This window comes from Elephas maximus, chromosome 10, assembly GCF_024166365.1.
Source record: "Elephas maximus indicus isolate mEleMax1 chromosome 10, mEleMax1 primary haplotype, whole genome shotgun sequence".
Classification (NCBI taxonomy): Eukaryota; Metazoa; Chordata; class Mammalia; order Proboscidea; family Elephantidae; genus Elephas; species Elephas maximus.
The window spans coordinates 15,741,105-15,882,045 of NC_064828.1; the positions used below are offsets into that span (position 1 = coordinate 15,741,105).

Sequence of the window (140,941 nt, forward strand, 5' to 3'; positions counted from 1 at the left end):
AGCAGAAAGGGACAGGAAAGCTGATAATGGGGAACCCAAGGTCAAGACTGTTGACTGTTGACATGTGGTAGGGTTGGCAACCAATGTTTCAAAACAATAAACCAAAAACTGAAACCAACCCCTTTGCTGTCAAGTTGTCATAGCAACTCTGTAGTGATGAGTAGAACTGCCCCATAAGGTTTCCAAGGAGTGGCTGGTGAATTTGAACTCCCCACCTTTTGGTTAGCAGCCATAGCTCTTAACCACCAGGGCTCTGATGTCACAAAACAACATGTGTATTATTTAATGAGAAACTAATTTGTTCTGTAAACCTTCATCTAAAGCACAGTAAAAGAAAATTTTTGGTGAACTGGAACAGAAAAAATTACATTTTGAAGCCCTGATTCCATGATAATGTTCACAAAAGAAAGTCCACCATGGAGGAGGAACTAGATGACTGGGTAGATAGAATGACTTGGATAGTGGATGTTACCCAGTTCCTGTCTACCACCCCAGTGCTGGCACAATGGGCACATGGTGCCAGAGGTGGGACCAACAGAGCGGGCTCCCATTCACCAAAGCTGATTCAGCTATTTTTGCTGCTAAATGTCCATCCTGTCCACAGCAGAGAATGATGCTGCGCCCCTGACATGGCCCCATCCCCCTAGAAGACCAACAAGCTACTTGGTAACAAGTTGACCGCATTGGACTTGTTCTACTCTGGAAGGGGCAGTGATTCTTCTTGACTTGAATCTGCATTTATTCTGAATATGGGTTTGTCTTTCCTACTCAAAGGCCTCAACTAGCACTACTCCCTGAGGGCTTAAAGAGTGTTTCATTCACTGACATGGGATCTTGCATAATATTACATAAGACCAGGAGTCCCATTTTATAGCAAATGAGTGGACGCATGATCCTGGGACCTACCGGTCCTATCACATGCTTCACCACCCAGAAGGTGATGGCTGAACAGAGCTGACACAATGACAGAACTCTCTTTCAAAGGGAGCACCATCTTAGAGATGATGCGCCATCATGGTCCAGGGTGATGTAGGTACTTAATAATCTCAAAACTATGCTGTGCTCTAACAGGCAGAATCCATAGGTCTAGGAACCAAGGAATGGAAATAGGAGCAGCTTCACTTATCAGCACCCTCAGTGTCCCACTTAGGACAGTGTGTGCTTCCTCTGTCCACAATTCTAGGCTGTCTGGGTTTGGAGGACCTGGTTCTCAGAAAAGAAACACTTCTACCAGAGAAAACAAGAATTAAACTTTAAGGTATGGCTGTCTTCTGTCCTTCAAATACCTTGGGCCAAGAGATCAGTAGATAAGAAAAGTGGCCCCCATCCTGGCAGAGGGAATTGAGCCTGATCCTTTGGAAGAGATAGGACTGCTGTTACACAATGGGGTTGGGAAAGAATGTGTTTGGCACGCAGGTAATTCCCTGGTGTGTCTCTTGGTACTCCCTTGCCCAATTTTGATAGTAAATGGACAAATTCAGCAGCACAGCCTGATAAGGGCATAGTGACTAACGACTTAGAAACCTTGGTGATGAGGATCCGAGTCACCCCACCACATAAGCCATCTAGACCAGTAGAAGCACGAGCTGAAGGTAAAGGGAATCTAGAATGGGTAGGCGAGAAGGATGATGAATATCAGTTGTGACACGAAGACCAGCTGCAGCAGTGGGTGCTGTAGTTCATCCCACTTATCTTTTTGTAAGTTTCCCAGAGAAAGAGATCCCCACAATCCTGAAGGAGCTATTCCCATGTAGAGGAACTTACTATATGAAGCAAGTAGATCCGAGCGGCACAAGGGGCAGACTGTTGTGTTTGCTATGGTGCATTAACCAGGTCCTGCCATAGGACCAAGGACCAACTTATCCTTCAAGTTACCAGGATGTTGGCTGCTGATAGCTCACAGTCACAGTCTCTCCCTGGGCATTTCTTTCAGTCACCAAAGGAAGCTGCCTCTTCCAGCTTCACAGCTTCCTGGTCAATGTGGAAGATTAAAGGCCCAGTTCCCTTGTCTCAGTTGGGGCCTACTGTGAAGGGTCATCCCAAACTCAGAACTCCCTGCAGAGGAGGATTTTGCTGTGACTGTATCGCTGATCAATTTCTTTCTTTGCTCAATCCTGATTCCTTCATTCTCTCAGAGGTGTTATTTCTGAGAGCACCCCAAAAACTTCCTGCATGCAAGCTTCTATCTCAGGATGTTTCTTGAGGAACCTGACTTAAGACAGTCATCCTAGGAACAGGCCCAGATTCTAACCTTTGGGACCCCAGAGAAGAAGTCTCACCCATCTGAAGGCAGATCCCCTGGACACCTGTGTCTCTATGCTGTGATTCCCTCCACTGGCCCTCACAGGGTGTTGCATGCATCCAAAACAAAAACAAACAAACCACTAAACCACTTGTTGTTGATTCCAACTTATGGCCACCCCGTGTGTTAGAGAGTAGAACTATGCTTCTTAGGGTTTTCATGGCAGTGACCTTTCAGAAGCAGATTGCCAGGTTTTCGTTCAAGATGCCTCTGGGTGGGTTCGAATCAGCAACCTTTTGATTAACAGCTGAGTGCTTAACCTTTTGCATCCTGGCCGCTCTCCACCAAATGACCTCCAGCTTGTGCATTTCCTTGTGAGTACTCCCTGAGTACCTCAGGTGCTGAGAACGGCTCTGGAGCCCTGCCTACACAACAGAACCATGGATGGAGTTCTTTAGAAATCCCAACTTCTCACCTTCCTTCCTCCTGCCCCATCCACCCAGCCCAGACCCTGTTGTTTCTGAGGGCTTGAGTGCAGCAGGCAATACGCAGCATTGCCAGAGTTTCCCCGGCCAATTTCGATGTGATGCCAAGATGGAGAATCACTGGGCTCGGTACTGACTTCAATTCGGCAGCCTGAGAGCCTGTCCACTTTTTTGGCAGCCTTGTCCTTTTGACTCATATGGAGCTGGCTGTCAGTGAAAACCCTCAGTTTTATTCACACATGCTTTTGCTAAGCCGCCACTTCCTCGCTCTGTCCTTGAACAGTTGGTGCTTTGGAGTCAAGCCCAGATCTCTCAGCGAAGCCCTGCTCATTTACCTTCTGAGGCTCAGGCCTTGCTCCAGCAGGTCAGGATGTTTTGGGATGCTCAGCCTGTTTCCCAGCATGTTTCCTGTCCTCACTGACTAGTCTTGCTATTCACAAAGTTGAAGGCCTTTGGCCAGGTCCTGATAAAAAGGTGGACCAGGGTGGGGGTAAGAACAGAAACAATCAATCAAGATGGAAGGCATTCCCTATGTGCAATGCACCATGGTCATCACACTTATGAAAACTGGTCTATTTCACAGATGGATAGAGTGGGACAGAGAAGATGAGCAATGTGCCCAGAAGCACCCTGCTGGGGTAGAAGCCACGCCTTTCTCACCATCTATAGCTCTCATCTCTACATTTGCAATCTCTCAGAGGATAACTGGAAGATTAAGGTGACAAGACTGGCCTTTTTGATTAGAAAGAGAGATTTTTAGCATAGGAAGGAATCAAAAGTGATCAAATGCTTAATAGATCAGAGCACTCAGGTAGCGTGCTGAGATAACATAGCAAACTTGAGCTCTGGTTGGGACTAAAATCTCAACTACACCTCCAGGTAAGTTTGATCCAAAATGGCAATTCAAAGGGAAACTTGCACGGGGCTGAGTTTTTTCCACTTCTAAGTCCCAGGTGGTTCCTTTTATAGCTCTAGAAGGGCTTGGGAAGGAAAGATAAGCACGGTCTTTCTCCTAGGCTTCTACAAGGAACACTTTATTGCTCCTCTCTCCTACCCAAGGGACTCAAATCTCAGCACCTGCTACCTGCTACCCGATCTTGTTTTTGCCTCTACTTATGCTCAGTCTCCAGTGTGCAGAGTGTGGTTGAATCTGGAGCCACAGCTGTATGTACGAATGGACAGAGCGGCAGCTCCTGGTCCTCCCTCTCAGACCTGCCTTATCAGACATGGGAGCTGAGGTGGTCGAGCCAAGGTGGTGGGAGTCTGACGCTTGTCAATGGTTTCAGCCCCTAAACGCATAAGCTCAGGCAACTTGGGTGACAGCCTGCTTCAAGTCCACAGCCAGGAGCACCCCGAATTCAGCCTGCCCTGGGAAGGTGGGTGCAGCCCCTGATCCACACAAACTGCTGTAGAAAAAAAGCCAAGGAAACAATCCTAAGAGCATTTCAGTACAAGACCCTCGCTGTGAAAAGAACAGCATGTATACTAAGGAGAAAGCAGTAGGCAACACTCCATTTCTCCTGCCACTGTCTCATAATCAAAATTATCACTATTTGGTAGTAATAATTGGTATTGGCCATTTTGAATCAGACAATCTTACGGTCTACTATGCCAGGAATGACAACTTGAAGAGGGATGGCGTTGCATTCATCACCAAAAAGAACATTTCAAGATGTACCCTGAAGTACAACGCTGTCAGTGATAGGATAATATCCACATGCCTACAAGGAAGACCAGTTAATATGACTATTATTCAAATTTACGCACCAACCACTAAGGCCAAAGATGAAGAAACTGAAGATTCTTACCAGTCTGAAATTGATCAAACACGCAATCAGGATGCATTGATAATTACTGGTGATTGGAATGGGAAAGTTGGAAACAAAGAAGGGTCAGTAATTGGAAAACATGCCCTTGGTGATAGAAACCATGCCGGAGATCACATGATAGAATTTTGCAAGACCAACAACTTCTTCATTGCAAATACCTTTTTTTTACCAACATAAACAGCAACTATACACATGGACCTCACCAGATGGAATACACAGGAACCAAATTAACTACATCTGTGGAAAGAGACAATGGAAAAGCTCAATATCATCACTCAGAGCAAGGCTAGGGGCCAACTGTGGTAGAGGCCATCAGTTGCTCCTATGCAACTTCAAGTTGAAACAGAAGAAAATCAGAACAAGTCAAAGAGAGCCAAAGTGTGACCTTGAGTATACCCAACCGGAATTTAGAGACCATCTCAAGAACAGATTTGTTGCATTGAACAGTAATGACTGAAGACCAGACGAGTTGTGGAATGACATCAAGAACATCATAAATGAAGAAAGCAAGAGGTCATTAAAAAGACAAGAAAGAAAAGATCAAAACGGATGTTAGAAGAGACTCGAAACTTGCTCTTGAAGGTCGAGCAGCTAAAGCAAAAGGAAGAAATGATGAAGTAAAAGCACTGAACAAAAGATTTCAAAGGGCTTCTTGAGAAGACAAAGTATTATAATGACATGTGCAAAGAGCTGGAGATAGAAAACCAAAAGGGAAGAACATGCTCGGCGTTCCTCAAGCTGAAAGAACTGAAGAAAAATTCAAGCCTTGAGTTGCAATAGTGAAGGATTCTGTGGGGAAATTTTAAATGACGCAGGAAGCATCAAAAGAAGATGGAAGGAACACACATAGTCACTATATCAAAAAGAACTGGTCGACATTTAACCATTTCAAGAGGTAGCATATGATCAGGAACCGATGGTACCGAATGAAGAAATCCAAGCTGCACTGAAGGCATTGGCGAAAAACAAGGCTCCTGGACTTGACAGAATACCAAATGAGATGTATCAACAAACGGATGCAGCGCTGGAAGTACTCACTTGTCTATGCCAAAAAATTTGGAAGACGGCTACCTGGCCAACTGACTGGAAGAGATCCATATTTATGCCTATTCCCAAGAAAGATGATCCAACCGAATGAGGAAATTATCAAACAATATTATTAATATCACACGCAAGCAAAATTTTGCTGAAGATCATTCAAAAGCGGCTGCAGCAGTATATCAACGCGGAACTGCCAGAAATTCAGGCTGGATTCAGAAGAGGATGTGGAACCAGGGATATCATTGTTAACGTCAGATGGATCCTGGCTGAAAGCAGATAATACCAGAAGTGTGTTTACGTGTGTTTTATTGACTATGCAAAGGCATTCGACTGTGTGGGTCATAACAAATTATGGACAACATTGTGAAGAACGGAAATTCTAGAACACTTAATTGTGCTCCTGAGGAACCTGTACATAGATCAAGAGGCATTTGTTTGGGCAGAACAACAGGATACTGCGTGGTTTAAAGTCAGGAAAGGTGTGCGTCAGGGTTGCATTCTTTCACCATACCTATTCAATCTGTATGCTGAGAAAATAATTTGAAAAGCTGGACTATATGAAGAACAGGGCACCAGGATTGAGGGAAGACTCATTAACAACCTATATTATGCACATGACACAACCTTGCTTGCTGAAAGTGAAGAGGGCTTGAAGCACTTACTGATGAAGATCAAGGACCACAGCCATCAGTATGGATTACACCTCAACATAAAGAAAACAAAAATCCTTACAACTGGACCAATGAGCAACATCATGGTAAACGGAGAAATGCTGAAGTTGTGAAGGATTTCATTTTACCTGGATTCACAATCAACATCCATGGAAGCAGCAGTCAAGAAATGAAAAGACGTATTTATTGCATTGGGCAAATTTGCTTCAAAAGGAAAGCCTCTTCAAAGTGTTGAAAAGCAAAGATGTCACCTTGAAGACTAAGGTGTGCCTGACCCAAGCCATGGTATTTCCAGTCACACCATATGCATGTGAAAGCTGGACAATGAATAAGGAAGACTGAAGGAGAATTGATGCCATTGAATTGTGTTGACAAAGGATACTGAATACACCATGACTGCCAAAAGAACAAACAAATCTGTCTCGGAAGAAGTGCAACCAGAGTGCTCCTTAGAGACAAGGATGGCGAGACTACATCTTACATACTTTGGATATGTTGTCAGGAGGGATCAGTCCCTGGAGAAGGACATCATGCTTGGCAGAGTACAGGGTCAGCAGAAAAGAGGAAGACCCTCGACGAGATGGACCAATGCAGTGGTTTCAACAATGGGCTCAAGCGTAACAGCAATTGTGAACCTGGTGCGGGAACGGGCAGTATTTCGTTCTGTGGCACGTAGGGTTGCTATGAGTTGGAACCAACTGAATGGCACCTAACAACAACGACAATTTTTATATATTATAATATTATTATAAATGTAATAATTAGTAGTAATGATTGTTATTAATATAACGATTATCATACGGCTGCTATTGAGCTCATGCACAGGCATTGTATTATGTACTTTACACATCCATTATATTACTTAATCCTTACAACATTCTCGTGAGGCATTATTATCCCCATTTTACAGGTGAGAAAGTTGAGGCACAGGTTAAATATCAGAAGGTAAACCACCTAGTGAGTGGCTGGGTTCATAGAGTAGAGCGTGGCTCACTATGCCAGACTGAGATGTAGAGCCCGAAGGATGCAACGACTGAGCCATCTTCACTCCAAATTTAGCTAGTCATTGGCCGAAGACACACACCAGGCTTTCGGGCTCCTGAACCGTGCTGCTCTACCAAGTGAGTCGTGGCATCAGGTAAGAAACCTACCTAACCTGACTCATTTGTGTGGCTGGTAACTGCATCATTTGAAGATCTGAGCTCAGCTTCCACTACTAATTTCTCCAATGAATGGGTTGGGAAACCAAAGCACGATGTTTGTTCCCCACACAAAACTGCCAATGAGCAAGTGGACTTGGGAACAGCCTTCTGGGCCCCAGGCCGCAAGCATCTCCCTGGAAGGCAGCACTGGGTGGAATATGATTTCTTAGTACCCTCTATGACCCAGAGGTCACACATGCCAAACTCTCCAGCACCCCTGTCTCCACGGATCACAAATGATATAGCCCCACCTGAAACTTCCCTTGGAGTTGGCTTTCTCTGGGTCCCCCAGCCTTTCCCCAGGAGGCGTATGCTCTTTAGCGTGCCAGCAGGGGGCATCCTCACCCTTCCACTGCGTGCCATGAGGGGTGATTGGCAGGCAGCCTGGGGTGCCCTCTACACAGCTCAGCCCAGGAGCCCAAGCGGGGTATTCACGGGACCTCCGTGCTTTTCTTCATTCTACTACTATTTAGATAATATTTTTCTTTGTCAACTCACATTTTTAAAAATGTATTTTTAAAAGAAAACAAAAACCCTCTTGATGAACCTGCTCTTCAGCTCTCCATGCTGCCTGGAGTTCTTGCATTCTTGGGGCTGGCCTTGCAGGATGTGGGCAGGAGCACGCAGGCCCCCTTCGAAGCTGCAGTGAGACCTCAAGACCCTGGTCTAGGCTGTGCCATCACTGCGTAAAAATGGGCAAGGCTTTATTCTCTGAGATTCAGAGCTGCAGCCTTCCTGGACAGCCACTTATTGAAAGGACCAGAGTGTGGAATCTTGCAAGCCCACCTTCCCTGTGGCACCCTGAACCCCTGAAAAGAGGAGAGAGCATGTCCCTTCCCCCTCCCCAGGCTGAGGAAGGGGGAGGGACCTACCTTTCCAGATCCCAAGTGGAGAGGGACCTATGGCTTCAGGGCAGGCTAGAGGGAGGGATTTGGGTGCAGGCAGCAAGGGCAGGTGACAGGTGTGGGGATTTGGGAAGGGGCAGGGATTTCCCTTGCAAAATCCATTTAAACAGACAGAGGGAACATGATCTCTGGAGGAGCCTGAACTACAGGGGCTACCAAGGCTGGAGGAAGGCAAAGAATAGAGATGGGGAGGGGCCAAGGGGAGGGAAGGGGTTGAGTCCTGAGGGCAGGGGTTCTAGGCACCTGGGGGAGTTCCTGAGTGGGGTCCCTGAAGTTCAGGCCTTGCTGTAGGTTCTACCCTCCTTGTCTTGGGTTGCTTCCTTGGGTTAGTTTTGTGCTAGAAGTCCCCTTAGCTGCAGCACCACTGGCTGGTTTACTGAGTGTGATCCTCTCCGCCCCCATTCTCCTCCCCTGGCCCAGACTGACCAGCAGAGGCAGTTCTAGGCCCTGGGTGATGCTCACACAGCAAGGGGTGGGAAAGAGGCCCAAGGTGGGACATGGGGCAGAAAGCCAGGCCCTGAGAGGGGAAGGAAGTCCTGCCTCCCCAGCTGGGTTAAGAAGTGTGATAAGAGGAGCAGGTTAGGCAAGCGGAAGTGGGCTGGGACTGAGCAGGGCTGGGACCAGGGCAGTGTTAGGGCCATCTACCCTAAGCAGAGGCCTCTCTGGAGCAGCCATCCTGCCCCAAGTGTTCTCACCCCAGACCCCTTGGTACAGAGCAGAGGGAGCGGGCCTGGGAAGAGAGCCCAGTGGGGCTGGGTGGCAAGGGGTTGCTCCCAGTAGTGCTGTGCCTGGAATGGTGGCTGGTCAGTGGAGGTCCCAGGCCTAGACCAGGCCCAGAGGGCCAAGAGGAGGGAGTCACATGTGGCAGGTGAGGAGCGAGGGTGATTGCTTCACTTGCACCTCATTTTCATGTGGAGGAAGCATTGAGAAAGAGGAGCTGGGTGTCCAGCAAGCTTTGCTTATTCAAAACACTCAGCCCCAGCTGGGCCCTGTCCCTACCCTCAACTCCTACCTCCAGGGTGGTCCTAGTCCCTCATACCCTCTAGACAGACCCGCCTCTTAGCCTGGTGGGCTCCTTGCACCCTTCCCTCAGCCCAGGCCTGGGCAGCAGTCTTCCTGGTTGGTTCCCATATTGTTCCTTCTCCACTGCCCCCTCCCCCTGCATCCAACAGGGCCTATCCCTGGAACTGAGAAGCCCAGGTCTGAGACGACCAGGCCTCAAGACCTGTGTCTCCGCTCTGTGCAGCACAGAGAAGGAAGCCCTGAGCAGGAAGTACAGAAGCAGGGGGTGAGGGCGGGGGCTTCCAGGAGGGAAGCCAGGCCTCCCTGGGCAGGAGCAGCGACCACAGCCCCCACTGTAGCCAGGGCGGGAGGAGGCAAATTTACAAGGCAGATGGGCTCTTGGCTGAAGACCTCAGCCCTGCAACCAGCCACGCCACCCTGCAGACTATAAGAGCACCCAGACTTCCGGACCAGCTCCAGTCCGCACTCCTTCCTTCCCTCCTCCTAGCCTCCTGTGCCTGTCTAGCCTCTCCAAAGAGGGACACTTGGCGCTATGTCTCTGCTCAACCCTGTCCTGCTGTCCCCCGAGGTGAAGACCTATCTGAGCCAAGGCGAGCGCTTCATCAAATGGGATGATGTGAGTGGGGCAGGGCCCTCGGGCTGCAGGGGCACCGGGGTGGCGGGGACTGGGCTGCAGTGGGGGCTTTACTAGGGCGGGGGGGATTGGTTTATGTCTGCCAGGATGCTGGCGCCTGTGTGGGTTGGCCAGGCACTCACACGGCTGACTGGATAAACAAGCTTGGGGGTGAGGGCTTGTGCCTGAGTGCCCAGCCCTGAGCTGCGGGGCTGTGGCTCTGGGACTTCGCGGCTATGGCTCTCCGTCTGGGTCTGAGAAGGAGGTGGGCCACCCAGGTGGTTCATGGGAGGTAGTTTCTTTGGGTCTGGGTCTGTCTCCCTCCAAAGCCCCCAAGAAGAGCAGGGGTTATTGCTCTGGATCTCAGCATCAGTGGGAGGAAAGCGTGTCTCAGAGCTGAGGCAGGGCCAGAGGCAGAGGGGAGCCCAGCCCCCACTGCCAGCACAGACACCCCGCTGTTACCGTGGCAGAGAAGGGTCCCAGACTAGAGTCTTTCCCTTCCCCACTCGCACTGGCCCTGCTCCAGGGAGGTCACACTCTGCCCTGAGCTGCTGTGGAGGCAGCAACAAAAGGTCCCCTGGGCCACAAGTGAAAACTGGAGGCCTCTGCTCCCTGGCCAGGCAAGGAGCAGATGGACTTCTGCTTCCCCTTGCTGGGTTCAGCCTGGCGCTGGCCGCTTGCCTGCAGGAACAGAGGGAAGGCATTGTTTGGTCCTGCTCTCTCTCTCCACCATGTCCACTCCTTGGCAAGGTGGGGCTTTTTCTCAGCCACTCGTCCTTTGGGACCTTGAAAATACTGCTGTGGGTTGGGGGTTCTCTTGGGTGAGCAAGGAGAACAATATGGGGACTTTCCTATGGGGATGGGGCAACTGCTGGGCTGGCTGTATTTGGGGTCCAGAGCACTGGGCTGGTCCCAGGAAGAGAAAATGAAATCTCCATGGGGGAGGGCAAAGGGGCCCTTAGGGCTGGCTTCTCCATCTTGTAGGATGGGATAAGGGGACTCTGGGTCGGTGAGTTAAGGAAGGCTGGCGCTCCAGGCCTTTCAAGACTGGGCTAGGCTAGGAATCTGGTTGCCATGACTATGGGGAAGGACCCTGTGGTGGGACGCTTCCTGTGTCCCTGGGAGTGGTGCGGTTGAGTTGGCGTGGTGGGAGCATGGCGACGGCCTGTCCCAGGAACGGGTAGAGGGAAGGAAGTGGCTCAGAATGAAAAGTGAAGTAGTCCCTCTCAGTTCCTCTGGGCGGTGTGTGTAGCTCAACTGGGCAGAGTGTTGTTGGAGGTGGGACCAGCTACGTGGACTTTTCCCTAAGCCAGCAGCACCTGTGTACCTGCGTGTATCCTGGCCTCCCCAAGGCAGGGCACTACACATCCCCTAGATCCTGACATCCATAAGCAGCATCTCCCACACCTAGTTACTGGGGACATGCACCTGTGAGAAAGGGTTCAGCTTGTGTCTTCAGCCCAGTTAGCATTAGCAGATGACATGGTATGTAGCGCCATGTCGAATAAGCGCAATGCACAGGATGTAATCAAGCCCCAGGTTTATCTTGTTTTCCACTGCCCCTTTAAAATGTATTTGGTAGGAGAAGCTGTCCTCCTGCCCCTGGAAGAAAACTCAACAAGCTACAAGTTGTTCCATTTACTCTTGGATAATTGACAGTTGGGTTGGGTATGGTCACTTTTTGTCACGAAACCCAGTCTTATTTCAGAGACTAGTTATAATGAAAACTCCAACTTTAGTTTAGAATAACATCCTCTAGGAACGGTTTCAGATGGGCTTTTGACCTTTTAGAAGGGATCTGTAACTGGCTCATGTTCTCTGAGCCTGGTAGAGGTTATAGCTTGTTTTTAATCTGGTGGATGTTTTTGAAGACCCTCCCCCTGCTGAGCTAGGAATAACTTACCTGAGGTCTTGACAAGTTATCTAAAGTGATCACTTGCAACTACTTCTTTAGCTTCCTGTGGCTTTGAACCCTTTCCCCTCTAGGAGCCCAAACCAGCTCTCTCTCCCTTGGGCCCACTCTGGTCCCCAGCAAATATTCATGCATCTGTTGCCCCAACACATTGTGAGCTGCAAGCTCATGTGACACGCTAGTTCCTCTCTGGCTCCGCCTCAAACAGAGTTAGCCTGTTGGCCACCCACTCTGTTTCGTGGGCAGGAGTCAAACTCCAGCCTGCTTCACCCTACAACTGCAGAGGTCACACAAGCTCTCTAAGTACAGTTGAAACCTCTTACTAGGCTCGAGGTGAGACGTCAGGGACTCTAACCCTCCCTTGGAAAGGCAGGGGTTGGAGCTCACAACACAGCTTTTTCCAAAATTAGGCTCCTCCTCCTAGAATGTTCTCTTCCCTCCATACTCTCATTGAGGACCTGTTTCTGGCCATGTCCTACGTCACTTCTGCATTTGGTCTGGTTTGCTGTGCACCTATGATTATACCTTGTTGCCTTGGAGGAAAATTCAATTTTAATATCTTGATATTGGTACCTACAAGACCATTAAAATAAAAGGCAGCATATGTGCTTCGTGAGTGGTACAGGAATGTAGGAGAGTTCATTCATTTATTCATTATCTCATCCAGCAGACATGGAGCACCAAACTCACGGTCCAGCACAGACTTGTTACTCTGGAGTCCATGGGCCCCTGGGGAGTTCTCAGATGGGCTTCTAGGGTCTGTGAGTCAGGCCCCACCCTGATTGTTACAGCACATTGCAGGGAAGGTTTTTCAGATGAGGCGAGGCTTGGATTGGTCTTTGAAGGGTGTTTCAGGCAAGGGAGGGTTGGGCACTTAGGCTTGGGGTGAGAATGCACCTGGGATCTGTAGGACACCCAAAGGGCGTGTGCATGAATGAGGTGAGGGGAATTCACAGAGGAGAGGATGGGCACCCAGGAAGTTAGGTTGCGGCTGGATGGTGCTGGGCCTTGGATGCAGGTGCAGAAGTCTGGGATCCTGGCTCTCTTGTGTTGAGCTTTCCTGGGTGGTAGCAGGGGGTCTTAGAGAGAGACATTCTACTCCTTTGGCCAAGCAGTGGCCCTTGAAAACAGGCTGAGGTGGGGGCCAAGATGCTATTTGGGGCCTAGAGGGAAATCTTTATTTGAGTTTGGAGGGGAAACCTCTTCTCTTCCAGAAATGCTGTCTCGAATCCTCTACCCCTGCCCACTTCTGGTTCGGAACTTTCGAAGCCTCATGCCCAGCCCTTAGCTCTGGAGGACAATGTGAAATACCTTCAGATTCCAGAACGGGCACCTCCTAGTGGGATGGTGAGCCCTGAAAATACTGCCTGACTCAGCCTGGTCCAGGAAAACTTGGCCTGAGGTCTCAGAGCAGAGAGCTGACTCCTTCTTTCTGCAGGAAACTACAATAGCCTCCCCGGTTATCCTCCGAGTGGATCCCAAGGGTTATTACTTATACTGGACATATCAGAGTAAGGTGAGGCAGCCCTACCTACCAGGACCTGGTCTCTGGACACTCTTTATCCACTGAGTCAAGGCAGCATCTAGACTGTGTGGGGTGGAAATGTGGATGGTGGGGAGTATAGAATGACCTAGAAGGGTGGCTCTGGGGCTCTCCTATGGGCAGGGGCTGTTTGCTCCAACTTTAGGCCCCATGGCTGGGAGGGAGACCGCAGTCACTCCAACCCATGGCTGCCTGGGGCCCAGATGCTCCGGTCTCAGCATCACCTGGAGAGAGAGAGAGGGTTGCTGCCGAAGGCTGATTCTCTGCTATTGTTTTGGGTAAACCTGAGGGCGCTGAGAGATCAGAGAAAGGCCTCCGCAGCCAGGCAGAAGGAAAGGAAGGCAAGCCTGGGGAGAGTCCAGGATGGTAGAGGAGACACTGCAGGTCATGGCCCCAGTAACTCCAGTGGCCAGGGAAGGAATGGAGAGAGAGGAGGGGAAGAGGGTTGCCATGAGTAGGGAGAACCTGATTGGTGGGGAGGAAGGGTTGGGGTCTTGGAAGCCCTGTTCTGTCTTGACATCCGGACAGGGCAGTTTTGAGGGTGCATGAAAGCCCTTCCTGCTGTTCTTCTCTCTTGACCCGGCCTTTCTGCTCCACACCCCTTCTTTGCTCCACTGGGGACGCTGTCCAGGAAATGGAGTTTCTGGATATCACCAGCATCCGGGATACCCGCTTTGGGAAGTTTGCCAAGATACCCAAGGTAGGTAGGCCCAGTAGCAGCCAAGACTCAGGGTGGCTCCACACCCCTTTACCAGCATCATGGGGCAAGGGCAGGAGTCCCTGCAGAGGGGGGAACACCTGATCTCTGGAGCAGCTGGAAGGGCTCTTGGGCTGGGGAGCAAGGACCCAGGCCTGAGCCAAGGAAGGGGTGTGGCCACTCCTGGGCTTGCCTGGTGAGCTCTGAGCTTCAGAACTAGGGCCTGGTGAGCTGAGATGTTGAGACTCTAGGAGAAGGGCCCAGGCCCTTCCCTTAGAGCACTGCAGAGTGTGACTGGTCCTGCTCACATCCCCCACTCCTGACTGGTTTGCCTATATTTGCCTGATGTTGGTAGGAAAATTGGAGGAAGAGATTGGTGTGAAGCAGGGTTCCCTGAGACTGGGAGCTGAGTCCACCTTCAAACAAAAACTGGCAGACAACATATGCAGGACTCCCAGTCCCCACTGCCTTGGTTAATCTCTTCTGTGGGCCTCTCCCTTCTTAGCCCAGCCCTGGAATCAGGGATAGGAAGATGCTGAGGCCTGTGGGTCCCAAGCTAGGGATGGGCTTCTGCCCTTGTGGGACATAGCTAAGGTGCTGGAGTGGAAGGAAAGGGGAAGCTAAGTTGGGACAGGAGGGCAGAGCACCCCCATCCTAACTGTGTTGGCCACTTTCTGCAGAGCCAGAAGCTCCGGGATGTCTTCAACATGGACTTTCCTGACAACAGCTTCCTGCTGAAGACACTCACTGTGGTGTCTGGCCCTGACATGGTGGACCTCACCTTCCACAACTTCGTCTCCTACAAGGAGAATGTGGGCAAGGTACCTGGGAGCACGTGGCCTAGGCCTTGACACCTGGGATATAGGCCTGGGCTGCAGGGGGTGGAGGGGGCACCTGTGTGGTCAGGGGCCTGACCACTGTGCTCTGTGGCCCCTCAGGACTGGGCTGAGGATGTCCTGGCCCTGGTCAAGCACCCGCTGACGACCAACGCGCCCCGCAGCGCCTTCCTGGACAAGATGTAAGTGCCTGCCTGCCTGGCCTCTCCCCTCGGGGCTAAGCATGCCAGTCCCAGGGCCTTGACAGGCTGCTTTCTGCCCTACCAGCCTGGTGAAGCTCCAGATGCAGCTCAACTCTGAAGGGAAGATTCCTGTGAAGAAGTGAGCCTTCCAACTCCCCCCCACACCTCCACCCAGTTCCCCAAACCTGTCTTTCTCCAGGCCTGACCCCTGTCTCTGTCTGGTGCCTTTCTCTGCTTCTTCAGTTTTTTCCAGCTGTTTCCTGCTGATCGGAAGCGGGTGGAAGCGGCCCTCAGTGCCTGCCATCTCGCCAAAGGCAAGGTGAGAAGTTCATTCCCTCCTGAGCTGGCTCTGGAGAGAGAGCGACTTGTGGACGGCAAAAATGACACCACAGTCCTAGTCAACAGCCCCAAAAGTCAATTAGCGCTAAAGTCGCTGGTTACTGACACTAGGCACAGAGCTGGAGCCAGAGCAAGGGAGGGAGGTGAGATGCCAGGTTCAGAGCAGGTTGGTCTGCACCACTCCCTGCTGGGCGGCAGAGGCTGGGGTTGGTGGAATGTGATCAGGGCAAGCAGTAGCTTCAGGAATGGAGAGTGTATGTTTTTTGCCGGGAGGAGTGAGATAAGGCTCTGAAGGGACAGGTGGCAGTCTGCAGGGATCTGAAAAATGCTGTAAGAAGGGACTGGGTCTACAGGGTCCAAGAGGGGAGGATGTCCCTGAGTGGTGCAAACGGCTTATGCTCAGGACTGTGTTGGCAGTTCTAATCCAGTTGTACCCACCATGAAAGAAAGGCCTGGTGACCTGCTTCTCTTTAAAGATTGTTGTTGCGGGATGCGGTGGAGTGGTTCTAATCCAGTGGTACCACGAAAGAAAGGCCTGGAGACGTGCTTCTGTTAAGACTGTTGTTGTTGGGTGCTGTGGAGTTCATTCCAACACATAGTGTCCCCATGTAACAGAGTGGAACTGCCCCACAGAGTTTTCTAGGCTGTAGTCTTTACGGAAGCAGGTCATCAGGTCTTTCTCCCACGGAGCTGCTGGGTGGGTTCAAACTGAGGACCTTTCAGTTAGCAGCTAAGTGCTTAACTGTTCTGCCACCAGGGCTCCTTTCCATTAAGATTATAGCCAAGAAAACTCTATAGAGCAGTTCTACTCTGTAACACATGGGGTTGCAATGAGTCAGAATTGACTGTACAGCAACGAGTAAGGGAAAAGGAGTAGAACCTAGGGTGGAAGCTGCCAGCTTAGCAAGTGAAAACAGTTTTTCCTTTCTTTTTAATTAAGTAGTTAATTTTTAACTACTTGTTAACAAGTTGTGCGCAGGGTTACCCCAAAAGGTGCCTCTGGGCAAATGTGGCCTTGAGCCAGGGTCCAGGCTTGCCTGGTAGAGTGGGTCTCAGGCCCATCTCCCCGCTTGGCCAGCGGCTTGTGTAGGCACAACCTGCTCCCCACGAAATATTTTCTCTGGGTAAGAATTTGGAAGATGATAAATAAAACTAAGACCCCACTGATTGCCAGTTCACACGGGTCCCAGAAGGAAGTCTTCCCCCACAGTCACAGCTCTGTGGAGCTGATGACACTTTGGTGTGGAGTCAGTTGTTGGAGATCTAAGAATGGAGGGAGGGAGAGGGTGGGAATGGAGGCCCCTACAGCTGGCACTGCCAGTACACACTCGCCCTCCTCTTCTCCTGCCCCCTGGGCTCCCAGCTTGGCTAAGGTTTACCAGCTCTCCCTGAGTCCCAGTTGAGGTCACCGGCCCATCTTTGCTTGGAGCTGTAGCTCCAGAGGAAGGGAGAGGTTTAGGGAAACGCACTCAGGCTCTCTTGCTTAGAGCCAAGTTTTTCTGGCACAATATCCCCGAATGCTACTAATCTATTTTGTTTGTATTTCTATAGACTTATCTATTCTGGACATTTCTTGTACATAGAATCATACATATATGGTCTTTTGTGTCTGACTTCTTTCACTTAGCATAATGTTTTCAAGGTTCATTTATGTTGTAGCATCTACCAGTACTTCATTCCTTTGTATTGCCAAATAATACTCCTTTGTATGGATATACCACATTTTATTTATTCATCAGTTGATGGACTTTCGTGTTGTCTCCACTTTTTGGCTTTTATAAATAATGATCTTATATATATTCGTGTAGACATGTTTTCATTTCTCTTGGGTTTATACCTAGGGATGGAATTGTTGGGTCTTATTTCTGCTATGAGTCAGAATCAACTCAACGGCACTGGGATGAGATGGGAATAGACTTCTGCTCTAGTCTTTATTATTTTTTTCCTTCTGCTTGCTTTGGGTTTAGTTTGCTATTCTTTTTTTAGTTTCTTAAGGTAGAAGATTAGGTTATCGGTTCAAGATCTTCTTTTTTAATATAGGCATTCACAGCTATAAATTTCCCTCTAAGTACTGCTTTAGCTGCATTCCATAAGTTTTGGCATGCTGTGCTTGTCATTCATTTCAATAAAATGAATTGCCATTCATTTCAAAATATTTTCTAATTTCCCTTGTGATTTCTTCTTTGACCTATTATTTAATTTCCACATAATCATGAATTTCTCAAATTTCCTTCTAGTATTGATTTCTAATTTCATTCCATCATGGACAGAGAACATATTTTGTATTATTTCAGTCATTTAAATTTATTGAGATTTGTTTTGTGGCCTCACATATGGTCTATCTTGGAGAATGTTCCATGAGCCCTTGAGAAGAACGTGTATTCTGCTGTCGTTACATGGGGTGTTCCATGGATGTCTGTTAGGTCTAGTTAGTTTATAGTGTTGTTCAAGTCCTCTGCTTCCTTGTTATTTTCTGCCAAGTTGGTCTATCCATTACTGAAAGTGGGGTATTGAAGTCTTCAACTATTATTGTCAAATTGTCTATCTCTCCCTTCAATTCTGTAAGTTTTTGCTTCATGTATTTTGGGGCTCTGTTGTGAGGTGTGTAAATGCTTACATTCAAATAGCTTCTTTCTGATAATTTGTTCACCACTTAAAAAAAAAAAAAAGCCACCACCCTGGCAAGCAGCACCTCTTAATTTCGACAACCCTGTCTCCTTGTTCTGGTCATTCTTAGTTTCATTCCTGCCCCCAGCCAAAGATTAGCTATTGTCCAAATTCAGAGGCAAAACAAACCAGCCAAGCACGCTCTTTGCTCAGCAATCAGTGCTTTCAAAAGTGGGTACTCATGGGTGTCCTTGATGTTCCTCTGTCTGCCCTGAGCCCTCCCTCTAACCAGGCCCCCTCACCTAGGGCTCAGCCTAGTTTGTGGTTTTTAGCTCAGAAGAGACAAAGGCAAGGATCATAACTTTTTGTTCCCCAGAATGACGCCATTAATCCTGAAGACTTCCCAGAATCTGTCTATAAGAGTTTCCTCATGAGCCTCTGCCCTCGGCCAGAAATAGATGAGATCTTCACTTCCTAGTGAGCTTCTTGGGCTGGGATTGGCATGGGGAAGGGGTGGTGGCTAGCAATCTTTTCCTCCCATCTGCTGTGCTGGGAACCAGGAAGCTGCACTGGGGAAGGGCATTGAGCCCCTAGGCCCAGTGAACACAGACCTGTGCTCTTCCCTCTGGTCTGTAGCCATGCCAAGGCCAAACCGTACATGACCAAGGAACACCTGACCAAATTCATCAACCAGAAACAGCGGGACCCACGGCTCAACTCCCTGCTGTTCCCACCAGCACAGCCTCACCAGGTGCAGGGCCTCATTGACAAGTATGAGCCCAGTGGCATCAATGTGCAGAGGGGTAAGGACTAAGGGAGCACCTCACCCACCACAGTCCTGCCCTGCCCCGACAGCAGGGCCACAGCCTGACATATACCCCGTTTTCCAGGTCAGCTGTCACCTGAGGGCATGGTCTGGTTTCTCTCTGGGCCAGAGAACAGCGTGCTGGCCCAGGACAAGCTGCTGCTTTACCAAGACATGACACAGCCACTCAATCATTACTTCATCAACTCCTCACACAACACATACCTGACAGGTAGGCCCTGGCAACCTCATTGCTGATCTCTCCTTTTGTGGGGGCTGCTCCTATTTCCTGAATCCTCAGCAGGGGTTGCCTACATGCTGCTGACCCTGCTAACAGGATAGACTGGGATGGAGTTGGGTAGGGGAAATTGGGTCTGCCCTTGAGTGATGCCACTGCTCCTTCCCCTGGCTCAGGCAGCCAGTTCTCAGGCCTTTCCTCGGCTGAGATGTACCGCCAGGTGCTGCTGTCTGGCTGCCGCTGTGTGGAGCTAGACTGCTGGAAGGGGAAGCCCCCAGATGAGGAACCCATTATCACCCATGGCTTCACCATGACCACAGACATATTCTTCAAGGTGAGACTTGGGGTGTAGAAGGGGCTGGTGGGGATGGTACTGGGAAGGGCCCTGGGCCAGAAGTTTTTTGGGGTAGCAGAGAGCGGGTAGAGGAGAGGAATGACTGGAAGGTTTTGAACTAGTCTGGGGACTAGAGAGGGACCAGAGGGGTTGCGGGCCAACAGTGGCCATGCAGTCACATGTGTGTGTTAAGGCTGAGGAGTAGAGGAAGGTATCATGGGGAAGGGAAGCCAGGAGCACTGACCTCATCTCCATGGAGTCACCTTCTCCTCCAGGAAGCTATTGAAGCTATTGCAGAAAGTGCCTTTAAGACCTCCCCTTATCCTGTCATCCTGTCATTTGAAAACCATGTGGACTCGTATGTATTCAGACCCATTCAGCCTTGTTCTCCACTCTGTCCCCAGCCTCCTGTCTGTATCTGTCCTCTCCCCAACTGTTCCCACCCTTTGGTCATCCCTTCCAGCTCTCTCCCAGGTCTCAACATAATCTCCTTGGAACCCCTTGGGACCTCTGGCCTGTGTCCCTGCCTCGATGTCCTCCTGATCCAGGTCATTGAGGGCACAAAGAATGGACAAGTGTTGGGGCTGAGCTGCTGAACCCCACCCCCTACTCTCTGCAGACCCCGCCAGCAGGCTAAGATGGCTGAGTACTGCCGGACGATGTTTGGGGACATGCTGCTCACCGAGCCCCTGGAAAAGTTCCCGGTGAGTGAAGAGGACTTCTTTGTGGGGCATCTGGGCCTGAGAACCTGGGGCAGTGTGGGTACCAGGTTATAGAGGAGGATGTGCCCCGAGCATGCTGGGCTTCCTTTGGGAGGGTGGAGGGCTGTGATCCTGTCATCTGCCATGTATCAGGTACTGTGCTGGGCTTTGGAGGCACATTAGTGACACAGTCCCTACCCTCAGGTTGCTTGCCCTCTAGTGGGAAGACAGACAAGAAACCAAGCCGTTACAGCATAGTGATTGCTATGGGAGCACTTGGGAAGTCCTAACCTGGTTTTAGGGGCTCAGGGAAGGCTTTCTGGAGGAAGCGGTGGCCAAACTGAAACCTGAAGGGTACATTGAATTCATTTAGGTGAGCGTGGGGAAAGGTATTCTGGACAGATGGAAAAGTGTCTGTAGGTGAGAGAGAACATCCGTTTCTTGAGACACTGGGTTAAGTTCAGTTAGGCAGGAGCTTAACATACGAGGGGGGAGTGATGAGTGACGAGGGTAGACAAGTAGACTGTGGCCAGTGGAGCACAGCTTAACATGGAGGAGTTCAGGCTACACCTTGGAGGTGAGGGGATGGTGCTGACCTTCTCTCCCCCCCGACCCACAGCTAAAACCAGGTACCCCCCTGCCCAGCCCCGAGGACCTCCGGGGCAAAATCCTCATCAAGAACAAGAAGAACCAGTTTTCTGGCCCAATATCCCTCAGCAAGGAGCCTGGGGAGGCTGAGGGCAGCTGCCCACCCAAAGTCCTGGTGGGTGAGGCCACAGGTGAGTCAGCCTGAAAGGAAGGCAAGTGGGGGTCTGGAATAAGAGGAGGGCTGAGCCTGGAGGGGACATGCCAGGGAGCTAACTTGATGTGGGAGTCCCACCCTGCTCCAAAAGCTGACCGAGCGGTGTGTGTGGCAGTGTGGACTGGTGAGGAAGGGGCTGAGCTGGAAGAGGAAGAGGTGGGAGAGGAAGAGGAGGAGGAGTCCGGAAGCCTGGATGAAGAAGAGATAAAGAAGATGCAGTCGGATGAGGTGTGTGGGGATAGTTCTGAGGCCCTTCCACGTCCTCTAATACAGAGCCCTCTGGGGTAGAGGGTGGGGAGGTAGGGGTGTGCGGCTGGGCTCCTGGGCTCTGCACTGTTCTCTTCCTACCCTCCTCCCCAGGGCACAGCAGGCCTGGAGGTGACAGCTTACGAGGAGATGTCCAGCCTCGTCAATTACATCCAGCCCACCAAGTTCATCTCCTTTGAGTTCTCTTCCCGTAAGTTAGCACGGTGTGGTGTTCATGGCGGTCGTGGTGGTGCTGGGGAGCTGGAGATTAGGTAGACTCAGAAGGTTGACAAGTGTGTCCTGAGACCAGGAGCAGCCTGGCCAGCAGGGATAAGGGGAAGGAGGGCTCTCCCCCTTCCTTGGACCCAGGGTCCTGTCTATAAATACCCAGCAGAGGAGTCAGGCAAAGGGCTTGTTTAAGTGGCAGTGGCTCCCAGTTTCCCAGCACCGTGCTGAGGAACTTGGCACCAAAAAGAATGCTCTGGATTGTGTCGGTGACAGGCAGGCCCTTCATGATAGGCCACCTTAGCCAGGCTAGCCTGGGACTCCTGCAGCCTCCTGCAGGTTCTGTGGCTGCCCTCTAATCTCTGCAACCTCAGCCTGTGTACCTCCATCTGCCCACACCTGTGGAGTATACTACTACACTTGGTGTATACCCCTCACTCACCCCAGGGTTCAGCCATGGCTTGCATGCTTCACTCCTTGTGCACATCACAGCACGTGTTCACACCGTTCATGTCCACAGCATGTGCCTGACCTCCGGGCGCATCTTGACCCCCAGGCATATCCTGACCTCAGGGTACATCCTGACCCCCGGGCACATCCTCAGCACATTTTCCACACCTCTCATTCTCTAGGACTGTGTGCACGCACCCCTCCTTCTCTAGGACCATGGCACGCACCCCTCATTCTCTAGGACAGTGACACGTGCCCGTCATTCTCTAGGACCGTGGCACGCACCCCTCATTCTCTGGGACTGTGGCATGCACCCCTCATTTTCTAGGACTGTGGCACACACCCTTCATTCTCTAGGACCATGGCATGCACCCCTCATTCTCTGGGACTGTGGCACATACCCTTCATTCTCTGGGACCACAGCATGCACCCCTCATTCTCTGGGACTGTGGCATGCACCCCCCCCCATTCTCCAGGACCATAGCACGCACCCCTCATTCTCTAGGACCATGGCACAGACCCCACCCCTGTACATATCCACTGCGAATGCTCTTCACCCAGGTCACACACTGTTACTCACACAGTTTTCATACATTTCCCCTAGGGGTCAGGCTCCCTAAACCCTCAAGCCTTGGTGGGAATGTTGGGTGGAAGGCATCCCTAGGCTGGAGGGAGCTGCCCCAAAGCGCAGAGCAGGGCTGAGGGAGGGGAGGGCCTGGGTGGACGCCCCGCTATCCTCCCCTACGCAGAGAAGAACCGCAGTTATGTCATCTCCTCCTTCACCGAGCTCAAGGCGTATGACCTGCTCTCCAAGGCCTCAGTGCAGTTTGTGGAGTATCCTTTTGGCTTCCATAGCCAGGGTTCCTGGTTAGGGTGGGGAGCTGGGGAAGGCTGGGGACAGGGCTCCCAGGACGGCCTGAGGCCAGGCTCCTAAACTCAGAGGCAGCTACAACAAGCGCCAGATGAGCCGAATTTACCCCAAGGGCACCCGCGTGGACTCCTCCAACTACATGCCCCAGATGTTCTGGAATTCCGGTTGCCAGATGGTCGCCCTCAACTTCCAGACGATGGGTGAGGGCACTGTAGGCCCCTGAGAGCCCTTCCCTGGCCCCTTCCCTCCTCCCACCTTCGCCCCAGCCCTGGGGAGGTCTTTAAGACAAACTGGGGTGTCCTGATGTTTAAGGCTCTGGGAGCACACTCAGGTGTGAGTGTTTTGGGGTATAAATGCATCAGCTCATGCCTATGGGACTGTACATAGGTGAGTATGTATGCAAAGACATCAAGGTGCTGGCATGGGTCTGCGATACCTGCCTCAGCTCCCATTGCGAGCTTGCAGTCTGGTCGTGGCGTTGCTCTTGGCTGACTCCAGGTTGTGGGCCCACCAGGCTGGGACATGGGAAACCTTCGCTCTCACTGTTTACCCAACCTCCCCGTTCATAAGACAGGGAAGCCTGGGAAATATCGGGAGTAGAGGCTGACTGCAGACCCCAGGCCGGGGTCTCCTCACATTGTGCCCTTGGCCCCCCAGACCTGCCCATGCAGCAGAATATGGCCTTGTTTGAGTTCAACGGGCAGAGCGGCTACCTCCTCAAACATGAGTTCATGCGCCGGCCGGACAAGCAGTTCAACCCCTTCTCGGTGGACCGCATCGACGTGGTGGTCGCCACCACCCTGTCGATTACGGCAAGACCCAGGGGCTGAACAGTGGCTGGGAGGGCTGGGGTCTTGCGGAGAAGAATGCGGGAGCCTCACTCCTCCACTCCCAGCCCCCTCCCCTGATATTCCGCAAACTTCAGCCCCAGCCAGATCGTGCAGTAGCAGGTTGCCTTGGAAACTGCCTCCTCCTCAGCACTGGAGGCTGCCTTTTTGTCCCCATGGAAACCAAGGGGAAGGGCTGATGCTGGGGTGGGGGAAGGGAGGAGGAGTAGGCAGAGTGGGGCGGCAGAGCCCCAGGCCCTGGGGGAGGGTGTTGTCCCTTTCTTGCCTGAGGGGGGAAGCAGAAAGGCTGCAGCTCTGCCCTCAGTGCTGGAAGCACCCTGGATGCCAGCGCTTAGCTGTAACCCCTGAGCCACACCGCCTCTGGGACTCCTCACAGTACCCAAGTGTGGATGCTTCAGCTATAGGAGGCCAGAGACCCTGAGCCTGGGGAAGAGCCTGGGTTGGGGAGCTGACTGCCATAGGTTCCACCCCCAGGTGATCTCTGGGCAGTTCCTGTCTGAACGCAGTGTGCGCACCTATGTGGAAGTGGAGCTGTTCGGCCTTCCTGGGGATCCCAAGAGGCGCTATCGTACCAAGCTGTCACCCAGTCCTAACTCCATCAATCCTGTCTGGAAAGAGGAGCCTTTTGTCTTTGAAAAGGTGGGGGGCCAGGGCAGGGCAGGGGCAGGAGTCTATCCCTAGGTCTTGACCTCTACTCACAGAAAAGAAGAAATAAAGGGAGTTCCTTCAGCCTCCTTCTCCCCCATCCCTCCTGAGTTTCAAGGAAATGAAAACCAAATTTACAGGAATTTACTTGCAGGGCCGGCTTTGTGTGTGTGTGTGTGTGTGTGTGTGCGCGCGTGCCCACACGCGTATGCAGGTTAGGGTTAGAGGTAGAATTGTTGACTCTGGGCCCATAGGATCATGAGGGTGTTTGCTCCCGTTGGACACCTGTTGGCAAAGCTGCCGAGGGCTGCCTGCACCAGAGCTCCCTGAGCCCTGGGTTGCAAATCCAGCCCTTCTTCCCTGTGGGGACCAGCCATGCATGAGCTGTGAGGGTGTCTGTGTATGTGGCCTAGAGTATGCCCTCTGTCAGTCCTCACCGAACTGGCAACACCTACCATGTTCTCATACTGACCCTTAGACTTCTGGAGCCAGGGAGGGGGCAGCTCAGCTGCCCTCGCCCTTCCCCAGCCTACCCTGTCCTGAACTTTCCCCAGATCATGATACCTGAGCTGGCCTCCCTCAGGGTGGCCGTGATGGAGGAAAACAACAAGTTTCTTGGACACCGCATCATCCCCATCAATGCACTCAACTCTGGTAAGGAGAGGGGCCCTGCCTCACTGTTCCCGGGAGTCCAAGACCAAGGCCAGCATCAGGAGCCTGTCCAGGTGGTGGGCACCCTGAGACCTCACCTAACCCCCTCAGCTTGTCAGCCATAAGGGGTGGGGCAGGAACAGTGCCTCTCTAGGAAACAGGGGTGGGACCTGACCCACCTCACAAGAAAGTCTGTCATTTTGAGAACTGCTGAGGCAGTTTCCCAAGTAGCTGACATTCAGTAGATGCTTAAAATGCCCTAAGGGCTTATAACACATTCTCACTTAATTCTACAATAATCGCATGAGGTAGGCATTACTATCCTCATTTCACAGATGGACAAACCATCTCAGAGAGGTAAAATAACCGGCTCAAGGTTGCACAGCCAGGAAGGTGCAGAACCAGTACTTAGAAGTCTTGAGTACCTGGCCACCCTGCCCGTGCACTGTGCTGGGTGGGAGTGGGCTGTGGCTCACCCCACCCTGTCATGTCCACCAGGATACCATCACCTGTGCCTGCACAGTGAGAGTAATATGCCCCTTACCATGCCCGCGCTCTTCGTCTTCCTGGAGATGAAGGACTATGTCCCTGACACCTGGGCAGGTAGGAGGCCCACGGCATGCTGGGAGCTCCACGCTGGCTCCCTTACCTGTTGCCCTGGAGTTGATTCCAACTCATAGCGACCCTATAGCTCCAAGCCCAAACCAGCCTCCAGAGAGGGGCAGGACAGAGGGGGTGAGGCCAGGAGGAAGCTTCCAGGTACATCTCTATACCTGGCCCACAATGCCCCTGTGCACCCAGATCTTACCGTGGCCCTCACCAACCCCATCAAGTTCTTCAGTGCCCATGATAAGAAGTCTGTGAAGCTCAAGGAGGCCATGGGAGGAGGTCTGCCTGAGGTCTGTGTTGCCTGAACCACTGGATCTTTACCCTTTCTGTGGGAAGATGGGGAAGGGTGGAGTCCTGGGATCAGGGAGAAAAGGCATGGCCATTAGAGCCACCTTCTTAACCTGCTTTCCCTACACAGAATCCCTTCCCACCCAGGAGTTCAGTTGCTGGCCAGGTCAATGGGACATCAGCTCCAACAAGCAACGGGTCAGCAGGTGTGTACTTCAGGTCCTCCCACCCACTGGGAGGCCTCCGTCGTAGTCCTCGTCTTCACCCACAGGCGCATTCCAGCCTGGCAGCGGCTCTTCAAAAAAAAGACCTTCACCTGGGAGGGAAGGGCTGTGTCTGAAGTCACGGGGCTGGATAGGTGCAGTGCAAGGGGCCCATACTTCGACCCCAAGGGGTGGGGAGCTCAGTCAGCCCATCCTGTGGCTCTTGCAGCGGCCGGGGCTAGGGAGGAGACCTCGAAAAAAGAAGCCGCAGGTAAGGCCTGCTGAGCCCAGGGGTCTTGGGGATGGGCCTAGGGCGGGGCTGGGGCTCCTGAGGGCGGTGGGGCGCAAGGAGAGGCTACCGGGGCGGCGGCGCGCTCACACCTGCTCCATAGAGCCGCAGACAGCCAGTTTGGAGGAGCTGCGGGAGCTGAAGGGCGTCGTGAAGCTGCAGCGGCGGCACGAGAAGGAGCTGCGGGAGCTGGAGCGGCGCGGCGCGCGGCGCTGGGAGGAGCTGCAGCAGCGGGGCGCTGCGCAGCTGGCCGGGCTCGTGCCGCCGGGCAGTGGGGGCGGCTGCGGCGGCTGCGGCGGCGGGGCCGGCCGCAAGCTCTACCCAGGCAAGGGCTCCCGCAAGAAGAGGTAACTCCGCGGCCGGCGCCCTGACCTCTGCTGCGGAGAAGCCGGGGCTCAGGGCCTGTCCCTCACGTGGCGGGAGGCCGGGGGCTCAGGGCCTGTTCCCGTGTGGCCTCCGCAGAACCCTGCCCTGCGAGGAGGCCTCTAGGGCCGTGCCCAGCGAGGGCCCGGAGGGCGCAGACGCGCGGGTGCGGGAGCTGAAGGAGAAGTTGGAGTTGGAGCTGCTGCAGCAGGGCGAGGAGCAATATGAATGCATCCTGAAGCGCAGGGAGCAGAACACGGCAGAGGTGCCAGGGCTGGGCTGCGAGCCAATTCCCCGCCCCTATCCCCCCTTCCCTTCCTCGAAGACAACCCAACCAAAATGGGAAATGTATCATAGAGAAGGGAACCAGACCAGGGGTAGGCATGGGAAGCCATGGAACATGTTGGTCGGGGGCCATTAGAGCTCCAACCAATCTCACACCCATGGCACAGCAAAGGACTCCTTGCTCAGCCCCTTCTCCCTCTCCTCTCAGCTAATTGCCAAGATGATAGAGCTCGCCCAAGAGAAACAAGCTGCAGAGCTGAAGGCCCTCAAGGAAACGTCAGAGAAGTATGACTGCCTGCCTCCCAAGCTGCATTCTTACCTCCCAGAAAGGATTCAGGCCCCACAAAACATCTCCCTGATGCCTGTCTCTGCAGTGACTCCAGAGAGATGAAGAAAAAGCTGGAGGCCAAGAGGCTAGAGCGGATCCAGGCCATGATCAAGGTCACCACAGACAAGATGGCCCAGGAGAGGTGAGCACCTGGAGAGGAGGCCCAGGACTCAAAGGCCAGGTTCAGTGCTGAGCACACATCCACTCCAGGTGGGAAGGGGCCACCCCACAAGTGAATCCTGACTCTCTTCCCTGGCCCTTCCATGCTGATCCCACCTCTGCCACCTACGGTAGGAGAATGTCCTCCTTGGGCAAAACACAGATACCAACACTATTTGAGCAGAGAGGCTCATCTGAGGAAATATTAAGCATGCAAAGAGAGGTGAATGTGGGCATAGGAGGCTACGCACTCTGGCAGTTCTGGTTCCCACCTGTGCTTTTCCATCTAAATCTTGAAGGACGGTGTGTTTTAAGTGAGGAAGCCACTCCTTCAGAGGGCCCCCAAGGCTCCCATTGCCCCTTATATCCTCCTTGGGCCCCCATGCTTACTCCCCTGGCTGGTTTCTGCCTCTATGATAGATTTCCCATTTTGCCTACACTCTGAAGAGACGCCATCTCACCCCACTCCCCCCAGGGGCCTCCTGCCCTTTCTGAAGCTCCATTACCCCAACAGGTTGAAGAGAGAGATCAACAGCTCCCACATCCAGGAAGTGGTACAGGTCATCAGGCAGGTTTGTAGGGGCTGTTTGTCCTTCCCAGACACACTTGTGCTTGCACACACACTCCTTAGGAAGGGTGGGGTGAACCCAGGCCCTTACTTCACACTTAGGAGATGCACTGGCCAGACTTGCCCATGCAGTTTGGGAGAGAAGGAGGCAGTGCAGGGGAGGGGGAGCCCCTAGACTATCTGAGGGTTCTAGCCTGTGTGTGGAGGTTGAGGTACCAGCCTAAAGAGGTCTGTCTCTGGCCAGATGCCCTGGATGGAAATGCTATGGGCTAGCTTGCCATAAAGAAAACAAAAATCCTCACAACTGGACCAATGAGCAACATCATGATAAACGGAGAAAAGATTGAAGTTGTCAAGGATTTCATTTTACTTGGATCCACAATCAACAGCCATGGAAGCAGCAGTCAAGAAATCCAAAGACGCATTGCATTGGGTAAATCTGCTGCAAAGGACCTCTTCAAAGTGTTCAAGAACAAGGATGTCACCCTGAAGACTAAGGTGCGCCTGACCCAAGCCATGGTATTTTCAATCACATCATATGCATGTGAAAGCTGGACAATGAATAAGGAAGACCGGAGAAGAGTTGATGCCTTTGAACTGTGGTGTTGGCGAAGAATATTGAACATACCATGGACTGCCAAAAGAACGAACAAATCTGTCTTGGAAGAAGTGCGGCCAGAATGCTCCTTAGAGGCAAGGATGGCAAGACTGCATCTTCCATACTTTGGACATGTTGTCAGAAGGGATCAGTCCCTGGAGAAGGACATCATGCTTGGCAGAGTACGGAGTCAGCGGAAAAGAGGAAGACCCTCAACGAGGTGGATTGACACAGTGGCTGCAACAATGAGCTCAAGCATAACAACGATTGTGAGGATGGCGCAGGACTGGGCAGTGTTTTGTTCTGTTGTGCGTAGGGTCGCCATGAATCAGAACCGACTCGACGGCACCTAACAACAACAACAACAGCTTGCCATCCAAGGGATAGGATTGGCGCGGCTGGGTGACTGGGGTTGGGGGGACACTCCTGAGGCTCTAAGGAGTCAGAAGAGGAAGGAGAACCTTGCTGAGAATGGACCTAAAGCTCCCCTGGGGATTATTATACAGTAACAGCAAGCCTGCTGGAACAGTGACAGAGCTACCAACTGCTGAGCGCTGGCCTTGTCCCAGGCATTGTGTTTCCATGTAATGTTTCATTGTATCCTTCACAGCCTGGTCAGACAGGAATTATTACCCTCATTTTACAGATTGGAAATAATCTATTCAGAGAGCTTAAGAAATTTGGCCAGGGTCTCATGACTGGCTAGCTGGTATGGTAGCTGTGACTCCAATCATGCTCAGCCTATCGGTGCTGCCCTGACTCCCTGCCTTTCACTCCCACCCAGATGACAGAGACCCTGGAAAGGCACCAGGAGAAGCTGAGGGAGATGCAGGCGGCCTGCCTGGAACGGATCCGGGAGTTGGAAAAGCAGGTAACAGGGACTGCTACATTGGCCCCCAGCAGAGCTTGCTGACTCCAGGTACAAAGGGGCCCCAACCAGGAGGTCGGGGCCCTCATCCCTCACGGGTGGGTTACAGGCTCTGGTTCCCACGGGGTCCCAGGCCCTTCCGAATGAGGCAGCTTTGCAGATCTCTGTGCTTTGTTGGTAGCCCCTCTCCTGAGAGGTTCCTGATCACCCCCACCCCAACCTCTTGGAAGGGACATCTACTTATTCCACTGTCCAGGGGAGGGAGAGGGGCAGTTGACCCCTCCTGAGCCAGGCGGTGGTCCTTGCTGCCATTACAGTTCCAGCAGGAGGCACTGGCAGAGTACGAGGCCAGAATGAAGGGCCTGGAAGCTGAGGTGAAGGAATCGGTGAGGGCCTGCCTCAGAACCTGCTTCCCTTCTGAGGCTGAGGACAGGTCTGAGAGGCCCTGTGGGGCCACCATGGAGCCGAGCGAGGAGGATCCACTCACGGCAGGGGCAGACACCCAGGAGTGCCGCCTCTGATGTCCCATCCCACTGGGACATTTAGCAAGGACTTTTAGATCCTCTCTGGGATGTAGCTCCATCCCCCTCAGCGGGAAAAGGCCCCAGTACTCTGAGGCTGCAAAGATCTTCTTCAACAGCCAGGCTAGAGGAGGACGCAGGAAGCGGGACCATCAGGGCAGAGACCTATCTGGGGTCTAGAGGATCTCCGCAAATTGACTTCTTGCTCCCTATCCTTTACCCCGTCTCTGAACAAGTGTCACATATTTGTTGAGAACAAGGAACATGGACTGGGAGGCAGGACATGGGTCCTGGCCCAGCTCTGCCATTCCTAGTGGTGCAACCAGTGGTATCCCTGTTCGGTCAGTTTTCTCACCTGGAGGAGTGGACTTGGCCACCTGGAAACTCCACTCCAGCCCCTGTGGTTCAAACAGCACCAAACCCAGAGCCCTCCTGCTGCACTGGGCCGGGGGGGTGGGGGGGTGGGGGGGGAGCGTGCACTGATGGCTTCCAGCTCCCATCTCAGGCCCGCCCTAGGCTGGCCTTGCTGTCAGTTCCCCAAGGCAGAGCCTGACACTACCTCCAAACTCCCGGGGGACCTGCTACTCCCAGGATCCCAGGCTGAGGTCCCTTCCCTCGCCTCTTGTCGTGCCCGTGGGGATGGGGTGGCTGACTTGGAGAAGCTGCATCAGCTGTCTGGTCCTCAGGCCGCTGAGACGCCATGTGGGGCTAGGGTTGGTGGGGGAGGGGGACTTGTTTGGGGTTTTGGGGTACGTCCCACCCTGAGCCTGGCTCATCCCTTCTCCGGGGCCCAGGGGGTAGTATGTCCTAGCAGGCACCCCCTCTCTGGCTGCCTGGCAAGAACAGCATTGTTTTCTTTCCTAAATGTGTGAGGTTTATTTATTTTTCTCTTCCTTACTCCTACTAAAGAATCTTATCTGGATATTTTCTGCCTAAGCCTGGCCTCTGTTCTACAGCTAGGAAATGGTGTGCATGCGTGTGTGTGCGCGCGCGTGTGTGTGTGCGCGCGCGTGTGTGTGTCCCCAGGACAAAGTGGGCTGGGGAAAAACTCTCGGGTGCTGAATCAGCGGTGAGGGCCCTTCCGGGGCCCAGTGGAGTGGCCCTGCCTTGGGCTTGACGAGAACTCACTTCCCCTTCTGCTGGCCCTGATGCCACACCACTGGAAAATGATGTCACCCCTCTCCTGAACCCCCCACCCAGATGTGGCCCTTCTTGTTTCCACCCTCAGTGCTGGAGTAAAGTGAGCTGCCCCCTTGGGGAAGTCCCAACCCTTCAGGCCCCCAGGCATCTTTGGGACCGTTAGCCAGGCCAGTGGGCAGATTTTCAGGCCCCTCAGCAGTTATGGAAGCCCTGGTGGTGTAGTGGTTAAGAGCTACGGCTGCTAACCAAAAGGTCTGCAGTTTGAATCCACCAGGCGCTCCTTGGAAATCCTGTGGATCAGTTCTACTCTATTACTGGGTCACTATTTTTTTTTTATGAGTCAAAATCAACTCGTCAGCAACAGTTTTTTTTTTTTTTTTTTTGGTTTGGCAGTGTCTGTGGTTGGCCCCAAAGCTTCTGTCAAGGGGCCTGTGTCTCAAATCCCATATGGAGTCAGGCCCTGGTTTGGGAGAGGCACGGTGAGAGTTGATTCCGGGAAGAGGTTGTTTTCTTATCAGAGTTAACAGCAGATGCCATTAGCTGGGAGCACCTGTGGTTTGGGAAAATAAGCAGGTGCTCCACCCTCACTCCCTTGGAGGCCTGGCCTCTGGGAGCCTACCAGCCCCTGCTGCAGAGTGACGTGACGAGGGGGCCTGCTCATTCACAGGAGGAAGGTCTGTCACAGGCCAGCCTGTCCCCCTCCCCACATACAGTAGATGCAGCTGGAGATGGGGCACACACCCCAAGGGCGGTGTCTGTCTACAGCCCTCCAGCCAGGCTCTCATCTTGCCCGCCCACCTGAGTGGAACTCTGCAGGGATGGGGATCTAGCCTAGAGGCTCTCACTGACCCAAGCAGGCTGGCATAGCCAGAGCCAAAAGGAACCCAAAGGGCAGCCCCCAGGTTTTGCCGGTGACTGCTCAGGGGAAGAAGAGGCTCCTTCCTTTCACCTCTCAGCCAGGCTGGGACAGGTCTCTAGGTACCTGGTCTGGAGCTAGGCAGCCCAGGAAAGGAGAAGGGCATGCAATCCTCCTTCCTGGAGAGGCCTCTGCACAGCCGGCTGGGGTTTCCCATGAGGCCAGGCCCCTAGCCACTCCCTGCTTTCTGGCCTCTGGAAAAGGGCAAGGTGCCCCCTGGGCCAATGCCATGGGCATTTATCTCTGGCTGCAGGGAACGTGCAGGGGAAGTGCTGATGCCCTCCCTCAGGGCACTGGGGCAGATGAAGGGCACCTGGGTTCCATTCTTGCCGCATATCTATGGGGCTGCAAGCAAGGCTCCCTTTCCACTTGCCATGCCTCAGTTTCACCTTTTGCACAAAGACAAGGGTCCCTACTCCCTTCCGAATCCCGTTGCTGACTCAGATGCCAGAGTCCCCTGCTGACTCACCCCACCCTCTGGCCCCCTCCCAGTCGCTCTCTGGAACTCCCAGCCACGTGCCATCATGCCCAGCCCCGCCGAGCTATGCAACGTGACAGGGTGAGGGGGCTGGTGACACTTGAGGAGGAAAGAAGGGGGTGGGGGACAGCTGCAGACAGAGGAGTGACAGACGGCAGACCAGAGGCAGCTCTGGGAGGAAGCCCTTTTGCCAGCCTGGGACTGCTGGGGGAGGCGCAGCAGGTGGGAGGGGAGGAGGAGTGTGGAGTGCCCGCCTGCCCCCTGACTGCCTCGGTTCCATCTCCTGTCAGCCTGCGCTCCCTAAGCGACAGCTTCTAATTCCGGCTGTCGGTGCCTCTGTGCTCTGCAGCAAAGTCTCAGCTTTTTTTCAGCTTTGCTATTTCTTTTCTGTTCAGAACATACTGAGCCCAAAGGGAAGTCAGAGCAAAGACTCTAGGGCCTGAGACCCGGCACCCCTCCCCCACCCTGCCACAGGCCTGGCTAGCTGGGTGAATGGAACCGGCTGCTCCCTCCAAAGGGCACCCAGCCCTTCGATCCCTGCTGGGCCAGGGTGAGGCCCTGAAGGGGCCATCACTGCTGCCTCTCTCCCCTGGGACTGCCTCTGTCCACCACAGGGAAAAGGGGCATCAATAAAGATTTGCCATCTTGGGGAAGGGGCAGAGGGGAGGGGTCCTCCTGTTCAGACCATGTTCCTGCTGCTTGTCTCCTCCCTGGGGGAGGGGGGCACAGCCTGGCTTGTCAGAGTAGCCTGCCTCCCCTGACCCTGGGAACAGAAAGAAGGGAAGAAAGCAATTTCCTTCATGAAAAGGGAACTTGAATCACAAAGTCCTGAGGAAAAGTCTTCTGCTACCTGGGTAAAGAGGGAGTGCATTCCTGCCTCTACAGGGCAGAGGAGGGTTACTGGAGAGTCTATACCCACCCCTGGGTGATGCCCCTGGAAGGACCCCATGGCTGGTGGAGAGACAGGGCCCCTCTGGGCCTTCCAGGCTTAACTATCACAAGGGCCCTGAATAAGCCCAGGCAGCCCGGCCCCAGGTCTGGGGACAGGACCAGGCTTTGAGGGCTATACTCTGAATAACTACAGCTCTTTCCCAGACAGGCTTTCGCTGGATCCTGCATGAGCAGGCAGGGTTGGTATTATCAGCTTCATTTTAGCAGATGAGACTATGCAGGCCTGGAGTCACTCTGCTAGTAAATGCCTTGACTAACTCTGACGTCAAATACTGTGCCCTCTCTATGACACCATGAGAGGAAAGTGGCAAAGTCCTCACCAAGGGCTTAAAAATGCAAAAAGAAAAAAGTGGGTGCAGGTAGGCACCCCATGTTCCCCATGTGACAGAAGGGAGAGGGGGCTCCTGCTCCCTAGCCTGGGCCCCAGATCCCTGGTGGGCCAGAGGCTCAGGGTGCAGGGCCAGGTACCTGCTTTGCCACTCACCCAGTACCTTCTTCCCAGGGGCAGATCCTCTCCTCCCCCCATACCCTTCCCCAAGCATCTTATCACTCCTCTGCCCAGGCGGAGGATGCCTTCATTCCTCCTTAATTTCTTTTCTCTCATACGAACCAAAGCCATTCCACAGACTCTATCTCATGGCAACCGCATGTATGTCAGAGTAGAACTGTGCTCCACAGTTTTCAATGGCTGATTTTTCAGAAGCAGGTTGCCAGGCCTTTCTTCCAAGGTGCTTCTGGGTGGACTTGAACCTCCAATCTTTTGGTTAACACAACCTAGGGACAACCCTCTTATTAAAGAAAAAAAAAAAAAAACCCAAACCCATCAAGTGGATTCCAATTCATAGCAACCCTATAGGACAGAGCAGAACTGCCCCAAAGGGTTCCCAGGGAGCAGCAAGTGGGTTCGAACTGCTGACCTTTTGTTTAGCAGCCTGAGATCTTAACCACTGCACCACCAGGGCTCCTCTTATAAGAAGGGACCCCTTAAAGCAGCCCGTCCACACTGTCCCCTAACGGTGCCCTGTTTTTCCTGCCTTTGCCTCCATACTCCTCCATACTCTGGCCAGTCCTTCCTCTTTCTTAGCAGCCGGATCCTACCTGTCCGGCAAGGACCAACTCACAAGTCCTATCCTCAGAAGACTCCAAAGCCCTCCCCTCCCCACAACCAGAAACTGTCTTGGTTTTGAATTAAGCAGAGATATTCAGCCCTCAGGTGATAACCTCCACTTTTTCTGTCTTGGTCTTTCTGATAAAGTGCAGTCCAGAACCTAGCTTCCATTTCTGTATTTCCCACGGCCGTGAACACAAAACCGGGTTCATAGTCTCAGTAAATTCTGTAGTTGATACCTGGTTCGCTTCTTACTTTACACCCATTCCCTCCCTCCCCTACTCATCCCTTGCCCCAGGCGCTGAGGCGCCCCGACTTCCTTTCAAAGAGGCCTGCGGACCTCCCTCCTACCTTCCACCCCTTCCCCGCCTACACAGGGCAGGGCAAGGGAGAAAGGGAGAAGGCATGCTATGGTTTTCCACGCCCTGTTGACTCCTCCCTTCTCTTTCCTCTCCGAAGTGGCCAGCTAGTGGTCAGGGCCAGGGCCTTGTGGTTTTGTGCTCAAGAGAGAGGCGGGGACCGTGGAGGAGCCTTGCGTAGGTCCCTCGCTCTTTCTAGGTGGCAGCGGGTCGTGGAGTAGCAAAGAGGCGGCGCTCAAGAATTGCTAAAGCTCCCGCAGCACTCCGGGTCCTAAGCCGCCCGCCGCGTGTGTGCTCCGTCTGGAGCTGGCACTTGGAGCGCGTTGTCGGGCTGGAGACGTGTGAGGTTGGAGAGCGCACTCTTCTCTCACCCATCCCCCGTTCCAAGTGAACGTGTTCAGGAGGAACAATTGTGTGTAAGTGCGTGATTCGCTGCACTTCAAGTGGCAGATCCCAGCTAGACTGAGTGCCCCCTCCCCCAAATTACCGCTCGCCCGCCTTTCCCCGCCACTCCTAGTTCGTGTAGGGTCCAGTTCTGCCGCCATGGGGACCCATTTCCTTGCACCCTGGACCGCTGGGGGCAGCTCAATCTTCTCCGACGGTGCCGAGGTCCCGCCAGTTTCTAAGGAGCCGAGGATACCGCATCGGGTGGGGGCGGAGGGCGGGGAGAGAAGACTGCCACTTTGGGATTGGCCCGGCCGTGCGCATGTGGCCCCCGGCGAGCAGCCCCCGCCCCCGTCCCGCAACCGCCGCCGCAGCCCCAGGGGAGCGCGGAGGAGGAGCCTCTCCCGGCTCCGTGGCCCACGGAAGGGTGGGGGTCAGGGGCGGTCTCCCCCGCCCCGTCGTCTCTGCCCTGACGGCTCAGCCTGCTTCCTGGGCAGCATTGCCATGGCGACCCCCGAAGCTATAAAGTCAGGTATCCAAGCGGGCGGCGGTTCCCGCGGCGCTGAGCCCCCCAAGTAAGGAGCAAGCGCCCCGGCGTGGCCCGGCCCCCGCGAAAGAGGAGGAGGAGGAGGAGCGGCGCCAGCAGCTTGAGGAGCGGCGCGCCCCGCCAGGGCTGGAGGCAGGCGCCACCGTCTCAGCAGGGGAGCGGGGGCTGCCCCGGGTGCGGGTGAGTGGCGCGGCTCCAAGCCACGAGGGACTGAGGGGCGCCGGACACGGAAAAAGCAGCGGGAGACTCAGGAGGGAGCCGAGCTTCGGCTCTCATCGGCTTGTCGTGGGCCAGGCGCGGAGCCCAGAGTAGCGAGCAGCCAACACCTCCAGGCGGGAAGCCCTGGAAAGGAGCAGCGAGACACCAGGCGTGCGGCCCAGGAGCGGCGGGGCCGCCGGAGCCGCCGGGGCGAACCGGAACCTAGTGGCAACCTGAAGACCCTCCACCGCAGCCGCCTACGCGTGGAGGGAGCCGTACCAGGGCGCACGTGGGGGCCGGAGCCCGGTGGGGCGCGGAAGCAGGGGCGCCCCCGTGCGGAACTGCCGGGCCGCCCGGGCACGGCGGCCGGGGTCATGCTCAAGCCCAAAGACCTGTGTCCCCGAGCGGGCACGCGCACCTTCTTGGAGGCCATGCAGGCGGGCAAAGTGCACCTGGCCCGCTTTGTGCTGGACGCGCTGGACCGCAGCATCATCGACTGCCGCGCGGAGCAGGGCCGCACACCGCTCATGGTGGCTGTGGGGTTGCCGGACCCCGCCATGCGCTCTCGCTTCGTGCGGCTGCTGCTCGAGCAAGGTGCCGCCGTGAACCTGCGGGACGAGCGTGGTCGCACAGCACTTAGCTTGGCGTGCGAGCGCGGCCACCTGGACGCGGTGCAGCTGCTTGTGCAGTTCAGCGGTGACCCCGAAGCGGCTGACTCGGCCGGCAACAGCCCCGTGATGTGGGCGGCAGCGTGTGGCCACGGGGCGGTGCTCGAGTTCCTGGTGCGCTCCTTCCGCCGCCTCGGCCTGCGCCTCGACCGCACCAATCGTGCGGGCCTGACGGCGCTGCAGCTCGCCGCCGCTCGCGGCCACGGGACCTGCGTGCAGGCTCTCACCGGGCCCTGGGGCCGCGCCGCCGCCGCCGCGGCGGCGCGGGGCTCCAGCTCCGACAGCCCCCCTGGCCGCCCAGCCCCCGCGCCCAGCCCTGAGCGCCGACGACCCAGCCCTCGCCGCCTCCCGCGGCCACTCCTGGCCCGTTTTGCGCGAGCAGCGGGCGGCCACAGCGGCGAGGCAGGCTCAGGGGTTAAGGGTTCCGGCCGGCACAGGGCGCAGGGCAGCGAGAGGCCCGAATTGGGCCGGAGCATGAGCCTGGCGCTGGGTGCCGTGACCGAGGAGGAGGCGGCCCGCTTGCGGGCAGGGGCCCTGATGCTTCGACCACATTCGCCCCAGTCTTCAGGGAACGGGCGGTGGCGCTCGCAGGAGGTGTTAGAGGGAGCGCCTCCGTGCTTAGTCCAAGCCCCCATCGGCCTTAGCCCCCACCCCGAGGGCGCTCCCGGCTCGGGGCGTCTGGGTTTGCGCCGACGCTCCACAGCCCCAGACATCCCCAGCCTGGTGGGGGAGACGCCAGGGCCCGAGAGCGGCCCGGCGTTAGAAGCCAACGCTCTGCCTCTCTCGGTGCCTGGGCCACAGCCTTGGCAGGCGAGCACAGAGGCCGTGGTGCTGCAAGCCCAGCGGTAAACGGCTCCAAGGCCCGGCTCTGTCCCCTCCCACCTCTCCCGTGTCTGCTTCACTGGGATTTCTCCCTTGCTTCCGGGTCCCTCACTTCCCAAAAGTTCCCCTGCCCCTGATCCCAGAACCTGTACCGGCTGCCAAAGCCAGGGCTCCAACCAGTCCTCTTTCTGAGAGGGACCCCTCCCCATCTTATTTTTTATTTGTGCTCTTTGGTATTTCCTGCCTTTCCCCTTCCCTACTGCCTGCCTTTCATCTCTCTGGAAGGCAAGGGATAGAAGGCTGCTCCCAATGGGGTAGAGCCTTCCAGCCAGGAAGATGAACCACCCATCCCCAACCCTTCCCCCTTCCCCCTACCCCATTCCCTCTCGCCCCCGCCCCCCCCCCCCCAACGCTCAGCCCTGGGCCATCTCTTAGGCCTGGTTCCTGCCTAGGCTCCTGCCGGCTCCTGCCTGGTCCCCTTCCCCAAGCTGGGTTCCCCAACACCGTGGCAGCCAGGCCAGCTGAAAAGTCAGCCTTGTGGAACTAACGTGGGCCTCCCCGTGGGGCCCTGAGGTATGCCTAGTGACAGCGACAATAAGGCCATAAACTAAGTCTCCCTTTCTCAGGAGTTGGCACAGAGGGGTCCAGAGCCTTTCTGGACAGGGAGACTGATGAGGAAGGAATCTGGCACTTAAATTTTTTCTGGAGGAGAAGCTCTCCTGCCTCAAGACAATGAAGGCAGATCTAGGGGGTGGGCAGAGCCCCTGGTGTTGAACACCATTTCTCCTCTGAACCAGCTTCGGGGTAATTCCAGCTCCCTCTGCCCCAGGCAGACCCAGGATTCAACATTTTCACTGATGACATGTGGCTAGGAGATCCAGGTCACCGCTCCACACCAATCCTTCCCAGCGGTGCCCCGGGCTTCTGAGTCAGCTTGCTGCCCAGCTGGGCTGAATTTGATTCCACCTTTGCGGTTCAGTCCCTGGAGGCCTCACCAGCCGCAGGCCTCGCCCCCGTGGCCGGACCTTGTTTCCGCTCCCTCTCAGAGGCCTGAAATGGAAAGGACTTTCAGCACATCCCCCGCCCTCACCGCCTCCCAGCTCCCCTGTCCTGCACGTGGGTGCTCCCGCAGGGTAGACTGGTTGCGAAGGCTTGGCTTAATTGTATTTCTTCCAACCTTCAAAGAGCTCGTGTATATAAAGCAGAAAGCAGCAGGTCTGATCCGGAGCTTAAGAACCTAACAATGTCTCTTTAAATAGAAGCTCCGCGAGGGGGATAATTGACTGAAGTGTTTGCCACGTTAAACGGCGGCGCGCGGGAGTCGGGAGCCCACACGAGCCACAAGTCCGGGTTTAAATTACATCAAACTCCCGGCGAGAGCTGGAAGGGGCCTGTTAAACTGCTCCTGCTTCTCGCTGGGCCGTTAATGGAGGGCAGGGCGGATGATGGATTCTAGAGGTAGAGACCAGGGACCCCTGCCTCTGTCCCACCGCGTGGGACGCAGGCACGGCCCAGCTTTCATTACTGGGCAGATTAGTGAGTCAGCGGCAACCGCGGAGAGGTGGTTAAAGGCCCTTTCCCGGCCGCGTCCCTCGTCTCCTCCCTCCCGCCTCCGCCCGCCTTCGCTTTGTGTCGGCCTGGAGAGCGGGTTGGAGGGGCTGGAGGCTCGCGGGCGCTAGGACCCCGCGGAAGCGCTAGCACACGGCTGTGCGCCCACCCCCAGGGTGGCGGCGCGAGGGGGCTCTTTCCGTGAACCTCGAAGGTTGAGCGTGCAGCCCCTTACCTGCCTGCGGTGGGGTCTTTTTTCAAGACGTCGATCTGTTCGTTTTTGCAGAACGGAAGGTTTCACACCAGTAACTCCGAGGGAATTGCCCGGAGCGAGAATGACCCGTGCTCAGAAATTGGGCCTGAGGTTGGGGGTGGGTGCTCGGCCAGGAGGTGGCACTGTGCGGGTGTCAGACACCTACCTCCCCCAGACCACGAGGGTCGGCGAGGCTGCACGGGCCTGCACGCTGGACGTGTTCTCTGGTGCCCCCTGGTGGCAGCGCTGCGCTTCCCCGCTGCGCCTTGGCTCGGAGTTCGGACTTCTGGTTTAATTTGGGAATACCGCTGTGTACTTTTCCCTCCGTGTGTATTTACCTATGGAATCCTCTTCCTCTCGTAGAATATTAAATCCGGATACTTGAAATCATTCTACAGCAGTGAAGTAAGGGACAGTCAACAAAAACCCGCATTTGGTGTCGCAGGAGCCACACCTATCACTGAGAACCCCAAGATCTTCGAAGTTAAAGCTCGGCGCCCAGAGAGCTCCTGGCTCCGGCATTGGAGCTGCCAATCCCTCCTTTATGACTTCTAAACCTTGGGGCTTGCTAACTGTGCACTGTTTTCGTCTGATGGTATTTGCTTCAATTTCTGAGGTGTCCCAGCCTTTCACCCTTCTCCCCAAACACCTGCATCTTCTCAGCCCCACTGTCAGTAGCTGAGTGGGTGGGCGAACAACACAGAGGGACAGGGCTGAGGTGGGGTGGGGGACAATTGGATACCCCAAGTGCAAACTACTTCTGATCCTTGCTTGCTCACTCCCTTTTCAACTGTTTACTTTTCATGATGTTTTAAATGCTGTGAGAATAGGAGTATTTTGGCTTCTTAAAAACACATTGAAGTCTGGGTTGCACATTATGGTGAAGGTGCTGTCATCTTTCTATTGCTGCTGGCATGTGCCTTTCTGGTTGAATGTCACCTGGGGTCCCCTTCATTGGGTAAACAACCATGAGGGCTTCTCTAGCCGAGTTGCTAAGCGCTTCATGATTGAAAGTGATGTTTCTAAAAAACCACAGCAGATCTTTCCTGTCTGAACTGAATTGTGTGACTGACTTGCTGTTGTTATAGATTTCTTGCCAGCCACAGCTCTGTGCAGAGCTTGTGAGCTTCACCCCATTTTGCTGTCCGGAGCTTCCTCTCATTGCCCGCCCATGGCCATGGAGACTGGGGTCCCAGGCAGCTCTCTTCACTTTATAAGAGACCTTTCTAAACATTTTGCTTTCCCAGCTCTTGTTGCTTTCATTGTTGTGAAGTCGCCCAGGCCACTGGAGCTTGGTACTCCGAGATCAAGCTCAGAGCTGGTCTGTGTATGAGGCTAAGTGATGTATGCACAGTTCTTTGGGATGACACTGTTTGGTGGAAGGACTATTAGCACTCACAAAAAGAGTTAATAAACCCAGTATTGTTCAGCTGAGAAAACTGGTGCCTTTCTGCCTTGCCAGCCATTCCTGTCTCCCAGCTCCATTTGGAGAGACGAAAAGCTGTGCTTCCCGCCTGCGAAGGGGCCTGCTTTATGTTAACTTCAGGCCCTGCCCATCCTCCTGTGGCTAGCTCCTGAAGTTGTCACAGGTGCTGCACCTGACTGAGCTGGTGGGATGGGGCCCAGGTGGGGGGTCCAGGGAACCTGGCCAGGTGGAGTGGTGAGGAGATCCACATGGCTCCTTGCTCCTGAGAAGATGCGTCAGTGAACCCTGGTTGGGAGGTAGGATGAGCTCTCAGAAAGGAATGGAATCAATACTGGAGCTAGACGTTTAAAGACAACTTGAATCACCTCTCCAGGACTGGAAACCAGGTTTCTTGGCTTTTTGCATTTCTACACTGTCTCCCCCAGTTTTGAGAGCTGAAACAGCCTTAGCTGTGGGTGGAAGCAGTTTCACACCACTTCCACTGAGCGGCTTGAGGAGAGCAGCCTTTGGCTTTCCAGGGAGAGAGAAGCAAATGGGGAGAAGCTGATGCAGAAAGTGGTCAACGGCCAGTGACTCCCGAGAGCCCCCCGAGGCGTGGCAACCACAGCCCCTGGCCAGGAGAGCACGTCTTCTCTTCTCCCCCCGGGGAAGGAGCACTGTCTAGTTCTCATCGCCTTTAGTCTCAAGGGCCTTTCACTTCCTGTTTCCCTCCTTCTCTGCCCTCATTTCTTTCGGGCCCACACACACAGCAGGGAGTTGTGTTTTCCATAGGCCAGTGTGACCCCTGCGGGGCCTCACAGGGGGCGGGGAGGAGGGATGGCCACACCAGACACCCAGCTGGACTACAGAGCGCCCAATTCAAAGGCAGCCTGGCTTCCTTCCAGAGACAACAGGAAGCCCCAAGGTTTTGAACACTCAGTTTAATTTAAAACAGGCACAAGTGCAAACAATTCACAAAAGTTTCTAGGGAAGATGCTTTTGTTTTTAAAACGCTGACCCTTAAAAAAGTCCTTGCAATGTTTTGCCCCAAAGCAGGCCACTAGGGAGCAGAGGAATCTAAAAATATTATCTAGATAGGGTCTGGACACCTGAAGTTCTTCCCTGGAATTTCCTGTCTCACAGCAGCCCTGAAGGTGGGGAGGGAAGGAGGACAAGGAGACAGATGTCTGAGGAGGCAGCTTGAGGCAGTTTGACAGGTGGGGTGCCCATCCTCTTGACATGATGAAATTCTCAATGAAGTTCCCCAGTGCAGGATTCAGAAGAGAAGAATGGGTTCCTGATGACCTGGTTACCAAGGTGAAGTTCACCAGTACAACGAAGCTTCAGTTCCCTTACCATCCTGGTCTCTAACTCAGAATCCACAGTACAGGAGAAACTCAGTAACAATGCTGGAAGCCACTCAGATCCCCCGAGATCCCGGGATGTATTAGCCTCAATTTGGCCTTATTCACTGGTCAGGTCGAAACACAGGACTTCAGAGGTGGGAAGCCAGGCCAAGAAAGTAGGTCCCTTCAGAGCTGAACTTAGTGGGAGGGGGGACAGGGCAGCCTTACTGAAGCTGCCTCTGGGTGATCTGAAGGGACTCAGGCTGTTGGGGTCACCTTCCTCCCCTTATACACACATCACACACATAAACAAACACACAATGTTTCCTCCACCCTGAAAAGAGACCGCCTTTATCACCAACCCCATTCTTCCTCTTTCACCCCAAAATGCTCCCTCCCCTCCTGTGGGAGCCGTGGGGACGCAGTGGTTAAGAGCCTGGCTGCCAATGAAAAGGTTGGCAGTTTGACTCCACCAGCCGCTCCTTGGAAACCTCATGGGGCAGTTCTACTCTGTCCTATAGGGTCACTGTGAGTTGGAATTGACTCGACGGCAATGGGTTTTTTCCCCCTCCTATGGCCTATGAGCAGACTGTTCACAGTTCTGAGCAGGCTGTGTAGCAAGGGTGTATGTCAGTGAAGTGGGTCAGGGAAGAAGGATTCAGGCAATAAAAGCTTTCCCTGTGGCCCTCTCAAAAGACCCCAAGATTTGGAGCTGGAGCTGAGAACAGCAAGTATCGGTGTGAAGACTGGCAGTCTGGTCTCCTGGGTGGCCTGGCTGCTAGGGTACAACTACCTTTAAAAACTGCAGCAGCCCTTCCTGCTGCTTTGGCCATGGTGGCCAGGAGTGCTGGTCTCCACGTTTCTTAGAAATATCCCTGTGCAAATAACAAAGGGTCACCCTGCAGGAGGGGTCTCTATCAACCCAAAGGCTACAGGAGCCTGTCCTGGGTGGGAGAGACGGAGGGGGCAGGTCCGGCCTGGCCCAGTGGGCTGAGGGGCAGGAGGGTGGGGTGAGGCTTCACATTCAATCTTTGGAGAGAATACTGAGAGAATGAGGCAGGTGGGCCCTGCCAGCAGGCTGGCCGCCCGGAGTCGCCTGCCTGTGGGCACAGGTGTCAGGCACACTCTGAGGTGGACTCAGCAGGTGGAGGTCTGCTTTCGGTAGAGATGGATCAGGGGCACCAGGCACTCGGGCAGCCCCGTCTGCAGCAGGAAGGGGTGGTCCAGGAGCTCCTGGGCTGTGGCTCTCTCCTGGGGGTCCCGAACCAGCATCCGCTCCAGGAAGTCTCGCAGCACTGGGGAGACCTGTGGAGACACAGCATGGTTTGCAGTCACTTTGAGATGACCTGTCTGCCTAGCCCTGCCATCATCTGACAGTCTTTAATTCTCTGTTTTCCTATTTCCTGGCTCCTGCCAGGGTGGGTGGTTTTTTGGATTATCAGGTTAGGTAAAGGTCAGCACCAGTCCAGGAAATGTGGCCAGTCTGCCTCCAGGGGGTGCTGCTGAGCAATGGACTTAGGACTTCTGGAACCTGGCCTCCTAATACAGCCTACTTCCAGGACAGCCTTCCTGCTCTGTGCTCTGTGGAAGGGGCATAGGGTTGGCATCTTGTGACCTGGTTCTCGGTCTAACTTGATCTCTGGCAAGTTGCAATTTTTCTCTAGGCCTCAGTTGTCTCATCTGCAAAATGGGTTAATGATAAAGTATGTTTTCCCTGTCTACCAAATAGAGCTTTAAGTGAAGAAAAAATTATGAGTAGTCAGGAGCCAGTAGGTGGGGCTCGAAAAGGAAGATTTATTTTTTTGCTCTAAGCCTTACAGTCTAAGGCAAGGACTTATCTTAATTTGTTCTGAGCCAATATCTTGGGATGAGGCTGAGTCTTGGCCTGCTGTACAAGGCTACCTCCTCTGGGGTGAGGAATTAAAAAAAAAAGAAAAAAATGGAATTAGCCAACTGGAAATTTCCCCTATCTTCTCATCTTAGCATCAGCAGTGTGGGCTCTAAGAGCCATCAGTGTTCCCTTGTCTCTGAAGGTACTTCCTGTCTGTCCTCACATCCAGGTATGTTGGAGCCACCCAACTAGTTTGCTATTTAGGGACTGGGCCCTAATCCTCTGGGAATTTCTCATTCTGACCACCAGATGGCAGTGCTGTTTTGCATCCCTTTACTGAGCTGCGGGGCAGTAGCCAGTGTCCATAGGTTTGGTGTGAATTTGGCAGAAAAAGGTTAAACACACACATAGTGGTTTTAAGGGGAAGCTGTGGTTTGGATGTGGTCAGGATGTGCAATGATAGGGGACCAGCGGATTGGCTAGCCTGAGAACACTGCCATGATATGAATCTCTGGCAAATAGGGGCAGTGGCCGTACTCAATTTCCTGGATTCGTCCCCAGGATATTAGGGATTCCTGGTGTCCTTGCTTCCCCTTCTCATCAGTATCTCTGGGCTCTTCTCAGCTGCCTGTTGAGGAGTAACTACTGCTGCGGCTGCAGGTGGAAAGCTTGTTGGAGGGAACGTGGCCGTGTATGCGGCAGACGTGGCTCACACCCTGGTGGATGTTTTGCGTGGAGAAAGAGACGACTTTCTGGGAGCTCAGACCCTCTGGCTCTGTTGAGGGAGAGGCTGAGGCCTGGGGGCTCAGGCTGCCGTCCTCTAAGCCTCAGGAAGAATAGGGTCAAGGGGCTCACACCTTGTGCTCCGACTGACCTTGTGAGAGTTTTTCAGCCTGGGTGGGGGGCTATCCCGGAGCCTCTTCATGGCTTGCACTGGGGAGTCGCTGAAGTAGGGTGGCTCTCCATCTACCATCTCAATCACCATGATGCCCAGGGACCAGATATCCACCTGCAGGAGCAGAATGTTCCTGATGCCACTGGCCGGAGTCCGGAGGGGAGCAGGCAGCTGGTCCCAGCTCTCCTGGTGAGTCTGTCTCTCCTTCCTCCCTGGCCACCTGCCCTGTGGTCAGCTACTTCCTGCATTTGTGACCATTCACTGCAGGGACACAGCTGTCAGCTACTCTCTGGGAAAGGCCATTGCACATGGGGAAGCGTAGCCATACCCCACCTGCCCTGGAGCTGCGGGGAGCATTCTGGGGACCTGCTCCTGGCAGCAAAGTCACAGGTGAGAGCAGCCCCATCCACAAGGGGCAGGGGAGAGTGGGGGACAGTAGTGACTTAGCAGGAATCTGAGAACCCGGGCTACTTATGGTGGGGGGGGGGCTCTAGAGGGGGCCACAATGTGAACTGTGTTCCCAAGCCTATTCTGGGAGAAGGGCCTGGGGCAGGGACCGGTTACCTCGGTAGCATACAGAGACCTGGAGATCACCTCCGGAGCCATCCAGTAAGGGGTTCCCACCAGAGACTTCCTCTTAGGGACGTCTTTGCTGATCTGAGCACAGAATCCGAAGTCTGAGAGCTTCACCTGGGGTTTGGGGTGAGAAGTGGAAAGGGGAGCGAGTGTTGAAGTAGGAGGAGCGATGCTGGGGGGCAGGGAAGTGGGGGGCATGGTGTGCCAGGGAGGGGAGGGGCCTACCCTGCCATCGAGGGTAAGCAGGATAGAGTCACTCTTGATGTCCCGGTGGATGACGCCCTGGGCGTGCAGGTAAGCCAGGGCCTGCAGCACGGCCTCACACACGGTGGCGATCTGCTCCTCATTCAGCCTGGATGGGGAAGGCACGGCCACCGGAAGAGAAAGCTAGTGGGCTGCAGGGCTGCCGGGATGGGTGGGGTAGGAGTCCCATACCCGTCTCACAGCCCCTGGGCACGTGCTCAGCAGCCCAGTCAGGCCACAGCCCCAGTGGACACTGGGACCTAGGCTGAGACCCCTTTCTCTTCCCCATGTTCCTGAGATCCCCTGAGACCCCCGGTCTCAGTGACCACAAACAAACAGCAGGAGCTCAGCATGATCTCACGAGGACCCCAAGTCTTCTGGTCCAGAGGCTGCCCAATACCCCTGCCAGGGCAATGCTGGGGCATCAGCATTTGGGGCCCGCCCTCCCAGCTGCCTACCTGACTTGGGAGACGATGTCTGTGAGGGCACCGCCCTGCAGGAACTCCATAAGCACCCACAGCTCCTCGCCCACCAGGTAGCTCTTGTACATATCCACCACGTTGAGGTGCTGGTAGTCCCGCATGATCACCACCTGGGGGGCAGGGCCGTGGCTGAGTACTGGGCACAGTGCCACCCACCACCCTGCCTGCAGGTGTCTAGCCTGCGTCTGGGCTCACTGCCCAGCCCACTGCCCCTCCCTCTCCTCCCACCTCATTAAAGAGCAGCTCCCGGCGCTGCTGCTTCCTGAGGTCCATCATCTTGACGGCCACCTGGCGGCCTGAGTGCTTCTCCCGGGCCAGGCAGACAATGCCCGTGGAGCCCTCGCCAATCTTCACGTAGCTGTCCAGCAGTAGCCGGGGGTCACCCTGGTCCACCACCATCCTGAGCGCAGCCTTGAACTGCTCGTGCGTCACGACGCCTGTGTCCTCTACGGCCAGCGCACCCCTGGCCACCACGGGGTCCTGGGGCAGGTACAGGTTGCTGGTGCTGATCTGGGCGTGCCGGGTGCGGGGGGAGCCTGCCGGGGAAGATCGGCCTGGAGGGGGGCCGGCGGCTGGGGCCGTGCGGAGGGACTTCTGGGGGCTGCTGGTATCCAAGGTGCTCAGAGGGCTAAAGTTCCCCGCAGGCTGGTCCGAGGGCAAGGACTGGGCCTTGGCCACCAGATTTGGGGGCAAGTCTTTCTGCAGCAGTCGGAAAGAGGAGTTGGGCTGCAGGGAGAAAGAAAGAAACAGGAAGGGGTTTGGCTGTGGAAGGGTTTGGAGCAACTTACATGGGGGTGACCTCTGGACGTTGGCAGGGTCAGACGGGGCCTCAGACCAAAGCGGGTGCTGTTGTGAGCAAAGATTTTCAAACAGCTAACACCAAACCGTAGTCGTGCTTAGGAAATCAGAATCCAATGCTTCAGGTAAGCAGGCCCGTCCCCTCTACTACTCCTGTGAAGACACAGTAAGCCATGTGCCTGGGGGTCCTCGCACTGGGTCATTCCTTGGCCATTGACAGCCAGACCCCCAGGAGGCCACTGTGGCACACAGGGAATGTGGCTCCCCCCCACCTGGCCTGAGCCAGCCAAGGGCCCACAGGAAGAGGCCCGTGGCAGTGGGTGGGGGGCAACAGGGCTGTGCTGTGACTGACCCCAGGACACGGGCAGGGAAGCCATGGCCAGGGTCTGATAGCTCTGCGTGTACCTGACAGCAGGGAGCCAATGCTGCAGCCAGGGCTTCACCATGTCCCCCCTGGGCTGGAGACTTAGAGTCAGGAGGCTGGGCCCAGCCCAAGCCTTGGTGGGGAGGGAGGCGCCCAGGTACACACCAGAGCATGGGGGTCCTAAGGCCTCCCAGGCTGGAAGCTCCCAGAGAGGCTGCCCTAGCCTGGGGAACGGGAGAAAAGGCAGGGAGGCTATCCTTATGCCCTCTGGTGGGGAAGGAAGGGGTGGTACTCAGGGGCAGCCTGGGCCCCAGTGAGCCTGGTCAGGCCCAGCCCTGGAAGGTTTCGAGGCTCCTAGCATTTCCGGGCCCTCCTGCTGCCCTGGTAGGAAAGGACCCTGACCTTGGGTTCTCTCCAAGGTGTTGCTGATGTGTGACACGACCCTTCCCAGGGGCCGAGTGTTTTTAAAAGGGTTCCTGGAGAGGCCATATGCAGCCTAACGGGGGACACTGTAAGTAAAGGTGGCCTTCAGGGGCCACAGGGAGGTCTTCTCGGAGCTTCTCCAGAACGCATCACAGTAGGTCCTGGTCCTAGGCCCCAGAGCTGAATCAACTCTCAGGATATGTCCTCACCATCAGCCTGGGTTGGGCTACTTGCTCAGAGATCCAAGACTGGGCCTTGGGCCCTACCAGGCTCAGCCAGAGCCTTTCCAATGTCCTCAGCACTTGCCTCTCAGGCTTCAGGGCCCCCACCCCCACCCAGTCCCTGGCCTTGCCTGGGGTCGGCATGCAGATGGCACCCCTGCCCGCAGGAGCCTCTCCCCACGCCCCGACTCCTTGCTGCTCCACCTCTGGCCGACTGCAACTGCATGGCTCCGGCTCGGTCTTTGCAAGGCGGAGCCAGATAAGCCTCCCAGGACTGCTTTGACTTTAGATGGTAAATGGACTCCCCTATGTCTTAGCCAGCATCGGACCCTGGTCCTCCCCTCCCTGTATAGTGGAGCCCTTCTGGACTGGGGTCAGGAGATCTGGGGCCCAGTCCTGGCACTGCTCTGCTTGTAGTGAACCTTAGGCAAGTCACCCCCTCTGAGCCTATCCCTCTGTAAAACAGAGGATTGTGCCCAGGTGATCTGGGGAGCTGGATAAATGCAGATTCCCAGGCCCCGGTAGTAACTGTCCCTGGAGTAGAGACTGCATCCCATCCAGGCCCCTGGATTTCCGATGTAGCTCTGGGCAGACGCGCTCTGTGACTCTATGGCCTTGGGGAGCCTAAGGGAGGGCTGGGCTGAGGGTGGGGGGAGCATGGCCCCTGCCGAGCTGTGATGCCAGCAGCAGAGGGTTCACAAGACCGCACCAGGCAGGGGCTGGAAGGGAGGTGGGGCAGGGCTCCCCTCGATCACCAAGGCAGCCTCCAAGGCCCTGAGGCTCCAGGCTCTGAGGAGGCTACCTGAGGGGCTGCGAGTGGTGGAATTAACCTAGAAAATGTGCATCCGTGTGGTGGCGGTGTGGGGGCGGGGGTGGGTAGGGCTTGAGGACCACCTGAAGCTGGTCTTGAGGCAGCTCTGATGGCCCCTTAACGTCTCTCTACCTTAGAGTTTCTCAGGAACATTGAAAAATGATTTCCTTCTGGCCTCCAGGATTTCTAGATGGGCTATCTCTGCCCTGCAGATACATGGCATGGGGTCAGGGGGAGCGGGGAGGAGGATGAGCCATCGGGGGCCAAGGTAGGGGACTCCCTCTCCCTGCTGTCAAGACCCCTGCTGTAGGTGCTGACTGAGCTCAGGGAGGGAGCCTGCCCCTGGGGGCTGGGGCTGGGGCTGGGGCTGGGGCTGGGGCTGGGGCTGGGCCTGGGGCTGGGGCTGGGGCTGGGATGAGCGAATGGAAGCAGTGAAAGGGCAGGAATCCAGCAAGAGACCACCACCCATGTGGCCTGGGACACAAGTTTGTGGGGCCAGCTCAGTCTTCAATCCAGCATGGTCTGATCCCCAGTGTCCCTTGCTTGGCTTTGCTGCCTGTCTACACAAGGAGGGAGCTTCTACTTAACGGATGACCACAAGGAAGGACCAGACAAAACTTGTTAAATCACTCCCAGAGAGAAAGCGGACGCAATATGGAGTTAATTGAGTGTTAAGGGCTTTGGCTTAATTCTGGAGTTACTTGTGAGACTGAGACCTCTTCTTGGGAAGGAATCCACTAGAACAGTAATGGGTGGAGTTACCCTCCTGCCTCATTTTCTTTGGACCATGGTGACAGGCAGGGCTCTCCAGCTGTGGGCTTGGGGGCTGTACTGTAAGTTCCCAAAGGCAGAGGCTATGCCATAAAGTTTTTTAAAATTAAAAAAAAAAAAAAAAAAAAAAGTGCTGTTTATTAAGGGCTTGCCACGTTGGCAAGTGTTGTAAATGCATTATCTCAATAAATTCTCACCACTGAAACCACATTTGTAGAGAACAAAATAGATTCAGAGAGGTTAAGTAACTTGGCCCAGAGTTACTGAGCAGAGAGGGGCAGAGCTAGACTTCGGCCCCTTCAGCCTAACCTCAGGCCCCTATGCTGTAACGTGTTGATGCTGTACGTCCTCGGTGCACAGCAGAGTACATGGTACACGGCAGGTACTTAACCAATGTTTGCTGACTGTTGAGCTCTTATGATCTGGCCCTACTGACCCTAAATGGAACCACTTCTAAATTCCCCCAAGCTCCTGATAAGCTGTCTTACCTCTTTCCTCAGTGCTCCCCACTCCAGACCTTTCGCTCTTTAGCCTAGGTGAGTGGCTGCAGGGCTGGGGCCCCAGGCCCTCCCGCAGCACAGCTGGCACACCGCCACTGGGGGGAGCTGCTGTGACTGTCCAGAGCCCACCTTGTGGATGTGCCACCAGGCAGAGAGAGGGCCACAGGCTTGGTCCAGCTGCTCCTGGGAGGCAGTGGGGGGAGGAAGAGGAAGTCCCACGCTCTCCATCTGGGCTGAGATTTGCCTAAAACAGTGGTTCTCAACCAGGAGCGATTTTGTCCTCCAAGCCACATTTGCCAATGACTGGAGACATTTTTGATTGTCACGAGGGGGAGGTGGTACTACTGGCAGCTAGTGAGTAGACAGGCCCCATGATGAAGAATTATCCTACTCAACATGTCAGGAGTGCTGAGGTTGAGAAATCCTGCTTAGAGCAGCTCTGAGGTGTCTCAGCCCTGCCTTTCAGAGGGCCTGCTTGACAGTGTTCATTTGGAAAGGTATGGCCAGGTGCCTACAAGGAAGCCACTCACCTGGAACTCTGGTCTCTTCCTCAGACATGGCGACAGCCAGCACGTCCCAGCATTAGAGGCCATGTTAGGTACCCAGTAAAGGGTGGGGGATGGACAGGTGGCCTGCTCCCCTGCTGTGGGGTGCCAGAAGGCACTCAGCCCAATGTGGACACCCCCTTTCTTCAAATCCCGAAGTCCACCCAACAGGAATCCCAAGGGGCCTGAGAGGGTCCGACTTCAGTTCACACCTCTCCTGCAGTGTTCACCGCCCTGCTCCCAAACCTTAGCCCCCCAGGCACTGTCTCCTCAGGGCCACGGCCTCCCACAGACCTCTCAGCTCACAGACACCCCTGTGCCTCACATGACACATCAAGCCACATCTCACCTGTTCATCTGCCACCGGCCACCCCACGAGAGCTCCTAGCCCATTGTCCCCTGTTCCCATGGGTTCATGAAGCCAGCTGGGGTGCATGGGGCCCCGGACCTAGAAAGGTTGTTAGGTCCAGGCCACTCCCCCAGCCCCCTCCCCACTCACACCATCACACACAGACGGGTTCCCAGGCTTGTTTTTAAAGCCCCCAGGGGAGGAAGGCTCGAGAACCCATGCTGCTGTGAGGCAGCTGTTTCCTGGGCATGACCATAAACCAGCATGCTGTAGGCTGCGCACATTTCTGCCTGCCCCTCAAAAAGGAGCAAGAGAATAGCCGCTACCATGGTCCTAAAGCCTTGTAATCAGGAGCAGCGAGCCAAGAGGGTGGGGAGACAGCAGCCCCAAGCGCCCTTTCCCTCTTTGAATCAGTCTTCTCACCTGCCGAATAGTAAAGACTTCTATGTCACTATGGACAGGATATCATAGGAAATGTAAGAATCCAGTCTGCCTGCCAAGGTGCAGAAATGTCACCACTAGGGCTCCAATCACTGTTTCTGTTTTTACAAGAAAAATATGTGCAACTCTGGTTGTCACATATACCAGAAGCTCCCAGACCCTGGCAAATTCAGTCCTCTAGCTTTTCACAGGACACACATACGTGAGAATAAATAGTTAAAGAAATATTAAACAAAACAACAAGTATTATAAAAAGGGAAGGAGGGAGAGAAGGAGGGAAAAAGGAAAGGAAGGAAGGAAGGGAACGAGGGAGGGGAGGGGAGGGAAGAGGAAGGAAAAGAAGGGAGGAAGGAAGGAACTCTCACTAGAGGAGGCGGTCCACATGGACATTTCTGACACCTCAGCAAGGAGAGGACGGGGCCAGCGAGAGGTGGGAGGAGAAGGAGCTCTAGAAGAGGAGCAAGGAGAGACCCTCATAGGGCTGGTGGCCTAGCTCTGTGGGGGCCCAGCGAGGGCTGCTGGGCACTGAGAGCTGGGGGATGGTCTGCTCTAGGACTGTGGTTAAAGATGCTGCTTTTTCAGGGGACTGTCTACCTCCCAGGTGGTCGCCTAGACACACCCAGAGGGCAGGAAGGTAAGCCATACACCCCAGTCTCTAAGGGCCTCTCTGGAAAATGGTTGGCTTGTAACCTTGGCCTCACACACACACACTCAGCCTCTGGAGGACGGTGGCCTCAGCTGATTCAGAGTAGAGCCCTGAGCTGATGCGGCACTAGTTTCTGGATCAGTCTGGTCCCTCACACTCTCCTCAACCTGACCTGTAAGTGGGGAGGGTCAGGCAGGGCCTGGGTCTCTGACACTGTCCTCCTAAGAGTGGCCCCAGAGGGAAGCCCCAGGCTGACCTACCTTGCTCTGTGCTGGAGGGCCTGGCTTGCTGCTGCTTGGCGGGGCTGTGGCCGTAGCAGGAGTGGACAGGAACATGCTTCGAAACAGCCTGCGCTTAAGGCTGCTCTCCTGGGTCTCAGGGCTGGGGCTGCCCTCCCCGCCGGGCCTGCTTGTGCCCGAGCCCACCAGGCAAGACTGTGGCCGAGGCTCCTCGGAGCCGTGCCTGGCAGCCTTGGTCCCACGCCTACCAGTGGCCGTGGGGGGTGAGGTACCTGGTGGAGAACTCTGCAGGCAGGCGCCCAGCTGCAGGCAGCGCTGCACGGCACCGTGGAACTCGGCAGGGCCCAGCGACTGTGCCTTCTCGGCCAGCCCATTGGTCAGGACCCGTGGGCTCTGCGGCTCGGGCTGTGGCATCTGCCTGTGGCCTGCTGGGGCACCCCCGTTGCAGCTGAGGTAGAGGCCGTGGGGGTCAGTGCGCTCAGACTGGGGGCTCTGCAAGTACATGTCCGGATCGGTGGCCCAGTGGTCGTCCCCCAACAGTCCCAGGGACTGTGCCCGCCGGCGGCTGGTGGGGCTGCGGCCGCGCAGGGTGTTGGAGCTGATGACTGACAACTTCTGGATGTCGTTGAGCAGCCCCGAGATGTAGCCATCTGTGGGCACCGAGCTGCCCCGCACCACTGTCTGTGGGGTAGGAGAGAAGAGCGGGGTGAGCAGACCCTGCTGGCAGGAGGAACTGGGGCACTGGGCACTTTGGGAGGAGCACCCACCAGCTTCTAAGTCCTACTTTGCGGTGGCACGCACGGGTTCATTAATTTTCCCATCATTTACCCAGGCCCACGGTGGGCCAGGGCTTTTTCTGTGGGGCCTGCAGGCCAGCAGGGCAAACCCTGGGCAACTGCATGGGACATACTTATACCAAAAAATTATTCATTGCTATTTGAAATTCAAATTCTATCAGGCATCCAAACCAAAAAAAAAAAAAAAAAAAACCCGTCGCCATTGAGTTGATTCCAACTCATAGTCATAACGCCCCGATAGGACAGAGTAGAACTGCCCTATAGGGTTTCCAAGGAGCGACTGGTGGATTTGAACTGCTGACCTTTTGGTTTGCAGCTGTAGCGCTTAACCACTACACCACCAGGGTTTCTGGAATTGGGCATTCAGTATTTGCTAAATCTGGCAACCGGGCAGAGAGGGACTCCCCTGGGAGAGAAGGAGAGACTGCTTAGCAGGAAACTCATTGATGTCTGATTTTTTTCAGTGGTTCCTCCAGGTGATGGTGTGGTTTTGCCAGGCATGGTTTTCTGCGGGGTGGGAGGGGCTGCACTCACCCCTGCACGCCCACCTCACCTTCATGGGCTGGAGCTGCACCCGTGTGATGCGCGAAGGGTCCACCACAGGCTTGGGTCGCCGCAGCGTGTCCAGAATGTTCTGCCATTGTGGGGGGAGGCCCACGAACTTGCCTTCTTTTGGGTCGAAGGAGGTGTGGACACGGTGCTGAAAGTTCTGTGGAGCAGAGATCTCAGGGCGTTTCTTCTTTTTCTTTCGGAACATGATGCCTGTGCACACAGGTTGAGCTGAGGTTAGGCTTTACCAGAGCCTGGCCCCGGAACCACGCAGCGGTTGCAGCGAGTGCTGGGCGCCCAGGGTCTGGGTTTCCCACCCCCTAGTCCCCCTCCAGCACAGCCCCCTGTCCCCAGCCATGGGCTTCCCTTATGCTCATCCCTGCTTCCTCAGGGAAATGCTTGGCTCCCAGCAGAGCAGTCCCAGAGAAAACAAAAGCACCATAAATAAGCCAGCGCAGACTGTAAACAAGGAAAAGAGGTGTCTGTCTTCTTGTCTGTGCCAAGGCCCCTGTTGAGGAGGCAGACTCTGGGGGCGTGTTTTCATAAAATCCAAAGCCCATTACAAATATCATTCCACTGTCAGGGAATTAAGAAAGGAGGAAAGGGGGAGGAAAGCCAGCAAACTCATATTATGAAGCTCGTATGACTTGGATTCTGAAAACAGGTAAGAACATTACAAGAAAAGGAAGATGTGAACCAGTCTCACTTATGAACATAAATGTGAAAATCCTCAACAAAACTAAGAAATTTAATCCAACAGTATGTTAAAAAAGTTTTTTTTTTTTTAATGATCAACTTAGGTTTGTCCCACGATGGTTCAACAACAGAACACTGTTAATGGAATACACAGCATTAACAAGCAACAACCAGCCAATTCACAGGCATGGTGTCTTGCCTGGGGCCATTTATCACTGGATCAACCAAAACCAAGCCAGTCATGATCTAGGTGATTCTGACTTACTGCCACCCATTGTGTTTCAGAGTAGAACTGCACTCCATAGGGCTTTCATGTCTATGACCTTTCAGAAACAGGTTGCCAGGCCTTTATTCTGAGATACATCTGAGTGGGTTCAAACTGCTTACCTTCCATTAATAGTCCAGTGCGTTATAACCGTTTGCATCATCCAGAGACTCCTATCATAGGACTAACACCCCCCCAACCGCAAAAAAAAAAAAAACAAAAAACAACTCACTGCCGTCTAGGCAATTCTGACTCACAGCGACCCTATAGGACAGAGCAGAACTGCCCCATAGAGTTTCCAGGGAGCACCTGGTGGATTTGAACTACTGACCTTTTTGTTAGCAGCTGTAGCACTTAACCACTATACCACCAGGGTTTCCATCATAGGACTAGGGAACCCCAAAAGGACCCTCATGGTCACTGGGTGATTTGCCCTGACTCCAGAAAGGCCCTGAGCCAAGTGGACAGATTGGGGTGGGTGAGGTGCAACTCTCTTAGGGTTAAGGCTCACAAGGGAAAAGACAGCCCTACCTCCCCTTGGGGCCCTTTCTCAAGGGTACGCAACATCACTTGCAGTGGAACTCCCATTCCTTGCTCTGCCAGTTCTGGGTTTGCCTAAGGTCTTACTCAGCTCCACCAACAGGGGTGACATGGTGTGCAAGGGATAACGTGACTAGCTCTGAGAGAGGGAAACCGGAAACCTTGGAGGTAAAGTGTTACACAGTGCTGTTCTAGCCTAGCCTTCAGGGGAGCCTAGCCTGGGACCACATGCTGATGGAAGTCTGAGTCCAGGCTACCTGCTTGAATGTCTTCACATCTGAAATGGCTCTGAACAGTTCAATGGGTGCTTCTGTCACCTGGAAAGGTCACTTCCAGGTTTCAAGAAACAACCTGAATCAAAGAGGATCACTCACCTAAGATTCCAAAGATCTGGCATGCAGGGGCCACGGCGTTCTATTTGGCTCCTGCCCTGGAACCACTTCAGCAGGTTCTGGAGTTGGTTACCGCTTTTTTCCTAAGAAGCTACTAGGAATTCACTGGGCATGAGTATTCTGAGTCCATGTCATATCCCTTGGAAAGTCAGCCACTTCTCAGGGCCTTGAGGTCCAGTCTACTAAATGCTCCCTAGGGCAATGCCACACATGTGGAACCCCAAGAGGCCAAGGGCTTGGGGATGAAAAACAACCGTTTGAGTTGGAGGTCCACCAAGAATTTGGGGAGACTTTGATCAAGTTACTTAAACAATTTGAGCCTCGGGATTCTTCATCTGGAGTCATTGGCACAGTGGCTGAGAGCTCGGCTGCTAACCAAAAGGTCGGCAGTTTGAATTCACCAGCCACTCCTCGGAAATTCTATGGGGCAGTCCTACTCTGTCCTATTGGGTCACTATGAGTCAGAATCAACTGTTTGTTTGCTTTTATTCTTCATCTATAAAACAGAGTTAATAAAAGATATCTCACAGGGTTTAGGGAGTATTAAGTGAGCAGAAGCCCAGTAAATGGCGGCTGTTTCTCTTGCTAGCTTCTCTCTCTTTGTATCCCTGTGGAGATACAGGTCTGTGAGTGATGAAGTCCTTTCCTCTGAGATTTACCTGTTGAGAGATCATGCCTGATTTCCGGGGCCTGGGACCTCACCACGTTTCTCTTATGTAAACTCTTGGTGGTTTGGTAAAATTTGACCTCTTCCCTCTCAGCCTTTGCCTTTTGCTACAGAAGTATCTTCATTCAGCAGGTCTTCCTCACAGCCTCAGGGAGAGGCCCTCTATCCCTAGATTAGTTTAGCTGACTGTTTCTACTTCCTCCCTAGCTCCATGAATTCTTCTGGAGGGTGTAGCGATACACCCTAGAGTTGAAGAAGAACTGGGTAATACTTTCCTCCCAGAACAGCCCTCTCCCCAGCTTCAGTCTCCCTCAGCCCAGTGTCCAGCTTTTCCTGCAGGAACGCACTGAGAGAGCATCTTTGGCAAATGATCTGACTGACTCTGGGATCCTTCTCCTGAGTCCACTCTAACAGTAGTTCCAAAACAAGTTCTCCCCAGAGGCAGCAGGAAAAGCCTGAGGAGAAGGACAGCCCAGGAGTTCTAGGGTCTAGGGGTTATGGCGGGGATGGTGGGAGCTGGCAAAAGCAATGAACTGAGCTCCGGCTTTAGGGTAGGGCGAGTAGAGATTTAGACGTCAGAGTGGTGATGGGAAATTTGGCAACAATTAAGGGTAATGGTTGCCCAACATGTTAATGTAATTGATATCACTAAGTAACCCAGTCCCAGTGCCGTTGAGTCTAAGTAGGATACCTTAAAAAGGTTGAATAGGCAAATGTTGTGTTATACATATTTTAACAACAACGAAAGAGGGAAGCTGATGATACCGCTATGTACAACCAAACAACACCTCATGGGATTTTTTTGTTGTTGTTCAGAGGTTTAGGATCATGGTTTTATGGGACATTCCAGTCAATTGGCCTAATACAAATACCTCCTAATTTGCTGTGTAGTGCCTAGGGTCTTAAAAGCTTTCTACTGACAGGGAACATAACAGAGAACCCCTGAAGGAGCATGAGAGCAGTGGGATGCAGACCCCAAATTCTCGTAAAAAGACCAGACTTAATGGTCAGGCTGGGACTAGAAGGACCCCAGAGGCCATGGTCCCCCGACCTTCTGTTAGCCCAAAACAGGAACCATTCCCATCGCCAACTCTTCAGACAGGGATTGGGCTGGAATATGGGATGGAAAATGATACTGGTGAAGAACGAGCTTCTTGGGTCAAGTAGACACATGAGACTATGTTGGCATCTCCTGTCTAGAGGGGAGATGAGAGGGCAGAGGGTGCCAGAAGCTACCCAAATGAACACGAGGAGAGAGTGGAGGGAAGAACTGTGCTATCTCATTAGAGGGAGAGCAATTAGGAGTCTATAGCAAGCTGTATGTTAATTTTTGTATGAGAGACTGACCTGATTTGTAAACTTTCACTTAGAGCACAATAAAATTTAATTAAGAAAAAAAAGAAGGGGAGAGTATTGACACATGGTGGGGTTGGCAACCAATGTCACGAAACAATAGGTGTATTAATTGTTCAATAAGAACTAATTTGCTCTGTAAACCTTCATCTAAAGCACAATTAAAAAACATTAAAAAAATAAACTGTAAGATTAAAAAAAAAAAAAAGCTTTTGAGCTGCCATCCTAGCTACAACAGTTGGTCTCTATTTACCTAGAGCAGCAGAAGAAGAAGGAGAGTCAGGAACAGGAGGAGGAAATGGAATGTGTATCTAACTGCCTCCATGAACAACTGTCTCCTTTGCCATGAGACCAGAAGAACTGGATGGTGCTCAGCTACCATCGCTGAATGTTTTGATCAAAGACTCTATAGAAGAATCCTGATCAAAAGGGGATGGGGAGAGAACGTGGAACAGAATTTCAAATGCTCGTAGAATCCAGACTTTCTGGAGCCACTGAGGCTGGATGACCCCCGAAACTACTGTCCCGAGGTAATCCTTAAACCTTAAACCAAAACTATCCCCTGAAGTCCCCTTTAAACTAAACAATAATTTAGCTTAATTAATAATGTTTGCTTTGACCATTGTGCTGTTTTAAAAAATTATCTATATGTGATAAAATCGACAACAGCAACTAGAAAGGTTAGATGAGAAACTTAGGGGGCAGTGAGTATAGGTAGATGGTGGTGGAATAATTCGGAAAGGGAAAGTGAGACTGCCTATGCGACTTGAAGAATGTAATCTATGTCACTGAATTGTACATGTAGAAATTGTTGAATTGGTGTGTTTTGCTGTGTATATTTTCACCAAGAAAGAAAGAAATCAGAGCCAATCACTTAGCTAATGGGAAGTCAACAACCTAAGGCGAGGCTGCTAGGACTCATTCACAATGTGATGGTATCAAAACTGCCTGGGGACATGACAATGTACACTGAAACCTCAGAAGAATCTACATATAAACTATTGCAATTAATAAACTCTAACAAACTAATAAAGTACTAGAAAATTCAGAAGAATCTACATACAAACTGTTGGCACTAATGAGTGAACTTAGAAGTCCCCTGATCCAAGGTCAACATAAAAAAATTACTTGTATTTCTACATATCAGCAAGAAACAATTGGAAAATAAAAATTTTTAAAAGATAGCACTTACAATAGCATTAAAAATATCAAATACCTAGGAATAAATCTAATGAAGGGTGTGCAAAATCTCTACATTGAAAAGTACAAAACAAAGATATGCTTAGAGGTTGGAATACTCAATGTGGCTAAGAGGTCAGTTATTCCCAAATTGACCTATAGATTTATTTCGATCTTAATAAAAAAAAAAAAGTTTTTTAAAATAAAAATCCCAGCACATTCATTTTGGTCGAAATTGACAAACTGACTCTAAAATGTGCGGAGAAACATAAAGAACCAGGGATATCCAAGCTAATCTTAAAAACCAAAGTTGGAGGATTACGCTACCAGATTTACTATATAAGCTACAATAATTAATACAGTGTGGAACTAGCACAAACATTGAGAAAGAGACCAATGGACAGAAGAGAGACTCTGGAAATAGACTCACGCCTATAGGGTCACTTGATTTATGACAAAGGTGACACTGAAATATGGTAGCGAACAGATAATCTTTTCAATAACTGTTATTGAAGCAATTCGATATCCATATGGAAAAAAATGAACCTCGATGTCTAATTCATATCATACTCAAAAATCAATTTGAGCCTCATCATAAACCTAAATGTGAAAGGTGGAGTAATAAAGCTTCTAAAGTAGAAATGAGCAGAGACAGGGCCTCACTCAGGATGACCTCAGGCTGTGAGTCCTCCCCTGGGACACCTCGCCCATCACAAGGGAGGGAGCCAGCTGAGGGTTTTCTCTGAGCCTCTATGCATTGCTGGGGTTGAGAGTGCTTTGAACGTTACTCTTCTGAATGTCTGCAGATGTCACCTTCCAGCAGGGGAGCTGCCCAAGACTAGGAGGAGCAGCTGCTGCCCAGAGTCAGCAAGGACAGCCCAAACCAGTTTGAGAAAGAAACTCCCCCTAGCATAGTTCCTGATGCTGCCGCTTCCTCCTGCCAGATCCTGGACAGATGGGGGCCAGTCAGTTGCTGGCAGAGGCTTCTGGAAAAAACACTGCCACACCCAATACACCCGAGGCTGGAGCTGGCGGGACAGTTCAGGGAGCTACAGGCCTGAGGTCACTGAAAGATGTGACTGGGTGTAGGAGGAGCAGGAGATGTGGAGAAAGAATGGGAAGAAGCTATTCTGAGCACCTACTGTGTGCTAAGAAATCAAGCGACACATTGCATTGGGCAAATCTGCTGCAAAAGACCTCTTTAAAACATTAAAAAGCAAAGGCGTCACTTCAAAGACTAAGGTGCGCCTGACCCAAGCCACATATGCATACGAAAGCTGGACAATAAGGGAGACAGAAGAAGAACTGATGCCTTTGACTTGTGGTGTTGGTGAAGAATATCGAATATGCCATGAACTGCCAAAAGAATGAGCAAATCTGTCTTGGAAGAAGTGTAGCCAGGATGCTCCTTAGAAGCAAGGATGAAAAGATTACGTCTCATATACTTTGGACATGTTATCAGGAGGGATCAGTCCCTGGAGAAGGACATCATACTTGGCAAAGTAGAGGGTCAGAGAAAAAGAGGAAGATCCTCGATGGGATGGATTAACACAGCGGCTGCAACAATGGGCTCAAGCATAACAATCATCATAAGGATGGTGTGGGGCTGGGCAGTGTTTCCTTCTGTTGTACAAAGTGTTACTATGAGTCAGAACCGAGTCGATGGCACCTAACAACAACAACTATGCGCTAGGCCATTTCTAAGAATTAGCTCATTTAATCCTCACAACAATCAACTCTGGGAGGTAGGAATTATCACTATCCACAAATCTAAATGAGGCTCAGAGAGATGAAATAACCTGTCCCAGGTCACCAAAACCAAAAAAAAAAACACATTGCAATTGAGTCAATTCCGACTCACAGCGACTCTATTAAAAAAAACAAAAAAACACCGCCATTGAGTCTATTCTAACTCATAGCTACCCTATAGGCCAGAATAGAACTGCCCCATAGGATTTCCAAGGAGTGCCTGGGGGATGTGAACTGTCGGCTTTTTGGTTAGCAGCTGTAGCTCTTACCCACTACACCACCAGCGTTTCCAGTGACTCTACAGGACAGAGTAAAACTGCCCCATAGGGTTTCCAAGCAGCAGCTGGTGGATTTGAACCACCAACCTTTTGGTTAGCAGCCAAACACTTAACCACTGTGCCTCCAGGGCCCTGTCCAAGGTCACAGAACCAGGAAATGAGTGGGTTGAGTTTGAGCCCAGATCTGATTCCAAAGCCCACCTCTGTTCACTATGCCTGCTCTGGAGGGATCGGGCTATTGTGAACCTCCTTCACTGTGGGTCTCGCTGAACAGGGTTGGTTGGGGCTGAGCAGCCTGAGGAACCCGTGGGAGTGTGTCTGAAGGGGGCAGGCAGGGCTGAGTTCTTTCCTGGGATGATCTACAAGCAGAGTCCAGCAGAAGAGTGGGGCTGCCCTGACTTGCAAGCTGACCCCTGCCTTGTTTGGAGCCAGGATGGTTTTGGCTCTGCAAGGGGTGAATGATATGTGCCAGAGAGCCCATGCCGGGGCTGTGATGGTCAGGGCTGACCTTCATGAAAAGCTGCAGAAACAGCAGGCGTGTGTTCTCTCTAGCCCAGGGAGAGTCCAGGTCCCTCTAAAGGGGCTCAGCCTGGAGCCAGGCAGCTGAAGCACTTGGCTAAAGCAGTGGTGGGCCGGATTTTGTGGCTGATGCTACTTTTCCACACCATCAAGGGGTTGAGGTGGCAGTTCTGGAGCTATTGGGGGCCCCCGGAGCTAGGCACTGTGGCTTAGCTAGCCTGGTGTCCGCACAGGATAAAAAAAGCATCCTCAGTGTGGGTGGGTCACTCTCCCAAACTGCTTCTCCTCTGGGAAGAAGACATCTACCTGCCAGGACCTGGGATGCTCGGGCCACCCAAAACCAAAAAAACCAAGCCTTCTGTCGTCAAGTCGTTCCCAACTCATAGTGACCCTCTAGGACAGAACAGAACTGCCCCATAGGGTTTCCAAGGCTGTAATCTTTACAGAAGCAGACTGCCACGTCTTTCTCCTGAGGAGCAGCTGTTAGGTTCAAACCACTGACCTTCAGTTGGCAGCCGAGTGCTTAACCACTGCACCACCAGAGCTCCTCGGGCCACCCAGAGTACACTAATAAAACAAAAATACCAAAACCCATTGCCGCTGAGTTGATCCCAACTCATGGAGACCCCATGTGTGCAGAGGAGAACTGCTCCATAGGATTGTTTTCTGTGTTATCTCTGGGTGGGTTTGAACTGCCAACCTTTCAGCTAGTAGTCTAGCACTTAATTGTTTGCGCCACCCAGCTGCTGAGCACCCAATAGAGCCCCATAAACCCAAGGCAGAGGTGGAGAATGAGTCTGTGTTTAAACCTCAAACAGAGCTTAGACACTCAAATGAGCATTGCCATTTGGGGCAGACCCCTTGTGAGTGCACATGCCGGTTCCAAGCACGCTCTGGTATTTCCAGTATTCCTCTTTGGGGATCACCTTTGAGGCCTGTCTTGAGCCCGTATCAGTGGTGCTCCTCACCTCACTGTCACCCCTGCCTTTGACCATAAGTGGTGGTGTCCACCATAGTTGCCCCACTTCTCCACCCCCCAGACCGAGAATCCCTTTCAAGGATAGGACACTTGGATCATTGAAGGGATTCACAAGAATGTACTGCAGGCTGGGAAGGTGGCTTCCAGAAAGCAAATCCAAAAGTGTTTGTGGCTTCTCTGAAGGGGGCAGGATTTGGTTGGTTGGATAAGTTCTGGGATGTTGGTAAACTGTTTGCTGGGAATGAGACTTGGTGAGGTTCCTCCACTGCTGGTTGATTGGGAGACAGGAGGCAGCTGTACACTGGGCTGCCTCCTGGTTCCCAGAACCTCCATGTCGGTGCATCCGCTCTGAGCACCAGTGAGCAAGAGTAGGGAGGGCACATCCAGGCTTCCTCAAGGGGAGGCCTGGCCAGCTTCTCAGAGCTCTCATCCAGGGCCACATGGGCAAGCACTGGCTAGCTGTGGACCTTGGGGCTTGGGATTCCCAACTTCCATCTTGTGACCTTGGCTTGCTGTTGTTAGGTGCTGTTGAGTACATCTTGACTCATAGCGACCCCATGTGATAGAGTAGAACTGACCCATAGGGTTTTCAGAAGCAGATCACCAGGTCCTTCTCACTGGGTGGGTTCGAATTGCCAACCTTTTGGTTAGCATCCAAGTGCTTCACCATTTTGCCACCAGGGCTCCTTGATCTTGGCTTATTCCCCTCCTTTTCTGGACCCCAGCATTTCTATCAGTGACAAGGGAATGGACTCATTTGCTTCTGCCAGCTTCTCCAGGCACAGTGATGGGGAGAAACAGCAGCTGTTCACACTCAAGGAGCACTTTTGGGTATTTTTAATAATCATCACTCAGAATGTTAGTGTATGCACCAGGCTCTAGACTGAGCATCCTGCATACAGGATCTCATTTAATCGTCACCACAAGCCTGTGAGGCAGGACTATCATTGTTTCCATTAAGCAGATGAGGAAGCTGATGTTCAGAGAGATTCAGCAATTTGCCCAAGTCAACAAAACCCAAACCAAACCTGCTGCCATCGAGTAGATCCCAACTCATAGTGATCCTATAGGATAGAGTAGAACTGCCTTACAGGGTTTCCAGGGGTCGCTGAGACATTCAAACTGCCAAACTTTTGGGCAGCAGCCAAGCTCTTAACCACTGTGCCACCCAAGTCAAGCAGCAAATAAGTTGCAGACTCAAGTCTGTCTGACCTGGACCCTGATGTGAAGGCTGCTGCATTCTGCTGCCAGCTCCTACCACCCCGTCCTGTGCCATTCTCAGGCCCACCCAAGGCTCTAGGGAAGGGCCTACAGTAGACTCACAGTCCGAGGTAGAGGTAAGCCCCTTGAGTTCTAAAGAGCTTGGAAAAGGACCCCTACTACCACCACCATCCAATCACAGAATGACCTATACAGGACCCTGCCACCTCCAGAGCGGGGACCTCCCACCTCAAAACCTGGAGCAGGGCTGCCTGGTCTATTTATAACCCCCTCTGGGGAAACAGCACCCCACATACTCCTCTGTGAAGAGCAACATGCCTCACCCCATCCCCATTGAAAATTACGTTGAAGTGAAGACAGCCTTTCAGTAAAGTGTGCTCATCAGCCAGAAAGCTTTTCTCAAACTTAAATTTTCTGGAGATTGTTTAAATATACAATTATATTACTCATTCATTTAGTAAAAAAATATTTTTTGACCTAAATATAAAATCTAAAATGATAAAGATCATGGAAGAAAAAATAGGGACAATGCTATGAACCCTAATACATGGCATAAACAAAATACGAACCATAACTAACAATGCACAAACATTAGAAGAGAAACTAGGTAACTCAGAGCTTCTAAAAATCAAACACTTATGCTCATCAAAAGACTTCACCAAAAGAGTAAAAAGATAACCTACAGACTGGGAAAAATTTTTGGCTGCAACATATCCGATCAGGGTCTAATCTCTAAAATCTACAAGATACTGCAAAACCTTAATAACAAAAAGACAAATAACCCAATTAAAAAATAGGCAAAGGATATGAACAGGTACTTCACCAAACACGACATTCCGATATATGAGAAAATGCTCAAGATCATTAGCCATTAGAGAAATGCAAGTCAAAACTACAATGAGATTCCAACTCACCCCAACAAGGCTAGCATTAATCCAAAAAACATAAAATACTAAATGTTGGAGAAGTTGTGGAGAGACTGGAACACTTATACACTTTGGAAATCGATTTGCTGCTTCCTTAAAAAGCTAGAAATAGAAGTATCATAGCATCCAGCAATCCCACTACTTGAAATATATCCTAGAGAAATAAGTGTCATCACATGAATAGACATATAAACACCCATGTTCACTGCACCACTGCTCACAACAGCAAAAAGATGGAAACAATCTAGGTGTTCGTCAACAGACAAATGGATGAACAAATTATAGTACATTTTCTTTATGGAGTACTACGCAATGATAAAGAACAATGATAAATCTGCAAAACATCTCACAACGAGGATGAATCTGGAAGATGTTATGCTGAGTGAAATCAGTCAGTTGCAAAAGGACAAATATTGCATGTGACTACTATCATAAGAACTCAAGAAAAGGTTTAAACATAGAAGAAAACATTCTTTGATGGTTACAAGGGTAGGGAGGGAGGGAGAGGGATATTCATTAACTAGATAGTAGACAAGAATTATCTTAGGTGAAAGGAAGGACAGCACACAATACAGGCGAAGTCAGCACAAACGGACTAAACCAAAAACTAGGAAGTTTCCTGAACACAAGCAAACACTTTGAGGGACCGAGTAGCAGGGGCAGGGGTCTGGGGACCATGGTTTCGAGGGACATCTAGGTCAACTGGCATAACAAAGTTTATTAAGAAAATGTTCTGCATCCCGCTTTGGAGAGTGGCGTCTAGGGTCTTAAAAGCTTACCAGCGGCCATCTAAGATGCATCAATTGGTCCCAACCCACCTGGAGCAAAAGAGAATGAAGAACACCAAAGACAGAAGGAAAATATTAGCCCAAGAGACAAAAGGGCCACATAAACCAGAGACTCCGTCAGCCTGAGACCAGAAGAACTAGACGGTGCCTGGCTACTACCTGTGACTGCCCTGACAGGGAACGCAACAGAGAGTCCCTGACGGAGTAGGAGAAAAGTGGGGCAAAGGACTCGAATTCACATAAAAAGACCCAACTTAATGGTCTGACTGAGACTGGACGAACCCCGGAAGACATGGCCCCCAGAATCTCTGTTAACCCAGAACTTAAACCATTCTCAAAGCCAACTCTTCAGACAAAGATTAGACTAGACTATAAAACATAAAATAATATTCGTGTAGAGTGTGCTTCTTAGATACAGGAGACTAAATAGGTAGCTCCTGTCGGGAGATGAGAAGGCAGAAAGGGATAGGAGCTGGTTCAATGGACACAGGAAACCTGGGGTGGAAAGGAGGAGTGTGCTGTCACATTATAGAGATTGCAACTAGGGTCACATAACAATGTGTGCATAAATTTTTGTATGAGAATTAACTTGGGACGTAAACTTTCACCTAAAGTACAATAAATAAATATTTTTTGTGTGCTTACTCTATTCCAGGCTTGGGGACCTTGGTGAACAAGACAACCTTCCTCTCATGCATTCAATTTGCTTCTTTAATACAGATGTTGCTATACTCACCCCACCTCCACCACGGAACACACTGTGAGGCTCACCACGTGGGGCTTGCTGGTGTGGTCTGACTTCCTGCCACACCCTGTCCACCTGTCAGTTCCCTTGTGGCATTCTGGCAGGGAGCCCGTCCACGCTCTCCTGAATTTTGTCAGTGGTGGGGAGCTCCTCCCTTCCTAAGGCCCCTGACTCTATCTCCTCCATCCCTTCCACCAGGGGTCTGGCTCTGCCATCTGCCCCTCTTCACAGAGAGTAGCTCTTTGGGGTCCTCTGGGAGTCAGGAGAGCTGGCACTCCCAGCACCCTTTCCTGGCTCAGAGAAACACACCCAGAGGAAAGGCCTGAAGAGAATTCACCTGCTTGTTCTGCCCAGCTGTCACCTACAGTGTGGGTGGGCCACAGACCCAGGCCATGGCCCTCACCCCATCACCTGCAGGCTTTGTAAGTCTGGCCCAGGCCCACTGTGCTGAAGTGTGGAGCTTCCTCAGGAGGCTGAGTGTATCCTGAGGTCTGCTGTCCCTTGGAGTGGCTCAGAGACAGGCTGCCCGTGCCAGGGCAGAGGGCACTGTGCACATAACAAGCCAAAATGTCTGAGGCTCCACCCTTCTCAGCATTCCCACACTTCAGATCCCAGGGAGTCCCCAGGGGAGAGATAATGCAGCTGCTGTTTAAAAGAATACGATAATAAAGCTCATTCAATCACTTGTGTCAACACTCTGGCTCAGTGAGAGACCCAAGAGCCAGGTTGGCTGCTGCAGAGGGTCAATATTGACTCAGGCCGCCTCTCCTGCCCGGCTCCAGCCCACACGGGCAGCACTGTGGCCCAGCCCTCAGGCTTGGCTCGAGCCAGGCCATCCCTCTGACCTCTCTTCACTGTACTTAGAATCCCAACCTTTGCCCCCTCTTCCCCATCACTCCACTAGGGTCAGCTCCAAGGGAAGAGTCTGGAAAACGAGCTTCCCTGACCTCTCTCGCTATCCCAGATTTTCCACACACAGAGGCTCGGTCATCACAGAGTCCTCACTGCCCAGCCAGAGGGACCTCTAGAGTCCTCTGATCACAAGCTTGCCCCTGCTTTCACAGACCTGAATTTTGACCTTTCTCTCTCTTTCGTTCACCTCCACATCTTAAGCTCCCAACACTGCTGTGAGAGGGGCAGAACCTGCTTTACTGCGGCCATTTTAAAGATGGCAAGAAGAAGAGAAAGGGAATACACACGTAAAGAACCTACCACGTGTCAAATACTGTACTAAAAAAAAAAACACTAGGTGCCTTTTATTAGTTAATTTAATGGCCACAATAACTCTATGATGTAGATTCTACGAGCTCCAGTTTATAGATGAAAAAACTGAGGCACAAAAAGGATAAATAATTGTCCAAAATGGCAGGTGTGGAGCTCAGATTCAAACCCAGATCTCTGTGTGCTCCTTCACTACGCCCGGAGTACAGAAAAGTCAAATGACTTAGCCCAGATCACACAGCTCCTTGGAGTCAAGGTAGAACTGGAGGCCTCAGGCCAGCAGCCCCCTCTGCCCAGGCAGCACCTGCGGTACCTGTGTATCCAGGGGTCTCCCATAAACATGCAAACATGTGTGACATATACCTGGGTAGGGGGGCTGCTGTTTCTGCCGCTAAACCCAGATCCCCTTCCAGAAATGGCCCATTCCTGGGGCCTTCACAAGGTCCAGAGAAGCGGAATCGGGGTCTCTGACGACTCACCTTCCACGGACCCTTCTGCCATTACTTTATTTCTGTTGCTTTGTCTAACACCCTCCAACCATCTCCTGCCAAACAGCCAGACTATTTGCAAAGTTCTCCAAGAGAGGAGGGCTCAGTGCAGCTTGCTCCTCCTCAGTAATAACAAGTGGAGGCTGGTGAGGTGGCCCACTGATGCGATGCTTTGCATTTATTATTATAGTTACTCCCACCAACTATCCTGTGAGGAAGGCATTATCCCTATTTTACAGACGAGGACATTAAAAAGTTTGGAAAGAAGGAACTTGCTTAAGGAGTCAAAGGCAATGTCAGGATTTGAACCCAGATCTTTCTGGTTCCAAATGCTATGTTTTCAGCCATTGTCCTATATACGGCCTGAGGAGAAAACACAGCATCACAGTGTATGCTGTGCTAGCTGTAGAAATTACCACAGACAGAGCCCTCCGCCAAGATAAACAAGTTAGAAGAGGGGCCTAAAAAACACTGGAATGGGGAAAGCTGCAGAAAATGCAGCCTATGTACACCCTAGAAACTCTTCTTGTCTCAGCCCTTGGTGTCCCTAACAGCACCTACATTCCAGATCAGATGCCACTCACTGGGTGTGGGAAGAGCTGGACTGGAGATTCAAGAATGAGTTGGCAGGCTGGGCTGTGCTGAGTGGCATCTCTGCCGGTGGCTCCAGGAGCCACTACCCTCTCCTGCCCCGCTCAGCACACTGGGTCTGCAACAACGCAGGCCTGTTCCGGAACCTGTTTGTCCAAAACAAATTCAAGGCATCCTGGCCTTCCTTGCATTGCCTCGCCCCAGACAGGCATGAGACCAGATGACAAGAAGAGGCTGGGCCACAGCAGGGCAGGTCATTTGAAGCCCTGTCACCCTTCCAGGGCTTAGGTGGTGGAAGGAACTTAATGGGCACCCACTAAGGATTGAGAAATGGCACCTAGAATAAAGGGGGCACTCCTGAAACAATCAGGAACAAGCCAGCCCAAGACGGCCACCTGCCTGCCCACTGTCTCCCAACCTGTCCCTCAAGAAGGGTCTCAAAAGGCACGCAGACCTACCGTGGGGAGGTCCCTCACTCACCGCCTTCGGGCCGCCTTCCTCGCCTCTTCTTCCTCACTTCTCCTCACCCTTCAGCGGACCGAGCTCTGGCACCGAGGAGGCGGAAGACCAAGGCCCTTCCTGAGCTGAAACAGATCAGGAATACAAAGTTACAGACCGAGACCAGGGCATTCTGAATCGCCCCACGCCCGTCTCAGGTGCTGGGGGTGGGGGTGGCCCGCCCCCGGGGTGCACGGGGAGGGGGGAGTGGGTGCAGCTCCGCTTCCGGGGCGGCCCCTGTCCCCGCCGCGTCCCGACCCTGAGCGACCCTCCTCGCAGGCGAGTGCTGCGCCCTCCCAAGGACACCTCCCTCTGTCCCCCGGCCTCTAGAGTCCAGCCGACAGAGGTAAGGCCTGCTCCCAAGGGCGCCGAGGTCTCTGTCTTTAAGCCGCTCCCCGGGCGCACCGGGCCCCATCCGGCCCCAAACTTCGGGAATGAAAACTCGGGGGTCGGGGCTGGGCGTGCGGCCCCACCTCGGTCTGGAGAGGTTGGCTGGCCTCATAGGGCGGCGGGGCACCCACCTGCCGACGGGAAGCCCCTCGGAGCTCCCGGGGAGGACGCGGGAACCCGGCCCGCCTTTGGCGGGAGGGACCTCGGCGCGGGAGCGGCGAGGAGAGGCCGCGCTTACATGTTTGTGCAGCGCCGGCTTCACCTGCCCGCGAGTTTGATTTCAGGGCGTGGCCTCAGGTAGGACGCGGCCAACACAGAGGCTGGGAAAAGTCGCCGAGGGGCGCAGGGGCGGTGGCGAGGCGCCTCGGTGCTTAGGGGCGCCCCTGCCCACCTCTTTCCCTGCAGCCGCTCGGCTCCAGCTCCGGCCAGCCCTTCGCCATCAGACCCTGCCTGACCCAGACCTGCCCGCGGCCCCTCGGTCGGGCCGCGCGGGGGCCGGACCCACTGATGCGCTGAACGCAGTCTGGGCATAATTAACTCATTAATTTGCATTGCAAATACATGCTCCGGAGGCTGCAGGCCGGCTGCTCCTCGATCCGAGAGGTGCTGCGCCACCTACACACCCTGGAGAGTGGGAGTTGGAGTCCTAGAACTTGTCTGTCCCATCTGGACAAGGTCCTCAGACTGTTCTGGGGGTACGCCTTCTAGTACTGGCGGGAAAGCATGTTTAAAGGGACTCCAATTTCCTTGTCAGACCTTGCTTAGTCCTGAGAACTCCGGCCTCAGGATTCCAGGGAAGAGGTCTCCCTGGGCGAGAAAGCTTCCAGGAGCCCCACACTCCCAAACAGAATGGGGCCCAGCTCCTCAGCCTGCTACCTGTGTCTTCATTCCCTAGCCGGCATCCCCTGCTTCTCCGCAGCAGTCCCTTGGCAGAGGACCAGGATGGCATCCCAGCAGCTCACACCTGGCTGTCCTTTGCCCTGCTTCTTTTGGGTTAGAGGGTGGTTTTCCTCATGCATCTGTGTCTCTTCCCCAAATAAGGAAGTGAGAAAACCTGGCTGTCCTCGACTTGGGCTGAATGCTGAGGGGAGGGACACTGGCTTGGAGGTTCAGTACATCTGGACCCCAAATGGCTGTCCTTATGTGGTGGCTGGGTGACTGCCAGTGCCACAGAACAGGGACCAAGGACAGTGCAGGGATTCTTATCAATTTTGAATAACTCAAACTTCAGTTACTCATCGTGGAGACTGACAAGGACCAACGTAACAGCAACTAAGAACGACGCAACTAAGACCGACGTTGCCATGTATAATTTTTTTTTGCCGAGTGTTTAGATGCACCAATGTTATTTACTGGTAAATCATTTGCACATGGCCTCTATTGCTTATATAGCTGACTCTAAGGTTCCCACCAAACAGAGGTCAGGTGGCCGGTGGGAACTCTCTAGCCCCAAACAAGCCTGTGTCTTGTCTGGCTGCACCACAAGCCCTGATGTCCTCAGCCCCCTGGCCGGGGGCATGCTGCCTGGGAGAGATGCAGCCCTGTGTGCCCTGAGAGTGTGGTGTGGAAGCTGGGGCAGCTAACTGCGGCCCTTCCCGCTGGCCCCTCCATATGCACAGACATGTGGTCTCTGCTCTCCTCTCCTCACCCTGTCTTCCCCTCCTCTCTCTGTGTCTTCCCTGAACCAATTCTTTCTCTTTCCTCTGACCACACAACACTGTAGGCGTGACCCAGGAAGCTGACTGATGAGTCTTGAACCATATAGGATGGGGGATGGTGGCGTTGCAATAATGGCTTCCCCACAGATTAGTTACCTGGGGACTGGCCAAAATGCTGGCTCTGGGAAGCAAGTTGTTGCTGAGCATTTGAAATGAACCAAAGCTAGAATGAAATGCATTACTTTGCTGAACCTAGAATCAACACTCTGATTTATTTGTCTTAATTCACAAATGCACATGTAAGTTACCTTCTCTTAATACAAATGCCTTCTATGCCAAAACCACCGCTCCAAGCAGTGCTTTGGAAATGTTGAACTACAGTAAAGAGGAACATTAAAATATTATCAGAAATGAATTGGTATTTAATTTGGTTTGAGTCCAGGTCTTGGGTATCCCAGAAAGGCTACTGGCCAAGTCCCATCCCTACCCTGTAGGGGCACATCTAGAAACCCTAGGTTCCTCTGAGCTTTGCAAGCTGCCTTGGGGTTTGAGACCTTGAGAGAGGCAAAGGTTCCAAACAAGACTGACCCAGGAGGTAATGACTATCCCATCACTGGGGGTATTCATGAAGCCATCTATCTGTCTGTCAGGCATGTCAGAGAAAAAATCCCCATACTGGATAAAAGATGAGACCAGGGGAACTCTAAGGCCCACTGAAATCCCAAGTTTCTGCAGTTCCAGTTGTGCCTACACGTGGCTCAGCTGTATGGGGTTAGGTGACCCTCTCTGCATGTTGGAAAGGTTGGGACGTGGAGGTGGATCCCAAGTGATTAATTCCTGTCTGTTCCTCTCCTCTTTCCTTACCCTCCTCTGGTCTGTCCCTGGTTCAGTCCTGCTCAGAGAGGAGAGGGCAGGACAATAGTGCAGGAAGTGGCAAGCACAGTCTGGGGACAGTGTCTCCTCCAGCGTCCATGTGCCTCCTGCTGGCCTGGTTCCAGGCACCCTTTTTGAAGAGCTTGGCCGCTGGCGCAGGCCTTCTGGTTGAGGGAGTTGTCTAGGCACCGGCATTCTACAATTTGGGCAGAAGCTCTGGACAGGGGCACTGAGAACAGATATTTCACCACAGGAAATGGCTCTCTGAGCCCTGCCAGCTCTGGGGCATTGGCCCATCGGGCAGCAGTTCCCAGCTATCTCTCAGCCTGTGGCTGTCGGGACCTGTTGTAACATCTGAGTGCCAGCAGCCTGGGCTGAGAGCCCAGGTTAGGGCCAAGGAGAAAAGATACGGACCAACTTGTGGTTTAGAAACACAAACATATTAAACTTTCCCCTGCACCTTTCTGCTCCGTGACTTGAAAAGCTTCCTGGGGATAAGGAGCCCTGCTGGCAAGCTCCCTTACTGCTTCCAGGACTCCTTTCTCTGGATGACATTGCCCTCCTCTAATCACAGTAATAATAATCCTCCCTATTGCTATTCCTGGAAACCCTGGTGGCATGGTGGTTAAGTGCTACAGCTACTAAGCAAAAGGTCAGCGGTTTGAATCCACCAGCCCCTCCTCGGAAACTCTATGGGGCAGTTCTCTGTCCTACAGGGTCGCTATGAGTCAGAATTGACTCAATGACGGCAGTGAGTTGGTTTTGGTATTGTTATTCCTATGGGCCAGGCTCCATCTAAGCTACTTATACATATTATCTCACTTAGTCTTCATGACAGCCCTGGGATGTTATTATTAACATCCTCGTTTTACAGATGAGGCATCCGAGGCTCAGAGAGGTTAAGGAACTAGCTCAAAGGTCTCAAAGCTATTGCATGGTGGAGCCAGAATTTGAACCCAAGTCTATCTGACCCCAAAGTCTGTTCTCTTAACTCTGTAGTGACTAAAGGACCCAAATGACAAGTACCATTTGATATGACTTGACCATGTGGGGTCAAACCCTTGGGGAGAGTTGGGGGAGGAAGGCATTGGTAATTTTCAACCATGTGCCAACTCAGACCACCACTCAGGAAGGGTGGGCCATGTGAGACATAAGAGAGGTGTGGGGGGTTGTGCCTCCCCATTGTTGACCGGGGCTTGAGGACCCCCACATGGCACTGGGTGTGAGGGGTCCTAAGGCTCCCCCCCGTTGTCTCTAAGTCCTCTGCTAGGAACCAGGTGCTGGCTTCCCCAGTTATGAGCCAGCACCATGCCTGAAGTCCCCACATTGAACCATCTGCCCTTCACAGACCGAGCATGGGCCCAGCAACACCAGGCACAGTGCAGGCACTGCTGTGGAGGTGGGGGTTGGCATGTCTGCTCCCAGCTTGGCTGGAGGAACCCTCTGGGAGTCTGGACTCCAGGAAAGGTATCTGCCCACCCACCCTGTAGTCCCCACCCACAGGAGAGATGTGCTCTTTGGAGAAGATCCCTTCTTTCTCCTCTCCTCCAGGCTGACACCTTCCTTCCTGCTCTGGGGTTGGCCTGGGCCAGTGCCCCTCACCCTGATGGGACCTCCCATCTCCCTCTGCCAATGGGGTCAAGAGTAGCTGCAAGCCTCCACAGGGTCTGGGAGTGTGAGGTGAGGGAACTGACATTTCCAAGCCATTGAGTCCTCAGGGAGGAAGGGGGCAGACAGAGTCTAGCTGAAAAGGCCATGGATCCTTGGAGGACTGGGGTCCTCCTCTCCAGACTTTCAGCCTGTCCTCAGCCTATTTTCTGATGGATATAATGGGGGAAAGAGCTCCCCTCTCCATTGGAAGGGTGGTGGAATGATGAGGTCTAGAGCATTATGGGTATAGGACCGCTGAGGACCACCTCCCCCAAACAGGGTGAGACACTGCTGATTGTCAGTCCTCACAGCTGCTGAAGGGACCAAGGAGAAAGCTCTCCTCCCAGGACGTCCCCTAATGTATCCACAGAGCTGCTGCAGGGAGCAATAGAGCCCCACTTGGTGGGCCACGGGAGCATAATCCCAGGTGTCTTCCAGGAGATAAGGCTGCCACTGGTTACTAAATCAAGCCAACAGATCTATTCACTGCAGATTCCAGGGAGAGGACCCCAGCCCCAGGTGCCAGCACAGTCTGGAGCCCAGCTGGATTTTTGGGAAAAGTCCCTGGGACTCCCTAGTCGGACTGCTGGACAGATGTGTCCAGCTGCTACCCTGAGCCTCAGCAGAGGGAAACCACCACACCCAGAAGCCTCAAGCCTCTCTCTCTGCCTGCATCTTACTAGGCCTCCTATGCCAACAGGAATGGATAGGTCTGGACTCCTACAACACAAACTGACATTGGGGGATACACTTGCCTGACAGTCCTAAAGGGGGCTTGGTGACCTGGGACAAGACACTCAGATGCAAGGGCACTGTCCATCCACCTCAAGGGGCCGAAGCGGGGGCAGACCCTTCCCAGGTACATGGGGGTAAGTGCAGAGTGAGCTGGGAAAGAACGGGGGAACAGGAAGAGCCAGCTCTGCACAAGAACTCTCATTTTAGAGGCATGATGGATTCACCTAGTATCTTTTCACTACCACCGCTCTGCAGCCCCTGCTCTAAGGGGCTCCAAAGTTCCACGCAGGTGTCTTTTGCTGGCAGTTTAGCTCTCCGGCTGGCATTTTTGCTGGCAGAACCAACAGCTGGAAAAAAAAAAAAGCTACCTTAAATGGAAGCCTTTCATCGTCCTTTCCCCTCTCTTCAGAGCCTCCAGCTGTTGCCCCAGATCTCAGGCGCCCCTGTTCAGGAGACCAGTGCCTGACTTTCAGAAGGACAAGTGAGTGTGGGGGGAGTGGAAGGGCCGTGCCCAAGCAGGAGGGGCTCAGGCCAGAGCCCCAGGGAAGGAAAGAGCCCCAGGAAGCATGACGTTGGCTGCCCAAGCCCCATCCACAACCTTCTGGGTAGGACACCTTAGCTCTAAATGCATGAAGTTCATAAGCTCTGGGCTGTATGGCCTTCTGGGAGCACTGATCAGCTGACCCTAGAGGTGCAGAGCCCTGTCTTCTAGGTCTGCCGTGGGTCAGTGTTAGGATGTGTAACCTGTACCTGCCACTTGGCTGGCCTGTGTTATGCTTAGAGGCTCTGGAAGGGGCCCAAGCAGCTACTGCCACTCCCTCTCGGGGTCTTTCTTTCACCTGGTCTCTGGCCCACACCTGGCAGGGCCCCTTGACTGCCCCAGGGGTGGCTGGCCTGCTGGGACACTTAGGCAGATGGGAGAGTTCTGGAGCACACTGCCTATCCTCACCAGGTTGGTCCCTTCTGCTGGGATGAGAGAATGCTCTAGAGGCAGCTCCTCCTCCGATAGGGACTTCCCCTCTTGTACAGCAGCTCTGCACTCTTGTTCACACCTGGCCTTGCATTTTTGCCCACACATCTGGCTCCATCCCTCTCCAGGGCCTGAGACCTCCACCTTTCTCTCCTTTCCAGAGCCCATACATATCTTCAGCAAGACCCAATAATGGGATATCAAAGTCTTCTTGTCCAGCTCAGGACTGGCGATAGGTGACAGGCCCCTGCTTTTGGAATCTGGCCTCTTCTGGCTGCCATTGAACATTTAGATTCCTGCCTGGGGCCCAAAGTATATACCAGTGAGAAGATCGCCTGAGGAAAAGTTCACTTGAGGTAAAGATACTCTCACCATTACGCTCTTCTTTGCCTTAAGATATCAGCTGCCTTATGGTTAAAATGTAAAATGCTACCTGGGACAAGTAGAACTCCAGTCAATCCATTTACAAATTAGCTGGATCTAGTCATCAGAGAGTAGACTGCTCCCCCAGGTGTGGCCTGGGTGCAGTGGGCAAAGTCGGGCCCTGGGGACCATTGAGTAATATGCATGTGCTGGGTCGCTGTGAGTTATGAGTTGGAATTGACTCAATGGCAACGGGTTTTGGGGCTGGTGCACGGTGTTGAGCAGGATACAGAGTGGGATGGCAGAACCAAGGTCCCTGTCAGGGCCGGAGCGACAGGACTGTCTAGGCCTCCCTGTCAGATCATGTTGGGCCACGTGGTCTCTCTCAAGCCACCAACAATCCAGTGTCTCCTGCCCTTTGATGCTGCTGCCAATTGATAGAAAGGCAGCCTGGGTGGCAAAAGAGCACTGGACTGGGAGTCAGGGGACCTCCCCCAAGTCTGCAACTGGCTTCTTCACCAGTTAGCTGTGTGATTCCAGGACACACTTTCCTTCTCTGGCCTCTGTTTCCCTCTATAAATTATAGGATTGGATTGAGCATTCTTAGACGACTCCCTTTGGCTAGACTATGCTGGAGCAATCCAAGGCGGGCAGCTCCCCTCTGGGGGGTCCTTCCCTCCTCTGAGCTTCTCCCTGCTGGCCTGGGGCTGTGCTCTGGACATCCAGGCAGGCAGAAGCATAGCTGGTCGCCTAGCTCCCTCCACCCTGGGTGCCTCCTGCACAGTTCCATATGAAGCCTAATTTGAAGCTAGAAGAAAGAAAATGGAGGCTGGAGACGCTCCAGGCCAGGAAGCTGAACCACAGAACCCGTCCTCCTGGTTTTAACCCTGCAGCTGCTGCAGCCTTTAGGAGGCAGAGGAGGGGCAGGCAGGCAGCAAAGCAACTGATTCTTTGCTATTTGCCCTAGGGAGAGTGGACTGGGTCCCCTGCTGCACTGGAATCAGAGACCAGAATGCTTCTCTGAGCACCCAGAGAGTCCCTTTCCAGGTTCCGCGCAGCCTGGGAGGCAAGAACAACACAGGCCTTCCTCCAGCGTTTTAGGCAGAGGTCCAGAGGCCTGACTGCATTGAGACTGCTGGCAAACCAGAGCAGAGCAGATTGTCACCTGAGCATCGAGATGACTGAGGCAGCAATTCGGGGTGGAGGGGAAGGTTGCCACAGAAAGCCCACAGCTGTACAAAAATTGTCATTATTGTCCATCTGTAAATACTTGGGCTCTTTTTTTTTTTTTTTTTTTTTATACCTACCTGATATGACATAATTAGGTTCTATAGAAAATGCTGTCCCTCACGGATGTCCCTTTGCAGGGGCTGATATAGACTCTTATCTAATTAGGAGGGAACCTGTTTTTCCCATCTGATCCCCCAGCATATGAAAGCCTGTCATGCTCTGGATTTGTCTTATTCTTTCAGATGTATAGGACCTGGATTACCTTTCCTGATTTCATGGAACAGGTAACTTTTTGGTAGGAAAAGCAAGAAGTCTCTGAGGCTAAACCTTATGGTTCTTAGCATTTCCAAATCACTTGCCACGGTGGTCAAGGAGCCTGCTGCAGTCTCTAATCTGGCCCCTCTGTACGCAGCATCTGCAAGTCAGTGCTTCAGATTGCGGGTCACTAGTACATGGTTCCCCAAAGAATTGGGGCCACCAGATGGATAGATTCTAGGCCTAAGAGGAGCGGGATAAGCGCCAGAACCTGGCCTCTTGATTCCACCAGTATATGCAGCCCACCTCAAGACCTCAAACTCTAGGCCCCAGAAGAAGAAGGGAACTCTTAATAATAAAAACAAAAAAACACTGCTGTCGAGTTGATTCCGACTCATAGCGACCCTATAGGACAGAGTAGAACTGCTCCATAGAGTTTCCAAGGAGCGCCTCGTGGATTCGAACTGCCGACCTCTTGTTAGCAGCCATAGAACTTAACCACTATGTCATCAGGGTTTCTGGAACTCTTAATAGGCCAAGTGATTCCTTACAGAATCTCAATGACAAACAGTTTGCTATTTAGGAAAAAATGGGTCTGGAATTGCATTTCTTCCCAGCTTTGAGGGCATGTATCTAACAGCAATCTGACAGCTTTAGCTTCTTTTCAGGGGAGGGTTCTTCCAAAGCCACCTCCTCCGTGAAGCCTTTTCTGATTCCCTGAAGCCAGGTACGGTCTTGCCCTGCTGGCGCTTCACTCTTCTAACACTATTAGTCATCACAATGATAACAGCTATCTTTTACTGAGCACTTATGTGGCAGTCATTTGGCTAAGAATGTTCATATAATGCCTTATTTAACCCTCTCAGCAACCCTACTTGGTAGGTACTATACTTATCTCTCCTGGACAGGAGAGGGAATTGAGACCCCCAAAATGAAGTAACTTATCCCAGGTCACCCAGCCTGGAGGAGGCAGTGCTGGGCCTGGCACTTACCCTGCTGACTCCTCGTTATTAACCACTCCACCTCCCGCATCTGCCTGCACTTACACGGCTCCCTGCGCACTTGTCTTCTGACTGAAGCTAAAGAGATAAGCTGCTTCTTTGTTTTTCATTCTCAACGCATCTTTTTGTGCATCTTTATAAAGTCACCTGTTTAGTGCCACCTCCTGGTATTTGTTTATATATCATCTGGACTGGATGGGTCATGGCTGACAATTTCAGCCATGAGTTCCGGGCCCAGAGTGGGCAAAGAGGATGAAGCCACCTGTTGCTGATCATGGCTTTGCAGCTCAGCTTGCTTCTGGCAGGTTCGCCCCGTGCTCAGCTCTCCTTTCCATTGCTTGCTAAAGGGCTATAAGCCTCCCCAGGGCCAGGGCTGTGTCCTGTTCATTTATCAGCACTTTCCCCCACCCCCATTCCTTCCACCTGTGCCTTGTACTTAATAGCCAGGCAGTCCATGTCCCCTGCCCTAGAGGGAGTGAGCCAGCACAAGGTGGCCAATGTCATCTCCAAGGACTGCTGTGATCCCACATTTCACCAAGAAAAGACAAGACTGGCTTTATGTCACCCATTACTTCTCACCTTAGCCCATAACGGGCCCTTAGGGCTGAGCTCTGATGGGGATGAAGGGAGTCTCCTCAGAAGGGGGCAGCTTCCCAAGACCAGTCAGACTGTCCACCCTGGGCCGGAGGGCCTGCCTCAGCTTCAGGAAGTTGAGAGCTCTTTTTGCCTCAGAAGCTTCTATTTTCCAAGCTCTACGCCAACCTGTTGGCAGGAGACCAGCTAGCTCACTTCCTTCCACCAAGCCAGATACACATAAATGAGCTCCCTTCCCAAAGCCGCCATACGGGCAGGATGTAAAAGGCCCATTAATGAGGGTTGTTAACATCTTCTTAGTGCCCAAATCCTAGGGTCTCCTCCTGAATCCTGGGCTTTTTGACTCACGATGGGGGGTGCATCCTTAAGGCTCTCTGCTCTCTCCACAGGACAGCTTTCCATGAGTTCTTCCTGCTTTCTGCACAAGGACAGGCCTTCTGGGTAAGCAATACAGTCTTCCAGCATCTCAGCCTCTTCCCTGCCTGGCCCTGCCATTCACTGTGCAGAGAGGCTCTCCCACGAGGAGAGGGTGTATAAGAAAGCCAGGAGTCCAGAGCTGAGCTCTCTCTGGGCCTTCCTGACCCTTCTTAAAACCTCAGGCAGCCTTTGTGTCTCCTCCCCCCATGCTCTAGCGTGGTCTTCACCACTGCCAGAGCCCAGCGGGTGAGCCCTCTGCTCTCTGTTCCCTCCTGTCCCAGCCAGCTGCCACACTCCGCAGCCTCTGCCACTCTGGCCCTCAGATGGGCACCTGCTGCTGTTCAGCCCTGCGTACATGGAGGACTCCCAGGCTTGGAGTCACCTTTTGAGAGGACACAGGAAATACCCACACAGCTGAGTTATTTTCTTCATCCTGGATTCAAGTGTGGGAATTAATTTGATCAGGAGACATATATGTGTTCATTCTGACTCTGGTCTCCTGTCCCAGGACAGGGGGCATTCCTTGTCATCCTCAGGAACTGTGTACAATGTGGATTTTCCTTGGACTTGGAGCCCCTGGATCAGCCTGCACCTTCCCAGGGGAGGATTATCCAATAAGCAAGGTAAGCATGGGCAATAAGCAAGGTAAGCATGGGCTTAGTTGTGCTTACTGATCTGTAGTGAACAATTTCACTTGAGTTTCACCACAGCACATCAAAGTGAAACCCATGTGAAATTGTTCACTACAGATTAGTAAGTAAGCACAAGTAAGCCCATGCTTACCTTGCTTACTGAGTCACCTGTCCTGTTAGGGCTTGTAAATGTGAAAAAGGCTTTGATTCTGTATGAAGGTGCTGTGCAGTTGGGACAGAGACAGATGCCAGCCATACCTTGAAGCAGAATCTTTGATGTGGTGAAAAAATGTGAAATTGTTCACTACAGATTAGTTAGTAAGCACAAGTAAACCCGTGCTTTCCTTGCTTATTGGATAACCTGGCCCTGCATGACCTTCCCCTGTGCCTGGCAGGTCGCAGAGAGCTCGCAGAGCATCAGCCTGTCCTTGGAGGTCCTGGAAGGCCCATGGAGTCCCCACACTCTGACCTTGCTGCTGTGGTCAGGTGTATGGAGCTTGCAACCCAAAGCACATGTTTCCAGAAGGGCCTGCTCCTTAGTGCAACCCTCTCCCGCCTGGGCACCGTTGTCACTAGGGTGCCAGGTTTGCCACTTCTGACAACTGCCAGGGAAGATTACTTGCAGGAGGGATGCCTCACTTGGCCCAAAGGCCTCGTTCCCAGAGAGATGAGCTTCCCTGGGCATGTCCTCTACTCCTGGAGCCCGGTTCTCACTGGGACTAGTTTAAGGAAAGACCCCAAGCAGAAACGCAGGCACCTCTGGGCTCGCAGTGTGCTGCCAGTGAAAGAATAGCCAGAGGCCATGCTGAATCAGCCTTGCTCCTTGGTGGCACCCAGCTCACCTGGCCTGCTGTCCCTGGGAGCGGACCTGCGCCATCAGCCGTGTAGCAGGGGTGGGGAGCCTGAGGCTTGTGAGGAAAGAATGCGGGGCAGCCCGGCAGCCTCTGAGCCCCACCTGATACTGTTGCAGAGTCAGTCTGCGCCAGGTCAAGGGTGTGACTCGGAGCCTGGGACACAGTGGATGCTCCATAAATATCTGTGGGATGGATACACCAAGGGAGTGTCCCGGAGGTGGTGGGGTGAGAGGGGCTTCCTGCAGGGGCATCCTGGTGGCACTAGCTTGGCCCAGCAGGAGGGGGAGGTAAGCCCAGGAACATCAGAAACAAGGATTTCTTCCCATAGCCAGGGAGGCAAAGGGCAGCTCTGCCCGGGCTGTTTCAAAATCCATCTGGAAACGGAGTGGCAGGTCAGGTGGGGCCTGGGGCTCCTTAGCCCAGGAACTCACAGCAGAGAGGGGAATGTGGAGTTTGCCTCTCCTGTCCCTAGGTGGGGGCAGGCAGTCTCAGGGGACGGTGGGACCCTACCTCCGTGGCTCTTCTGGGCAGCTGGGCCTCACAGTCTTCCGTGGCAGGCTGGTGCTTGTCTCTAGATCAGGAAGCGGCACTCCCTTCAGGCGAAAGAGAAAAAAAAAGGGGGGGGGGGGGAAGAAAAAGAAAACCTCAGTGCTTTTCTCTCCCAAACATTTCTCCTGAAGGTTCCTGGTTGGTGTCGTCCTGCCTCTGTGGGCACACAGCCTCCCTCCCTCAGGCAGCTTACTCACCGGTGTGCCCGCGAGGCTGCCAGCTGCATGGGGGAGGCTGGGGACCATGCCTCTCTGCCTGACACACACGGGGGCATGCCCTGTGGGGTCTGAGGCTTGAGGGTCTGGCCAGAGCCCTAGCCGAGCAGCAGCCCTGAGTCCTGAGCATGGGGAAGCCGTACTCTGGCCAGCACCCCTTCTTCCAGCATGCGCCCTGTGAGCTCAGCAGAGGACAGTTAGGTGCTGGCTGACACCGCATGGGAGAGTGGCAGAATTCCTTGGTAGGAAGCTGTGAAGAACAGGGGCGGCTGATGTGCGGTCTGGCCCCTCATGGACTGACCCACAGGCCTCCACTCTAGAGGACCACTCCCTGTCTTGGCACCTGGCTGTGTCTCCCTCCTGTGGACTCAGAGTGGGCCTCACCCTGTCCAAGGCCATGTGCTCCATGTCCGCGGTCCTAGGCGCCCATCTCAGGCCTGGGCTGCCTGGCATCTCTCAGGGCTGACCCGCTGCCATGTCCCCACCCCAGCTCTTCACTGGACCCATCTGCTGTCCACAGCAGGGGAATAACATGCTCACACATACTCACACACACACACACACATACACACAGAGGCTCACACAAACACATGCACACACACACACGCAGAATCACACACTCATACCTTCACACACACACACTCACACACTCACTCTTACACACGCTCACACACACCCTCTCTCTCACACGTGTGTGCACACCCAGCACAGGGCCACCTACCTGCCCAGGGCAGCCTAAGCCGATCCAGCCTTGCTCTCTCAATGCCACTGTGATCCTAGATGCCACTCATTTCCAAAAGCATCCCTGTGGGAAGTGAGTTCAAAGCCAGCCCAGGAGGACTCCAGGTGGGTGGACAAGGCTCCCCTTCTGCGACTCTCCAGCAGACACACAGGCTGCCTGAGACACCATAGCTGCTATTGCACTCTGCCAGCGGGCATCTTTCCCTGGGCATCTCTGGTCCCCACAGCGTCTTCCATATCCTTAGGGGGTGACGGTCCACTCCCGGCAAGTCCCATCTTCCTCGGAGCCCACGTTAGGAAGGGAAGAGCAAGAAGGGGCGGGAACTCAGGTACAGCTCCAAGTTCCCAGATCCCAAAATAATCAAATGCAAAAGCGAAGGAGGAAAAGCTCGGGGCGAGAGGCTGACTCAGTGCGGTGGGGCAGCTTAGTCACCTGGATGGCTTCTCCCGGCTCCCAGCACATCAGGAACAGAGCGAAGGTGCCTTCCCCCACCCTGCTGCCTGCCACCGCGGCGCTCATAAAGGGAAGCGTGGCCGCGAGCGCCGCGCCAAGGCTGCCCAGCCCGGGCTCGGCTTCCGGGGCTCGGCTGCCGGCCGGCACGCCCCTCCTCCACCGCGAACCCCGCTCACTTCTGATTTCTCAATCAAATCCTTGGGCAGCGACCTGCTCGTTCTGGGCGCCGAGCTGTTCCAACGTTGCCTGGCAATTTTGATATCGTCGGGAGTTGCCATGGAAAGCAGGGTGATGTCATTGACACACACACACACACACACACACCCACTGAATTTACAAATCAGCTGGGGCTGGAGCTATTTATAAAAACACGTTTTTCTCTGCCTTCCTTTACTGAGGGGAGGGAGAGGAAGGGCTGCCTGCCCTGCTCAGTCGAAACCTCCCCCATCTCCCGGCCCTGGCCCCGCAGAAGCCAGAGTTCCCGGCCTGCCCTTTGCCTCGGTCTCCCAGTGGCGGATTCAGGCCAGGGAGGACCTGACCACAGCTGGACTGAGCTCCCCTTTCTGGGTCCCAGCTGATTTTACTGGGGAGGGTGGGGAGCAATACACGAGGGTGCTAGGCCGGTTGGGCACCGGCTCTGGGTTATCAGGGACCAGAAGCCAGCCACTAAGCTTGGTCAGAAACAGGGGCATCGAAGGTAAAATAGCTTGAGCTCCTCAAATGGGAGAGAAGTGCGCCCATTTGACCTTGATCTCTAATAGTACCAGCTTTGTCACAACACCCTCACTGTCACCAAGCATCTAGCATCAGTGTCTCCTTCACTGGCTCCTTTTCTTCTCCCGGAATCCAGCTGTGGGAACGCCAAGCCCCAGCCCCCTGTCTCCTCACACTTGCCCACCACTCCTGTTGAGATACTGTCTTCTAGGTGGCTTTGACCATCAACCTGGCACCGTCCCAGAGCCCATGGTTGTGGCTGCCCCACTGGGCCCATATGCAGGCCCCACTCCTGACTGGCCAGCTCCCCTTCGAGGGCTGACTGCTGTGGACAGGCAGCTGGAAACCTGGGAGTTCAGCCTGACTCTCTCCACCTCCTAGCCCCTTGCACCCAAAATGGCACTAAAACCAAAACCAATTAGCAGCATGTTGACTATGGACTCATGGCAACCCCATGTGTATCAGAGTAGAGCTGTGCTTCATCGGGTTTTCAATGGCTGATTTTTTCAAAGTAGATCACCAGGCCTTTCTTCTGAGGTGTCTCTGGGTGGACTCGAACCTCCAACCTCTGTGTTAGCAGCCCAGTACATTAACCATGTGCACCACCTAGGGACTTCAGGATGGCACTAGGCTCTACATACAATTTTTTTTTAAAGTCTTTCTTCAATTTTCTTCCACAGTGAAGCAACATGATGTTGCAGTTAACAGTCTAGGCTTTGAGTTCACATCCCAGGTCAGCAGTTCAGTAGCTGAGTGAACTTTGGCATGCTATTTAACCAATTGAACCTCATTTTCCTCATCCATAAAATAGGATGATTTCACCTGCATCACAGGATTGTGGGAATTAAACGAGCTGAAGGATGTAAAGCTCCTGGCACAGGGACTGCACATCCTGAAAGCTCAATAAACAGTAATTTTCTTCTCAGCTTTCGTGACTGTGTTTGTTGAACATTTCTATCTACCCACCAACTGGTGCCAGACTAATCTTCCAAAATCACGACCTCAGTCATGTCCTGTACAAAGGTCTCAAGCTGCATACATAGATATTTTATTGAACTGCACAGTGTTGGGTCATATGGCATTAAAAAATACTTGAATTAGTTGCCAATATGAAATACTTTCCTTTCAACTAGGTTATGAAGTCCTTTTGGAGAGAAATTTCTCTTCTTTTTGTATCTCAACATAATTTTGTGAGTAAACTTAGTTATAAATAGTCCATTCCTGCTCACTCTCACTAGTGATCCAGGAAATGGAAACAAAAACAGAAAGCACAGACCATTCCCTCCGCCATATGGGGAGGGGGGAGGCAGGTGGAAGAGCAAATTGGTACCGGCAAACTGCTTCCATGAAGATTACAGCCAAGAAAACCCTACAGAGCAATTCTACTTTGTAACACATGGGGTCGTCATAAGTCGGGAGCCGACTCAAGGGCAGTTAACAACTCTTGGAGAGCAATTTTACAGACTTGATCAGAATTTGAAAATGTACATCCACTTGAGCCAGCAAATGCACTCTAGGAATCCATCCTTAGAGTGCACATGGGCCCAAAGATTTTTGTGTAAAAATATTCATTGCAGCATTATTTATAACTGCAAAAAACTGGAAACTACCAAATGTCCATTGACAGGGGACTGATGTATACATGATGGTACATCCCCAGAGTCCCTGGGTGGCGCAAACGGTTAAGTGCTTGGCTACTAACCAAAAGGTTGGCGGTTAGAACCCACCCAGAGGCTTGGGAGAAATACCCAACAATCTGCTTCTGTAAGGTCACAGCCATGAAAACCCTATGGAGTGCAGTTCTACTCTGCAACACACCGTCACCATGAGTTGGAATTGACTGGACTGCAGCTAACAACCTTTAACACCAAACTTTTAATGGTGATTACCCCTGGGGAGTGAGGGGAAAGAAGGGTATTTCTTCTTTTTTTTTTTTTTTTGCATTGTTTGGAATTTACAGTAAACATATATTGCATTTGTAATTTTTAAAAATATACAATTAAAAATAAATAATAGAGTGTAAACTTTTAAAACTAATCAAGAAAATCAAGAGTTGTGGAGTTTTTTTTACAACTCTTGTATTTGAATATTTTCCCCACAAATTCCATTTTAAGGGAACGTGGGGATTTGGAAAACACTTTTCTTCCCTCACAGCTTCCAAATTCCCAGAAATGTTATCTTAGAGGGAAGGGCCACATGAAGAAGTGCAGGAACTAAAGCAGTACGTAGTTTATTGTATTAAGTTCGAAATAATAATTCATCCAGGTATTCATTGCAATTAAGCTCTTTAAGATATGTAACATTTCTAAGTTTCTGCCAGTTTATGAGGAGGCAGAAATTCCAGAAGTAACCATCAGTAATGTCACAAATAAAGAAAAATTCCGTTTTCCAGATTTCTGCTACGGTATCTAGCATAAGACACAGCAGTCGTTTCAGGCGAAGAACTGAGAACGAAAGAAACTCCTCCAAGCCCTCGCAGTCCAGTCTTTTCATCAGGTTCTCTACCAGCAATGGAAACCGAACCGGCAAGGAATTTATTGTCAGTCATCAGGTTACTCCTAGAACTGATGATCAACCCGGAGAATGAAGTCAAGGACAGAAGCCGGGAGGGCCCTGAAATCTCTAAGCATCTGGACTGACTCCACAGGCCCCAAAGATCCGTGGACCCAAACAGCTCCCACCGTGCTTTCCACCTGTGCGACTCCGCAAGTCAGAGACCGGCGAAGAGTCTGATTGGCTGGCTCAGGTCATGTGCTCACCTTTCGCTTCCTGGGGAGGGTAGTCTGGGGCAGTAAGTGCTTCCGCTATCATCAGAATATGGGGACGAGCACTAGGGTGGTGTTACTAAAGGAAGGGGGAATGGGTGCTGGATGCCAAAACCAGCCAGTGTCACCAGTCCTTCTAATCATGTTTAATTCCTGAGTGTGATAATCAGCGATTGCTGATTCTTTTATTCTTATTCTCTTCATGGACTGCTGAAAACTGATGGCCTGCTGCAACTGAGACCCGTTCCTCTATCAATCACACTGCCTGACTGATTTAGGGAGAGTATCTGCAGTTTCTTTCCGACCCTAAAAAGGGAGGATCTGCTGGCCATGGGAAGAAGGAGTGCAAAGGCTTGGCTGCCGGCTGCACAGGGGGAGCCAGCAGATGTCTGTGTTCCTGGGCCAGTGGTGTGCCCAGTGCTGCCTTAATCCCAGCGGGAAGCTCCTCTCTGCTAACTCCAGTAGGCCATGAGCGCTCCAGGACTGGAAGGCCAGCGTGGTCCTTGGCATATAGTACATGCTCATGCAAAGTTTGTTGGATGAATGGAGGCACATCTGAAGAGCCTCTACGCTCTAGCTATCCTTACTTAGAATGCAGTGAATCACGGAGCTGAAAGGGACTCCAGAATCATCAGCCCAAGCTACAGAGGAAATTCGAGGCAGAGTGGGGACAGGCACTCCGTCGGCCTTCGTCACAGGCCCTTCCCTCCCCCCGCAGACTGCAGGCCCATTGTCCACGCAAGCCCTGAGTGTGACGCATCTGTGATTCAAAGACAGTGGCGGCGCTTCCCTCATGGCTGCCTCTGCCTTTGGATCTTGGCTCCCAGGGAGTTGCAGAGTACGAATCAGCTAAGCTAGGGTCCTTACAATTTCTTCATAAAATCTTTAACTTTACTTTGTTTTTGTAAACGGAGGTATACTTCCAACCTCAAAAGTAGTTTGCCTCATCTCCATCATTCTGGTGAGCTGGGCTCTGCTGGAACGATTGCTTACCTCAACACTGTCCCCATGCATTGTTGTGTTGTTAGGCGCCATCGAGTCGGCACCAACTCGTAGCAACGCCATGTACGACAGAAGCACTGCCTGGTCCTGAGCCCATCGTTGCAGCCATTGTGTCAATCCACCTAGTAGAGGATCTTCCTCTTTTTAGCTGACCCTCTATCTTACCAAGCATGATGTCCTGCTCCAGTGCCTGGTCTCTCCTGATAATATGTCCAAACTATGTGAGACAAAGTCTCGCCATCCTTGCTTCTAAGGTCCCAGTGCGTAGTTTTAAAAAAATCATTTGGGAATGTGTTTGGAAAGGCCATAGAACAATGAAGTTCTGAAATTGTCATAAACTAATGCTTCCCAAGTTTTCCCAAAGCATAAAAACTGTCAGAAATAAGGTCTACGTTCTAGTGTGCAGGAAGAATTCCCTTTTATTGTCAAAATCTTCCAGAACTTTGGATTCTTCTCCACATTTCCCAGCCCCCTTGTCCTGTGTACAGAGGGTGCTTCATGCAGGCCTTCCTGAGGCTGGGGCAGGCCTGCCTACACTTGTCAGCATCTCAATACCTCTCACGCTGGGCCGGAAGGGAGGAGCAGATTCTGCATACCTCCACCCGCCATGGTCTCCAGCCTGGGCGGGCTCTGGGAAGGAAGTGTGTTATGTTGGAGGTCCAGGGTGCCACATTCCAGAGCTGGCATTCCATCAGAGACGCCCCTCAGCCTTGGACGTCAAGGAAAGCCTGGTGGAAGCAGAGGCAGGCTTCACAAGGATTTCCTGCATGGCAGGCAGGGTGCCTGAGGAGCAGGTGTCTATAGAGCACCCACCTGCCCTCCAAGGTGTTGGCAGCAAAGGGGGAAATGGCCAGGTCAAGTCCTGGGGGTCCTCAGTGGGAAGGACGCTTAAGGATCTCGTTAGATAGGGACTCTCTCCTTCAGCTCTGTTCCTCCTTCCCTCCTGCGGTGGTGGGGAGGCCAGGGTAATAAGGCCCATGGGTGGCTGGGCAAGGTGTGTAAAGGATGGATGCCAGAGGCCCAAGAGTGGAAGGTGGAAGGGTGAGGGACTCCCTTGGAGTAGGCGTGGCTGCCAGCCTGCCTAGTAAGAAATTTCTCCAGGAAATCTTCTCATTGACAAAAGCCAACATTGTAGAAAAACCCAGTTACTACTGCTGCAGACTCACAGCCTCCCTGCCTGGCCACTGCCCCCCTGGCCCCGATCAGAAGGCTCCATGCTGGCCCTCTGCCTAAAAGCAAAGAGAAGATGAGACCTCCCAATCTCCCAGTCTGAGCTGCAGAACCTGCCTGAATACCAGTGAGTGGGGGGAGAGGGGGAAGGGTGGGGAGGAAGGGATTATTCCTCCCTGAGAAGCTGGGTTAGCATCCTCCCTCCCTCCATTCCCTCAATGCCCCTCCCTCTGAGGCAATGGAGGGAGGCCAGGAGAGAGGATGACAGGGGCATGGAGGGTGAGACCCAGAGAAGAGTGCAGGGCCAGCAGATGGGCAGACGGCCTCACCGGGCAGAGGGTGGCCACTGGTTTGTATATTTTTTGTGTGACCTTTCCTTCTTGGCCAACTCCTGGTCACAACCCTGTAGGGGACTTGCGGGAGGGGAGCACAGGCCAGAGTCCCCTCAGGACGAGGAATGACCCTGTAAGGGACTCTGCTGTTGAGCTCCAGAGGTGCTTTCCCTCAAGAGGAAGAGGATTTTTCAAAAAAGTGGATAGGGAATGGAAGGTGTGTGGAATCGTGAAAACACTCGGTTTCACGAGATGGAGGTGGCAGCAGAAGAAAGCAAATTTTTATGACACATCTATTATGTGCCAGGCATAGCAGGGTGAGGGTCTATCTATGTTAGTTCTTTTAATCTTCAACAGCCACCAGCAGGTATTATTGTCTCAACTTGTACAGATGAGGTATCTGAGGCTCCAAGTGTTCAACCAACTTGCCCCAAGTGAGTTAGAAAGTGGCAAAGCCCGGAATTTAGCCCAAAGTCCCGGCTGCCATTGTGACACCCCCTAGTTGAGGCCAGAGCTCAAAGGAGGGCTTCAGCTGGACTGTTTCTGGTGGCAACACAGATAGCCGGGCGGGACCTGCTCAATCAGGGTCTGGCTACAACCTGCTCTGCTGGAGTGGATATGCCCGCTGGAGGGTTCATCTCTGTGGGATGGGAAGGTCGGGCCTTTAGGCCTCGGGAGCAAGCCGGCTCTCACTCCCCAAAAGTTCAGTGGCTAGCAGCAGGCCCAGCAGAAGCGTTTCCTGTGGGTGAACCTTTCCTGGGGGCAGCCTCTGCAGGAGGGGCTGGCCCTCCTCTGTCAAAGCAGGGAGAAGGGGAAGCTAGCGGAAACTGGCATAGACATCACCAGGGACAGGGAGAAAAAGAAAAGCCTTGGCCAGGCTCCCCCACCTGACCCTGCACACAGCCTTAAAGGGAGTTAGGCTGCTCCGAGGAAGCTCTGGGGTTTCGCCCTGAGGAGCTAACAGGGCAATATGAAGGCCTGCTCAGAAGTTGGTCAGACCAAATTGCGAACTGCCGAATCCCAAATACTGGACTCACAATCGCGCCCTCTTCAGGGGAGGGTGTGATGGGCCTTATGCTACCCCAGCCCCAGTCACCAGGAGCCGAGCCTCCTTGACACATCTCAGCTTCTGTAATGAACAAGGGCTATTGAGGAAGCTGGCAGCACAGCGGCCTCAAAGGCAGCAAAGGCACATGTGTAGAGGGCTCCCAGTGCTTCTATAGTTACTGTGGCTCATTTTTTTAGCACATACTATAGGTTATGCACCACACTAAACCCTCGCCACAAATAAACTCTATCGTCGTAGCAATCCAGGTACTTAATTCACTCAGCAAATACTGAGCACCTAGTAGGCATGAAGCTCTGTGCTAGGCGCTGGGGCTAACCCGATAAACAAGACAAGTCCCTGTCCTCATGAAACCTACAATCTAGGTAGCAACTGTTATTCCATATTAGAGATGAAGACACTAAGGCCTAGCGAAGTTAACTGACTTGCCCAGGTCACTAAGTGACAGGACAGGGGTTTGAATCAGGCAATTTGAAATTCCAGGATGCTATTTTGTCTGTCTATTGAATCCTTCCTTATTTTTATTTTCAAACACTATATATGTGGCAGACACTATTGCTTGCATTTCTACGTCCATCTCATTGTCTTTCTTACTTGCTGGAAGAAATTCAGTTTATTTGGATGTTCCCCCTTCTCCTACCTATGTGCTCAGGGAAGGGGTCCCTCCCCAGTGTCAGCCCCGGGGCATACATCTTGATTAGTCCAATCCAATCTTAATAATTGCCTTCCCTTTGCCAGGGATTGGCTTAGGCCCTGGGCATGTGACAGTAATCTGGCCAAGAGACAGAGGGAAAGGTCTGCTGGGATGGTTTCTGGGAAAAGTTTTCTGCTGTGGTAGCCAACTGGGCCCCGCGAGGGGACCAGCCTGAGGACAAAAGCCAACATGCTGAGGACTGCAGAACAGGAAGGTGGAAACAACTTGGGTCCTGAACAAATTGCTGAGCTCCAGGCTGTTGCTGTTTCAGAAAAAAGATGTCCTCATCACTTGACATTTTGCTTTTCTGGTTTTTGCAGCTGGAATCTACCTATCTGACAAAAGCCAGCTCCAACCTCTGCTACTCCATGGTGGCGTCTGGGACATCCCAATCCACACTGGCCCTCACTTCCCCTGAGTATCCTAACACATATATAGGTAGCCTCTGACTTACAACATATTTGAGTTATGACGAACCGCACTTGTGACTATCTTTTTGTGTGTGTGTGATTTGTGCATTTTTTTTTATGTAAACCAAAAAACCAAAACCAGTGCCATCGAGTCGATTCCGACTCATATGAGTATGATTTTTTATGTATGTATGTATTAAAATATATCTAAGTTTATATGTAATGTTTCTAACCCTCAAAGACAAAGATTGGATTTATAAAGATACTGATAAAAAAAGACAATACCAATGAAAATTAAAAAAAAGAAGAAGAACAAGGTATTCAACTTATGTCAGAACCGATTTACAGCAGAGTCACCAGAACGGAAACTATTCTTTGTTCCACTCCTTTGGCTCTTGGTCATGGCTTACGTTGACTTCTTTCTCTCATATATTCTCTCGGCTTTTCACCTGTTTCACTAACAAAATTATAAACTCCCTGAAGGGAGTCAGCATGCCTTGCGTGTTTTCATACCTATGATGCCTGCCATTAATGTGGAGGCCACAGTAGAACTTGATAAATATTTACTGGCCAATCTTTTCTGCCACATTCCAAGAGATTATTTGCCACCCTGGAAGGGGTAAATGAACACGTTTCAACAAAGAGCAAAACAGGAGTCAACAAATTGCAGTTGGAGGCCTAAGTGACTAAGAACGTCAGGCATCTCAGTCATGGCTTAGGTTCAACGATGGATGACACCAGCTTCTACTGCCTCTTATGTGCCTGGCTCTGGGCGGGGTGCTGGGGAGACAGATGAATCCTCTGCTTGCTATGGGCCAAGGAACTTTCATGTTCACCATGACATGCTGTTTAATTCTCACAATAGCCCTTTGGGGTAGGAGCCATCAGCCCTTGATAACGGACAGGAAAACAAAGGTAGACTGACCTGCCCTGACCAAGCACGTGGGAAGGCACAGAGTGGGGATTTGAGCCTAGGGTTTCCAATTCCTGAACTGAGTTTTAGAGCTTCCTTGTTAGATTAAGTCAACTGTTTGTAAGAGGAAAACACATAATCTTTCATTGGGCCAAGGACATAGGAAAAAAAGACCACCTTATCACTAAGGTCAGCTCGTGTCCACACAAATGAAATGGCTGGGACAATCTCCCTTGCATGGTGCTCCTGAGCGTCCTGAATGCGGCACCACGCTAGAGGCTGGCTTCCTGCCAGGGCTTTCTTGGAACATGTATTTAACGTATCATCTCTGCCAAGAGGCCATTCCAAATCTTTTCATCATTTCTGGCTACATGCATGGGTTCAGAGTTTAAAGGTGGGCAAGAGAAAAGATGCATTTCTCTGCAGGGGTGTTGGTCACTGCATGAGATGAAAGGCTTATTAAGGAAATAAATTCCCAGATAAAACCAATGCAGGCTCTCTTCTGACCAGCCAGTGCCATCCATCTCAGCCACTACTGAAGTGTAAGGGACGGGCTTGGACAGCCCCTGGGTGTGTGGTCCATGCTTCCTTGTGCCAAAGAGCAGGCGTTTGCCATTCAGGGGCAAACGTGGACCAAACGCTATTTCTGGATTCTTCATTGCATTGTCTAATACAGGGTCTGCACATTTTTTTCTGTAAATGACCAGACAGTAAGTACTTTAGGCTTTGTGGGCTACATATAAAATACAAAAATAGACTGCCAGATTTGGCCTGTGGGCTGTAGTTTTCTGACCATTGGTTTAATGTACAGCGCTCATCAGACACAGAGAAATGGAGTGGGGGCAAGGGTGAAGAGACAAACAGAATTATCATCTTCAGTTTAGCTGGCTAAGTACAACGCTCAAGGACACACAGTTAGTAAGTGGCAGAACCTGGATTCAAAGCCAGATCTGGCTGACTCAAAAAATTATTCTCTTAACTACTGTGTTGTATTTATTTAGTTGAATAATACTTGCAGATATTAACCCAAGGGGTTCTCCTTCCTATATCATCATCCTTTTCCTATTAACCAAGTGGTCACCTTTTATCCAGTGACTCTTTTATGCAGGGCACAAAATAGAGTTCCCAAATCCTAAGCTCTAGCAAGAAGAGAGTCTCAGCAAGAAACTAATGTCTTGGCCTTAAATGGGGTGAATAGGCCCTGCTCCCTAAACCAGAAAGCCATTTCCCCCGGTGGGGGAGAGGAAAGGAGGGGAGGGGAAGAATGGGTGGGGGGAGCGAGACACATCTGCAGGTAGCTAGAGGGACAGGATCTGCAGCCTGCTTTCCATGAGTGTGGGCAGCAAAATCCTGCCTGGTGCATCAGAGCAAACAGGGCCAGTGTTAGCCTTCTAAAGATTCCTGTGCTTGAATGTGGCACTGAAACAGCAGAGGGCAGTGAGCCAGGGGTGACCCTTTGGATTGAAATAGACTTGTGGACTGAAGACTGGGGGCCAGATGGACCTTCCTGATGCCTTGGTATGTCACTAGCTGATCTTGAGACTGTCTTCTCTAAGTATAAATATTTGATTCCCCAAAAGTCATTCCCAACTAAAACAACAGATTTTCCCTCATTCTTAGATTATACAATACCATGTTTCTTTCACCTACCTTTATTCTGAGTTTAGCTGTACTACTGCGTACTGTAAATTAAATCAAGAGAGTAAGGCCCCAACCAACTGGCTGGGATCCCAATCTACTTGAGAAGTATCCAGAGAACCTTAGAGCCATCAAATGTTAGAACTATATCAATATAAACATCTATAAGTATCCGTGCTAAAAGCTTTAGTTCTCAGTACTCTGTAAAGTAGGTGCTTTCATTATCTTCCTTCTATAAAGGAGGATACTGGCCCAGAGAGGTTAAGTAGCTTGTCCAGTGCCACACAGCTGGGAACAAGGATTCTGGTTCCAGAGACTGCATTCCTATTCACCATGCTACTGTTCAGTTTGGCACCATACGCAGGGAGCCATCTCAACACTGAGAAGGTCCTGGACCTGTGAAATCAAATTGCTCTATTTAACGTGAGTACTACATGAAAGTCATAAGCAGGGCATAAAAAAGACACATATCTTGCTCTCGAGGAGCTCACTTGAGTTGGAGAGGTAAGGCATGCACAAGTCCAGGGCAACTGATCACGTAAGGCAGTAGGGAACAGTACAGCTGAGTTACAGGGCTGTCCCCCACTGGTCTGTCTATACCATGGAAACTCTACCCCGGCCCATGTGCTAGGATACTGGACATATCTGTCTGAGTGCATCCTGGGCAAGTGGCTTCTTTCTACCAAGTGACAGGGTGCACCTGATATGGAAGGTTCCACCTAACAATTCTAGAGAGTTTTTATCTATTCTGCCTCACTCATACTTGTGCCCCCCTCATGCCCGCGACTCACTGGGACTCCCTGACTCACGGTAGCACACTCACTGACCCTCAGCTATCTCATTTCCTTGAGTGAGCCAACCTCATCAGAGCTTTATGTGTCATCCTTTTTGTATTTTATCATGTTATTCTAGAGCTACCAGATTTTAATTTGTTTAAAATGTAAAAGCAAACAAATGTATATCCACCTTTTTGCTCACCTATTTCAGTGAGTGCTTGCTGTATCCTTATTTTGCTAATTGCAGGACTGAAGCAATTAAATAAAATGCATCACATGACCGGGCAGTAAGACTAAACTACTTTGAAATTGTAGCATACACTGATTGACGTAACTGTTTCAACTAAGTTATTAGGCTGAATCACACACACAGGAAATAAAGGAAGTACACATTTTGATGAAATAAACACATCTGTGAAAATAATATTTAATTCTGAAAGGAGTAAAAAGGACAATGACACGTAAGGTCAGCAGTCAGTTATAACAGAAGGTTAAAGAAACACATATAAAGTGACTCGCAAAAAAAGAACGCCAGATTATGATTCGAGACACATCTAGAAACCGTGGTAGATTTTTTTTCCCACATCAAGGCTTTAATACAACTAGTTTTGAACGCAGGGCTGCTCTTTTCCAATATTCTAATTCAGTACTTATTTTGGGGTACTGTGTGCTAATCAGAAACCCTGGTGGCATACTGGCTAAGTGCTATGGCTGCTAACCAAAAGGTCGGCAGTTTGAATCCACCAGGCACTCCTTGGGTTGCTATGAGTCAGAATTGACTCAACATTTTGGCTTTTTTTTTTTAATGTGCTAATCTCTGGGAGTATGTAAAATTAACAGACACACAGTCTCTTGCTCACAAGGGATTTGAAAAACTAACAGTTTGATTGGGTAACCGCTATTTCCCCTGGGGGAGAGAGGGAGCCATCTGAACTTGTGGGACTATCGCCAAGTAGCCAAAAGTTTGCCAGATGAGTCTCGAAGGAGCAAGAGCGTTGAAAGCAGTATGCCGTGATGGAAAAAAAAAGTATATATTTAAAGCAGTTTCGCTTAAGTTTCTCATCGTTCCTTACTTAATCATACAATGTCAGTTTATGGAAACTCATGTTTTCATACAAAAGCCATAAAATGTATTTTGTTTTGAAAAAAGTTTGATTTTGTATAATGCACTCCCTTGTTCCCAAACATAGGAAGTTATAATAGTAGGAAGATGGTAATTTTAGAAAGTATATCTCTAATAGAAACACTACAAAACATTTAAAAACAAATGAATTTTCAGCATGTCCAAAAGAGAAGTTTAGATAGGTTATCTTCGATGATCTAAAGTTATTTTTACTTTCTCGTTTTAATTTCAAAACTACCTTGCTTTTATATTTGGATGATAAAGCTTTCTAAATTTCTAAGGTTTTAAAAAACACGTATTAGGCTTTTTATTTCTTTATCATGTAAAGAAGGGGAGAGATGACAAAAACATAGCTCATCATTTCTTAGCTTAGGTTATCCCAAGACATACTAAATAAAAGTATACATGTACATAGTCAGAAAATTCAAAACGTTCAGACACGCACAGATGGAAACATAAAAGCCTTTGGTCTGTCTTCTCTTCATCCCTATTCGCTCTCCCCAAAAGGCAATCACTTTTTCCTCCCAGCTTTTCTTTTTAAAACATCAACTGAAAAGTCTGGAATTCATCCCTCAAAGCCTAACTCAGGTTCTGCCATCTGTAAGGACGCTCATGGCTAGTTGGAAGCCTAGCCTCACAACCACCGGCAAGGTCCCCTGCAGTCTACGGCCGTGGTGTGACATCACCTCTCACTGTTACTTCCAGGCCTCCTGTTTGCCCAAGGTCGGCCATATTGATTATCCCTTTTGAGACTTAGAAGCCTTGGAAGTACGGAGAACAACTATTACAAACAGGGCTTTATCTGTCAGCACCCCGCCAATGCTTCTGTAAGATAAATTCTTAGAAAAATTTCTCAAAGGGAGTATTTAAATTTAGTAAACCCAAAAACCAAACCCACTGCTGTCGAGTCGATTCCAACTCATAGCGACCATATAGGACAGAGTAGAACTGCCCCATAGTTTCCAAGGAGCACCTGGCGGATTTGAACTGCTGACATCTTGGTTAGCAGCTGTAGCACTTAACCACTATGCCACCAGGGTCTCCTAAATTTAGTAAGCATTGCCAAATAGCCTTATAATAATGCACCAATTTGCACTCCAACTGACAATATATTAGAGTGCATTTCCCTCAGTCTGACAAACATAATCCTCAACCATGTACTATGTGGATGCTGAATTCTGGTTTCTTGTGCATTTTATTTAGTTAGAAATAAGCCTAAATGTCTTTTCATGTATACTGGCTGTTAAAAGGTTTGCTTTAGTGGATCGCTCCTGTCCGTTGTCTATTTGTGTTGATTTTCGATTTTCTTTATTTTTAAGACCTCTTTATACTTTAGGTAAAATAAGCTTTTATCATGTTTTATTCACTTAGGCACTACTTTAGGCACTGGGGTTAGAACAGTAAACAAAGTAAATCCCTGCCTTCAAGGAGCTCAAATTCTAGTCGTGGGATACAGAAAAAAATACACAGTAAAACCTGGGAAAGCTGGAACATGTGTAAGGTGGAAACCTGCCAGAGAAGGAAAACAAACCTTTTCACTAACAGAGTGACAGAAAAGTGGTAAGACTGCACCTTGTCAAAGGCAGAAGACTTGTAAGACTCAGAAAAACAAGGCAGTCCAGTCGAGTTCCGACTGTGACACGTGCTGTAAAAAGTAAGACAGGGAGGAGGGGACAGAAAGCAACAGCAGTGTTTGTGTGCGCGCGCGCGCGTGTGTGTGTAGGATGCTCTTCTGTACAAAATGGTCTGGGAAGGTCTCTCAGAGAACATGGAGATCTGAGAAGATATACCTCAAGGAAATAAGGGAGGAAGCCTTGTAAAGATCTGGAAAAGAACACTCCAAACGAATGGCAAGTAAAAAGGCCAGAAAGAGGGAAGCCAGTTGGCACACTTGAGGAATGAGGGGGGTGGGCTGGAGTGGAATGACCAAGAGAAGAGCAGTCAGGGAAGAGGTCAGTACTCTAATGGGGTCAGGTCTCGTGGGGGATTGTAGGCCATAGTAAAGGAGCCCTGACGATGCATTGGTTAAGCACTAAGCTGCTAAACACAAGGTTGGTGGTTTGGACCCACCCAGTGGCTATGGGGGAGAAAAGACCTGGCAACCTGCTCTTGCAAAGATTATAGCTTAGATAGCCCTACGGGGCAGTTCTACTCTGCCGCATGGGGTTGCGAGGAGCTGACATCAACTCAAAAGCACCTAACCACACCAGGCTGTGGTAAGGCCTTGGGTTTTGTGCCATCTGAGATGGGAGCCACCAGAGGGTTCTGATGCGAAGTCTAGAGGCAGGTGGGGAAGCAGAGCAGTTATGAGACCTTGAGACAGTGCAGGTGTAAGGTGGTGCAAATACTTGTTGCAAGTCATTTTTTTCTCCTTTGACTTTATGGCTGTGCAGTTTATTCACTGTACAAGGGCACGAGGCTTAGTAACAAGTAGGGGCTGAAATCCAGTCAAGCTATGGTACACTGGTTGAGGTGCTGAATCCACCAGGAAAGGGCCTTTTTCTAATCTGCACAAAGGCACAGTATGAACCAGCGCTGGCATTGGAGATAAGAGTTTAAGCTCTAATCAGATGTTTCAATACCAGGTATTGAGTAATCCATCTTTTCTCATACTGATTTGAAATGACACCTTTATCCTATTAAATATTCATAGCTTCTTGCATCTTTGGTGGAATCAAAGACCCCATATTAAGGTAGGAGTTTGCTATATTAAAAAAAAAAAAAAGCACTCAGACTTCACTAGGAAGTCTAAATTTAAGGTGCCGGATTGGAAGAAAACTTTGGCACGTTAGAAAAAATTAGCGCAGCTGGGGAAGAAATTCCTCATTTTCAGGTACAACAGAAAAGAAGCACTTCTTTGCTTAAAGACATCAATGAGTTGTTATGCTAACCCTCTGAAAGGCTTTCTTATCTTGAAGTTACAGCACAACCAAAGTCTAAAGTCCTATTGCTATGGGAAAACCTTTTCACTTCTAGATTTGGCATTGGTTGGGGCACTTGACTTCCGTGGAAGATTTCTTACACGACTGTCACGGGAGATGGAAGGCGCTGACAGCGGTGTAGGATTAGAGGGTTCACAAACTTTGTGAACGGGGGGTGCGCTATACATCCCATGGTCTGTATTCAGGCTTCTGGTTTTCTGCTTAGGCAAAGGGAAAACCTAAGACATCACAGGTCCTAAGTAGTCAGGTATTGTTTTCTCCTCTCTACAAAAAAGAAAGCGTGAGGGTGGGGGTGGGGTGGGTGGAGGGAGGCGTGGCACAACAAGGGCAGGTCCTCCAACAAGGCAGCTTCCTCAGGTCCCCCTTCCCTCAGAGCCTGCTTCCAGAAACAAAGCTTTATCCGTGTAGGAGGAGCTTGTCAGCCTGGCTATCAAAAGCAAGACACTGAAGAATTCACTAGATGGTAGCTAAATCTGTGTTACAGAGTCTAGATTTACTGCCCAGCCTCAGAGTAATGACTCCATCTGTCAAGCAGTGGACTGAGAAACAAGGTGAGCACGGAGGCAGGAGGGCTTGGTTACACCGAAGACACAGATACATGGCTTTACGTTATCAACATAAGAAGCAATGGTAAGAATGTGATAAGAGCCGTATTTTGGTTAAGAGCAAAATGTCTAAGCTGATCTATCTTTCAGATCTAAGTGATGCTTCAGTGCTTCAACTACATATGCTTAAATATTTTTAGTTGAGATATACTTAGATTTTGCTTTCCAGCAATCTTAGAGCAGTAACAGTGATGACTACAGAAGAAAAAAAAAATCAGGCACCAGCATGGAGGCATGTTAGATAATTTCGCCAAGGGCTATCCATTGCCTTTTTCTACCAGTTTTCTTCCCTATCTCTGAGAGACCAGGTACAATTCATGCTTCCAACATTTGGGTGTCCGATACCTCACCTAGACCTGTTCGCTTCCAAATTATTCCATGCTTCAAAGCCTCCTCTTCCAAATAACAAAACCCTCATCTATTCCTACGTTGACCCTTGTCCACTCCACACCGTTCTGCACGTAACAGAAAGGCTGCTGAACTCTGTACAAAACCTCTTCATTCCCTTTCTAACAACCACATTCCTCATCAAGATGCTCAGTACCAGCAGTACCAGCAGATTACATAACAGACCAAGGGGCTTGGTGGATAAAAGTAAAAACATTAAAACATGAGCCACGTGAACAACTTGCCACTTGAAACTTAAGAAAATGTGGCCTTGTGTAAACCATTTTACCTACTTTTTAATCCAGACCACTTTCTGGAAGGTCAGGAACAGCTAAAGGGATGGTTACCTATTCTGTCTTGTTATGATCCTATCATACCATCTCTGAGCCTGGGATATATAAATTTCTACAGATAAAATACCTTCTTTGTCTGCAGAATCAAGCCACTTATTATCTTAGTTTACAAAAAGTAGATGAAATGTTGAAACACAAATTTAACAAATACTATTTTATTATTTACAAAATACATGGTGATCACATGGGTTTATATCACAAGTTACAAGAGGAAAAAGTACAGAGACAAATGGAGTCAAATGTGTTAAATGAAAAGGTACTCATTCAGGTGGAGTCCATTAAAATAAAACAGTTATTTGCTACAAAGTTAGACCTGGCCAAGAGTAGGTATGCTGCTATGTAAAAAAAAAAAAAAAGCCAGTTACTTAGAAACATACCTATACCAAAAAGTAGAAAAGTGTTGGCAGTGTATCTAAATGTGTCCTATATTAAATGACAGCATACAGACATTTGGTGTTCCATGACACAGCCATGCACTTTAGGCAGGAACCTGGGAAAGACTTGCCGGCCTATCTTGCTGGAAGAACTGAGCTCCAGGACTGATTAACTTCCCTACCTTCCACAGGGCTTTGTTCAGGTGACTCTGAAATGTGGTGTCAAACACCCCATTCATTTCTGCTGCAAGTTCCCTTAGAACAGACACTGTGGACTCATCACTGGCATTCAGAATCCGCACAAAGAATTTATTCCACAATTCACCATCTTTTAGCCTAAAAACATATGAAACCATTTCCGTCAAGATCAGGCATATCAAAGTTAGAATTCTCTTTGTGTTTAACTCAGTGGAACATTTATGCACCAAGATGATTTATATTAATTCCAAGAATGCTGGGGTTAGATACCGTTGAATCAGTCCTTTGAAAGCCCAGTGAGGGACTACAGAAAAGACTACCATGGTGGGAAACGTCATCACACAAGGCATGTAAAGGGAAGGCAAGTCTCTCATCTGACCCTATACATCGTCTGGGTACTCAAGTGGAGCCCTTCTCTAGCACTTCTCTTCCACAAACAGAAAAAAACTAAACTTTGTCTCCTCTAACTTTCCTAGAGCCTGGGCCATTAAAAAAATACAGTCCTCCCCTGCCCCTGACCTGTGGTTTATCATCTTCACCATCTCCTGAGATTTGTAAGCTTGAGTGAAGTAACTACTGCTGCAATCTATGATAGTTGTACCTTTATTATTATTATTTTTAATCAGAGAAACTTCTGTTAATATATAAGATAGGACTGTTGAACAGGAAACCCCAACTAACCCCACCTATTTCTACTTGTGTTATCTGGACCCACCAACTGGAGATACCTCAGTCAATCATACGTGTCTTGCATTATATTTCAAGCCTATTTTAAAGTACATGAAAGAGACAAATAAGACTGGCCAAACTGCTGTGGCAGGGGGATGGGGGGGGAGGGCAGAAGAGAATGGGTATTAAAATCTTCAACACTGATTTTTTTTGGACCAAAGACTGTATCAGTAAGTGATACATTGGTAAGCTTATGTCAGGAGGTTATATTAGCTAAAGTGGAACGTGATTATTTAATAACTTTTATGAGCAAGCTTGAGGGAGTACTATGGTTCTGAGACCAAGCAGCTCTTATTAAGAGATCATTTACTTCTTCACCAAGGAGATGCTGTTCTCTGATTTGGTTCTACACACTCATTAAGTAAATAATAGCCTAAAATTAATGTACAATTAAAAAATTTAATTCCCTTCAAGAGATGCTTTTTAACTTGTGGTAACAACAGCTACTAAAAAGGGGTTTACACTAATACCAATTGGTTAGAAAATTATTCTCACAAGATGCTCCTATCAACACTCCTAAAGTGCTGCACTATGGCTGTGGTCTGTGATACGCCTCTGTCCACAACCATGTCCCAAAGTTTGAATAGTTTGAGTCTTTATTTTTAATTAGCAATTCTTTACTCTGAACTAGGTGTTTCACTAATACTCTAAAAAAACTGATTGAGATTACTGAAATCACGGCAGTGGATTAAGAAAATTAAAGCTGCCAAAGCAGAGGAGGCATCTAAGAGAAAACAGGGAATGATTTGGACAGGCAAGGACCCTGAAGTCACCAATACTTACTCAGAAACACTCTGGCTAAGTTTCCACAGGGACCCATCCCAGAAGACCTGTAGGTGGTCCTTGAACAACAGTAAATGTGCTAAATCTGCTAGACCAAACAGGTCTACCTGAAATCACAAAACGCACTGTCAGCTAGAATAATTCTCTGCTATTATCAGGTCAGCCTAGCTACGCAGGAAGTCTACTTTATGCCATCGTTTGAGTGGACTGTTCCTTACCCTTACAGTAAAGGGAGAAGCTCCCCAAAGAAGTGACCAACAGAGACAAAAGATGACAAAAATATCTGGACTCCCAAATTCAAATTTATAGATCTCCTGAATTTCCATGGACTCCAGTGATCTAAATGTGGTCCACAGGACTAGTTGAGGTTCACGCTACATGATCGGTCAGCAAATGTCATATCCAGAGCTGAGTCGGAAGGGATTTTTGCATATAATACCACTGTATAAAACACTTTACATTTGTTCTACCCCTAAACCTGTTGCTGTCGATTGATTCTGATGCATAGTGACTGTATAGGACAGAGTAGAACTGCCCTATAGGGTTTCCCAGGCTGTAATCTTTACAGAAGCAGACTGCCAGGTCTTTCCTCCCATGGAGCAGCTGGTGGGTTCAAACCACTGACCTTTCAGTTAGCAGCCAAGCACTTAACCACTGTGCCACCAGGCCTCCTTCATGTGTCCTACAGTTCTTTTTATATACATTCTTTCATTTAACCCTCACACAAATTCTAATGGACATGAAGCAGAAATTGTTATCCTTATTTTACAGAGAGGATCACACAAAATGATTTATAAAAGGATCACATGGACGAGAGTGGCAGAAATGGGCCTGGCACATAGGTTACTGAGTTCGCCATCTGTTTGCACGTGTATGTGTGTATTCTTTAGTGGTGTGTCAGAAAAATGGCACATATTGCCTGACTTGGTGATATGTGAAAACTAGGTCATCTATTCCCGGCGAGACAATACCAGTAAACACTAGCTTTCTTAGCTTATGTAGATAAGAAAGACCTTAAGAAACCCTCTCCATATTTGCCCAGGCTTGTTTTACACTCACCTGGTAGGGAGAAGAACAGTTAGCCAGGATCTTTTGTCCTTCCAGGATCTGTACAGTCCGAAAGCCGCTGAGGGTAAAAACGTCCTCCTGCGCCCTAAGGTCCACACTGTAGGAAAAGTCCACTATCTTCAAAGCTTGATTCTCCTTATTAAAATCATAGGGATCATGGATCCTGAGCCCAGATTTAAGAGAAAGAGAAAATAAAAATAGGCCATGAAAAGCAGCTGCATAGCTCGTCTTCAAAAAAAAAAAAAAAAGGTACTGCAGGTATGTCTTAGCTGTGCCAACAGCTCCCTCCAGTGGTTACTTGTGAAAATGCACCTGTAAGAGCAGTAGCAGTGCCCACCCACGCGGTAATATCAAGATTAGTTGGGTGATGGCAAGTATACCTAATCCACAGTGCAGGGCTACCACAGAACATTCATCGAGCCCCCATATTATACAAAGTAAGAACTGGAAGTAGGGTGCAGGACTCTGCCTTGTACTACACGTATATTAACACAGAGTAACAATGACATATGTTGATGAGAATTCTAATAGAGAAAATGAGGCTTTTACAAGCGTGATAGCCTTCTTCTTTACTATTATAGGTTAGGTTTGCCAAGAATCATTTAAAGTCTTTCCAAAATTTAATTGAAAATAAACGAGGCTATCTTTTGGTAAAGTGTCACTTTCATTGTAAAATTACATGTATTAAAAAAAAAATTTTTTTTAAGGTAATGTCATATGTTATTCTTAAATTATCTGTAATCCCAACCTTTATTTCTTAAAAAAAAAAAAAGCTTGATAACACTAAGTTCATTACCAATTAATTATATTTTTCTTGGGTTTATCTCTTCCATGCAACAACGCTCGTCCTTAGTAGGAGTTATTTATCTGGGAGAATGGAACACAGAACACAGGAGCTACTTACCTGAGAGAAAAGAACGGGTTGTCTCCATGTGCCCCCTTTTCGCTCTACTTTTGTTGATTAGTTCTCTCAAACTCCTGAGGCAAGCCTACATCCCTGAACATAGACTCTGACTAAGCCAACCACAAGCCTCTACAGCACAGAATAATCTATTTTACTTTAAAATTGACAACTGCTCCCATTTTCCTTGGCACAGGAGCTAACTTTTTTTTTTTATTGGCTCCCATAAAATCTCCAAATATTTTGAAAATTTGCGAGAGGTAGGAAAAAATGTTTCTTAGGTTAATTAAAAAAACTTGGAAAGTCTCCAAGCCCTCTAGTTGGCCACGAAGTCACTATTACAGTGGGCAAGGCATTCCGCTTTTTTGGTCTTAATTTCCTCACAAATGATACGTAGAAATTGAACTAAATGATTTTAAAAGGCTGTTAATTTCTTGTGAATCTGTATGAAATTTCCTATGAAGCCTGGTAAGTACTGGCAAAGTAAAAGACATGGCCCTGTAAACACTATGTACTTTCCTAGTGTCCCCTCGTGGCTGAGAGAGATCTGAGCAAAGTGCAAATGCCAATCCTAAAAAGGCTCAGAAAATCCCTTTGCTTACAATTTGAGAACTCTAGCACTACCTTCTGAACGTTCAGCATTGTAAAAGAGGGTGAAAAGAAAAACTATACCAGAGGGTGTCACACTTGGAAACACACGGGGAGATTTTTGGTGGTTACAGTTGCTGGGGGCATGTTACTTGCGTTTAATAGAAGTGGGGAGGGGGAAGAGGCTAGGGATCTAAAACTCTGCGATGCCTGGAACAGACCTATACAAAGACTGCCTCATCCAAATACCTGTAAGTGTCCAGGATGAGAAATGCTGCTACAGATGCCTGGGGAAACTTTTAGGCCTCTGCGATCCAAGGAAAAAAGGTGGGATTCTCTGTTTAGGTTATAAATGCAGATATACATTGAGGGTTCTCTAAATTATATGCAACTATAATTCAGAGCCTAATTCCATCTTCCCTTACAGATTAAGTAGTCAGGAGAAACATAGAGTTATTCTAGCTATTAGTGTATGTTAACGACTTCAGGGAAAAATTTAACTGTTTACCCAAGACACAAAGCATCTTCAAACCAGTCTGCTTTACTCAAATACCATGAGACCAGTGATCACAACAAAGGTGTGCTGGTCCTCTAGTCCTTTTCACAAAACCAAAATCTTGGACCACCTTCACCTTATACATTCCTCTACATTTTGTGTAATCTCTCAGTTCTTAATATTTTGGCTTCATTTTTTTACTTCCTGCTCAGTGCTCATCTCTTGAACCTGATGGCCAAAATAGGTTGAATTTTTTGGCATAGTTTGCATTTGTACTCTGGTTTTACCCACTTCTCTTGGCAACTACGTCACGTTGGCCTGCCCCAAGCTTTGGTCTATGAAATTGAATGGTGCCTCAGTTTTGCTAGCACCCTTGCTGGATACACAGTGGACCCACTCAAAGGACTAGACGATCTACTCACAGTCTTCAAAGAAATCTGTGCCTCTTCTTAGCAGGATCGTCCCAATAGTCATGGTTAATTCTTTTATCTGAATTAATGTGTTTCCTCAATGTATTTTTTTCTTTGAATTCTTTTAAATTATTCCCAATCATTATTAACTGTTAGATAGAGCAAATATTCTCTTAACATAATGTGATCATCAATATGGCATTTCTCAAATGGCATACTAAAAATTGTGACTCTCCAAGTTTTGGGAGAAAGCTCACAGAATTATAAGAGAATAAAAAGGACCAACCTGTTCCTAAGAATCAGACTCCTTGGACTCAAGTCACCATGGACTATTTCTGCCTTGTGTAGCTTTGCCACTATTGTCAAAAGGTCATAAATAATCAACACTGTTATTTCATGGGTAATCAGTTCACTGTGCTGGAGAAGATCCTGGAAATAGAAGGATAGAAAACTCACTATTTCTGAAGTTGGGCAGAAGGCACACTAGTATATGTTTTGTTGCTATTTTTAAAACTGTTCATATAAACTATATACACTCTTTTAGTATGGATGTTTCACTTGAAAAAGTAAAGAAGACAAAACAAAAACTTCTGTGCCTGTTCTCTATTATAGGCAACATCGTGATTACCTGATGTTTTTTACTCTCTACTAGAAGGTATGCTCCTTGTAGGCTGGGTCTATGTCCCAGTTTTAATAATACTACGATCCCCCATATGATTTTTTGCAAGAACTAAATGAGACAGTGGATGAAGAGCACCCAAGCAATGGGTCTGACCCATAATAGATGCTCTAGCAACTCATTTCGGCCATTTTAGAAAATTCACATCACTATCAAAATCAACAGCAAAACCTTTTTAAGAACATAGCAAAGAATAAAATTGTGTCTAGATTTTAAAACTAAGCCAGTGTGGGCGGCACAGATAAAACAAGAGTGGCCGTGACCTGATGATCTTCATAGTTAGGTGGCTGGTTCATGAGAGCTCCTTGCATACTACTCTCCACTTCTATAAATGTTTAAAAATTGACATGACAGGAAGTAAACAAACAAACAAACTCAGAAAGGCCCTTGGTTAAAATAATTTGGGAAAAGAAAATGGTCAAAGCTTTTAATTTACAGCTTAACTGGTCTATTTCTAGAAGACTGATGGAAATTTTCCAATAAATTCCTTTGCTAATTTACAGCACAAATCTCTCTATTTGAGGACTTTAAATGATAAGTTTTTAGTATTATTGCAAACCTGAAGGGTGAAGCAGTTTATATATTGGTGCCAAACAATACAGCCATCTTGGTATTGATAACAGCTGCACAAATGATCACACTCCTCATTTAAACGTTCCTTTAACTTGAGGTTGATGTAAAAGTCCCATGGGACAGGTTGAGAAGATACCTGTAAGATGTTATATTTTAAAAATAAGAGTAATTAGAATCTGTGCTTATGTTTAAAAGACTGAAGACACATTTCCTCCAGCCCTACTGATACTCCAACAGAAATAATAGTAACGGAATGTTTTAAAAGGTAAACATTATAATTAAGAAGAGGATACAACAGCAACAAAATTCTGGAAGCTGTAAACAGAATAACAAGAGATAATAATCTACTTAGAAGACCCAAGGGAAGCTGATTCTAGCAATGGAGAAAGGTCATTTCCCTATAGTATACAGTATATGATCGGCAGCACCAATGACCTCTGGAAGTAAGGATGAGGCATGGCTGTACATTGTTTCAGGGGGCATTAGACTCCAGATTCCCGCTCCTGCCCTTTGTAGCCCAGCCCAGCAACTGCCTCTCTCCTGCTCCAGAAGACCAGAACTTTACTCCTGAGAGTATAAAACAGAGGGGCTCTAGACTAGAAGATGCCAACGACGTGGCACTGAGGTAAAATACTATATGGAAAAGATGAGAAAATTTATATATCAAACAGTAATATGCAACACCCTGCCCCCAGCCCTGCCCTAGACTAATTTCCCCACTTAGCTTTCGGTAAGCTAGCAGCCACCAGACTTATATGCTCCTAGCAGGAAATTATAAGTCTTCTGACTAAAGACTGCCCAAGGTAGAGGGTGGGAGCTCCAACAAAATGTCCAAGTGAGACCGTCTTACAGGAAGGTCCACAGCTATCAAGGCCTACTCATACACACAGAGTTTTTAATTAGTTCCTAGTGTCCCACCCCTAAATATGAGTGAACAGTCAAAGACTCAAAGAAAGCCTCTAATATGAAAGATCAAAGCAGACAAAAACAACTAGGAGGAAATAGACGATGCAGGGAAAAAGAATTTTTAAATTGTCATTAATATCCTCAGAGAGATAAACAACATTCCATCTTTGAAATGAGTAACAGAATGCTATAAAGAACATTCTGAGAAGAAAGCGTTCTTGCAAATTAAATACATGATGAGGGAAATGAAAAACACAGAAGAAAGACTGAAAATAAAGTTGAGAAAACATTCTAGAAAATACAGCAAAAAGACAAAGAGCTGGAGAATAGGAGAAAAAAGGTAAGAATTTTAGAGATCTGTCCAGGAGACCCTACATCCTAATAAAAGGAATTCTAGAATGAGAGAAAACAGAAAATTAAAGAGAAGCAATAATTTTTTTTTTTAAAGAAAATCTCTCAGAACTAAAGGAGCTTCCAGACTGAAATGGCCAATGACTGCCTAGCACATGGATGTTCAACAGCCTCATACCTAGGCATGTAATTGTGAAATTTCAATAAACACTGGTGACAAAGATAAAATCCTACAAGGACTCAGAGAGAAGGGAAAATAGTTTCACATAAAGGTTTGAGAGTCAGAAAGGCCGAAGACGTAAAAGCATCATCAGACAACAGAGCTTCTCTTCAAAGTTCTGAGAAAAAAATAGTTTTAAACCTCGAATTCTATTTCCAGCAAACTATCAATCAAGTAAGAATGTAGAATAAGGAATTTTCTCACATGAAAGGCCTGGGATTAAACCAAAAAAGAAAAAATGGAATCCAGGAAACCACGCATCCAATATAAGAAAGAGTTAAAGCGAATCCCTCGGATAAGGGAGAAAGGGAATTTCGATGTGACACTGTGAGTGTGTCAATCCTAGAGAATAACTTTTCCAGACTGGGGCAGACCAGAAAACAAAAAGATAAAACTGACAGAATACTTAACATGTATGAACATATTGAGAACTTTACACAGTAGCCTTTTTGATATCTGATCCTGGCCTATAACACTGACTTCCCTATAAGGCAGTTTAGAGACTACTAGAAGGATCTGAGAGTTCCCTAGAGCCAGAGTTACAGCTTAAAAAAATCAGTTGCCATCAGCCATGAGTTACGGCTTAAACCCACATTATTTAGAAGGTAGCTAAACTGACAGAAAAGGGGTCCCACCTTTATTATGGTTAATTCTGCAGAGTTTCTCGGTGCCACCCAGAATACTTTGTAATCTTCACATGTTAGGTATTCTTGTTTAATGTAATAATCCTCATTACCTGTTGAAAAGATTTGATTGATTCCATTTAAAAATCATTGAGAACATTTATACACCCCGAGGCTTCACCTCTTGGTTCAAGGACCAGAGGTACTGTTACATATATATATATATATATATTTTTTTTTTTTTAAATATGGAATGCTTCATAAATTTGGGTGTCATCCTTGCACAGGGGCCATGTTAATCTACTCTGTATCGTTCCAATTTTAGTATATGTGCTGCCGGAGCACAGCGAGCACAGTGCTGTTACACTTGCCAGTTAGTAGCATCTAGAATACTTTTCAAAATACTTGTTAGAAGCTGGAAGAGGAGAACACATAATTCCCATTATTAATGGAACACTGAACTTATCATTGTGCCAACTGCTATACAGGTAGTCCCTAATTTACGACCCATTCCAGTTACCTTACCTGTACTTACAACAGTCTTTTTTTTGGGGCACAGCCTATTAGTAATACGTACTACATACGATGTTGCAGTGTATAATTTGCTGATATTATAATTCTCAGACGTTCACTTACAAAGTTCAATTTTATGATTTACTGCTCAAAACTTTGCTTATGGATTTAGTTTTATAAGCTAAATCAGGGGTTTCAGATGCTTGAAAGTGTGGGCCCAAACACTGACTGCTTTGCTAAAGTCAATGAGCAGATTCGGGAAGCAATGAGATGTTCCCGTGAAATATATGAAGAAAAAAAGAAAAGGCCCACACAGACAACTCTCACTGACTTTCTGACTAGAAATGCCATCCCCATTCCCAGGGGTAATCCAAATGATCCAGAACCTTCCACAAGTGAAGTTACTACCACAACTGACAAAATGCCAGCGTAATCGAACACTTCTTCATTAACAGAGTAAGCTTTTATGATTTTTGTGTATGCGTTTTTTTTTAACGTATGTATGTATTAAAACCACCACTCATCTGTCGGTTTGTCATACCGTACTGGCTTGTGTGTTGCTGTGATGTGGAAGCTATGCCACCAGTATTTCAAACACCAGCAGGGTCACTCATGGTGGACAGGTTTCAGTGAAGTTTCCAGATGAAGACACACTGGGAAGAACAACCTGCCAATCTACTTCTGAAAAAATCAGCCAGTGAAACCTTATAGAAAGCAGCGGAACATTGTCTGATACAGTTCTGGAAGATGAACTTTCAGGTTGAAAGGCACTCAAAATACGACAGAGGAAGAGCTGCCTTCCCAAAGTGGAGTCGTTCTTAATGATGTGAATGGAATAAAGCTTTTGGGAACTTCATTTGCTGATGTGGCATGACTCAAAACGAGAAGAAACAGCTGCAAACATCCATTAATCATCAGAATGTGGAATGTACGAAGCATGAATTTGGGAAAACTGTAAGTTGTCAAAAATGAAATGGAACGCTTAAAGATTGATATCCTAGGAACTAGTGAGCTGAACTGGACTGGTATTGGCCATTCTGAATCAAACAATCATGTGGCCTACTATGCCAGGAAGGACAAATTGAAGAGGAGTGGCGTCGCATTCATTGGCAAAAAGAACATTTCAAGATCTATTCTGAAATACAGCACTGTCAGTGATAGGATAATATCCATACACCTACAATGACGAACAGTTAATATGAATATTATTGAAATTTATGCACCAACCACTAATGCTAAAGATGAAATTGAAGATTTTTTTTTTACCAATCTCTGCAGTCTGAGATTGATCAAACTTGCAATCAAGATGTGTTGATAATTACTGGTGATTGGAATATGAAAGTTGGAAACAAGGAAGAATCAGTAGTTGGAAAATATGGCCTTCGTGACAGAAACGACGTGGAACTATACATGTGGGTCTTGCTGGATGGAATACACAAGAATCAAATCTGTGGAAAGAGACGATGGAAGAGCTCAGAACAAGGCCAGGGGCTGACTGTGGAAAAGACCATTAGTTGCTCACAGGCAAGTTTGAGTTGAAGCTCAAGAAACTTACAGCAAGTCCATGAGACCCAAAGTGGAATACAGCTTGAGTATATCCCACCTGAATTTAGAGGCCATCTCAAGAATGGATTTAACGAATTGAACACTAACGACCAAAGACCAGATGAGCTGTGGAACGACATCAAGGAAAAGGTCATTACAAAGACAGGAAAGGAAAAAAAAAGACTAAAATGGATGTCAGAAGAAATCCTGAACTTGCTCCTGAACACAGAGTAACTAATGTGCAAGGAAGAAATGATAAAGTAAAAGAGCCGAACAGAAGATTTCAAAAGGCGGCTTGAGAAGACAAAGTAAAGTATTATAATGAAATGTGCAAAGATCTGGAGTTAGAAAACCAAAAGGGGAGAACATACTTGGCATTTCACAAGCTGAAAGAACTGAAGAAAACTTCAAGCTTCGAGTTGCAATATTGAAGGATTCTTTGGGCAAAAAATCGAAGGATGCAGGAAGCATCAAAAGAAGATGGAAGGAATATACAGACTCACTGCACAAAAAAGAACTGGTCGATGTTCAACCACGTCAGGAGGTAGCATATGATCAAGAACTGACGGTACTGAAGGCATTGGTTAAAAATAAGGCTCCAGGAATCGACAAAATAGAAATTGAGATGTTTCAACAAACGGATGCAGTGCTGAAAGCACTCACTCATCTAAGCCAAGAAATTTGGAAGACAGCTACCTAGCCAACCGACTCAAAGAGATCTATGTACGTGTCTATTCCAAAGAAAGGCGATCCAAAAGAATGTAGAAATTATCGAACAATATCATATGCAAGTAAAATGATGCTAAAGATAATTCAAAAGTGATTATAGCAGTATATTGACAGGCAGCTGTCAGAAATTAAAGCTGGGTTCAGAAGAGGATGTGGAACGAGGAATATCATTGCTGATGCCAGACTGATCTTGGCTGAAAGTAGAGAACACCATACCAGAAAGACGTTTACCTGTATTTTATTTACTATGCAAAGGCATTTGACTGTGTGGATCATAATAAATTATGGATAACATTGCAAAGGATGGGAATTCCAGAATACTTAATTGTGCTCATGTGTAACCTGTATATAGACCAAGAGGCAGTCGTTTGAACAGAACAAGGGGATATTATGTGGTTTAAAATCAGGAAAGGTGTGCATCAGGGTTGGATCCTTTCACCATACTTATTCAATCTGTATGCAGATAATATAATCTGAGAAGATGGACTATGAAAAAAGAACATGGCTATCAGGATTGAAGGAAGACTCATTAACGACTTTTGATATGCAGATGACACGACAATAGCTTGCTGGAAAAGAAGAGGACTTGGTGCACTTACTGATGAAGATTAAAGACTACAGCCTTCAGTATGGATTACACCTCAACATAACCAAAAAACCAAACCTGTTGCCATCGAGTAGATTCCAACTCATAGCGACCCTATAGGACAGGGTGGAACTGCCCCACAGGGTTCCCAAGAAGTGGCTGTTGAATTCAAACTGCTGACCTTTTGGTTAGCAGCCCTGCACTTAACCACTGCGCCATCAGAACTCAACATAAAGAAAACAAACATCCTCACAATCAGACTAACAGGCAACATCATGATAAACAGAGAAAAGACTGAAGTGGTCGAGGATTTCATTTTACTTGGATCCACAAGCAATGCCCGTGGAAGCAGCAGTCAAGAAATCAAAAGACTCATTGCATTGGGCAAATCTGCTGCAAAAGATCTCTTTAAAATGTAACTTTAAAGATGTAACTTTGAGGACTAAGGTGCGCTTGACTCAAGCCATGGTATTTTCGATTGTCTCATACACATGTGAAAGCTGGACAATGAATAAGGAAGACTGAAGAAGAATTGAGGGGTCTGAATTACAGTGTTGGTGAAAAATATTGAATACACCACAGACTGCCAAAAGAACAAACAAATCTGTCTTGGAAGAAATACAACCAGAATGTTCCTTAGAAGCAAGGATGGTGAGACTTCATCTCACATACTGTGGATACGTTATCAGAAGGGACCAGTCCCTGGAGAAGGACATCACAGTTGGTAAAGTAGAGGGTCAGTGAAAAAGAGGAAGAACCTCAACAAAATGGACTGACACAGTGGCTACAACAATGGGCTGAAACATAACAATGATCATGAGGGTGGTGCAGGGCTAGGCAGTGTTTCGTTCTGTTGTACATAGAGTTGCTATGTGTCAGAACCCATTGGGCAGCATCTAACAACAGCAACGTATTAAAATATATCTGTAAGTTTATATGTAATGTATCCAACCCCCAAAGACAAATAAAGATCAGATTTATAGATACAGGTAATATAAGGCAATAATAATGAAAGCTAAAAAAAAAAAAGAGGTATTCAACTTACATCAGGACTGTCTTTAGGAAGGAGGTGTCAGAACAGAATCCTGTTCTAAGTCGGGGGCCACCTGTAATGCTGTTTATGACCTAGGAATATTGATAGTGCTCGAAGCATCTAATCACTTATTCGTATACTGTCATATACCAAAGCATGTACATTCAGGGATGCTTACCTAATTCTATTTCCCTCTCTACTTCCAACGTAGGCATTGGTCTGTCTTCTACAAAAAGCTCTGCAGAAGCACTTAACTCTGGCAGGGATTTCAGTAGTTGTTTGCGATGCTGTGAACACCAAGGTGACTGGGTAGGGTTTTCTGGAGGGAAAAAAAAAAATCACCCAAAAAACCTAATGCTTAAAATGGATATTATAATTGTTGGTGTTATCGTGGGCCGCCGAGCCAATTCCGACTCATAGCAGCCCTACAGAACAGAGCAGAATTGCCCCACAGCATTTCCTAGGCTGTAATCTTTACCAGAGCAGATTAATTGCCAGGGTTTTTCTCCAGCCGAGCGGCTGGTGGGTTCAAACTGGCAACCTTTCAGTTAGCAGCCGAGTGCATAACCATTGTCTCACCAGGGCTCTAGATATTATAATTTAAAAACAAACAAAAAACTCATTGCCATCGAGTCAATTCTGACTCATAGAGAACCTCCACAGGACAGAGTAGAACTGTCCCACAGGGTTTCCAAGGCTGTAAATCTTTACAGAAGCAGGCTGTCACATCTTCCTCCCACAGAGGGGCTGGTGGGTTCGAGCCGCTGACCTTTCAGTTAGCAGCCAAGCACCTTAACCAATGCTCCACCAAGGCTCCTTGAATATTACATTAGATGGGGGGAAAAACAACACTCATCTGCTGCAGGTCTTTATGACAGTACATTCAGTAGTACTAATTTATTCCAGAAATTTCACAGTTTATGGCAATGTCTATAGGGAAAAAAAAACATACAGCTCAGTTTGCTAAGATAGCGAGTGTCCACAGGCATGGGTGCACGTTTGCTCTCAAGTGGTACGTACTATCCTACCTGTGGTTTCATTAGTAAGCTCCAGCTTCTCAGGAATTTGAAGACTTTTGATGGAGGAGGAAGTGCTTGTAACTGAGGCAGAAGATCCAGAGAACCCAGAGGAGTGTGTGGCTTCGTGACTGTCTTCAATAATGGGGCTGAAAGAACCATAAATGAGTCCATCGTTGTAGGGATAATATAAACCCACTGCTACTGAGTCAATTCCGACTCAAAGCAACCCTGTAGGACACAGCAGAGCTGCCCCACAAGGTTTCTAAGGCTGTAAATCTTTGCAGAGGTAGACTGCCACATCTTTCTCCTGCAAAGCCACTGGTGGTCTCAAACCACTGACCTTCTGGTTAGTAGCTCAGAGCTTTAAACCCTGCACCACCAGGGCTCCTCAGGATAATATATACCAACTTATATTTGTGATAATTTTATTTGATAGCCAGTAGTCTCCCTTGTTATTATTAGTTGCCGTTGATTTGATTCTGGCTCATGGTGACCCCATGTTTGTAGAGTAGAACTGCTTCATAGGGTTGTCAAGGCTGGCACCTTTCAGAAGGAGATCACCAGGCCTGTCTTTTGAGGCATCTCTGGGTGGGCTTGAACCACCAACCTTCTGACTAGTAATCGAGCATTTAACTATTTGCACCACGCAGGGACTCCCTAACAGTGTCATTAAAATCTATTACTTTCCCAAAACAGAAATAGGTTCATAATCAGAATCTAGGTAAATTCCCGTGTCTTGGTTGACAAGCAATGCCCAGGATTAAATTTCTGGATTTGTGCTTTAGTTACTGAATCTATAGTAAATGCCTATTCTACATCTATTCTTGATTATTAAGAAACATGGACTAAGATAGTAACTTTCCTCTTCTTCTCCTTTTTCTGGACTTTTTATTCTTTCATAGGGAGAGGTTGATAAAGGAAAAGAGAACACAACTCACTCAACATGAACACATGCTAACAAACATGATAGAAAGTTAGTTGGGGAAAAGTTTGGAAACGTAGTTTTAAAACCACAAATTGGCAAATTAAAGAATACTTCTAAAACTAGAATTAGTTAGTTTAAATTAGTTGACTTTTAAACATGGATAAACGACAAGGCTTGGTCCCAGGCTCTCTGTGCCATTCCCTCGTACCCATCCACTAATTCATCTTCACTTCTCATTTGTGCCTCTGTATCAAAAGGTACTTGTTTTGTTTATTACAGCTCTAGCTGCCTGTGTGAAATCACTATCAAGCTAGTCTACTATGATTTTAAATTCAATACTAAAGGAAAAATAAACGCACTCTCACTCCCCATCACACACACCATGTCGAGTTTCCTCAAAGATGCCATACTCCCCCAGAACCTCTTATTCTCATAACCACCAAAATTTACTTCTTCTAACTTTCATATCCAAATCAGTCACTAAATCCCACTGACAGTTTATCTGGGGCAGCCCTACTGTCATGCAGGCACTTAACGCAGTGCCTGGCAGACGTCAGAGCTTGGTAGCTGGTCGCTCTAACTGGCAAACACACACCGGATAAGGGAATGGTCAAACGATCTGGTCTATGCATCCTGTAATCCCCAGTCACCTCAGCTTCTTGATGCTGAGCGTTTGATTGTAGACAGCACCACAAATAGTCTGCTGGTCCTCAGAGGTTTTTACATCTAGGTCCTCTTCCTGCAAGAGTCTCTCAGGACCAGAAGGGAGATTCTTCAAGGATATTATCTCATGAAAAGGAGTAGATACAAAACGAGCTGCTCTAGCAAAGTCACAAGTGTCTTCTGGGTTGGGACAAATAGTTACATTCCTGAAACCAGTGATAATGGCATCCTCGCTCAAGGGCTCAATTCCTGTAAATTCATCCTGAATTAAAGAAGATGGAAAGTTTAGCTGGAATACCGCAAGGAGCACAGACTAGCCAATCGTCTTTACTTAGGGAGACACACCTTACATCAGATTTTCAACCCAGGGCACAGGAATAGCAAATCAGAATCTCTAGGGAAGACAGCCTCCAAAAGCACATTTTAACATTTGAGGGAAAAGGTTATTTCATGAAAACAGCAAACTACATTTTATTAAAAAATATACTGTGAGGATTTGCCACACAAGTGAAAAGTACTGGACAATGGTTTATCGGTTTTTCCTCTGGCTTTGGCCCAGAACGCATTCTGAGAATCTGCTGTCCTTCCAGATTTAAAGTCTTCCTCCTCTATGCTGTATACTTGATTTTAATTCTCAAAGGTTAATTCATGGTCACAGGAGAAGATACATTATCATGCCACTAGTCCACAGTGGTTAAAATAAAATCTTGCTAAAGAAAAATAGTTGACTCACATAACTTTTCCATCACCGCAAAGGTGTTTTATATGGAAAAGAAAAAAAGACCCTTTGCTATGTTGGTTAAAAAAAAAAAAAAGTGCTAAAGGCTTTTAAGTCAGTGATTTTCCTTCCACTTTAAAAAAAATTGAGATATAAATCACATACCATAAAATTCATCCTTTAAAAACGTACATTTTAGTGGCTTTTAGTATATTTACAAGGTTGTGCAACCATCAAAAAAAAAAAAAAAAAAGAAACCAAAACCAAACTCTTCGCGGTAGAGTCGATTCCAACCCTGTAGGTCAGAGTAGAACTGCCCCATAGGGTTTCCAAGGAGTGGCTGGTGGATTTGAACTGCTCAACTTTTGGTTAACAGAATATTTCCATCAACCCAAGAAACTCCATATCCGTTAGCAGTCACTCCCTGCCCGCCACCCCACCCCCTGGCAATCTACTTTCTGTCTCTGTAGACTTGTTTATCCTGGACGTTTTATGTAAATGGAATCATACAACATGCGGCCTTTTGTGTCTGCTTTACTTCACGTAGCATGTTTTCAAGGTTCATCCATTTTGTAGCAGGTATCAGTACTTTACTCTTTTTATGGCAGAATAATATTCCACTGGGTGGATATACTAATTTTGTACATCCATTCATCAGCTGATGGACATTTGGGCTGTCATCACCTTTTGGCTATTATGAACACTGCTGCTATGAACATTCATGTATGTTTTTGTGTGAACATGTTTTCATTTTTCTTGGGTATACGCCTAGAAAGAGAACTGCTGCGTCATACGGTAGCTCCATGTTTAACTTTTTGAGGAACTGCCGAACTGTTTTCCAAAGCAGCTCTGCCATTTTATATTCCCACTGGCAGTGTAAGAGAGTTTCAATTTCTCCACATCCTTGCCAACACTTGTTATTGTCCATATTTTTAATTATAGCCATCCTAGTGAGTTTGAAGTAGTATGTCACTGTAGTTCTGATTTGCACGTCAAGCCAGTGATTTAAAGTCTAACCCTGAGCTTTCGTGAGAATTTAATGACATTTACACTAACTGAGGGATAAGTGCGCTTACACAAACATCTGGAGACACATCCTCATTTGAGGTGATGCTTTCTGAAGTTTTGAGAATTGTAAGGGGTCTTCGCTGGGCTAAAGCCCCAAGTGGATCTGCAGGAGGACTGGAAAAAGACATGGTCTGTTTAGTACCTCTTCTCTGTTGACAGACGTCACAATAACCCCCTTATTCATCCTCATTCATAATAACAGAAAACCTCTTAGGTTTAAAAAAAAAAACAAACCAAACCTGATATTCTTTTTTTCTGAAGGAAGACACTCGTCAAATATGGAGAACGGTAGACTGGGCCCTGCAGAAGAAGATACTAGATTCATACTTTTAAGAGTAAATGCTCTACTCTTCCAGACAACAAGATAAATTAGTTAACTATTTTGTGTTGTAGGCTTTTCTGTTGCAAAGCAGAAAGGCTATTTGTTTTTTTAATGATGACCAATTTCACACATACGACGGCAGAGGGCATTGAATAATCTCACAGTCATCTGCACAGAGATCCTGTTTCATCTGTACCCCTCCCCTCCACCCCTGCCACTACCCCCCAAACCCAGCCTGGGTTATTCTGAATCAAACCCAAGATATCAGACCGTTTTATCGGTCAATATTTCAGTACATATTTCTAAAAGAGAGGCTTGTTTTAAAAAAGCATGATTTCATAATATCATAGTTATAAAATGAACAATTTCTTATATCAAATATCTAGTTAGAAGTCTGACATTTTACCAATTCTTATAAAAAATATTTTTTTAAGTTTGTTTGAATTAGGGATACAGAGCAAGACACATATTCTGTGACTGGAAGAAATGTTTCTTAAAGCTCTTTTTATTTCTATAGGGTTCTTTTCCATCTTTTTTGTAATGTTTTTTGAAGAAACTGGGTTGTTTGCTCCATAATGCTGGATTTTGCCAGCTATATCTTGTTGTTTAACATGTCCCTCCATGCTTTGTGGTTCCTATAAATTGATTCGAAGCTTATCAGCACGACACCCCAAACTACTTTTATAGGCGGATACCAAAAAACAAAACCAAACCCAGTGCCATCGAGTTGATTCCGACTCATAGGGACCCTACAGGACAGAGTAGAACTGCCCCATAGAGTTTCCAAGGAGTGCGTGGTGGATTCGAACTGCCAACCCTTTGGTTAGCAGCTGTAGGATTTAACCACTACATGACCAGGGTTTCCTATAGGCAGATATTCATGTTTTTATTACTTTTAACATGTTTCTTTCTAATTGGAAAAGAGATCCAAGTAGAATATAAAATAGCTTTAGTTTTAAACTTAAAAAACAAACCAATAAAAAATGCATTCCTCACAGTCTCAGCTGCTAGATACTACTATATGCTCAGCTCAGTGTACAGTAGCTGAAGCAGAAGATTATTTGGTAGTTAAACTGAATATTTCAAAGCACTGAGAAATCTTATAGAAATACTTTTGCAAATATGTTTGACCTATCTCAGATTATATGATTCCATGATTCAAAGATACAATACCTTAGTCTCTCTGTCTTCTTTTAACTCCCTTTACCATAATTTTTAAAAGTATTTATCATTTGTTACACAGCACGCATTTCACACTTTATCGGCAACTTCTTCACAAAACTGCCAAATATAACTCACCTTTAGAGTGTGGCTGTTCCTGACAAACGTTTTCTGCAAGTGAAGTTTCCCTGTGAAGAAACTTGTTTTAAAATATGTGCTCAGTACCCACACAAAGAACCGTTTAATTCTTAAAAGTCCAAGAGCCTTTTTCATTAAATATAATCTCCCTCACTCTAGGCTAAAGAAGTTATTCTAGTTTCTTTAAGATGGAGCCTTTAGTCATTACAAATACTGTAGAAGTAGATCTGATAATAGACGTTAAGTTACATTAACAGTATAAGTAGTTTACAAAATGGTAAGCTGCCATTTTTGTAAAAATTAAACAAAAACAAAACAAAAGGAGAGATACACAAATGTTAATGGTAGTCATCTCGTGGCAAAAGAAATGAGTGATTTTATTTTTTTTAATTATTTATATTTGATTGTTTCTATAAAAAACATGTATTGACTTTCCAGTACCCTGTCCTCCCTCATCAGCAAAGCTTACATTGTGACAGAGGCTTATAAAAAAACATGTCTCAATATTTTATAAAAGTCATGGAGACTTCAAGTCACTTGAAAGTCAAAGGTTGGTTCAAAATGCCCTTCTGTAATCACCGGCCCTTCAACTGATGTGTTCCTACCTGGCACAAGAGTTCACTGGACAAAGAGAACTGGATAGAACCATTCCTGGTACTTCCTGAGACTCAGAAGCAATTCCAAGTTCAGCGGTCTCCTTTGCAGGCCAACTCTCTTCTTGCTGTTTGCATTAAATAAACAAAATCAGTGCATCTGTCCCATCCACCAAATGTTACCTCCTTTCAAACTCTAGCTCCAGCATTAGCTTTACCATAGTCTTCCCCTAATTACCCACTAACCACATAAAACGTTTATCACAAAAGTTCTTTCCAATAATTTGTTTCTAGTGGAAATTGGTAACGTTGTACTCAACTAAGCAGTGCCAAAGATACACAGAATTTCTTTAATTAACACCATTTTAGTGGAAATTATAATAAAAAGCTAAAATCATAAGTAACAAAATAATGATTTTGAGTATAACTAAGAAGTCAATAAATTACATCGCTTATGACACATGCCATAAATTCCATCCCAGTTAAATTACTTTCCCACTCAACTTTGTTGCTATTAGCAGCTAAGAAGGAGCCCTTGCGGTGCACTGGTTAAGAGCTTGGGCTGGTAACCAAAAGGTCGGCAGTTCGAATCCACCAGTCACTCCTTGGAAACCCTATGGGGCAGTTCTACTCTGCCCTACAGGGTGGTTATGAGTGAGAATTGACTCGACAGTAACAGGTTAACAGCCAAGAAACTACCAGAAACTCTAGACGTGATTTGGAGGACTAACACCTTTATACTTTCACAGTGTTCGAATTTGTTTCAACAAGCATTAGTTTTGTGGATTAAAAACATAAAAATTACCTGATCGCTCACTCTTTCTCGTTGAGTAGTTTGGATTTCTTTTAGCTTTTTCTCCATCTCTTCAATCTGTTTCTGCATTTCTGCTCTCTTCTTTGCATTGGTCAGTAGCTCCGCTAGAAATAGTCAAGTTGGCTGAGCCAGGACTCCTCACAGAAATTTATTCTGTCAAAAACTGTCTTTGGGGCTCATGTTTTCAACATACATATGGATATCATAGACAACAATTATGTAAGTGGAGCAAAGACCTCAACTTGAAAGTTTAGGCCTCTGTTCTTTTATGTATTCAGTCAATAAAAAAATAGAATACCCACTAAATACCAGGCACAACTGTGAATACTTAGGTTTCAGTAGTGAATAATACAAGTCTTTGGTCTTGTGACGCTAGCGTTCTATTTGGGGGAGACGCACACACACAGACACAACTCAGTAAGAAAATCAGTGTTAAGAATAGAGGATATAAAACAGAACGTGTGAGTGGGTAGAGGGATGGAAGCCAGGAGCTGCTCAAGATCTGGAAATCTGGGAAGATCACTCTGATGGCATGATGCTCAATCTGTAATCTGAATGACAAAGGACCAGTCATATGAAGCTCTGGGGAAGGCATCTAAGCCCAGGGAACTAGCTGACACAAAGCCCTAATGCAGGAGCAAGATTGCTGTGTTTAAGGATTCAAAAGCCAGCCAGTACTGGACCAAAAGCAAAGAAGTTTCCGGGATAAACTGAATACTTCAAAGGTCAGCGGAGCAAGGGCAGGGGTTTGGGGACCATGGTTTAAGGGGACTTCTAAGTCAATTGGCAAAATAATTCTATTTTGAAAACATTCTGCATCCCACTTTGAAATGTGGCTCCTGGGGTCTTAAATGCTAACAAGCGGCCATCTAAGATGCATCAATTGGTGTCAACCCACCTGGATCAAAGGAGAATGAAGAACACCAAGGTCACACGATAACTATGAGCCCAAGAGACAGAAAGGGCCACATGAACCAGAGACTTACATCATCCTGAGACCAGAAGAACTAGTTGGTGCCCGGCCACAACCGATGACTGCCCTAACAGGGAGCACAACAGAGAACCCCTGAAGGAGCAGGAGATCAGTGGGATGCAGACCCCAAATTCTCACAAAAAGACCATACTTAATGGTCTGACTGAGACTAGAGGAATCCTGGCGGTCATGGTCCCCAAACCTTCTGTTGGCCCAGGACAGGAAACATTCCCAAAGACAACTCATCAGACATGGAAGGGACTGGACAGTGGGTAGGAGAGAGATGCTGATGAAGAGTGAGCTATTTGTATCAGGTGGACACTTGAGACTGTTGGCATGTCCTGTCTGGAGGGGGGATGGGAGGGTAGAGAGGGTTGGAAGCTGGCAAAATTGTCACGAAAGGCAAGACTGGAAGCGCTGACTCATTAGGGGGAGAGCAGGTGGGAGTACGGAGTAAGATGTATATAAACTTATATGTGACAGACTGACTTGATTTGTAAACGTTCACTTGAAGCTCAATAAAAATAAAAAAAAAAAGGCAGCCAGTGTTGTTCTTGCTGTTGTCAGGTGCCATCAAGTTGATTCCTACTCATAGCCACCCCATAGGACAGAGTAGAGCTGGCCCGTGGGGTTTCCAAGGAGCGCCTGGTGGATTTGAACTGCCAGTCTTTTGGTTAGCAGCCGAGCTCTTAACCATTGCGCTACCAGGGATCCTTGCAGCACAGTAAAAGATGAGGTTGGAGAAGCAGGCAGGGGCCAAATCATGTGAGGCTTTGAAATTTACAGTGAAGAGTTTGTATTGAATCCTAAGATATTGAAAAATTTTAAGTAAAGGAGTGACATGATGTGATTTACTTTTTCAAAAGGTCATTTGGTTGTTGTGGGGAAAACGGATTGTGGTGGGACCGGCATGAGGGCAGAAAGTCTTGGTGCAGTCACACACGTACCGGTTGCCGTTGAGTCAGTTCCGACTTACAGCGACCCTACAGGACAGGGTACAACTGTGCCATAGGGTTTCCAAGGAGTACCTGGTGAATTCCAACTGCCAACTTTTTGGTTAGCAGCCGAGCTCTTAACCACTGTGCCAGCTAAAAGATTGTGGCTTGGATTAAGGTAATACTGCAAATGGTAATAGCGAAAGATTTGGGATACATTTTAGTGGTGGAGTTGATAGTCTAATTCTCTAGATGTTGGGGAGTGATAAGGAAAGAGGGACCAAAAAGGACTTCAGGATTTTCTGGCTTGAACAACTAGGAGCATGGTGATGCTTTTCATTGAAATGGGGAAACCTGGGGGGGAAAGTTCGTGTGTGTGTGTTGGGGTGTGGTGAGTGGCAGAAATCAATAATTCTGTTTTGGCCATGTTGAATTTGAAATGTCTTTTAGGACAACCAAATGCAGGCAACTAAATATGAGGCCGGAGCTCAGGTGAAATGTCAGGGATGGGGGTATAAATCTGAGAGTCCGTGGCTTATAAACTGTCTTAATCCAATAGGATAAGATTATCTAGAGATAGTTATAAAAAGAGAAGATAACTGAACTTCAGTTGAAGTCGTGGACTCTAGGAAGAGGTCCTGGATGAGATGAAAAGCAGTAAATAAAACTGAGAGGAAATTCACATCAAGGGAACCGTTTCATAAACAGACATGAACTGTGTAAAATGTTGCAGAGAGGTCAAGATCAAGACTGAGAAATGGCCACTGGATTTGGCAAAACGGAAATTTCTGGCGACCACAACAAGAGCTGTTTCACTGGGTGGAAGGGATGCTGGAGGAAATAATGAACAGTGAAGAAGATAAAACTATTACAACTCTCAAGAAATTTTGCTGCGAAGGGAACAAGAGAAGTGGGATGATACCTGGAGAAGAATATGAGGATGATGGAAGTTTTTTTTTTTAAAGAATGGGCAACATTAGAGTATGCTTATATGATGATAAGAATGGTTTAGTAGAGAGGAAAAAATGCTGGAGGGGGAAGAAAGCTCTAAGAATCAAACGCTGAGAAGGTGAGAGGGGACGGGCACCAAAACCCAAATGGACAGCTGCCTTTGATATGAACAGAGAAATCTAAAAATTGTAACAGAAAGTCAGAGTGTGGGGTGCAGGTGCAGATGAAAGAGTTGGTGGTGATAAGAAAACAGTTACCATTAGACTGCTTCTGTTTTCTCAATGAAATATGAAGCAAGGTCATCAGCTGAGGTAGGAAGGTCTAGAAGATTTGAAAAGATGAGAGAAAAGTAAATTAGCTGATAAGAAGAAATTAACCTACTGGGGAACTCTAGTTAGACTGCTAAAAAAAAAATAGGCACCATAAATGCCTATTTGAGATTTGTGGTCATGAAATTAAAGTGAGACCAGTCCACATAGCTATATTTTTCTCTGGCCATATTACACTGTTTGGATGCAGGAACAGAGTAAGCTGATAGTTGGATTTAACTAGGGTTGAGGTTTTGTCAGGTGAATACAATACAGAGACAAAGGGATTAAGGGTACTTACAGGGGAATGATTATGACAATCACAGACTCTAAGCTGGGAAGGAAGGAAGTTATGACATAAGGATAGTAGTGACCAGTAAAAAAAGAAGTGGTAGGGATGGATTAGGGATCTCAACAAGGTTAAAGAACTCCAGGAGTGGAGTCCTAACATATGTGAGCTAGAAGGGAAGATGGTGATCAAAGAATACCCATTGCCGTCGAGTTGAATCCGACTCACAGCGACACTATAAGACAGAGTAGAACTGCCCCAGAGTTTCCAGCGATCGCCTGGTAGATCTGAACTGCTGACCTTTTGGTTGGCAGCTGTAGCACTTAACCACTACAGCACCAGGGTTTCCAGTCAAAGACCAGGACCTTTGAAATTGAGATTTCTGCAGTGGTACAGGTCTTGGGTGATAAGGTCAACAGTAAGACCATGGAAAGGGGTGACGGACAGGGTTGAGGAAGAGATCACTAGCGGTGTGGTGGTCAAGGAATTGAGAAGTCACGCACTGGATGGACTAGGGGTGGAAAGGAAGACACTGAGCCAGGTGCTTAGTCAATTAGTGAATGAAGCGGGGTGCCTGTAAAGTCTGAGGTGAGCACACTAAAGAGGTTCAGGATACAGAAAAAAACTGGAGGATGAATCTGAAAGAAGTTTTTAAAGGGGAAGGGAATGGTTTGGAAGTAGCAAAATACTTCAAAGACAATCTGCTTTATAGAAGTTTGCTTCTAACCTGTCACCTGGAGCTCAGAAATAAATTGTAAGTAATGATTAAGTTTTCCTGCTAGCCCCACAGATGCCTCATTCTGTTAAGATTGCTGAGCTACAATAGTAAGGTAGGAAAAGGAAGAAAGAACAACAAACTTGTCTCCAAGCCCTGACTGTGATTTCCTTTTCCTTGCATTCCTCCCTAAGGATAAGTAGTTAACAACAGTCTTTGAAACCAGTTTTCAAGAGCAACAAGAAGCCACTTTATTACAGGCATGAGGATTTAGAAAGGTACAAAATATGTAGAGTGGGAAATGACAGGTTCATGAACTAGATTCAGAGATCAGATTAGGATGTGACCATTAAACAATCCTCAGAAGTCAACATATTTCTTTTTACCTACTCATATCCAGCCTAACCCCCAAATAGGTCCTTCTTTGGTTGGGAATAAAATATACTTTTATGTTACTTCTGTATACCTGGTGTAGGCTAGGTTTTTCCCTCAAGGTAATAGTAGTTTTTATCTAGGCATCTAGTTATTTTTTCAGCTCTTACTTGGCTACATTCTTAGCCTACTTCTTGTTGGGGTGTTTCCCAGTTTTTAAAAGCCTTAATCAACTAGCTTCTTCCTTAACCACTCCCTCTCTCCTACCTAGACACATAGGGTTCGCTTTTCAATGTATTATTTAAGCCCAGAGCAATTTCATCAATCTTGGAAGGTACTTGCTTACCATTATAGTTGACGTAAAAGATAAAGGCAATTCTAAACTTACTGACAACCTGCTTTACGGAAGTTTGCTTCTAACCTATTACCTGGAGCACAAAAATGACTTTTCCTCAGAAATAAATTGTAAGTCATGATTAAATTTTCTAGCTAGGCCCACAAATGCTTCATTCTGTTAAAAGAGAGTTGAGCTACAGCAGTAAGTTATTCTGTATATTCGTGTAAAAAGAAATACTTTTTTTTTCCCCTAGGTATAAAAAAAAAAAAAAAAAGGTATAGATTCTACTTAAAATGCCTAAACGGATGAAATCTGTTTCTGGACTCCCCCTATCCCATCTTCCATGTTCTCTTTACTCTCCCACACCTTCTAATGCCTTATGCCCCCAAATGCCACACCTCCCCACCTTCCGACCCACTCGTTCTACCTCTTACCCCCAAGTATTCCAGGCTCCGGAATCCGAACTGCTTACTATTTATTTGTTTAGTAGTTAATCTAAATAAGCGCTTGGAGAAAGTTCAGGCAGAGCACCAAAGGCAACCTCAGGGACGCACTTAGTGGGGAGGCATGGCACGCACACAGTGTCTGCCCGCTGCGCTGGAGAACACCGTTCCTACAGTTCACGGCTTCTCTTCCTCCTTTACTGCTGAACACAGACTCGGTTTTCCTCCCCAGGGGTTTTGTGGAAAGCAGCAATGGGAGTTCGGCTTAAGTACAGAGAGAAACAGTACGGCCATAGAAACATTACATAAAGGTACAAACAATAGGGCAATTTTCTTCAGACTTAATGTATCAGTTCAACCTTCCTATAACTTAGTTAACGTATTTTCACAAACTTGAAATAGATCAGTACACACACCTTCCCTTCGCTCTTTTAATTTCTTCCGGAAAACCTCAGCCCGGATTTCTTCAAAAGAGAACTCTCCCACTCCTGCATAAATCTTCTCTTTACAGTACATCATCTTCTCTCTCCTCTCCTCAGACTCTTGCTGATGGCTCTGAACCCTACGTAAGGGGTCCTCTTCTTCCTTTCTAGGCTTTCTGGTGCTTAGAATGTGGTTTATACTAGGTTCAATTTTACATGGTGTCCTAAAAGAAGCAAAATAATTACTGTTCACCAAACAGGCCAAAATGAGTTGTTTCCTTACATGTTTTGACAAAACACAGGGACCATGTCAATAGCAGAACTATAATCTGATCCATTTCAAAAACAAACAGGATTTGGAAAAGAGGTTAAAAATAACTTACAAGGGTCACCAACAATTATGTTCTGAGGGTCACTCTGGTATGATGAGAAGGAAATTAGTCACAGAAATTAGAGTCCTTAAGTGGCTTATATTCCTTTTGGTTGAAAATAAATTTTAACACCATATCTTAATTAAACCCATATCTGAAAGGAAGTTAACCTTCTCAGTACAGCCTGTTTTCCACCGTTTAGCACCCAACAATTAGAGTTAGAAATGTAGCACTAAGGAACTAAAGATGTGAAGCTCCAGGCTCTCAGCAGAGGGAAGAATGAGCGTGGTAGGTTAGGCCTGGAAGGAACGAAGCATCAAGTACCTCAAACAGGATAGGGCAGAGGTTCTCAACTTTGGAACTCCGATTATAAAATAGGCAAAAGGTCAGACTAGATAGACATTTCTCTAAAGAAGATACACAAATGGCCAATAAGTACATGAAAAGACGTTCAACTTCATGAAGTCATTAAAAACCAAAAAACCCGTTGCTGTCGAGTCAATTCTGACTCAGAGTGACCCTATTCGACAGAGTACAAATTGCTCCATAGGGTTTCCAAAGAGCGGCTGGTGGGTTTGAACTGCTGACCCTTTGGTTAACAGCTGAGCTCTTAACCACTGCATCACCAGGGGTCCTTCATTAGTCATTGACCCAAAAAACCCCAAACCCACTGCCGCCAAGTTGTTTCCGATTCATACTGACTCTATAGGGCAAAGTGGAACTGCCCCATAGTTTCCAAGGAGCGCCTGGTGGATTTTAACTGCCAACCTCTTGGTGAGCAGCCATAGCACTTAACCACTATGCCACCAGGGTTTCCCGTTAGTCATTAGGAAATATAAATAAAAACCAAAATCAGATACCACTTCACACCCACAAGGATGGCTAGTATCAAAAACATAAAACAAAAAGCCCAACAACAAGTAACAATGTGCAGAAATTGGAACCCTTGTCTGTTGCTGGTGGGTATGTAAAATGGTGTGACCATTGTGGAAAAGCTTGGCAGTTCCTCAAAAAGTTAAACAAAGAATATGACCCAGGAATTCCAGTCCTAGGTATATACCCAAGAGAGCTGAAAACAGGAGCTCAGATAACTTGTACACCAGTGTTCACCGCAGCCATTACTCACAATAGCCAAAAGGTAAAAACAACCCAAGTGTTCATTAACAGATAGATGAACGGACAAAATGTGCTATATCCATACAATGGAATACACTATTCAGCCATAAAGAGAAACGGAGTTCTGACATATGCTACGATATGTATGAACCTTGAAAACAATCTGCTAAGTGAAATAAATCAGACACAAAGGACCATGTATTGCAGGATTCCTTTTATGTGAAATGCTTGAAGAGGTAAATCTATAGATTAATGGTTGCCTAGGTTTTAGAGTGGTAGTGATGATCATGGTGAATGGCATGTGACTGCTAAATGGGTATGGGGCTCTTTTTGGGGGTGATGAAAATATTCTAAAATTTATTGTGGTGAGGGTTGCATGACTCTGTGAATATACTAAAACCATTGAGTCACACACTTCAATATAGGTGTCAAAGGAGTCCCTAGGTTGTGCAAACAGTTAACTGGGCTGCTAAGTGAAAGGCTGGAGTCCAACCAGAGGCACCTTGGAAGAAAGGCCTGGCAACCTACTTTCGAAAAATCAGCCACTGAAAACCCTACAGGGCACAGTTCTACTCTGACACACATGAAATCGCCATGAGTCAGAATCAATTTGACAGTCAACTGGTTTAAAGCTGTTTCAAAAAGGCTTAAAAAAATCTTCCAAAGTGATTCTAAATGCACAGCTACAGCTGCAAATCACAGGTAAAGGGGAGCAGGGGGGTAGGGGAAATGAGGAAGGAAAAAACGTGAGATGAAGTAATTAGACCTTCACAGGTATCCTAGTCATTATTTTGTAGTCATGCCTTGCAATTCTGGTTTTCAGTGTTTGTTACTTAAAATCACAAGATTAAAAGAAAATAAATTCAATAGTAAGTAATTAAAACAACTTAAAGTATACACTAGAAGGAAATGGGAATCAGACTAGCAGCTTTACGTATGAGAGACAGCATACGAAAGGATACATAGTTCAGAAGAACTGGCCGTCAGAAAACTTGGGCTCTAGACCTGGGTTTGCCACTAACTAGCTGGGACTGAGAAACCGATTATATGATCTTCTAATATGCAAATATTATCCAATGGTCTTTTAGCCCTGATATACTCAAAAGAATACAGACATACAGGAAACATAAAACTTTGGTTGCTTTCATCCCCATAAAAAAGAAAACACTTTTGGGAACTAGGGTAAGTGCTTCTGCTTACTCTCAATAATTTCCACTTCAAATTATTTGGAAATCAAACTCACATAACTGGCTGCTGTGCAGTCTCTTCCACATACGGCGTAAAACTGGGAAGCACAGAGGGTACCGCTGCCATAGAAGCTGTACTGCCATGAGGCTGTGACAAAAAAGAAGACGAAAATTACCAGTTTTACATTCTGCATATACAGACCATATCTAAATATTCAAGAGGAATTAGAAGAGATGCTAAAAATATTCCTCTGCTCTAAATCTGAAGTTTGAATATGCTGGCAAGCACACTGGATCTGAGATTCCTTACCCTGTATTCCAAGGGCCTGCCTGTGTTCCAGGGGCCTGCTTGCAGCTCATTCTCCTTGGCCCTGGGCACGGGGGGTGCTATCCATGGCTGGAGCGCGGGCTTAGACAGCTCTGCTCTCGAGGCCGTATCAGCATTTTCATCAAAAACAGTAATTCTAGAATTACTTAGCATCTGTTGAGGAACTGGATTTTGGAGTCCTCTGTTCTGGTTTGAAGCTAGGAGAAAGATATTAAAACTTCATATAAAACCTTTAATTATCAACTTAGACACCAGATAAGTTATACCTATTGTTACCTGAATCAAGGCGACCACTTCTTACTACCATAGAATCAAAGAGAATTTAAAAAATAATAATTAGAAAAAAAGAAAAACAATAAAAAAACTCTTAGCAGGTCAATGAGCAAGGCTTTTAATATTATTACACTGTCTCACTGACTTTCCTTTCCTGTCCCCCCGCCAATCTTTTATTCATAAATTTCCAAAAAAGAAATTCTACATCTTCCTTCAGTCATCGTTCTAACACTGCCAGTGTTAGCAGGAACTAACCTAATCTAAATCTGCAGTCTTGTAAATTTTCACTCAGTGGAGATAGAAGTCAGCTGAGACATCTGAATCTACAGAACACAAATCAGTCTGTTGACTAGAAGTGTTCTCTGTTAGGGGATGCTGCAACATAGTCTGGAGAAAATATCCTTTAGGACTACACATCCTCCACGCCCTAATTCTAGGATCTCCATGCAGCATTGTGCTTCATAAATTTAGTTCCTAGATAAATTGATACCAGAAAAGGGGTAGGAGACAAACAAACATGTCTAACTGCTACAAATTTAGTTAATAAACCTTACTGTTGATAGTCTTTGTGTGTACCAAGAGAGTTTAATTTTTGGCTCCCAAAAAGCTCAAGATGAGATTCTTAACCATGTTAATACCATTCTCAGAGGCTTCAGTGCATGTAAACCTTCCTCCAACAATACCTGCTATATTGCTGCATACCTTCTTTTAACTGACAACTCTTTAACTCAGAAAATCTTGATACTTCCTAAATATCAGGCCTTTTCTTAATTAAGACATAGCATTGCTGACACGTTTTGGTTTCATTGCACGCTCTCCTTTGTTTTGCTACCTAGTACTCAGAAAACTAGGACAGTGTCTACCCAGTGCCGTCGAGTGTCTGCATATGTATTTATGCATTATCTCCTTACCTAACTTGTCTACCATCTGAGACTAAGAATTTCTACAATGACATTTAACCAGGGCTTCCAACTGGTTCCTTCTGGTTCCAACCCCTGTGGTTCCTTCCAGTTCAAATCCCTGCTGATAATTTCCATTTCTAATAAGTTCTCAGGAACTTATACATAAGAATCATCTGGGAATCTTGTTAAAATGTAGATTCTGATTCAGTATATCTGTGGTGGATACTTGTTAGAAATGTAAATTCTCAGCAGGGACTGGAACTAGAACAGACTGCAAGCCCTACATTTAACAAACTTACCCCTGAGAGCACCTCCTACACGGCTGATTGGAGCTCTTGCTGTCTTTTTCCCTTTGCTTTTTAGATCAGCGAGTGTGCTTCGCTGTGGCACAGAAGAGCCAGAAGCTTCTTCCTCCTCATCTTTCTCAAGTGCCAACAGAGCTTGTCGAGATACTCGAGCTTGGAATTGTCTGAAGTAAGAGAATGGGCAATTAACTGTTGGGGAAATGACTACTATTAGCGGGATTTTAAATTTCTACTTTGTTAAACAGAGAGATAAGGGACAAGAGTAGGACAGGTGAAGAAGTATAGAAATATTCCTGAAGAAAGTTTTTATTCTCTCAGGAATAAAGAAAGCCACCTTAAGATCAGAGAAGGTTCTGGCTAGAATGATTGAGCTCCCCTTTTAAATGTCCAAATTTGATTTAATAATTAATTAAAAATACTCTGGATATCACCATTAGGTTGATTTACGGATTACGGAATTTACTGAGATCAGAGTTTTTTCATCAACTTTTCAGTGTATAAGACTTTTTAAACTACACAATGAAAATGGAATGGGCCCACTACAACCTCTCTTCCCCTCACTATTTAGAATTGAAAACTCTAGACAAAATATCACAACCCAACGGAGGACTCTGAAAAGTAAACAAAAGCAGGTGGACTGTGGAGAGGAGTCAAAACTTAAAGAAGCAACCCACACAGGGCTGGGCTTCCTGTTTTTTTTTTCTCTCTTTTCTCTAGCGGTTTTGAACTGTTGCAATGGTAGCATGGGAAGCTACAACTCCTACAGAAACCTTATTTTTCTGGCCAAAGGACTGGGAAAAGGGGACTCTGAGGGTCAAAGAGTGTGGGAGAGAAATGAGCTGAAGAAGGGGATCTCCTAATTCTAGGTATGAACTGGCACCAGTCCTGGGCTCACGCCTGAGCTATGCAAACACAGGGCAGACCTAAAGCAGCATAGAAAAGGTTTGAAAACTGAACTATGAGAAACCACTGCCCACGACCCAGACTAACCCCTGATTAGGACACATATGGGACAGACCCAAAGCAGCATAGTAAGTCTTGAAAACTGAACTGACATTAGAATCACCACCTACATAAGGTGAGAAAGAACTTGTGATATCTGGAGGTTGGCTGCCCACTAAGACAAAAACATCAACATTCTCCAGAGAATATCAATAGGACTCAAGAGTCTCATAATATTCAAAATGTCCAGGATACAATACGAAATTACTTGACACACAAAGAAACCAAGAAAATGTGACCAATTGGCAAAGAAAAAGACAATGTCAAGGTAATTCAGATGTTGACATTTTCACACTAGCCAGCCCAGTGCCGTTGAGTAGATTCCAACTCATAGTGACCCTATAGGGCAGAGTGGAACTGCCCCACAGAGTTTCTAAGGAGCACCTGGCGGATTTGAACTGCTGACCTGTTGGTTAGCAGCTGTAGAACTTAACCACTACGCCACCAGGGTTTCCACATTTTCACACAGAGATTTTAAAGCAGCTATTATAACTATGCTCCATAGGTAAAGGTAGACACTTGGAATGAATGGAAAGATAGATGTCCTCAGCAGAAAAACAAGAACTATAAAAAAGAATCAAATGAACGTTTTAGACCTGAAAAATACAATATCTGAAATTTAAAAAATTTACTGGATAGATTCAATATCAGAAAGGAGATGGCTGAGGAAAGAGTAAGTGAACTTGAAGACAGATCAATAAAAATTGGCCACTCTAAAGAACAAAAAGAAGAAAAAAAAGATTTAAAATTTTTAAAAATTAACAGAGCTTCAGGGACTACAGAACAATATCAAAAGGCCTAATATTTGTGTCACTGGAGTACTAGAAGGAGATGAGATAGATGCAGAAAAATATTGAGAAAAACAACAGCTGAAAACTTTCCAAATTATGTGAAAGGTGTACATTTACAAATTTAAGCCCAGTAAACCCCAAACAGAACAAATGTAAAGGAAATCATACCTAGACACATCATAATCAAACTGCTGGACAACAAAGATAAAGAAAAAATTTTGATTATAGACAAAGAAAACCAACACATTACATATTGTGGAAACCAAAAAAAAAAAAGCTAAACCTGTTGCTGTCGAGTCAATTCCAACTCATAGCGACCCTGTAGGACAGAGCAGAACTGCCCCGTAGAGCTTCCAAGGAGCACTTGGCGGATTTGAACTGCTGACCCTTTGGTTAGCAGCTGTAGCACTTAACCACTATACCACCAGAGTTTCCACATACTGGGGAAGACCCATTCAAATGACTGCAGATTTCTCACTGGAAACCATGGTGGCCAGAAGACAGTGAAATAACACCTTAGAAGTGCTGAAAAGAAAAGAGCTGTTGACACAAAATCCTACATTCAAAGAAGATATCCTTCAGTAATAAAGATGAAACGAAAACATTCTCAGATGAAGAAAAAATAAGAGAATTAGATGGCAGAGACCTGCTTGAAAAGAGGTTCTTCAGGCTGAAGGAAAATGATACTAGAGGAGAACTTTGAACTAAAAAAAAAAAAAAGAACGGAAGGAATGAAGAAAGAGCAACAGAAAATGTAAATATAAAAGACTAGTTTTCTCCTAAGTTCTTTAAAATATATATGACTGTTGAATGAAAAATTATAACACTGGTGGGGTTTTCAATGTATATAAATGTAATACATATGACAACTACACCAAAAAGGAGGGGGAAGTAAAGGAACATATATGGCTATAAAGCTTCTGTATTTCACTTGAACAGGTAAAATATTAACTCTAAGTAGACAGTGAAAGGTTAGGTATATGAATTATACACCTTAGAGTGACCACACACACACACAAAAAAGACAAGAACTCAATTTAAAAATTAAAATGAAATATTAAAGAACATTCAAATAATCCAAAAGAAGGCAGGAAAGGGGCAACAGAGGAACAAAAGACAAAGAGAACAAATTGGAAACATATAATTAAATAGACCTAAATCCACCAACACCTACAATTATATTAAATGCAAATGGTCTAAACATACCAAATGAAGACAGATATTGCGAAATTGGAGAAAAACACAAGACCCAACTATTCACTGTCTAAAAGAAGCCCACTTTAAATATAAAGACATAAACAGCTTAAAGTAAAAGGAAATCTATACAAAAACCTGTTCACAAATGTTCACAGTGCCATTATTTCATAATAGCCAGAAAGTGGAAACAATTTAAATGTCCATTAACTGATGATGACTAGATAAACAAAATGTGGTATATCTATTCAAAGGAATATTATTCAGGAATAAAAAGGAATGACACACAGAGATGAACCCTGAAAACAAAGTGAAAGAAGTTGGTCAAAAAAGACCACATGTTGTATGATTTCATTTATGTGAAATATCCAGAATAGGCAAATCCAGAGACAGAAAGCAGACTAGTGGTTGCCTGTGACTAGGGTGAACAAAAATGGGGACAGACTGCTAATGGGTATGGGATTCACTTTGGGGTGTTGAAAATGTTCTAAAATTAGATTGTGGTAATGGTTGCATAGCTCTAAAGCTATACAACAAAAAGAAGGAAAAAGATGTATCACGCAAACAGAAAGTTGGAATGGCTATATTAATATCAGACCAAGTAGATGTCAGAACAGAGAATATGACCAGGAATAAAGAGGAACATTATATAAAGGGGTCAATTCTAGATGTGTATGTACTTAACAACAGAACGTTAAATATATGAAGCAAAATTGATGGATTGAAATAGACAAATTTATAATTAAAGAGACTTTAAACTCCTCTCTCAGTAATTACTAGAACAAGCAGACAAAAATCAGCACAGACACAGAAGACTAGAACAGACTATAAATCAACTTGACCTAATTGATATTTATACAACATTCTATCCCAAAACAACAGAATACACATTTTTTTTCAAGTACACATGGAACACTCACCAAGACAGACCATATCCTGGGTCATAAAACAAACCTTAACAAATTTAAAGAGTTGAAATCATATAAGTTATATTATCTGATGAAAGGAGAACTAAACTAGAAATCAATGAACAGGAAGATATTCCCAAACATGTACTAAAGAAGTCACAAGAAAAATTAGAAAATGTTGTAAATGAAATGAAAATACAACATATCAAAATTTATGAGATGCAGCTAAAACAGTACTTAGAAGGAAATTTCTAGCATTAAATGTTCTTATTAGAAAAGGAGACAGGTCTAGAATCAATGATCTATGTTGTCACCTTAAGAAACTAGAGAAAGAGCAAGTTAATCCCAAAGCAAGCAGAAAAAAGGAACTAATAAAGAGCAGAAATTAATAAAACTAAGAACAGAAAATCATTAAGAGAAAATCTATGAAACTAAAAACTGGTTCTCTGAACAGATCAGTACAATCAATAAACTTCTAGCCAGACCGACCAACAAAAACAAAGAAGACACAAATTAATAATATCAAGAATGAAAGAGGGGAGATCATTACAGCCCCTAAGCCATTAAAAAGATAATAAAAGAATGCTACAAAACCACAAGCTCATCAACTTAGATGAAATGGACCGATTTCTCAATTCCTTGAAAAACAAAAACTACCAAAACTCACTCAAAGAAACCAAAGGCCTAAATAAATGGATAGATATACCATGTTCATGGATTAGAAGGCTCAATATTAAGATGTTAATTCTCCCCAAATTGATCTACAAATCCAGTGCAATCCTAATCCTAATCCAAATCCCAGAAAACCGATGCAAAAATTTATATAGAAAGTCAAAGGAACTAAAATAGCTAAAAGAAGAACAAAGTTGGAAGACTCACATTACCCAATTTCCAGACTTAATATAAAGCTAGAGTAATCAAAATAGTGTAGTATACACTAATGGATAGAAACAGATTAATAGAACAAAATAGAGTCTAGAAATAAACCTATACAAATATGGCCAGTTGAATTTTGACAAAAGTGCAAAAGTACAACAAATGGCAACGGAACAACTGGACAGTCATATGCAAAAAAAAAAAAAAAAAAAGAACCTTGACCCATGCTGCAGTGCAGTAAATTACTTTACTTAACATGGCCCTTCTAGCCATCCATGGTTTTGTGACTCCGCACAATGATTGGGTGGACAATGTAGATAAGGTGCTTATGGCCCACCAAGGGGATTGGACAGCTTGCTGCTAATGCAATAAGGTGCCTGGGACCTGTGTGGGAATGGAACCACGCAAATAAGCTGTATGGAACCCTAATGAGGGGATTCGTCAGTTTTGCCACCCTGCTAGGCTTAAAACAGCCAATCCCAGGGCAAATGAGGGACCTCACTAACATCAAGAAATAAGAGTCGGGAGTGGGGTGTGTCCTTTGGAACTGGGGTCTCTGTGCTGAGAACCTCCTAGACCCAAGAGAAAGAGAGAGCTGTAACACAGGAGACAGTGCAAGACAGTGAGAATCAGCAGCAGAAAAATAGTAATAGAGGGCACAGTGGGCTTCCTGGCCCATGGAGCAAGGCAGCTACAGTTGGTGTGCCGACCCATGGGGTGAGAGAGCTGAGAGCCTTCGGGCAGGAGGCTTCCTGGCAAAGTGGGGTACCTCAGGGCAATTATTGGCAGAGCTGGAGAGTTCGTAACAATTGCCTGAGAAGGGCAGAGGCCAGGTCTGAGCTGGGCCAAGGGCTGAGGAGGCCTGATCCGAGTGGGCCGAGGTGAACCCTGCACAGCCAAGAGGAGCTGAGAGAGATGTCCTGCACTGAAGAAGGAAGACTTTGCCTATGTGCTTTCTAATCCTGATCCCGAATTGTAACCTATTACTTCCCTAATAAACCTTATAATTATGAGTATTGTCTGTGAATTCTGTGTGGCCACTGCAGCGAATTATTGAACCCAGGAGAGAAGTAGCAAGTGCTAGTAGAGGAACAGCTGGTGTCAGAATTGGTAAAACGGTTGGAGAGGGGAGGTATGTCTGACCTCCACCTCACAGGAATCAGCCTTGGGTTGCTGCTGGCATGCATTCTCTCTCCTCCCCCTCATCAAGACAGACAAGGAGGTCTGGAGCCGCCACGCCACTACTACAGATACCTTATACAAAAACCAACTCCAAATGGATCACAGATCTAAATGTAAAACATAAAACTATAAAACTTCAAGATGAAAACACAGGCGAGAAAATCTCTGTGAACTTCAGTTAGACAAAGATTTCTCAGATACAACACCAAAATCACGATCCATACAAGAAACAATTGATAAATGAAACTTTTTCAAAATTAAAAACTTTTGTTCTATAAGAGACACTGTTAAGACAATGAAAAGCCACAGACCGGAAGAAAATATTTGCAAATCACATATCTGACAGCGGGTTGTATTCAGAATGTATAAAGGACCCTTATAACTCGATAATGAGACAAACTCAATAACGAGACAAACTCAATAAAAAAGGGGACAAGTGATTTGAAGAGACTTCACCAAGAAGATACACAAGTGGCAAATGAGTACATGAGAAGATACTCAACATCATTAATCATGAGAGAAAGCAAATTAAAACTGAAACGAGGTATCATTATACAGTTATTAGAGTAACTAAAAAACAAAACAGCAGCAGCAAATCTGACAATACCAAGTGCTGACTAAGTGCGACTGCATCTCACACACTGCTGGCGGGAATGCAAATAGTACAACCACTCTGGAAAACAGCTTGGCGGTTTCTTAAACACACACTCACCATAGAAACTAGCAATCCCACTCCTACGTATTTACCCAAGAGAAACAAAAACCTATGTTCTCACAAAACTCTGTACACGAATATTTATAGTGGTTTTATTCTTAATTGCTAAAACCTGAAATCTCACGAATGGATGAACAAACTGTGGTACGTATATCCATAAAATGAAATACTACTTAGCAGTAAAAACGAGCAAACTATTGAGAGAAACTATTGATGACCGAATCTGAAATGCATTATGTTAACTCAAACTCAAAAGGCTACTTACTGTATAATTCCATTTACATGACATTCTGGAAAAGCCAAAACTATGGGGCTGGAGAACAGATCACTAGTTGCCAGGGTCTGGCAGTGAGAGTAGGTGTTGACTACAAAGGGACAGCACAGGAAAATTCTTTTAGGGAGTGACGAAACTATTCCACATCTTGATCTTGGTGGCTACCCGACTCTATTCATTCATCACAACTCATAAAACTGTATGCCAGAATGAATTTTACTCTGTTAAATAAAAAATTGAAAATGTCTTAAAAAAAAAAATTGAATAGTAACTAAGTAAACTCGCCAATGCTCTGAAGAGCATTTTATTCAGATGCAAAAAAGATCATTTATTACTATTAGTTATAAAGAGTTAAGACATGCTCAGAGAAGCAGTTTACCGGTGCTGGGACTGCAGTTTTTCCAGTGGTTCAGCCTTCCGTTGAAGCCCTTCCTGAAATATCATATCTGCTTTCTTAAAGTTTTCTCTAGCTTCATATTCTTCAGCCCATGAGATATAGAACTGAGCAAGTGAAACGCCAATCCCTTGGTTGTGTAAATAACTGTACATATCCAAAGGCTCATTGCATAAATGCCCCTATAACAAATTTAAAATGTTAATAGTTAACCAATCAGTTCACTTATTGAGTGTTTATTATGTGTCAATCACTGGAGATACTGTATGCAGTTCCTGCACTGAAGAAAATATATCTAGTATAAAAAAAATGTAAAAAAACACAATACTGAGAGGACCTAAAAGAGACAAAAGCGAGAGATTAATTTGTGAGAAAAGGAGATGGGAAGGAAAGGTTCTAGAAGGGCTGACATTTGAGCTTGGCCTGGAGGGGGAAATAGACTTTTATCAGTGGAGAATGGGGCGGGGGGGAGGGCGGAATGGACAGGCATTCCAGGCAGAGAAAATAGCATAAGCAAAGACAGAGAAGACTGAAAGTCTGCACAGGTGCAGGCAAGACATAAGTCTGGAGGAAATGGTGTGACAGGTCTTCGATGTTGAGCTAACAATTGTGAATTTGCCTGACAGTCAATGTATGAGCGTTGGGGTAGGACAGCTATAGGCAAAGAAATGAGCTGATCAAACCTGCTGGCATGTTGGCCTTCTACCTCCCTGAGGGCAGTTCTATGTGTCCAGTTATAATACCTGAATCACCTAGCGAGACTTTTCCCTACGTGAAGGCTCTGCTGCCATCTGTGGGCACCTATACCTCCTCCCCCACAGTTGCCTGGACCAATTATATTTAAAATAAATAAACAAAAAAATACCCCACGACCCACGGAGAGAGAGAGATATAGGCCTTGTGACCAAGTTTGAAGGGGTAAAAAACTTGATTTAATTCCATCTTTAAAGTAGAACCAATTTAACAAATATTGAGTATTTACTAAATGTTTAATATCTACTAAATGGCTCAGGTTTTACCATTTTTAATTGTGCCAGATACCTCTAGAGAAAATACCTTGATTTAATATTTTAAACTCAGATGGCACTTGAAAAGGACTCACCAATTTAAGCCAGAGATTGAGAAATCGAGGATCACTATAATACCGTTTTTGTCCTTGTAGTGCTTCTACAGCTCTTTCTAATAATGTTGACATGTTACTCTCTTTCCCCCCCTGAGGATAGTTCTGCTCTGTCCAGTTTATATACCTGAATGAGAGGGAAAGGAAAAGAATATTTTAAAATTGAGCATGTACTTTTATTCTTGCTCTAAGACCCATTCGGGATTTTCTTAAGCAGAAATATCTAATATATTCAGAGTATGTTTATTTAGATGTCTCCAACAACATGCTCTAAGCCTGTATCCCTCAAACTTTTCCAGAGTATCTCTATCATATACCTCTGGGAAATACTGGGGACAGGAGTGGAAGGGTGCAGGTCAAAACTGCACACCACAAACTAGAAACTTCTTCATTCTTAAACATCTCAGGAAGGTACACTATCGTTATTCTGGCTCTCTGTGCCCCCAAGACGTGACTTACTACTCTGACACATTGCTCCATACACCCAGCTTGAGAAGCAAGGCCATAAGACTCTTGGGTAAAGTTCCTCTTGCCCTTGTTAAGTAAGAAGACCCACCTATCCCAAACATCCAGAGGGTCATTTCCAGTGTAAAATCGAATTTCAGATTCAAATGCCCTGAAAGTTAAACAGAAAACGTTAACAAATGCAATAATGACAAAAGTAAAATGAACAAAGACCACCTCCACTTTCGTTTATTTATTAAGTGTTTACTATCAATCTAGAGTTTGAGGGTTTATAAAACAAGAAGAAAAAGAAACAGAAATAATTAGGATTCTGTCTTTGAGTAGCCAGACAAAATAATGGGGGGACAAAACATGTAGAGATTAAATAAAGGAATTCAAAGACAACATATAGAAAAGCTCTGGAATAAGACTCCCTATGTTCAGATCCTAGCTCCACCCATCACTAGCGGAGGGATGCAGACAAGCTACTTAAACTGTTTTCAGTTTCCCATCCTGTTAAAATGAGGATAAGAATAGTACCTATCCTCGTGAGGTTGATGAGTGTTAAATGTACAGTGTTTAGGACAGTGCCCAGTACACAGCAAGTACTCCATAAATGACAACAAGTATTTTACTACACCTATACAAAAATATATAGAAATATTTAGAATCTTAATGAAAAATAACACAGGTACGATTAGTTAGAGAATAATAAGACCATATACAATTTGGGGAGTGCCTTAAAAAAAGTGTAAAATATGACTTTGTAAAGAGTCAGGGAAAGGCGGAGGGCTAAGACTAAGTTTTAAGACTGACCGGTTAGAATAGAGGGGGAAGTATCAGGTGAAAAACCATAATTTGAATAAATGGCCAATCAGCAAAAGCTACATTAAGGGGCTATGTCTGATTTTAAAAAAAGATAACATAATCCCTGACACAAAGAAATTTATATTTAATAAGACAAGATACACAAATGAAAAATTAACAATACAAAGCAGTATAGTATATTACAATTGCCAAGAACAGACAGTAAAGGCTTTAAGAAGTCAACAAGACATATCATAGAAGCAGCCTCAGAAGGTGAGACTCTGAAGGAAGGAAGGGGGAGCTTTCCAAGAGAGGGGGAAACAAGTAGTGAATCAAGTTGTAAAGGTGGGAGTTTATCCAGAGGAATCTGAGTGAACCATAAGCTGTAGCATAAAGTCAGTATTAGGAAATAAATGGAGACATCTGGAGAGGTAAGGACATTGTTATGGATCGTGCTCCCCCAAAATATGTGTTGACTTTCTGGCCCACATACCTGTGGATGTGATACTGTTTAGAAACAGGGTTCTTTTGTTATGTTAATAAGGCCACACAAAAGTAAGCCGGGTCCTAAATCTAATCACTTCTGAGTTATAAAAAGAACTGAAGAGACAGAGAGACAGCAGGAGGAAGAGGAAAACAGAGAGTGAAGACAGATGCATCTACATGCCCAGAAACACCAAGGACTGCTATGGGGGCAGTGGTGGCTCAGCGGTAGAGCTCTTGCCTTTCGTATAGGAGACCCAGGTTCAATTCCAATGTACCTCATGCGCAGCCACCGCCAGTCTGTCAGTGGAAGCTTGTGTGTTGCTTTGATGATGAACAGGTTTCAGCAGAGCTCCTAGACTAAGATGGATTAGGAAGAAAGGCCTGGCAACCTACTTCTGAAAATCCCATGGATCACAACATTCCACTCTGCAACTGATCATGGGGGACTGGACAGCACTTTGTCCCAATGTGCATGGGATCCTCACGAGTTGGGGCTGACTCCACAGCAGCCGACAGCGACTAGAAGCTGAAATAGACAAGGAGGGGCCTCCCCGCAGCGCCACACCCTGAATTTGGACTTCTAGCCTGCTTAACTGTGAACAA

At 48.3% G+C, this 140,941-nt stretch overlaps 4 protein-coding genes, 1 long non-coding RNA gene and 1 other non-coding gene across 18 annotated transcripts in view; 3 read left to right on the forward strand and 3 right to left on the reverse strand.

The window, feature by feature from the left end:
• Positions 1–9,071: 9,071 nt before the first annotated feature.
• PLCB2 (phospholipase C beta 2) lies at positions 9,072–30,466 on the forward strand. Of its 7 annotated transcripts, XM_049898530.1 has the most exons (33): positions 9,072–9,243; positions 9,886–10,014; positions 13,362–13,439; positions 14,098–14,166; positions 14,844–14,984; positions 15,102–15,181; positions 15,267–15,320; positions 15,425–15,500; positions 18,504–18,604; positions 18,764–18,930; positions 19,018–19,164; positions 19,347–19,504; positions 19,780–19,862; positions 20,124–20,208; positions 20,825–20,984; positions 21,123–21,235; positions 21,368–21,464; positions 22,678–22,762; positions 22,875–22,999; positions 23,457–23,611; positions 24,122–24,286; positions 24,847–24,946; positions 25,442–25,546; positions 25,745–25,842; positions 25,971–26,046; positions 26,273–26,314; positions 26,436–26,679; positions 26,795–26,960; positions 27,189–27,265; positions 27,355–27,450; positions 27,982–28,039; positions 29,418–29,504; positions 29,819–30,466. In XM_049898530.1, the coding sequence occupies exons 2-33, from the start codon at positions 9,931–9,933 to the stop codon at positions 30,020–30,022; spliced, it is 3,576 nt and encodes a 1,191-aa protein (XP_049754487.1). In that variant the 5' UTR covers positions 9,072–9,243; positions 9,886–9,930; the 3' UTR covers positions 30,023–30,466. The 7 variants fall into 7 exon arrangements, with proteins under 7 accessions (XP_049754487.1, XP_049754486.1, XP_049754490.1 ...); XM_049898529.1 differs by lacking the exon at positions 9,072–9,243 and having other exon boundaries at positions 9,676–10,014; XM_049898533.1 differs by lacking the exons at positions 9,072–9,243; positions 21,123–21,235; positions 21,368–21,464; ... (14 more) ...; positions 29,418–29,504; positions 29,819–30,466 and having other exon boundaries at positions 9,676–10,014; positions 19,784–19,862; positions 20,825–20,914.
• Positions 30,467–36,477: 6,011 nt separating this feature from the next.
• ANKRD63 (ankyrin repeat domain 63) lies at positions 36,478–37,950 on the forward strand. The gene has a single exon (XM_049898524.1). The coding sequence runs from the start codon at positions 36,478–36,480 to the stop codon at positions 37,618–37,620; it is 1,143 nt and encodes a 380-aa protein (XP_049754481.1). The 3' UTR covers positions 37,621–37,950.
• A 3,785-nt stretch (positions 37,951–41,735) lies between these two features.
• Positions 41,736–82,525, reverse strand: PAK6 (p21 (RAC1) activated kinase 6). Of its 5 annotated transcripts, XM_049898502.1 has the most exons (13): positions 81,829–82,525; positions 80,854–80,936; positions 78,426–78,608; positions 74,252–74,374; positions 68,704–68,807; positions 53,631–53,839; positions 52,302–52,961; positions 46,401–46,898; positions 46,149–46,282; positions 45,673–45,799; positions 45,436–45,561; positions 44,851–44,985; positions 41,736–43,450 (listed from the first exon to the last, which is right to left on the reverse strand). In XM_049898502.1, the coding sequence occupies exons 6-13, from the start codon at positions 53,832–53,834 to the stop codon at positions 43,283–43,285; spliced, it is 2,052 nt and encodes a 683-aa protein (XP_049754459.1). In that variant the 5' UTR covers positions 53,835–53,839; positions 68,704–68,807; positions 74,252–74,374; positions 78,426–78,608; positions 80,854–80,936; positions 81,829–82,525; the 3' UTR covers positions 41,736–43,282. The 5 variants fall into 5 exon arrangements, with proteins under 5 accessions (XP_049754459.1, XP_049754458.1, XP_049754454.1 ...); XM_049898501.1 differs by lacking the exon at positions 78,426–78,608; XM_049898497.1 differs by lacking the exons at positions 74,252–74,374; positions 78,426–78,608.
• LOC126084187 (uncharacterized) lies at positions 78,828–86,122 on the forward strand. The gene is made up of 3 exons (XR_007518971.1): positions 78,828–78,881; positions 79,139–79,480; positions 85,409–86,122. It is a non-coding gene; the product is annotated as an uncharacterized LOC126084187 (long non-coding RNA).
• A 13,255-nt stretch (positions 86,123–99,377) lies between these two features.
• Positions 99,378–140,941, reverse strand: part of BUB1B (BUB1 mitotic checkpoint serine/threonine kinase B) — a 48,732-nt gene continuing 7,168 nt past the window's right edge. For 2 of the 3 annotated variants that reach the window (XM_049898748.1, XM_049898747.1), the window contains 18 exons: positions 130,140–130,309; positions 128,648–128,862; positions 128,394–128,485; positions 125,658–125,887; positions 119,910–120,022; positions 119,117–119,232; positions 118,512–118,561; positions 117,130–117,190; positions 116,899–117,004; positions 115,092–115,366; positions 113,526–113,662; positions 112,676–112,816; positions 108,104–108,204; positions 105,978–106,127; positions 105,026–105,168; positions 102,336–102,507; positions 101,277–101,383; positions 99,378–99,902 (listed from right to left, as the gene is read on the reverse strand). In XM_049898748.1, the coding sequence (XP_049754705.1) occupies positions 99,671–99,902; positions 101,277–101,383; positions 102,336–102,507; positions 105,026–105,168; positions 105,978–106,127; positions 108,104–108,204; positions 112,676–112,816; positions 113,526–113,662; positions 115,092–115,366; positions 116,899–117,004; positions 117,130–117,190; positions 118,512–118,561; positions 119,117–119,232; positions 119,910–120,022; positions 125,658–125,887; positions 128,394–128,485; positions 128,648–128,862; positions 130,140–130,309 (2,611 nt within the window). In that variant the 3' untranslated portion in view covers positions 99,378–99,670. Of the gene's footprint in view, positions 99,903–101,276; positions 101,384–102,335; positions 102,508–105,025; positions 105,169–105,977; positions 106,128–108,103; positions 108,205–112,675; positions 112,817–113,525; positions 113,663–115,091; positions 115,367–116,898; positions 117,005–117,129; positions 117,191–118,511; positions 118,562–119,116; positions 119,233–119,909; positions 120,023–125,657; positions 125,888–128,393; positions 128,486–128,647; positions 128,863–130,139; positions 130,310–137,466; positions 137,664–138,583; positions 138,729–139,157; positions 139,218–140,941 lie in introns of all 3 variants that reach the window. The other variant, XM_049898745.1, reaches the window with a different exon arrangement.
• LOC126084895 (U6 spliceosomal RNA) lies at positions 108,334–108,436 on the reverse strand. The gene has a single exon (XR_007519126.1). It is a non-coding gene; the product is annotated as a U6 spliceosomal RNA (small nuclear RNA).

Excerpts from the sequence above, each read along its gene's own strand:
- PLCB2 (XM_049898530.1), top strand. The coding sequence starts at position 9,931 with ATGTCTCTGCTCAACCCTGTCCTGCTGTCCCCCGAGGTGAAGACCTAT. Across the intron at positions 24,287-24,846 it reads AGCCTTTTGTCTTTGAAAAG|ATCATGATACCTGAGCTGGC; the intron begins GTGGGGGGCCAG and ends AACTTTCCCCAG. Across the intron at positions 25,547-25,744 it reads TGTCCCTGACACCTGGGCAG|ATCTTACCGTGGCCCTCACC; the intron begins GTAGGAGGCCCA and ends CTGTGCACCCAG.
- ANKRD63 (XM_049898524.1), top strand. The coding sequence starts at position 36,478 with ATGCTCAAGCCCAAAGACCTGTGTCCCCGAGCGGGCACGCGCACCTTC.
- PAK6 (XM_049898497.1), bottom strand. The coding sequence starts at position 53,834 with ATGTTCCGAAAGAAAAAGAAGAAACGCCCTGAGATCTCTGCTCCACAG. Across the intron at positions 46,283-46,400 it reads GGGAGCTGCTCTTTAATGAG|GTGGTGATCATGCGGGACTA; the intron begins GTGGGAGGAGAG and ends CCTGCCCCCCAG. Across the intron at positions 45,800-46,148 it reads GACATCGTCTCCCAAGTCAG|GCTGAATGAGGAGCAGATCG; the intron begins GTAGGCAGCTGG and ends TTCCCCATCCAG.